Source organism: Candoia aspera, chromosome 1 (assembly GCF_035149785.1).
Source record: "Candoia aspera isolate rCanAsp1 chromosome 1, rCanAsp1.hap2, whole genome shotgun sequence".
Lineage (NCBI taxonomy): Eukaryota > Metazoa > Chordata > Lepidosauria > Squamata > Boidae > Candoia > Candoia aspera.
Window position 1 is genome coordinate 252,956,121 of NC_086153.1, and position 144,179 is coordinate 253,100,299.

At 39.7% G+C, this 144,179-nt stretch overlaps 1 protein-coding gene across 1 annotated transcript; it reads right to left on the minus strand.

Moving 5' to 3' along the window:
* Positions 1–14,010: 14,010 nt before the first annotated feature.
* KIAA1549L (KIAA1549 like) lies at positions 14,011–119,172 on the minus strand. The gene is made up of 19 exons (XM_063289518.1): positions 118,403–119,172; positions 116,480–116,592; positions 113,031–113,250; positions 110,619–110,752; positions 107,578–107,740; positions 98,377–98,436; positions 96,357–96,508; positions 94,994–95,165; positions 91,195–91,358; positions 86,277–86,467; positions 83,484–83,611; positions 71,325–71,503; positions 69,646–69,863; positions 46,386–46,515; positions 36,084–36,434; positions 33,752–33,849; positions 32,299–32,447; positions 23,669–23,820; positions 14,011–15,670 (listed from the first exon to the last, which is right to left on the minus strand). Exons 1-19 carry the CDS (start codon positions 119,130–119,132, stop codon positions 15,389–15,391), a joined length of 3,786 nt encoding a protein of 1,261 aa, XP_063145588.1. The 5' UTR covers positions 119,133–119,172; the 3' UTR covers positions 14,011–15,388.
* Between the last annotated feature and the right edge of the window lie 25,007 nt (positions 119,173–144,179).

Genomic DNA, 144,179 nt, shown 5'->3' on the forward strand with positions numbered 1-144,179 from the left:
AAGATGTTGCCTTTTTAATGAAACTTCTACAATGTAAATGTACCAATAAACTTAGTGATATAGGCTAAAATGAATTATTCATGTGCCTTAATGAATGGTTCATTGGTTGGATTTTGGTTTTGTTGTTGTTACCCGTCTGTTCTTTGTGTTTTGTAAATCCAGTACAGTAGTGCACAGAACCATACACAATAAACGCAGCTGAGGCAGACCAGCTGGTTCCTCTCTAGGTGTTTTGGAGAATTTTCAGCATCCTAAGCCATTCTGGCACTGATAAGAAAAACACAAGCAAAATGTTTCCCCTGTTGATCAACTGGAAGCTTCTACTGTCTAGAAACCAGATAATCCAAGAGTGCTAGGAGATACCTCCTCTTGAATCACAAAACATTGCCATCACTAGGTATAGAATTTGCAACTCAACCCATATCCAACAATCACATTGCAGAGCCTCTTGGTTCCGTCTAGGTCCCACACTCTGACCTGAGGCAAAAGATAAAGGAAACTACTCTTAAGAAGTGTGGTTAAGGCAGCAAGGGAAGGGAAAGAGATGCAATCTTCAGGTGTGTAACGGTTGCCTAATCCCACATACTCAGTCTCACAAGCTCGGGCTTAAAGATAACTGATTTATTGAAGGAATAGTATGCAAATACAGAGAAAGCTGAGAATGAGCAAAAGCGCGCCAAATACAAACTTAAGAGCCTTGCGTTCAATCCAGTCCCGCCCCGATAGCATGTCAGCCACCACCCCCTCCCAGGTGCTAGCAACCATTACACGCATCTGGGAAAGTAACCTTGAAGAGGAGTGCAAACCCAAACATGCATTCCAATGTTGGAAAAAAAACGAGGAGAGCAGGAATGGAAAATACCAGCATAGAGTCCATTGAATATACACGGAGAAAGGGTTTGACATGAGAAACGTTACGATGTTAACAAAAGATCGAAACGTGGAGCATGACATATCGGCCCCCCCCAAGAAAATGCTAAGGAGCTGGCTTGTGAGGATAGGCAGAGTGAAAACGGGCGACAAGGAGAGGTGAACGAACATCATTGGCAGAAACCCATTCAGGATGAGGGAAATGTTTCCAGCGAACGAGGTATTGCAAAGTAGAGCGCTGGCGACGGGAGTCGAGGATGTCGGTCACTTCGAAGTGTTGCTGGTCATCAATCATGATCAGAGGAGGTGGGGCTGGTTGGGGGTGCCAACGGTCGGAGTGCAGATACGGTTTGAACAAACTGCAATGGAAAACAGGATGTAAACGTTTGAGGTTATGGGGTAAGTCAAGTTTAAAGGTAACAGGGTTGATTTGAGCAACAATGGGAAAAGGACCGACAAATTTAGGGCCAAGTTTTTTGGAGGGCTGTGGGGACTTGAGGAATTTCATGGATAAGTAAACTTTGTCACCGATAGCAAAAGTAGGTTGAGGGGAACGCTTAGCATCCGCGTGTTTTTTATAAGAGGCTTGTGAGTGGGCTAAAGCTTGTTGAACATTGAACCAGGAGTCTTTGAGATTGTCAGCCCAGTCAGTGAGAGAAGCGGGGAGTGGTTGCGAATGCGGGAGCTCTGGGATTGGAATGAACTCGCGGCCGAAAACAGTCTTAAAGGGCACCTGTCCTGTACTTTGATGAACGGAGTTGTTGTAGGCGACCTCTGCAAAAGGTAGTAAGTCCACCCAATTATCTTGCTGATAATTGACAAAAGCACGGAGATATTGCTCCAGGGTAGAATTAAGGGCTTCAGTAGATCCATCAGTTTGCGGATGCCAAGCAGTTGAAAGTGATTGTTGGGTGCCAAGAAGTTTCAAAAATGCCCGCCAAAAGTGTGACGTAAATTGTGAGCCCCTGTCACTCACCAAACGGGAGGGGATTCCGTGAAGGCGGTACACGTGAAGGAGGAATAAGCGGGCCAGCTGTTGTGTGGTTGGGATGGAGGCACATGGTATGAAATGGGCTTGTTTTGAAAAAAAGTCTTTGACTACCCAAATGACGGTTTTTCGTTGACTGGGTGGGAGGTCAACAATAAAGTCCATTGATATGTCCTGCCATGGGAAGGATGGGGTTGCCACGGGTTGCAAAAGCCCCTGTGGCTTGCCAGTTTTTCGCTTTGTTGTGGCACAAATAGGGCAAGCAGAGATAAATCCTTTAAGGTCCTTTGGTAAAGATGGCCACCAGAATTGGCATCTAAGTAAGTGAAGGGTTTTGAGGTAGCCGAAATGTCCAGCTAATTTGTCATCATGGCAGCGTTGGAGGATCGTCTTTCGTAATGCTTCAGGGACATAGAGACGATTGTTGCGCCAGGCAAAACTGTCAGTGAAGGTTACAGTGTGAAGATTTGTTTGCAACCATGTATCAGTTTTGAGGTGGAGAAGAAACTGTTGTTTCAAGTCAGATGGAATTGGCAAGCGTGTCGGACGGGAGGGAGGCGGAGTGGGTGGAGTTTGAGTTTGTTGCGCTCGCGCCCAACTGCGTGTCAGCGCTGCGAACCCCAGCTGTTTTTCTGTCCATACTGTACCCTGTATTGTCGGCCCTGGGCCAGCATCCTGGGGTCGGCGTGAGAGAGCATCAGCCAAAAAGTTTTTCTTGCCTGGTATGAATTTAAGGGTGAAATCAAAGCGACTAAAGAATTCAGCCCAGCGAAGTTGTTTAGGGCTGAGTTTACGGCTGGTGCTTAATGCTTCCAAGTTCTTATGGTCAGTCCAAACCTCAAAGGAGTTGGAAGCCCCCTCCAACAAGTGCCGCCAGGTTTCCAAAGCCGTTTTTACGGCAAAAGCCTCTTTCTCCCAAACGTGCCAGCGTCTCTCTGTTTCAGTGAATTTGCGAGAGAGATAGGCACAGGGCTTTAAAGTGTTAGACTTGTCAGCCTGGAGCAGTAGTGCTCCCACAGAGAAATCAGAGGCATCCACTTGGACTATGAAAGGTTTATTGGGGTCAGGATGCTGGAGAATTGGTTCAGTAGTGAAGATTTCTTTGAGCGCATCAAATGCCTGTTGGCAAGTAGGAGTCCATTTAAGGAGAGCTCCTGGGTTTTTTGAACGGCGCGTATCGCCCTGTGCTTTGGTTTTCAGCAGTTCAGTGAGGGGGAGGGCAATTTCTGCGAAATTTTGGGCAAATGCCCTGTAAAAATTTGCGAATCCCAAGAAACTTTGTAATTGTCTCCTGGTGCGGGGAGGTTCCCATGCCACAATGGCTTCAACCTTGGTGGGGTCCATCTCAATACCCCTTGCAGAAATTCTATATCCCAAATAGTCTATTTGTGATTGATGGAAAGCACATTTGGATAATTTGGCATACAATTCAGCTTTTCTTAGTTTAGTAAGCACTTGACGCAGCAAGTGCACATGTTCAGACATGGTTTCAGTATAAATCAATACATCATCCAAATATACCAATACGCCTTTAAACAGGTGGTCATGCAAGACCTCATTGATAAGTTGCATAAAAACCCCAGGGGCCCCAGAGAGACCAAAAGGCAAGACTTTGTATTGGAAGGCTCCTAAAGGACAGTTAAAAGCCGTTTTCCACTCGTCTCCTTCTCTGATGCAAATGCGAAAATAGGCTTCCCTTAAATCCAATTTTGAGAATATTTTGCCTTTGGCCAGATGTGATAACATGTCTTTGATAAGGGGCAAAGGATATTTATTTAATATGGATGCTGCATTGAGCCCGCGGAAATCTGTACATAACCTTAAAGAACCATCCTTCTTTGGTCTGAATAGCACAGGCGCCCCCACTGGGGAGTTTGCAGGCTCAATGAAACCCCTAGCTAGATTTTTGTCAATGAATTCCCTCAGCGTAGCTAGTTCTTTTGGAGACATGGGGTAGATTTTGGGGGAAGGTAACTTCACATTGGGGAGGAAGTCAATGGCACAGTCTGTCTTTCGGTGGGGTGGCAGTTTATCAGCCTCCTTCTCCCCAAACACATCAGCCAGATCCTGGTATTGGCTAGGTAGACCTTCCAAAGGCTGAAGTGTTTGTACAGTGGTGTGAGCTACTCCCCCACCCTCCATGTCCTACAGGAGATCCTTTTCTGGTACTTTATAAAATCCATCAGCAAATGTTACAGTTCTGTGTAGCCAGTTGATGAAAGGGTTTTGTTGTACGAACCATGGCATACCTAAAATAACCAGAGGGCCCCCCACTGGAGCTATGACAAAAGGTAGTTTCTCCCAATGGGAGCCCATCTGTAAAGCAACCAGTCCTGTGGAATGAGTGACTGCTTTCCCCCCCACCATAGTTCCATCTAGCTGTGTGAAGATCATGGGTCATGGCAAAGGGAACGTGGGCAGTTCCAGGGCAGCTACGACGTCAGGGTGCATAAGCGAATGGGAGCACCCCGAGTCTAGCATGGCCCAGACTTCCACAGTTTTGGTTTTTGAGCCCAATTTTACTTTTACAGTCAGTGTAGGAAAATTCCCACTCACCGAATTGTGGTCGTGCCCGGTTTCTTCCACCTGCCCAATGGCGCCCTTCAGGGCAGGTGGTAGGCTTTTCCCGCCGGCTGGTCGAACTCCAACTCCTCTTCCTCTTCCCCGAATGGAAGTTCTGGAGGGTCGAGTTCAGCGATGGCAGCCTTCATTTTGCGTGGTAGAGCGGGCGACTTCCCTGACGGTTTCGCTGGTCGTTCCTCTGGGCGGCGTCTTGGGCACGAAGTGGCCTGGTGTCCGTCCTTTCCGCATCTCAGGCATTGACCCTTCGAAAAACGTCATTCTCTTTCTTTCTCCCAGGTTTTTGGTTTAGGGCGGCTTGAAAATCCAGTCGCACGCGCTCCCTTGGCGATTCGGGTTTGTCTCAGTTCCTTGGTATGGGCATACATCTGTAAAACGTTTTCTGCACTGCCCGCCAACTGAATCCATCCGTATAACGTTTTAGGGTCGTCCCTTCCCAGAGCCCAACGGAGGATTTCTGGTTCCAGCCCTTGCTTGAACATTTCAACTAAAGTTGATTCGGACCAATCTTCCACTTTTCCTGACAAGGCTTTAAATTCTAGCGCGTAGTTGGCAACAGAGAGGGTCCCTTGGTAAAGTTTTCTCAGGGCATTTTTTGCTGTCTCTTGAGCTAAAGGATCCTCAAAGTGTTGTTTGAGTGACCACAGAAACTCATCGCAGTCCTCTAACTCCGTTGCCTCTGTTTGACACAGCTGTACATACCAATCAGCTGCCCTCCCTCTCAGCTTGTTGGCAATAAAATTGATTTTGCCATGTTCCGAACGAAAGCTTCATCCCCAATCTTCCATATAATGCTTAGCATTTGTGATGAAGAAGGAGAGCGTAGTAGGGTCTCCATCAAACTTCACCCCAAACGGTGGGAAGGTTCTTACCGGCTCCACGGGCTGTGGTGGCTCCGTAAACGTCAACGCACGTCGAGCCCCCAGTGGTGGCCGATCTCTGGGTAGTCTCACCTCTCTTCCCCCCCATTGTCGGGACGCTCGAGTCCTGCTCCTTCCCCTGGGTGGCAGGGTCCTATCTCTTGGGTAAGCCAGCTGGGACTGATCTTCTTCCCAATCTTCCTGAGCTGATCCCGAACCCTTGGGGATATCCTTTAATATTGTCACTATCATATCCAATTTGTCCTCGATTGCTTTTATACAAGCAGGAGTGACAGGCTCTTCTACAGGTCGGTTGGTCACCACCACCCTCGGTGATAGGGGAATTTCAGGCTCCCAGGATGGTTGTGGGGATCCCCTCCCCGGTGCTATTTCCCCTATGGATTGGGGTTCACTCCTGAGGGTTTCCTGCATTGACAGTAACAACTCATCCAATTGAGCTTCCCGCATTTCTCGACGTGCTGCCCTTTGCGCTCTCGAAGTTATAGCGGGCAGGATCCTTGTCGAATCCGGCTCTTCCTCGCTCCCTTCACTCACGCGAAGCTGCTGGTCGATCATCGCTAGCGCTCCCATTTATCCAACGTTTGGATGGGGCTAGCGGAAATGATGAAAATGATTCTCAGCTTTATGTAACGGTTGCCTAATCCCACATACTCAGTCTCACAAGCTCGGGCTTAAAGATAACTGATTTATTGAAGGAATAGTATGCAAATACAGAGAAAGCTGAGAATGAGCAAAAGCGCGCCAAATACAAACTTAAGAGCCTTGCGTTCAATCCAGTCCCGCCCCGATAGCATGTCAGCCGCCACCCCCTCCCAGGTGCTAGCAACCGTTACACGCGCCTGGGAAAGTAACCTTGAAGAGGAGTGCAAACCCAAACATGCATTCCAATGTTGGAAAACAACGAGGAGAGCAGGAATGGAAAATACCAGCATAGAGTCCATTGAATATACACGGAGAAAGGGTTTGACATGAGAAACGTTACGATGTTAACAAAAGATCGAAACGTGGAGCATGACAAGGTGTTTGGTGTAAATGATTTTTATCCTGAAGCCATCAGGTTTCTTCTTTCTCCCAAGTGAAAGCCTTTGATTGCCTAGACCAGAGGTCCGAGAGGAGAAAAGGTAATTTGTTCTTCTTTCTGCATAGAAGTTAGTATAATAGCTTCTTCTTGCACCCGACATAAAGAGAATCCATACCCTGGCTCCATATCCTTGCCCTGGCACATGGACAGACCATTAGCCATTGGCTGGCTGGGGAATTCTGGGAGTTGAAGTCCACACATCTTAAAATTGCCAAAGTTGAGAAACACTGGACTACACTGAGCCCAGTTTCACGAACACTATGGACTGAAAACTCCATATCTTCTCTGTGTCATTGTGCAGGTGACTCATCAACCCAATAAGCAGTCAAGACATACAAAAATCCAGCTGCCACTTAATGATCAAACTGTCAACTAGTCTACCTACAGTACAGAGTCCAAAACTCTGGAACTGAGCATCCCACCCTTGGCTTAAGGCATGTAACTGAAAGTATAATAGAAAGGACTCAGCTGTTGTACTCCTGTAGCCAGTGAGGTGGGGAATTCCCTTCCCAGTAACCAGAGCTCACTTTCTGTTCACACATTATGTTCTTAGGGTACTTTACAATGCCCACATCGACCTCCATAGCAAAAGCCGTTTTTCAAATTCCAACATTTATCCAGCAGCTGCATCTCATCTGCATTTGGATGCAGTGGTACAAAGAACGATAAATCTTTGCCACCGGCTGGTGTCTGGAAAGTTGAATAATCAACCCACAGTCAGAAAGGAATTGTAAACATTCAGTGGATAGTACCACAGGAAAGAATGAATGGGGGAAAATGCAGTGCATGGGGTAACCTGAATCTTACCTGGTGTACCTGGTGTATCTTGGGCAGGGCTGGAATTTCAGTTGAAGGAACCCCAATCACAGCCCTTGGGGTGCTGTGTGTTAATGCTGTATGGATAGAGGTGTTACACTATGGAATCTCTTGCATAATACTTTTGTCATAAGTACAGTTCAGCAAGCCTGCTGTTGAAAGAATACCTTCTACAGACTGAATCATGCTTGCAACATGATGAAAACCTCCCCCCTGGGGCAGTTTTGCAAATTTGAAATTGAATCACATGTATTAAAATTTTAATTATTTTGAAGCACAACGTGCTACTTTAAAAAAATTAAAAATAAATTTACATTCATTTCAGCTGAAATAAATACAAATAGGGACAGACTAATGTGACTTATCTGTAAGCACAAGCTCTAGATAAGGTATGAACACAGAGGAAAGACAGGCTGACCCTGCAAGGTGAAAACAATACTTGACGAACACTCTGGGAAACTCTTGTCTGTTGCAAAACTCTGTGGAAGGTTTTCTGTTTTTGATTCGGTTCTAACAGCCTCAGTTAAAAAGAAACTTGCTGTATTAGAGAGAGTGCAGTGTTCCAAATTTGAACATATATTCTCAGTCATTTCAGCTTAAACATACAATCATGGTTTTAACAATGGAAAGTCCAAAAAGATGCTGGGTATGAGAAAAGGTTGTAAGCTTTTAAGAAAAACAGTATTTCTAGAAAAGATTTGCAATCTTTAAAACAGAAAACTAAAGGATTTACTCAAGGTAAGTTTAAGACATGGAAGTCATATATGGATCTTTTAATATTGAGTGTAAATCCTCTATTTTTTAATAGAGACAGGATGAAACATATGTTGGTTGGAAAGAGAAAAGGCTATGTCTTATAAAATGTTTTTGTATAAGTTGTATTCCACTGTGTAAAGCTAAGACAGAAGACAGAAAAAACTGAATGAAATTGATTACAATGGATGCAGACTAAGACTGTTTTTGGAATATCAGAAGGTTTTTACCTAATCCAATAGACCATTTACAGAATTTGAACACATTTTTTAATTTATGCTTTGAAGGTGCAAAGGGATATTCTTGAAAATGTATAAAGTATTAATGCAATCAGACATTAGGATATTCAGTCTTTGAATAAAATAGGGGTATTAGATTTTGAAAGAGAAATATAATATGTATGGAAAAGCCTATTCCTAGGGCCCCCCAACAACTTTGCAGGAAACACATTTAAAGATTTTACATCACTGGCATCTTACCCCAGTAAAAATTTCATGCATAATAAAGACATCCCCTCCAAAATGAATATTGGAGGGGATGTCAGGACAATGGTATCTTTGGAGTCCTTGGTGCTCTCTGGGCCTTGTTGTTTTCTTGCAGACGTTTCATTGCCAGACTAGGCAACATCTTCAGGGCAAAGAGGGAGTGGGCCTTGCTCTCAGTTTATATGCCGTGGCTTGCCCTGCTTGTGTTGGTGGGGGTGGTGTTCTTTCCCTGGGAGTTTTTCGACTGGGCTGTTGTTTGCTGCTTGGTTGATTGCCTGAGTTCATAGTTCCTTGATTAGGGTGTATTGTGCTGTTTGCTGGTTCATCTGGTGTTAATCCTAGTGTTGATTTTTGCATATCTGGGTGTTGATTGCTGGCGAGGAGGTATTCTGGTCTTCTGGCTTTTCTATTGTCTCTTTTGAATAGTAGATGTAGTTTACCTCTATGTGTCTGTTGATGGCTGCTTTGCCTGAGTGCCAGGCTTCCAGGAATTCTCTGGCGTTTTTGGATTTGGCTTGGTTTAGGATGCTCACAGTTTCCCAGTTGAAACTGTGGTTGAGTCTGTCCATGTGTTGTGAGATTAAGGAGTTCTCATCGTGTCTTCTGACTCCACCACGCTCTCCTTCCCCCTTTGCTCGCTCACACTGTGCCCTCCTTCCCCAGCCTCCCTGCACTTATATGTACCCCATGCCCTCCTTCCTGAGCTCACACCACAGTACTCCCCTCCCCCAACTCGTGTGCAGCCTGAGCCATTTGAGAGAGAGAGAGAGAGAGAGAGAGAGAGAGAATAGATCTGATATGAATAGAAAGGAGACTTAAGATCTTTGAGAGGTCTGCAGTATATCAGCAAAGATGTATGAGCTCAGTTGTATACAAAACCTAAAATGCACTTCTTAGCCTGAATCATGGGCCAGTTTTCTCTCTCTAAGCTTTATTATTCTCCAACTGTGAAATGGGATTAGGTACTTAAGAATGCAGATATAGGTGGTTCCTTAAATCACTAAAACGAGATACGTTTTGGCAGTTGTTTATCACAGTCTTTGTGTTTCTCACCTGAAAAAATGTATTCATCATTTCCTCAGCCAGGTCATTGTGAAACTCTGCTGGCCAGATTTAGTGTTAGAATCCCTTCGTTATAAAAGCTCAGGATGTAGATATGAACTGATATATAAAAGCTGTACCAGAGAGTAGGTTATTGAGTGTCTTGACTCCTCCCTAAAATCTATCCTAGATCTCAGGATATTTTTCCTTAGGGACTCTCTATGACTGAGGCCTGATTTTTCCTACAAGATCACTTAGTTCTTCTCTATTCAGAGAATGATGGAAATTAGTTCAATTAATATGAAGCCAGTGGAAATTCAATTTAAGGAAAAAATCCCTTTCTTGGGAGGCACAAAGGGCTGGAAACAAGTGAGCTGGAGGGATAAGCTAGCTAAGTATGAATGAGCAGATAGATACAGAACACTGGTGCAGTGGAAAGCGGCAGAAAAAAAGTCTTGGATGGAAATTGCTTCTTTGAAGTAGTATTTAAATGACTGCTGACTAATTATATACTAGTTGACAACTAACGCAAGTCACAAAGTTAAAACACTTGTTGCTGATCATTGCTGTGTGCCTGATTTTAGGGAGCGGTTTTTTACTTGCTGATTCTTGACAATTTTTGCTTACCTTTATGAAATAGATCAATACATTTTCATGTTCATTAACAATATTAACATTTGGAATATTTGAGGAATAAAGGAATTTCCAGAGTTTCGTCCTACAGTAGAACGTGCTTCCAGAAAGATTGGGGGGGGGGGTTTGGAGGATGATGGTGATACATTAACTCTTTTAAAAAATCCAAACTGAAAAACAATAGTTTCAATTATTACTGTACAAAATATTTAATATATGGTTATTTGTATGTGCCTTTTTTCACTATGCATCTTCACTGTGTTGATGGACTCTACATGTAATAACATGGTTTCCAGAATTCTCCTTAGTTTCAAACTAACTATCTTATTTACAACTTCTCCAAATTACACAGGCATATTATAAACAAGATCAACTGCTGAAATTAGGGAATCAATACTCTGCCATCTATCCAGTGCACCACAGAGGTCATTCTTATAGCATGTTAGAAATTCCAACCTAAGATGCTACATGAAATATAAAGCATAGAGACACTATTAGCTAAAAAAGTCTTCCGTTGCTTGTCCTCCAGATACGTTGAATTTCAGTATCTATTCTCTCAACAGGTTAGCAAAAAGTTTTTTTCCTTTACGTGCAACTATATGAATCAGAAACCAGTGTAACTTCTGTCTCCCACTGAAATTAGCAGGAACTCAATATATTACTCTGCATTTGCAACCATTTACATATGGAGAAAACCAGTCTTTTAATCGTGAAAAGAGTCACTTAAAAATGTGCATGCCTGAGGTTCAAGATCCCAGAATGTAATAGCAATGTAATATTCCTACAGGCATTCTATTACTTGCGCCTAATTAAAAATACCTTCAGAAAGTATAACTGAAAGAGTCCCAGCCTGGGACTCTTACTTTAGGACACCCAGAGAAAGAGGATGAAATGCAAGCAATTAAGAGTTTTACTGGCACCAAGACATGTCTAGGAAAAGGGCCTTCAATTCTACTGAGTTTGTCTTTTAGAAAAGTCAGCTGCAATTGCTCAGTTCCTTTGAAGGATACCGCAGTGGCTCCAAAATGCGCTCAGTGATAATAGGAATCTGCATGCATTTCCATTAAGCTTCATACATTATAGTTTAATATTGATGGCTGCTAGATTTTTACACCCACACACACATTCATACATATTTACATACACATGTAACATTTTTGCAGCCCAAATACCATAGCAATACTTATGGTTATATAGAACCTCCAATCGTAAAATCGTTATTTAATTATTTTTTAAGTTCACTTATGATTATCTACTATTCTTGTAGGTTGAATATTTACATACTGGTTACATAATGATTAGAAAAAATATATTTTATTTTGGTTGTAAGATAATAAAAAGCAAGTACAGTGGAAGGTTTTGCAATTACTAAGACTTCTGATAAGATCATAATGTGTATCAACATAATCAATTAGCAATTTTCATAATATATGTGTGTGTGTGTATTCTAATTGCTTTGCTTAAAAATATGTGCATATGCAATTTTGAGTTTCCTGGTTCCCTAGCTTGTAAAACTATTTTTTGAACCTATAAATTATAATTGTGTCCGGAGTGTCACTAACTGCATATATCTAGTTTGTGGAATACAGAATGTATGTTGGCTTGCTAGTGATCTCTAAACTAGAATTGGGAAAAACTGGGCTTTGGTTGCATTTATGACATACTGGCAGAAATATGTCTAAACTGTGTATACCATTAGCAGAGCATGCTGCATGTGGTACAGATGCAATTATGGCTGATAACACTTTACACCACAGTTTCTCAGCCAGGGTTCTGTGGCACCCTATGGTTTTGTAATTAGGTAATTAGGGGTTCCCTGGGAGATCATAATTTATTTTAAAAATTATTTCAAATTCGGGGAACTTCACATTAAAGAGGTTTCCTTCTTTATTTTTCGCTTAAGAACCCTGTTAATGCATAAATACAGGCCTACACATGAAACGAATATAATTATTTTGTAATTTCGGGCCTATGTTTCAGCCTGAATGTACAAGGGTTCCCCAAGGCCTAAAAAATATTTCAGAGCTTCTTCCAGGGTCAAAAGGTTGAGAAAAGCTGGTCTACACCATAGCACACAGAACACTGTAACGTGAAATGTAAGAGGAATAAATATTCAAGAACATGAATGAATGACTGAAATGTAAGAAAAAAAAATAGGTGTGTTATTTATCTGTGAAAGATAAAATGAAGATGGACTGATCTTGTGGGATGGAGTTGATGAATACATATAGAGAAATGAAAGACGTTGAAGATGAAAAGCAATTTTCATTGAAAATAAAAATGTTTTGGAAATGAGTGAAAAGGGCTAAACAGGGCATACATACCAGATGTTTGCCCTTCAGCAGCTCGTATGAATGTAAAAAAGGATGTTTATTGTACATTTGTTTATATAAAGAATGCTTATAATAAAGTATATAGTTTTCAATTACTGAGTTTTGAATTATTGAGTTTTGCATGAGTATGGTTATTGAAGGTGATTAGCGTTGTTTATGATTGAAGTAATGCAAGAAAAATTGGACTGCTTACTGAATAGTTCAACAGTGAGCTGGGAGGAACACATTGATGAAGGTATTCAGTAATGTTATCAGCTGAAAATATGATTGCAGCAAATAGATAAATTGTACGATGGAACAAGAGTAGATTTGAAAATTAAGGCATTTGAGCCAAAAGTATTGGTATCTGTCAAGAGAAAATGAAGACTTGCAAGTTATGCATAAACGACAAAAAAGTACAGCATGTAAATTAATTATAGGTAGTTGTTTAATGACTGCAATTGGGACTGGCAACTCGGTTGTTAAGTGAAGCAGTTGCTAACTCACTCCAGTGCTGGGATAATTAGCAAGAAGAGAATTGATGTTTGTATTCATTGGAATGGAAGGGATTACAAGAGAGTAAGCAGGCACACAATGGAGAACGCATATCAAAAGGAATGCGCTAGCACCAGCTGTTTGCCTAGCACGCTGAGGACCGCAAGCCACTTAGGAGGCAAAAAAGCCTTTGGTATGAAATGGATTAGAGTTTTGACAGTGTCAGGCAGCAGTGCCAGCCAGCTGGAGGGTTCTAATCAACTAATTAAGGTCACAGTTGAGCTTGTTAACTTGCAGTTTGCACTTTTTAGGTACACACTGTGCCGCTAAGAAAAGCAGCTCAGGAAGAGATTGTTTAGGCAATCTCTCCACTCTGCGGGGGGGGGGGGGAGACAGGTCAGGCACAGGATAATGCATACTGACTGACTGTAATGGCGAACATGTGACTGAGAGATGCTGCAAAGGTCATAAATGCAGGCATTGGTCACAAAGTTACTTTTTCATCACTCTCATAACTGAGCAGTCACTGTCTGAGGCAGTCGCTGAAGAAGGACTACCTGCATGTACCTTGGTTGAATGTTTGCTAAAGATGGGGAAAATGAAGATGTGCAAATGCTGGTAGAATGGGTATTATGCGATCTGTTGGAAGGAATGTATCTTTGCCCCCACCCCCAATAAAAAGCAAAAATAGCTAAGTTTAGGGGTATGCTTTTCCTTGCTTTATTCTATGGGAGTCAGTTGGGTATGTCAGAAGAAACATAAAAGTTAAGTCCAGTGGCAATGGGATACTTAAGAAGCATGTGTTAACACAAGAACAGGCAGGGTCAAGCTGTATTTCCCTTTCTGTTAACTTACTATTTTTTACACCCTTGGGCTTACAATTTCTTACTCCTTTTCTGTGGTTTGCATAATGTTGCTTACCCCAAAAGAGAACAGTGTGATGGTTATGTTTGTAATGTATGTACAACTACATTACCTCTTTACCTGCTTTAGTAAAGGTCAAAGAAAATAACAGAAAATGAAATGATCACAAGACACTACAAAATGGAAACTGAAGAAATGAGTTGGCTAAAATGTATGTTTTATTCCAACAAAAATCCATTTATCCAGATTGTTATCCCATAAGCAATCTCAGTTCTTAAGACTGCATTATAAAGAACTTTTTTTTTCTTAACAGTCTGCCATTTTTGCAGCTACCCTAAATGAATCAGCATATACTGTAGTTGCATTCTACTTTCATTCCACTTGTTATTTTCATCACACTGCAGTAAAACAGTGAATTACATTTATCTTTCAAAATATATAACTCTAGATTTGGCAAAATCATTTTTGATATCAACAGTTTCAGCAGAACGATTTGTTGAAATCATTCAGCAAAATATTTACAGCCTATTACTTTTTTCAACCAACAGAATTATTTACTTATTCACACCTTAATGTTGTTGTCAGGCTACAAAAGGGAAAGTTCCCTTGAGTCATGCTCAATTCCTGCTCAGTGACTACATGGCCAACACTATGGCCATGTGTTTTCTTGGCAACAATACCAACATGGTTTGCATAGCCTTGTTATTTACTCAAGAAAAAAGAACAGAGCTCTGTGTTAAACAGAGGTTTTCTTGTAAAGGGAAGTACATTCATTATTCCCAACTCAAGGTTCTCAAATTCACCATTTTCACTTTTTTCAGAATGAAATCCTTTTTGAATAGACGGCAGGGAGAATTTTTTTCACTTGAAGATTCCAAGAGCTTTTAACACCTGTTTTCTTGTCAAGTTTCTTTTCCTTCTGACAGTCAACAGAGACACTATTGAAAACCCTTCTATGTAACTCAAAAGTAACATTACACCAGCACTTTAGAAACTAATTATGCTAGTATACTTCTTACCAGTTCTTTTTTCTGGCTTTTGGATTATAAACAACGATCAGGCATTTGAGGACATTTATAAAGCACTCTGTGAAGTTCACTCCTATCAAATTCTTGTGGTCCAAATGTGGTTTCCAGCAAAAACTGAGCTCTATTGCTTTGTTGTAATCAGTCTTTATACTGTGTTCCAAAACGTAACTTACTTGCCCTTAATTATCACAGTATTAGTTTCCTCTTGACCCAGAAAGACAAACTTACTTTTTACATGCACATGTTGCTACAGATCTATATTTGTGCTTCCCTAGCTCTTAATATGTTGGAACAATAAATAGGCATATGGTTTCACTAATGTTTCCAGTGGTAGAGACGTCATCAGACAAGAGATACGTGATGGACAATTGCTTATAATATATCAGTGTTTCACAACGATTGCCAGGGAATACTTATCATAACAGGCATGGATCGATGTTATATTTGCTATCATTTTAAAAGGTCCAGTATTGACTCTATGGTAAAACAGGGCATTCCTTTGACAAGTCTAATTTAAAAGCTAGAGGCTTCCTAGTGATGAAAACCTAGAGTACAAACCCATCAGACCTGAAACTCAAACATGTCTGTCTGCTTCTTGGCTAGCTTTGCTACTTCTTCTCTTATTGCCTTCACCAGGGCAGTTGTAGAAAGGTTGGGGAGAGGGTTGTCTGAAGAGTCATTCTCTATTATGCTTTGCCGAGATGCAGCTGTAGAAGGGTGCAGAGCTTGTTCCTGGCTTGGGTGCATATTTGCTGGTTCACCATACTGCGGAGGAAGCCTTGAAGGACAGTTGTGCTGATAGCGTGGACGGGAATATGCTTCTATGTAGCCAGGGAGTGGAACCTACAGAAGATTTTAAGTAGAACATGAACTCCTCTCACTTAAACAACAACACAGAACAGCCGCAATGCCTGCCTCATGGAAATACAGTATATCACTTGGGAAGAAAGTTGTATAACAATCAGTTTAATTATTCAACATAAAAAGCCATTTTTGAGTGGAAATTAATTGAATTCATTCATTTTCATTAGAAATCAGTATGCTCCTTGTCAAAACAATACTTTTCCATGACTGGATGATATGATGGGAACATGGTGATATATTCTGAGCCACACACAGAGAGGTACGAACTCCTCTAATTGGAATGAAGGAGAGGAGACTTCTCCAGACCTCTGGTCCTTGGACAGCAAGGAACACAGCCCAACTCAACACAGAAAAGGTCTCTCATTTCATTACCAATATAGGGAATCCACTTTCACTAAACTAAAACAGAGATATATTTTCCCCAAACGTGAGACTATCATGTTAATAAGGCTTTGAATTAGTTTGGAAATAAGAGCTGATATTCTGGGTATTGTTCTGTTGGATTATTGTTGTTAGTCTTTTAAATCTCTGCGTGCTGTAGAGGCTGTGTTTAAGTAGAATTTGTAGACAATACATTGGTATCTGTTTTTAAAAATAAATTTACTGCGGCTTTAATAATTTTTAAAATAGGATATATCATCAAATTCCACTGGTACAAATATTCTGCATATACTCCTAGTTCCAGATAGAAAGTATTTGCTTCAGTATCCTTTATATCTCTCTATTTCCCACTAACTCCGTATGGAAAAAGATGTTTAAGATATGGGCTCCTATCATCTATATTCTGACAGTGTTGTTTTTGCTTTTGATTGATGTTCCTCAGATTTCTCAATGTATGGCTTCTTTGTCATTCTTACCAGCCAACCTTTTTGGCACTGTAGCAATTGACTGTAAAGAGAATTCACACATTTAACATGGTCACTGTTCTGTTTTCACTCAGTGGAGATTAACTTGATTGCTTTGCATTTTGTTCTGTATAAACTTTGTATAATAGTCAATGTCTACCCATTTAATAACCGCCCAGAGTCCCCTTTTCGGGAGAGATGGGTGGTGACAGAAATTTGAAAAACAAACAAACAAACAAACCCCAAAGCTAAAGCTTGAAACTAGCAATAGATTATACCGTCAAAAATAAAACTGTCCACCTTTTCCTAATAAACTTACTAGCGAAGTCAACAGTTCCTACGCATGACAATTTTGAAGGATATTTTATTGGAAAGATATTAAGCTATTTACCTTTTCTCAAAAATTATAGAACAGTATTGTCTTTCAAAGCTGATGTTTCATTCCATTGATGCAATGCACATAAAAGAGGACATAAGATTTGTTTAAAGCCCAAGGCAAACCAGGCTTCTTCATAGATTCTGTATATCTCTCTGACTTTTTTCCCCCAAAGCAACCAAACTGAATCTGGACCTTCCCAAAACTTTTAAGTGACTTGGAGAATGGTCGAAAGGCAAACAGAGTATCTACAAAAATTAGCTTATCTGCTTTTTCAAATAAGGAAATTGCAGAAAGAGGAGAATTGATAGAACAAAAGGTTTATTTTCTACTCACGATATAAAAAAGTATGAAAGGAAATCTTCACACTAGTTTGAAGAAGAAATATTGCTTCTGGATATGGACTGTAAAATCTGGACAACCACTAGATGATACACAGAAAACTCCACCTCTCTGCTGTAATCTAGTGGTCATCCTGATGTTTGCAGCACAGATATGGTAACCATTAACTTAGAACAGTTCACTTTTCCATCTCATAGCTGAGTCAATATTTGAAAAGTTTTGACTGTCGGAGTGCATAAGAGAAGTTATTTGTTAAAAGTGTGTACACATATGATTTCTTAACCTTTCAATCAAGGAGTTCAATCAATTTTCATTTTTCCAAACATTTTTTTTCCCAACATCCCAATCCTTTACCAGCTATCTTCTTTTTCCATTCTAGAACCCATTAGACAATTTAAAGCATTAGTTTCATTAACTCCAATAAACAGATTGGAAGCAGTGAAACTGTTACAGTTCCTTCTCTACTCCAAAAGCACTCTTGGTGATGCCTAGCACAATAAGTCTCCTGAAATTTCGTAAGGAGAGTTCCTCAAAGTCTGCTATTTTCATAGAACTGCCAAAACTAAGAATATTTATTTATTTTTATTTATTATTTCAAGTTTGAGGCAGCCTAACTCTGGGTGGCTTATAAATAAAATGAAAAAGAAAACAAAATATCTTAAGAGAAGAAGACAACTGACTGGAAACAACTCCAAAAAGAAAATATAACAAAACAAAACAAAAACAAAAACAAAAACCCAAAAAAACAAACCAGACAACAGGGTTCAGCCACTATCCTAGCCTGCAGTCTGGAGAACCTAGTCTTAAGCAGTTTGCAGAAAGTCAAAAGGGTATAACTAATGACCACAACATATATGTACATATATATCTAAAACTGGAGGCATGATCCCCACAGAAGGAGTAACTATGCTTATAACCATTATCCATCCATCCATCCATGTATGTAAAGACTAACTTTATTTCAGTTTTTGATCGAATAACTTTCTTAACTGGTAGTGAGAAGGCTATAGACATCCTCATCCAACTGGAGAAAAGTATTGACCATGTACAAGAAGATTCAGTTCTGGACCTTTCACATTTCTGAGTTTTTAATAGTGACTCAGGTGAGGAAGTAAAAGGAACAACCTAATATACAAATGACACAAAATGGAGTGGGATAGCTAATACCTTAGAAGGCAAAATAAGGATTAAAATGATCCTGATCATTTAGAAAAATGGGCTGAAATTAATATATGATTTTAACTTAGATGAATACAATTTTTTTAACTTAAAAATCAACTGTACGGGTACAATATGGGAGATACTTGGCTGGGCAATAGTAGTTGTGAGAAAGAATGTGGTTGCAAACTGACCCATGAGAGTCAGCACTGTGATGTGGCTGTGGAAAAGGGAAATGTTATTTTACACTGCCTCAACAGTGTCTTCCAAATAATAGGAAGTAACTATTCCAATTGATTCTGCTTTGATCAGGAATGGGACTAGTGGTGCAACAAGGATGACAAGAGGAGTAGAAATCAAATCCTATGAAGAGACTGAAGAAACTGGGCATATTTAGCCTTCGAGAGAGAAGACTAAGGGGAGATGTGGTAGCTCTGTTCAAGTACCTGAGAAGCCATAACCTCTTCCCATGTAATAATCTATTTCTCTCTCTTATTTTGTTGTTTCATTTTTTAAATATTAAAGGTATTTTAATTTAACTTGATTGGTTTCTCTTATATATTTTAAGGATTGTAATCTGCCCTAAGGTTCCTAGATAGTGAGTGAAATATAAATACTTTAATAAATATATAAATATCAAAACTTCATTCTGCTTGCAGTTTTGTGTTGCATATTAATTTAGGACTCTGTTCTTTTATTAAACAAGTGTTTGAAACTTAAGGAACACCTTTAAAAATATAGTTCGAAACAATAAAAAGCAATTGCAAGTTTCTTTGGAATTTTATTTCTATTTAAATAACACAGAATCATGCCATTGTATTGTTCAATCCTGCTCAAGACTGCAACATAAAATTAAAATTTACGGGATACCTGATTTTTTAAAGACAAAATCCAGCTACGCTCATGTTACTCAGCTAACTGCAAGTCAAACTTGTAAAAAACCTAAGTGTTAGGATAAAGCACTAGAGGCCAGTATTTCTCTAGCTTAGGTTCATAAAAAATGGTAAAGCATAATTACAGTGCTGAGAAATCCAGAGATTCAAACTCTTTTACCAACCAAAGCATCAGGAAATCTACATTCTCTCATAAGATCATTGTTGCCATTGTGAAAACAGCCCTCCATTTTTTCTTAATATGAATGGTGGTGATAACATGCCTTCCACAGGACAATCAGTATTTCCCAAAGGGAAGGTTACCTGATTTGAAATTGTATTTTGCAGCTTGTTGTTTGGTGTGGATGAAGGAGTGGGTGTTGCTGAGAAATAGAAGACTTAGAGTTAGAAGGACATGATCTGAAATTTGGGTGGCATGAATATTTGTGGTATGAAAAAGTCAAGGTTAATGTAGATTTCAAAAATCATTATGTTGGACATGCCATATTGAGGATATGGAATAGATACAAATCCAGGCTGTGCCCCAAAATACCTTTATGGTTCTCAGCACAAGAAGCATTCTATAGATAAGAAATAATAGGCAAACATAAATGGTTAACATATTGTGAGATACCAGAATTCAGTCAAGGGGTATATAAATAAAATCAAGAGAACAATTGATGGCACAGGGACATAATTGTCAATGTTTTTCTTATTTATAGTTATTAGGAAGATTTAAAGTACAGTAGACAAAATAATTTATGGTATTGAACATTGTTAGACTGATTTTTAAACAGAATTGTATACAAATGATGAACATGTGATGCTAAAATGTATAAACTTTTATTGAAATTTGAAAAAGAACTTTGAAAAAGTTAAGGAATGTACGATAAGAGTGGGCTAAAATTTTTGGTTATAATATACAGATGGAACAATGGGAAAATATGTGGTTGAAAGGACTGAAATTTACACTATATTATAATCTTATTTATTTACTATCCCGCCTTTATTATTTTTATAAATAACTCAAGGCGGCAAACATACCTAATACTCCTTCCTCCTCCTATTTTCCCCACAAAAGCAACACTGTGAGGTGGGTTGGGCTGAGAAAGAGTGACCAGCCCAAAGTCATCCAGCCTGCTTTCATGCCTAAGGTGGGACTAGAACTCACAGCCTCCTGGTTTCTAGCCCGTTGCCTTAACCACTAGACCAAACTGGCTCTTAGAGAAATCTTAGATAATTTTTATAGAATGATGTACCATTGCTATATGACACCAGAAAAATTATCTAGGTTGTATAAAGGTACTTCAAATACATGTTGGAAATATCACTAAGAAGGGTCATTTTATCATGCTTGGTAGACTTGCAAAAAAGCTAGAAAATTTTGGGTTCAGATACATACAGTGATTCAGAGGATTTTAAAGATTAACGTTCAACTGAAAGCAGAACTTTTCCTTTTGGGACTGATGGATAAGCACTTGGAAGAAAGTCATGGAACACATGACTATTTCACAGACTAAGATGGAAAGATTTGGCAATACCTACAACAGATGAATGGTTGGTGAAGATGACAAAGCTTGCTGAAATGGCCAAACTGATTTGTTTGATTAAAGAAAAGACAATATCTAAGTTTATTGGTGACTGGAAACCCCTTATAGACATTTTGCATAAAAAAGAAAAAAATGAACTTAAGATTTATAGTTTTGATGATTGGACAGGATAGATTATAGAAAGAAGGGTTATATGATGTACCATTAGAGAGAGAGGTCAATTTATAATTGTACTTATAGCTGCTGTAAGGAAGATCAGAAGCCATTCTTCGTATCTTGTTTCTTTCTTTTCTATTTTTCTGTTACTCTTTTCTTTTTGCACCTTTAGTTTTTTCTTTCAATTTTTTCCCTTTCTCTTTTCTTTTTTGCTCTATTTTAGTTTGTATTAGTCTTATTCTTGTGTTTAAATTTTTCAGTAAAATTATACAAAAGGAAGGTTAATATATTTAATAATTATTTATTAAAATGCTTTTATTCTATCTTTCATCCATAGATACCAGGAGAATGTACAAAAATATAATTGAGCACTAGTGAAGGTAGAGGATCAAATATTCATAAAGCATGAGTGAAATTTGGCTAATAGGGAGTGACTTTAAGAAATAGAAATAATTCTCATTAATGTTTAAATTTGTAATAACAAATTTTAATGTCTTATTACAATAATTTTTATTGGTGATACCATTTATCACTTTTCACTGATTTTTGCTTTTATAGCCACTCGTTTTACGGCTCCCTCATGTAGCAACCAGTCACAAATACAACGGTAATAATAATAATAAAATTTCTGACCAATGTGCATTTAGGACCAAATTTCATGAGCCTAACAACAAAAACTTTCAGTGTGAAACTGATTAAGGTCTAGTCAGTTTCAGGTAGCAGTGGAGCCAGAGGGTTCTAATCAACTAATTAAGGTCACAGAGCTGCACTTGTTAACTTGTAGTTAGCATTTTTTGGGAAGCACTGCACTGCGGAGAAAAGCAGCTCAGGAAGAGAGAGCTGTTTAAGCAGTCTCTCCACCCTGCAAAGGGGAAAAAAGGGAAAAATGGGTCAGGCACCGGATACTGTACAAGAGAACTTGCTGAATGAGACAGCAGCAACCAGTGATCTTTGCAGCATCTCTCTTTCTCAGTCATGTGTTCACCTAGCGACCATTTTGTTTCTGACTTAAGGAACAGACTGCGGTCGCTAAGGAGAGTGTGTACTACTAATACATTTTCATTATTTTAATAGTTGATTTTTATTTCATTTGCAGATTGTATTTTACAAAGGAAGTAATACATATAAGATGGTATTTTATGTTCTTCCAAAAATAAATGATCTAGAAGACTAATCTGACACCCAAAATTGCAGTACTGGAATTCTCAATTTATTTTATTCGTTTTTTAAAAACTGGAGTTCTCAATTTATTTTATTCATTTTTTAAGTATCTATTTCAACTCTTCATTTAAAAGCTCACAAGGTGATTTCAACACAACACCAGAGCGGAATTCCTAGTGTTGATTTTCTAGTCATTTTCATGTAAAAAAACAAACCCTAAACTAAATATTTTCCATATGAGATCTTATACACAATGAATCTTTGTTCCCATTTTTATTTTTTGGTTGTTGTTGGGCTTTTTCCTCATTACCTTGTTTTTAAATGTTTTTAACAATTTGTAAACTGCTCAGAGTCACTGGAAGTCAGGCAGCATATAGTTTTTTATTATTATTTATTTATTTGCATGTATGTATGTATGTACAGTTATATATATGCGCCTTATCAGGCCAGAATAAAACAGACCCCAATCATATCCTCATCAATACCGTGGGCAGGAATGGAAGAACTAAATATTTAGTAGACATGTATTAATAATTATGTAAAGTCAGTCTTCTGTTTTGGCACTGTGTATCACTCAATCACTAAACCCAGATCATTCTTAGCTCTTTTCTTTGCATTCTTTTCCAAGTACTTTGGGAAATCATAACCATACTACTTAGCTAATTTTGGAAGATGTTTTGTATGGGTGTGTGTTTTATAGTTCTAATATTCAGTCAATTTGAGGCATATTGGAACATTTGAACAATGTATGTAGCAACCATTTATTACTTTACATTAATGAAGTGTTATAAAAGGACCCTGAATCATCAATGACTTTAGCAAAGTGAACCTCCTGTTTTCCAACTCCAACATCATATTCTAAGTTCTCTTCTGGACATGGCCAGATAGCTGAGTAATACAATCAGCAATTGCACAACCAGTATCAGATGTATCCCATTATGTATGTGAAAATGCTCTTTTCTTCACCATATTATTTGAAAGCAAATCTTTGGAAAACTACTAGCTTATTCAATTGTGCCAAACTCTAAATTGGGGGTCTAGAGTTTATATTTAAATCAGACACATAGTCAACACATTATTTACAGTATAGTATTCTCTTAGTGTATTATTTACCATTTACTTTTTTCTCTCATTGATTTTAATTGTGTTAAACAGTTTTTATGGTTCAGTACAGTATTTTTACAGTTCAGCAGAAATATCTCTCGACCAGAAATTGGGTATTATATGTCTTCTACTACTCTACACTGTTAATGGTGAACTAGAATGTATCAGCCATATGGTATCGTCAATATGCTGGTCAATTGCAAGCCGTTGATCATCCACTTCTACTCTGTTCCTTGAATTGTTTTTTTCTTTCCTTATTATATTTTTATTGTACTGTATTTAGTGTATTTCTATCAGGTTTATTCCTTTTTCTTGAAATAATAATAGCAACAATAAAAATGGATTTAAAAAAAAAGAAAAATGTACTGGTTTATTCTGAGATGCAAGTAATAAAATAAAATCTGCTCCATTACCGAGTCAGCCCATTGTCCTGGTAAATCATGCTCGCCAGCATAAGACATCCAAGCCTGATTTCTGTATGCTGTAGGTGGTGCTGGGATGAAATAACCTGTGAACCTGGGTCGGTTTGCTGCTGGGATGGCAAACAGTGCTGGAACTGTATTTCCTATCAAAAAATAGGGAAGATAGTTAGTAATCAAAACACATTTTACAAATATAGAGGAACATTTTAAAGGACATCTGAGATGTTCCAAATAGAGATCCCATTTTTTAATTGGCGATGGGGAGCCTCTTGCCAAAAGTAGATCACGCAGATTACTGCATCTGCCCCTAGTGCCACGTTGCCACTGTTGTAGGATAAGCCATTCCAAAACAGAATACACCTGTATAAAGAAGGTAGATCAGCACTGACATTGCTTTTGATACCGCAGAGACAGCAACACTACGTTCACACAACTAGTGGTGGTACTTGTTCATTGTCCAAATGAGTTAGCAGCTTTCAGTTCACCATTTCAATCAGAGGAACAATGCCAATGCAGATTCTCGGTAGAAAGAAGAGTAGACAGAGATGTGGCCGGTCATGTTGCAGATAGACTTGGGAGTATACACAAAGAGTATAAGTGATATGAAAAACAAAATAGATTCTAGTGTTCCTCTAAAAGGGTTGCTTCTTTTGTACAATTAGCTGAAACACCAACATAGTTATTTTTCAACAGAGTATTACCGAAGAATGAGCAATCACAACAGGATTAAGAGTTTCTGGAAAGCACTGTAACCATCTGTCTCCTGTGAAATATGTTTGTGTGCAAGAGTGCTTTTGTACATTTGCAAAAGAGAGCAGAATCTTTCAAATTCTCCTGAGTGAAATTTTGTGTTTAAACAGGTTTTGAGTAAAATTGCTGGATTATTAGAAAGAGTAAGGGAATAACATTAAATATAGATGTGACCTTCTTACGTTGTGTGCTTCAGACTTCAGGTAGTTCAAATAAACCTAGTAATAAATGTTATTTAAATCTTCAACTCCAGTGAAAGTTCCAACTGTCTGAGTAATTTTAAATTAATATATATTGTCACTTAGTCACAACCTTGCTGTTTCCTGATGCTAACATATCATCATGAACAGTTCACTTGTCCACATGGGTGATCTTCTTGATCAGCTGATGAATAGATTTTTCAGTGTCTGTCACTGGTACCTTCTGGGACCCGCTTGTCAAATTGCTGGTATCACATCACTGCTTTCAGCAAAACTATTGCAAAGTATTTTTTAAAAATGAACCCATCTTTATGTTCAGGTCAGTGCAGCATTGCTCTTACGAACTGTGCATATCAGCTATTCACATGTGTGTTAAATGCCACAAGTATCTATACTATCTCATCATCTTTTTTTGGAACTCAAATCTAAATAATTAAGTGTAGAAACATTATAGAGACTGGTTTTCATTTTTTGTTAATTGCTGAAAAGGAAGTATCTCTGCTACAAGCCCATGCTCAGGAGACAGCCAGTAGCATGTGCTATTAGCACCTTGCTTATTTATTTTCTGAGTCCAAAGATATCATTTTGTCATTGCTTTGGCATACTGTTAGAACCTTTTGTGGTTGCTATTCATAGAACTTACTGGAGCCTGATCCTATCCATATAAACTAACTGAATTCAATGCAATTTATGTAACTATACGAAGGCCTACAGTTTCAGAATTTCTTCCCAAAGAAGATCCCTCCAGAGCAGTGTTAGTTTTGAAACTGCGTCCATATGTTACCTTTGCCACAACTATCTTTACAATGCAAAACATACTTCTCTTGTTGAAATAATATTTCAGTTTTACATTCATATTATGGGAATTTCAGTAAAATTTATTGTAAGCTTCCTTGTCAAGTAAAGGACAAAATCAAAAATTAGACAGTCATTTTAAGTTCTAAATTCAGTGTCATATTTATAAATACTATAACTTCATTTTCATTCTTTCTTCAGTTCATTAACTCATAGCATCTAGGTAAAATGTCCTGATGCCAATATGGTTCTCATAAGATCCTCTACTGAATAGTGGAACTTGTGTGTCTTGTACCTCTTACTTCCATTTAACTTTTACTTAGGAATTTGCACAAATTACAACTTAACAAGTCAGAGAATAGCACTTAAAACCTGCTATGATTGTTACATTAGTGTCATCAGTTGCTATTTCTTTTGCAAGAGCTTGTTTATTAAACAAAACTGCTCTCTCCTTGTGTCTTATCTTATTGACAAATATATTTGAGTACCTCAAAACAAAACACTTCACACACACAGGATGTTAAACAGAAACAATGTATTTTAATAAGACAAAGTTCCATTTTTCCATTTCAATTTACAGCACAGTTTCCAGCCTCCTTTGTCTACAATGGGCTTCTCAAAATTGCGCAAATGTTGCTTATGGGTTTACAAGTTATAAATGGAACCAAGGATACCAACCAAGCAACCTTCATTTGGGAGAGAATATTAGAAGTTAACCCCATGTGTTCCTTGAGTTACGTCTCTTTAATGATCTCTCTGGGGTGAGACCTTGAACTCTGAATTTGAAAGGTTTCAGGAAATTATTTCTTCCACTGATGAATACACCCCTGAATGAGAATAGCAGAAGGTGTATTTAACCTTATGGGCCTCAACAACAATTCTAAAAACAGCCATTCCAATAATAATAATAATAATAATAATAATAATAATAATAAACAGAGACATATTACAAACAGAGTCCCTTGAATTTATAGGTTGGGATGATTAGATGTAACACAAGTAAATTATGAAATTAGAAAGTATTTTACTGCTTAAAGGCATTTCCAGTAGCAATATTTATACCACAGCTGTATATTTACACCACACTTTACAATCACAGAGATGGCTTGTAACGTTAAATCCAGGATAAGGTTAGTGAGGATGTGCTCTCCTGCTGAGGCAATTGTAATTTTCACTTGTTTGTTACAATTACCAATATGCACCTCCCAGAACTAGAAGGATGCAAACCAGAAACTTCGACAAAAATAGAGCAGGAATAACCTTTAATCCATGATTGGGGGGTGGGGAGAGGGAAATGGAAACTTTATTGTCTTCTCCACTATTATGACCTTGAGCAGAAGCGCAGCAGTGAGCATTCCTTCGATCCTCAAGTTAAACAAAGAAAAGCAGCAGGGGTGGGGGTGGGGAACAGCTGCTCTAGTGTAAATATGAAAAGATCACTCAGAATTAGGACCCGTATAAGAATTCACCATCAATACAAATGTGTAAAAAAGGGAAAAGGGAAGAACTGTGATCATGATTGTGCAGACCACTCAAATCAGACTCATGTGGTCAAGCAGAAATCTTAAAACACCGGTAGTAGTAGCAGGCAATTTTAAAACTGTAAAGCTGCCATAGATGGTTTATTCTCATACAAACAACTGGTTGAAAGTTGTTTATATTTTGGGGATTTCATGCTAAGATTTTGAATCCCTGATAGTTAAGAATCACTATAGAAGCATATAAATTGGCTGGCTCAACAGAAAGCAATCCTAATCCCTAGGCCAATTTCAGGGTATATGTTACCTGTTCAATCCAGAATCCTAATAGGGCTAGAGACCAAGATGAAGCTTGTTAACTTTCACAGATTCCCTTTTCTGAGGTAGTCAAAATGGACAGAGAATCCCAAACTACTTCTTGTACTAAGTGATGCCAGTTGAACTGCTTATCTTTATTTTAGTGTGCATGTTCTTGTTATTTTTGGTGATTTCGAGAAAATGTGATGACCTTCTGGTCAGATGAAAACATATATATCTTCTTGCAAGTTCCAGCTATAAATGAAACCAGATAATTAAAGGATACTTCTTGAAACCCCTTATCTGTCTTACAAGCTCAAAAGGATCTAGTGGGATGGGACTCTAGATTGGAGTAATTCCTCTGAATATCACAGATTCATTACTTCTTGAAAGCTACATGCACTGCCATAGTGCTTCCCTCTGCCTTTTTTTTTAAAATAAGCTGAGAACTGCCTTGGTATTACAGATTCATGTACATGAAAAACTTTAACCCAACTTTCAAAACATCAAAAATGAGTATGTTAAAACAAAAGTATTACCCAATTATCTTCCAACCACCCCATCCCTGTTAGCTTCCAGTATTCGTTTAAACTATGCTCAAGCTACAAAGTTTCCATAGGAAAAAAATTCCTGTTGAAAACTAACACTGACTGAAATTTGAGTTTTCTCTATTTTGATGTTTTTGTATGATGTATGTGTCTAAAGAACAAAAGCCAATATATGAATCAGTATATGGATGTGGTGGAAGCAAGGATGGTTTTGCAAAGATCAAAAGGTATGGAGCACTATAGTGAATTAGTTATATTTTCTTTTCTTTTTTTTATCTTGGTAATTTAATTTCTTTGGCTTACTATTTCTCGTTTTCTGTGTTCTGCTTAAACCGAAAGAGAATAGGGCAATGCCTTAATGCTCAAATAAAAGGCAGTTTAAAATATCTCTGGGATTTTCAAAATAAGTCCCTTTCTTATCCTCTTTTTAAGAGCATGTTAACCTTATTCATTAGTTTTATATAAACCAACACTGATAAAGTAGAGCTTGGTATAAACATTTAGAGGGCCATTCCACTGTATTTTTTCCCAGAAAAGAAGAAGCTGGAATATTTTTGCAAATATGAAGTAATGCTGAAATATCTACATAATTTTTAAAAATAATTATTCCTAAGGAAACTGGGAAAACTCAATACAGGTAGTCCTCATTTAGCAACTGCCTCATTTAACAATTGTTTGCAGTTACAGTGATGATGAAAAAGTAACTTTACGACCAATCCTCGCATTTACAACCTTTGCAGGTCTGTAAACCAAAAGAAAGCTGAAGTAAGATCATAAGCACAGTTGCAGTTTCACTTAGCAACCGCTTCACTTAATAACCAAGTTGCTGGTCCCAACTGTGGTCACTAAACAAGGGCTACCTGTATAATGAAAGATTTTTCAAATGTCCAGGAATCAATAAGATTGCTACCCATCTCAGTTAAATCTGAGCTTTAATTACAGAGTTGGAATCAAATTTATTCATGCTTGGAGTATGCTCACTAAAATCAAATGGAACATATTAGTAATGACTAACTTAAGTTCTCTGATTTCAGTAGGTCTACTTGAAACATGACTGGTTCATCGTATCAGTTCTTTTCTCCCATAAAACTGTAGGTGGTATCAGCATTCTATCTTACTGACAGTATCTTACATTCCATCTTTTCCAGACAGGGGTCAAAAAGATCTCAATCTGTTCTACTATCAGCAAACTACTGACAATATATAAATACAGTATGTCATGGCAATAATACTTTACAAATGACTCACACACAGATACCTCTGCATCAAAAATATCCATTTTGAAGTATCAATCATGAAATTCTAAAATGACCAACAGTTAAATATCTAAACAAGCATGTAATATGCATTGTTCTACACTATTTTTAAAAACAAACCCAAACCAAGCAGCTACTAGCACGTGGTTTCCAAAATACTGTGTGAAATTCAAAGATAAATATTCTGGGCTGAGTCACCTAGCTTTCTGGCAATAAAAATTAGAACTGAGAATAAAGTAGCGAGGGGAAAAGCAGGAGCTGAATGGACTAATTATTTTAGAGGTTGGGATAAAGTGATATATCCTAAAATGTAGGTTAAAATCACTATGCTAGGCAACTATATAGTGTCTAAATCTGTAACAGTTTTGTACAATCCCATTACAGAGCAGTTCCAAAAATGTTCAGCAAAAGAGAACTTTTCAGAAGCAACCTATGACATATTATCTGTGGCAGTAGACTGCCCAAAAGGACTATAGCTGATGAATGACTATTTCAATAAAGAAAGAAGCCTTCAAAGCTAATGAGACCTGTGGGTAAAAGAGCACACGAGCATTAAACATCTCTTGACAACATGCAAACTGTGCCGAGTGGCCCCACTGGGACTATTTACATGCCTAAAGTTAAGTAAATTTTTTCAATGCGCCACTGGATCATAACCTAAGGCAATATAGTGAAACTTCTTTCAAGCCCTTTATATGAGAGAGAGAGAGAGAGAGAGAGAGAGAGAGAGCACTTATCTCAATCATTAAAACATTGCAAGTTCCATTGGTTTCCATGAAAGTATACTTAATATAAATATAATACTATATTATACCAAGTATAGTTATATTTAGTATAACTATAATGCTATACAAGTATATAATTATACTTGTATATATAATTATACTCATTGGTTCCATGTAAGCACACCTAAGAGTGTGGCCTAGGCTGCTTTTATTTATGTTATACTTTTCAGGGCATCTGTTTAAGAAAAAGTTATCATCTGTTGATGCATTAATAAATGTTGATCTTTCGAAGAATATTAGGTTAGATTTTTAAAAATATATTACATATGTAGGAAAACATTATAATAGCTTCCATCCTTATGTTTTCAGATTTAAAAAAATTAAGGGAAACATTTGTCAAATCCAGCAGTTCATTCAGCCAGTGTAATCTCTCTAAGATGTTTCCAAATTTTAACAGCTAGAATACTCCATTCCTCTTCTTTAATAAAAACTTCAAGAAATTTAAAGTAGTGGCACATTTAATCACTAGAATAGATATGTACTATATTCCATGTAGTTAAGTATTTCATAAACTTTCTAATACACTGTTGACTATTTTTTTATTGTGGCAATCAGACAAATGGCTAGAGATGCAATTTTACTCCACTGACATTTACTGCTATTAATATCATCTAAAAAGATACCAGCAGAAGAAAAATATTATTTCCTTTGGAAAGGGGGAAGGGCATATATTACAAAAGTGGGTAGAAAAGAGGAACTTCAGTCTAGGGCAGAAGGATTTGGAAAGCACAGACAACAGCCACTGCCTGTATCTGGATCAGCACCCATGGTATTTGAACACAGTATGTATTAAAACTGCAAAACGTAAGGAATGAAAATCCAAAGAAAAAGTGTGGCATCACATCATACTGTTTAATCAATAAGCAAGTCAGCATTTTCCCCTACACGTTTTTTTCCATTCAGATTTTATTTACCCGAATTGGCCATTGAGAGTAGAAACAAGCTTTTCTTTTGGAAACTAATGTCTAATTTACAAAATGGCTTTTCAAGAAACACTTCAAAGAAAATTATTTCAAACCTTTAGGGGATATTTACTGTTTTTGTCTACTGATCAGAGTGTGATAGGGGGGGAAAAGCAATTTAGTAAAAGAAAATAAAAAATCTTCACCAAGGCTTTTGCACATGATGAAAGAGCTAGCTGGCTTACCTTCCTTTTGTCATACTGGTTGTATCAGTCAGGTTAAGAATAAATATTTAGTAGCAGCATCCTTTAAAAAATCTGCTTCTTCTAAACCTCTTTATCATCCAAGCACACGAGGCAAACCAGCAACATAACTATTCTTTCTTTGAAAATGATACATTTTTCATTGTCTGACTGACTGACCAATCAGAATAATTTTCCTCTAAAGTCTTAAATCATGAGCTTCAGTAATATGTAATATTAGGATCATAGGAACATCAACAAAATGGGAGATCAGCTTTACAATGTAAAACAGGATATATTCCCAACTCACTGAAAAATAGGCATATACAAACATTAGGATGTAAAAGTCCAAAGTATCTGATAAATTGCTGTGATTTTTTTTTAACGTAAGAAGGATTTTGATCAGTTGGTTAAGAATTCTACTGAATCAAAGAAATGTCTTGGAGCTACAATTCAGTGGTAGAATACAACCACTAATCTCGCCTTCCCAAAGTCTTCTGCAAATGATAATATAACTACTTTTCCTTTGGATGTATAAGGTTTCAGGATCAGTCATTACCATCTCCAATTAAAAGGGTCTCAGGCAGTATGAAAAAAGATGTCTGTCTGAAATCCTGAATTGCTGCTGCCAATTATAAATGGTGATAGTAGACTAGGTGAACTGATCTAACTCAAAGTGAGGAAGTTTCATGTGTTAGTATCATCTGCTGAAGCTCCTTGTGGCAAATATGCTTGCATGTATAATCATATTCAGCTTATTAATGACAAATGAAGTTAATCTGAACTGATTTGCCATATTGGAAACTTCTCAATCACCAATTGGAATACCATCACCAAATTCACTTTTGAACACTTTGCAAGGACATACAGCTTGCAAGTTGGAGACACAATGAAACAGCCACATGACATTTGCCATCAGTTCAGATTGGCCTCAACACACTATGCTAGGAACAGCAATTTGCACTAGCTTTTTCTAAAAAGAGTGCCTGGCCTTTGAATCTACACACAGTGCATTTAGCTCAAGAGTAATCACTGCAAAGAAAATAGACTACGTTACATGGCCATCTGTTTTCTGTACTATGACACACCAGCAGTTCCAAGATCCTGTCTTAGAAAGATGCTAATTCCAGGTGCTTCAAATAGAGAGACCGTGTCCTTTCTCTCCATTCCTCTCCTATATGTTAGAAATATACTTCATCTGATAAATGAAGGTATGTGTGGGGATCCTTTTATCAATCCTCCTCCTCAAGCCTTCAAGAGAACCATTAACACAGTCCTAAACAAGGGTATTTGTTAGATCTCATACACTTGTCTCTATGCCATACAGACTTAGATGTGGTCTCTGTTTGTACCGCATGCGTTTTTCACCTGAGTAATTCAAAGCTGATTGATCCAATGGAGCTACAGTTACTGGGGCTTTTGATACTGGGACAAAAGGGACATGATCATGTGGCTGTATCTGTTCAGTCCCACTGGACTCTGATACTCTTGTCTTGCTGCCAATATCAGAAGTTGACCTGCATAATACATATTGGAAAGATTAGTCATGTCAATATCAAATATACCTTAGCCAAAGTCTAGAACCCATTTATTCTGGAGCAGAACATTTAAGTACTTTGAAGTAAATTCATCAAAGAACAAAACCATTTCATCCAAAAAAGCAGGACTGCTCTAAATGTTTTTGAAAGAAGGTAAGAAAATAATACCATTTTCATTAATGGCTAAGTCATAGCAGCTTTGCTTAGTTTGCCTCAAACTAAGTTTGCTTTAGGTAATAGTTTATATATCTTTTATCCTGTCCTGCATTTTGGTATGGTAATGTAAACACCAGAAAACAAATTAGTGAGACTTTAAATCTGCCTATATTGACAGAAACAAATCTAATTATAACAACATTTAAAAACACTAATGTTAATAAAGACATACCTTTTGTTAGATATTTGCTAGATATATGCTAAGCTTACTCTTATTATCATTCTATCTGACAATGAAGGATGAGTCTGGTAGCCAGTGCTCTACAATTCATTGATAGTTTTGCACAACTATTATGACATCACTGACAGCCAATGAGGACAGCTCAGCTGCTTCTGTATTCTTATACCAATGCACTGTGAAATACATCATTCATACTATGTGGTGGCTTTGCAGTATATTCCAGTGTGTGTGTGTGTGTTTTAAAAAAAGCACTGTTTGACAGACCAAGTGATTTCATAAGACTGAACCATGCAACAATAATCAGCTATTCATGCATGAGATGCATTATTAATTTGATGTGAGAATATAAAATTTAAAAGGCACTGTCCACCAGATTAAAATGAACAGAGAATTGTGCACTAAATATTCAAAGCATGTTAAAACCTGTCTACATTTATTATGGTTATAAAATTTATATAAGTAGTATTATAGTAAAAATGTTCTAAATTTCTCTTGAGTGGCCCCCAAAATTATCAAATCATCCACTGATCTTGTGCTGCCTACAGTATATCTGGTTATTTCAAAAAAATAAAACAGGGTGTTTTATGAATTATTCAATTCTTTGACAGCACAGTCACCTTGACATTACACTTTTATAATCAAGAATTTAAATCATGGTTTAGATAATACTAGAGCATAGATTTTGCATATTTGTTGCATATCTAAGGAGTTTGCATCTGAATAAAGATTTATAGTTTTAAATATTTAATCATAACATTATGTCTGAAATTATATTATTTGATTTAATTTCAGAAGCATTGTGTTACATATAAGGAGCTAGCTTAGCATTGTAATGTAGTTGAGTATCAGCATTAGTTACTAAGAGACTTAGAAATTTAAGTAATACCTCCTGAGAGAAGTTATAGCAACAGGTCCTGTTCTGGGAGGCACAGGAGGAGGTGGAGAACCCATCACCATCTCAGGGAGTGGAGAAAACCTGTATGCCTGTGAAGAAATCAGGGAGGCATTTCCTCAAAAAAAATTCAATTATTAAAATAATACTACATTTGTGTTTCTCCGCATTACAGAAGAAGTACATTTTACAAAGACTATTTGATTGAACTCCACAACATACTCTATTCAGAGGTAGTGGTCTCAAAGGACTAATATAGAGGGCCTATCTGCAAATTATAAAAAGTAGGCTTTCAATGTGTTCAAAAGTTCTCACGTATTAATTCTGTAAAATATTATAGTTATGCTCATTTTACCAAGAGTGAATCTTTTTTTAAGATAAGAACATTTAACAAATATAAAATGAGGTATAGTTCAATTTGGGGATCCCCATTTTCATTCCTATTCTTTGTCAGAAGTGTTGCACAGAATCTCAAATTAAATTATGTTGCTTGGGGAAAAACATGAAACTTTATGAGTAAGTTATATTTATCTTAAATTGCTCATGGCTACTCAGATTAAATGAGTATGCACTCTTCCTTTGCACCTCTAACTATTCTTTTACACCAAATCTTATGCAATGGTCATAAATATTCTCAATATTTATTCATATTATATCTTTTTTTGGTGAATAGCTTTTTGTGCAAGGTACTATAATCTGAAGACACAAGAGATCATGATAAGCATTTATTTTCCCATTGCCAACATACACTGATGAGAGAATAGATTGTCATAGGGACATAAGTTGAACTTTTTTTAATACATATGACCAGTAAGCAGGTTTAGGATTATGTTGCCTAAGAACTGGAACCTGAAAATAACATATGCAATAGATTAAATCAATGGTGAGTAGAAGGAAGCTCTATTAATAGGTCATTGAGTAGTCTGCAGTCACCTGGGAAAGACTGCTGATTCTCAGATGTTTAACAATCACAATAAAATGAACCAGCACCAACAACACTACTTTTATATTGCTGAAAAATAATGAACCATAGTGGTAAATAGAAGTGATTTTGGTTTGGAGAGACTGAGAGTTCCATTTACTTCCATACTCTGGACTCAAAATTATTTAATTCTAAGTATATTCCTTTTCTGCCAGATTTTATCATAGATCTTGACATTTATCTTTTCATAAAACAGTAATACTATCTATATTAGGATATGAAACAAGAAGTTTTTCTTAAAGCAAATTGCAAAATCTCTTTCACGTCACAATTTCACAACCTATTTTTAAACAGATGCATTGAAGTGTTTCTCATTCTTTGTCAGAAAAGTAAAATATCTGGTTTAAAACTGCATATAGTATCTATAACTTGGTTGCTAATCATTCAGGATTAACTGGTCTTGGAATTAATGCCACACAGCAATACTAAAAGTACTACACACATACAAAATCATAGAGAAAAGGCCAGTTTGTAATATTCCTATCTCTTTTTTAAAAAATTCTAATCAACCCATATCCCACAAATTTGGACAAATAACCGTATTTTCCCAGTATCATAAGGGAAATTTCTGGCATAAACGTATATGGCAAGATGAACTCTTTTTGTTTTCTGAATGAAGGTGAAAGACATTGTAACTGTTTATAATTAAAATATTTCATGATTCTACTCATAAGGCCATATTTTTTAACATAATTAGAGATAAGATGGAATATGAGTCTTAAGTCCTTGAACGCAAAGCACACTGCAAGCATAGATTCTACCTGTGTAATCTCAGGCTGCTGATTTAACATATTTTGTTAAATATGTTAAATCAAATGCTCAGAGATATTTTGTCTCTGGGCTCTTGTTCCGGCAGTACATATCCATGAACCCAGTCCATGCCACTGGAAATACTGCACAAGTCTTTGTGAATGAGTCTGTCAGTCTGTCCCTCTTGCTCCCTCCAAATCAGGATTATTGATATTCTAGCCTCAGTTACAGGAACCAGAACAATGATGGGAAGTCTTTGCTATAGACTTCCAACATAATCACATTATCTATGCCTTGAAAAATGCTGTTTGCTTTTACTGTGCTTGTGCTATTACCTCATACGTGGTTAACTGTTAAGTTTGGTAACTCATCTTACACTAGTATATAACTCCAAAATCACACATATAACCTTACATGAAATAAACAATGTGACTTTAAAGACAAGCTTCTCAAAATGCAAGTAACATACTGTATATAAGAAGGCTCTGCAATGAAATGGACACATATTCAACCAACGCACAGGGATTTCCCCTGGAAACATATGAAAAAAGCCCATAATAGTTCTTTATGTATCATACGTAAGTGGTCACTTACAGGCCGTGGTAAACTGTACTGATATACTTCTGGTCTATATGTTGGCACCCACTGTATTCCACCTCTTGGCCGAGACATGGTACCAGGAGCACTGGTCACAACTTCAGAGTATGGCAAATTCTGTGCAGAATTGTAAGTGTCTTGTTGCCTGCTCTGTCCTCCATGACCTGCTGAAGCCAAACTAAAGGCTTCCTCTAGTAACATGTGCATTTGTTGCCTGACTTCATCAATAGATGGCTGAGAACTCAAAGTTGAAGTCTCTGAATGGCCTTTTGCTTGATGGGCTCTGGTATAATTTCGAGGTTCATTGACACGGTCAATATTTGTTTCTTCTATCATTTCAGGCTCAGTCTGTTGGATAAAATATAAGTATTTAATGGAGACTGTTGCAATCACTTTTTATGATAGTGTTCATACATGTGTACGAACAGCAGATATGTTCACTCATTATCCTAAACCCCTTTAATGATCTGCGTTATTTGATAAGATAGCAGAAGAATAGCTATGTCCTGTTAGAAAAATACTAGTACAGTGTCTCAAAGAAGCAAGGAAATCAACAGTACAAGAGATCCCAAGCTTGCTTGCATTTCTTCCTGTCCAATTCTTCATCTCCCCCCTGCCAATTATAGTCATTTAATTAGAGAAGTGAAGTAATGGAGATAAGGTGTTGGATCAGGTTCATATTTCCATTCAACCACAGAGCTTCCTGAGAGATTCTCACTTAGTTATCCTCCCTCAACACAGCCTTCTTCATGGGGTTCCAGCTGTAAACATAAAAACAGGGAGCTTGACAGGTCTGTGCTGCTTGGGCTCCCATAAAAAAAGATGGAATATAAATGCAATGAATGATTAATACAGACATTTCCCCAGAAAGCAGACGGTGAATTCAGTTGTTTCTGAGCAAACTACAACTTCCATAGTAGCTCTTACAGTGGCAACAGATCTTTACCTTTGCCCCAGTCTTAGTGAGTCTCGTGTACATTTTTATAAATGACACACGCATTGTTATTTACTATTTGGTTTAAAGAAAAAGAAATACTTAGAGAAATTATAATTAGAGAAAAAATGAATTTAGGCTATGATTCTTCAGCAAAGGATCGTTACCTTGTCGTGGTGCTGGAGCTTGAGCACCTCAATGATGCCATGAGCTAAACCGTGAAGGGCCACCCAAGACGGGAAGGTCATGACAGAGAGGTCAGACTAAATGCGATCCCTGGGGAAGGTAATGGCAACCCACCTCAGTATTCTTGCCGTGAAAACTAAATGGATCAGTACAACCAGAGATATGTCGGTATACCATCGGAAGATGAGACCCCCAGGTCGGAAGATGGTCAAAATGCTACTGGGGAGGAACAGAGGATGAGCTCAACTAGCCCCAGACGTGATGACGCAGCTAGCTCAAAGCCGAAAAGACGGCTAGCGGCCGACGGTGCTGGTGGTGAACGGTGAATCCGATGTTCTAAGGATCAACACACCATTGGAACCTGGAATGTAAGATCTATGAGCCAGGGCAAATTGGATGTGGTTATTGGTGAGATGTCAAGATTAAAGATAGACATTTTGGGCGTCAGTGAACTGAAATGGACTGGAATGGGCCACTTCACATCAAATGACCACCAGATCTACTACTGCGGACAAGAGGACCACAGAAGAAATGGAGTAGCCTTCATAATTAATAGTAAAGTGGCTAAAGCAGTGCTTGGATACAACCCAAAAAATGACAGAATGATCTCAATTCGAATTCAGGGCAAGCCATCTAACATCACAGTGATCCAAATATACGCCCCAACCACAAATGCTGAAGAAGCTGAAGTAGAGCAGTTCTATGAGGATCTGCAGCACCTACTGGACAACACGCCTAAAAGAGATGTTATTTTCATCACAGGAGACTGGAATGCTAAGGTGGGCAGTCAAATGACACCTCAAATTACAGGTAAGTATGGCCTGGGAGAACAAAACGAAGCAGGACACAGGCTGATAGAATTTTGCCAAGACAATTCACTCTGCATAACAAACACTCTCTTCCAACAACCTAAGAGACGGCTTTATACATGGACTTCACCAGATGGACAACACCGAAATCAGATTGATTACATCCTTTGCAGCCAAAGGTGGCGGACATCTGTACAGTCGGTAAAAACAAGGCCTGGAGCTGACTGTAGTTCAGATCACGAACTTCTTCTTGCACAATTTAGGATCAGACTAAAGAGATTAGGGAAGACCCACAGATCAGCTAGATATGAGCTCACTAATATTCCTAAGGAATATGCAGTGGAGGTGAAGAATAGATTTAAGGGACTGGACTTAGTAGATAGGGTCCCGGAAGAACTCTGGACAGAAGTTGGCAGCATTGTTCAGGAGGCGGCAACAAAATACATCCCAAAGAAAGAGAAAACCAAGAAGGCAAAATGGCTGTCTGCTGAGACACTAGAAGTAGCCCAAGAAAGAAGGAAAGCAAAAGGCAACAGTGATAGGGGGAGATATGCCCAATTAAATGCAAAATTCCAGAGGTTAGCCAGAAGAGATAAGGAATTATTTTTAAACAAGCAATGCGCGGAAGTGGAAGAAGACAATAGAATAGGAAGGACAAGAGACCTCTTCCAGAAAATTAGAAACATCGGAGGTAAATTCCAGGCAAAAATGGGTATGATCAAAAACAAAGATGGCAAGGACCTAACAGAAGAAGAAGAGATCAAGAAAAGGTGGCAAGAATATACAGAAAACCTGTATAGGAAGGATAACAATATCGGGGATAGCTTTGACGGTGTGGTCGGTGAGCTAGAGCCAGACATCCTGAAGAGTGAGGTTGAGTGGGCCTTAAGAAGCATTGCTAATAACAAGGCAACAGGAGACGACGGCATCCCAGCTGAACTGTTCAAAATCTTGCAAGATGATGCTGTCAAGGTAATGCATGCTATATGCCAGCAAATTTGGAAAACACAAGAATGGCCATCAGACTGGAAAAAATCAACTTATATCCCCATACCAAAAAAGGGAAACACTAAAGAATGTTCAAACTATCGAACAGTGGCACTCATTTCACATGCCAGTAAGGTAATGCTCAAGATCCTGCAAGGTAGACTTCAGCAGTTCATGGAGCGAGAATTGCCAGATGTACAGGCTGGGTTTAGAAAAGGCAGAGGAACTAGAGACCAAATTGCCAATATCCGCTGGATAATGGAAAAAGCCAGGGAGTTTCAGAAAAACATCTATTTCTGTTTTATTGACTATTCTAAAGCCTTTGACTGTGTGGACCATAACAAATTGTGGCAAGTTCTTAGTGGTATGGGGATACCAAGTCATCTTGTGTGCCTCCTGAGGAATCTGTATAACGACCAGGTAGCAACAGTAAGAACAGACCACGGAACAACGGACTGGTTTAAGATTGGGAAAGGAGTACGGCAGGGCTGTATACTCTCACCCTACCTATTCAACTTGTATGCAGAACACATCATGCGACAAGCTGGGCTTGAGGAATCCAAGGCTGGAGTTAAAATCTCTGGAAGAAACATTAACAATCTCAGATATGCAGATGATACCACTTTGATGGCTGAAAGTGAAGAGGAACTGAGGAGCCTTATGATGAAGGTGAAAGAAGAAAGTGCAAAAGCTGGCTTGCAGCTAAACCTCAAAAAAACCAAGATTATGGCAACCAGCTTGATTGATAACTGGCAAATAGAGGGAGAAAATGTAGAAGCAGTGAAAGACTTTGTATTCCTAGGTGCAAAGATTACTGCAGATGCTGACTGCAGTCAGGAAATCAGAAGACGCTTAATCCTTGGAAGAAGAGCAATGACCAATCTCGATAAAATAGTTAAGAGCAGAGACATCACACTGACAACAAAGGCCCGCATAGTTAAAGCAATGGTGTTCCCTGTAGTAACATATGGCTGCGAGAGCTGGACCATAAGGAAGGCTGAGCGAAGGAAGATCGATGCTTTTGAACTGTGGTGTTGGAGGAAAATTCTGAGAGTGCCTTGGACTGCAAGAAGATCCAACCAGTCCATCCTCCAGGAAATAAAGCCAGACTGCTCACTTGAGGGAATGATATTAAAGGCAAAACTGAAATACTTTGGCCACATAATGAGAAGACAGGACACCCTGGAGAAGATGCTGATGCTAGGGAGAGTGGAAGGCAAAAGGAAGAGGGGCCGACCAAGGGCAAGATGGATGGATGATATTCTAGAGGTGACGGACTCGTCCCTGGGGGAGCTGGGGGTGTTGACGACCGACAGGAAGCTCTGGCGTGGGCTGGTCCATGAAGTCACGAAGAGTCGGAAGCGACTAAACGAATAAACAACAAGGCTATGATTAACTATTCTACATTTTGCAAAACTAAGAATTTTCTATTGAAAGAAAAAGAGAATACCTATCTGTCTCTGATTTCAATGAATTACAAGCTGCTTAAGAAATCCATATCCTATAAAGATTATATGTTACAAGTATCTGATAAAAATACCTATTTTATATGTACTAATATTCTCTACATTGAGAGTCACAAGTATTGTCAACCAATCCATAGATATGAATAGACTTAAATATTTAAAGTTCGCAAACAATTTTTCAAAATCAGCACTTCCCTAAACACTCAACATAACACTATATTTCATGTTTATACTCAATTTTTCCTTTTAAAAGGAAAGCTCAAATCAACATCGACATACAAAAGTCAATATATAGCAAAATTGAATAAAATATCTTAAAAGTCTGACATTCTTATCTAGTAACTAGACAAGTGCTTTCGAACTTGGAGGGTCTCATCATCTTGAAACCAATTGGAACTAAATGTTTCATTCAATTTTCTTGGCAATAACACGTAAGTGGTTTGCCTTTGCCTTCTTCTAGATTTAATTTTGGAGTTTCTTCTCCTAGGTGTATTGATTTCCTACATACTTGCACAAACCTACTTGCCCTCACTCCCAGTAGATTACTCTGAGTTTCACCTCTTCCTTTGTATTTTACAAGCAAAGGTGACCTAACAGGAGTTCCTGCTCCCACCCACATTATTCTCAAAATCACAAAATTAGTCCTCCCACCAGATCAAAGTGGTAATTCCTAGGAGAGATAAAAATTAAAACAAATTCTTTAAAGGACAAGTGATCCATTAAATAAACAGCTGACATTAACTACTCTATTTTAATTCCTCTATTAAAATATAGGAAGCAACCATAGGATTACCCAGAGCCATCAGATCCCCCAAAAGCCCACAGAGGCAAGGGAAAAGAGGTTGCTTCCATGTTGTTGCTGGTGGAAGATATATTTATTTGATGTGTGTTAAACTGATCAAATTGTACCTAGTATTTAATTTATCCGGATTTGTAATTATCTTTTTTTTTTATGGTGGTTGGTTGAGACCAATGAGTCATGGATTTATATCCCTCCAGTGATGAAGATGATTTGGTAATTGTGGTGTAGTCACTATTTCTTAATCAGTTCTGCCCCACATAATCACTGTGAACAGAAAATGGAGAGAGATGGAAAGATGAAATAAACTTAAGAGAAACAAAGCAATGGCACAAACCAGTGTCCATAAGATCTTAAATTAGCCTTTAATGTAACAAAAATACACAATGACCTAATTGCAAAGCAAAACACGCACAAGGAAATACTGCAGTCAGGGAAATACTGTGTATGAATAACTACAACAAAGCCAGCTTTATCTCATACTGTAGATTGTTCCTTTACATTGCTGTTGCAATGAAGCACACTGAAGCATAGCACACTATAATCCTAGATGTATTTCATATTAAGATTTATGTACTGTGACAGATAATGTCAAAACACAGACAATCCTTTCACAGTTGATGTTTCAGTTTCCTGAATCCTGACAAATATTATAGCAAAGAATCACTATACTTCTATGGACAGCAAGATTATTTATTACCTCACAAGTACTACTTTTTTTTTCTTTTTTTGTATTTGGGTTCTGGCAGTCAAAGATATATGGTCAATATACAACAGTGTAAAAGACAAAAACCAAATATAAATCAGCCCATATTGAAAAAACTGGCTGGTCAAGGCTGGAAACAACTAAATAGATCCATGGTCTGATTTCTTAACATAGTTCCAAATACATCTATGGTCTGATCTTGACATAATTCCAAATTACCTTACAAATTGGGAAGAAAAAAACTTCCCTAGATTTCCTTCTACTGAAAACAAAATGCTTAATTAAGTTTATCTGCCATCAGATCATTGTAGTAGTGCTTACACTACAGTGAAACTTTTGATTTACTGGATCTCAGTAAATGGACTTTGCATATGATGGACCAAACTTCCCTGGTGATTTACATCATTTGTGTAATAATATAATTAATGAATGATGCAAATTATGTCTGTTGTGCCAATTTATGGCTTTTACGTAATGACATCATTACTCAAATGTAATAACTTGCATCATTTGGATAATGATGTCATCATGCAAATGACATAAATCACTGTGATGATATACTTCCTTATTTAATAGACAGTCCCTCCAATTAATCCATTAAAATGAAAGGTCATCGTACATTTAAACAGAAAAGGCTATGGAAAGAAAGAGAGGGAGGGAGGGACAGGACTATAGCATAGGAATTTTGAAGACTGTAGCTGATGGGGCTTTACATTCTGGCCTCATCTGTGCAACAAATCTTTAATAGTTTCATACCAGTTTACTTGTCAAGATTTGTGACAAAAGATCTTAGACACTGTAATATAGTAAAAATTATGGTACTGAAAATTCTCCTTCAGAAATAACTTGCTCCCATTTTCTTTTGTCCTTTCCCCAAACTTCCCAATGGTTTAGATCAATGTTTCTTAAACTTTTTTTCTCTCAGGACCCCTTCCCACTTTTAAAAAATATGAGGTACCCCAAAAGAGCTTTTGTTTGTATGGGTTATATTTATCAATATTTACCATATTAAAAATTAAACTTGATGCATTTGCTGCCACTACCACTTCTCGCAATTGTTGGATGGTATTTTAATATTGTTTTATTTTTCAACATAGGCAAATAATTTTGATTTTGTGGACCCCTGAGAGATTTTGTGGACCCCTAGTGCTTAAGAAACACTGATTTGGATAATCCTCTGAAGAAGCAGGATAGGAAGAATATTGATGCCTTTGAACTTTAGTGTTGGAGAAGACTCCTGGGAATACCATGGAATACTAAGAAAACAAACAAATGGATCATTGAACAAATCAACGCAGAGTTCTCACTCAAGGCACAAACAACCAAGCTCAACTGTTCCTACTTTGGACACATTATGTGAAGATTTAGCTCTCTGGAAAAGGCTCTAATCCTGGGAAAGATGGAAGGAAAGGGAAGAAGAGGATGACCAGCAGCAAGGTGAATGGACTCAGTTACAGTGACAATGAGTACACCATTGAAAGACCTGAAAGACCAGGTTAGGGATAGATCATCATGGAGAAAATCTATCTATGTGGTCACTAGGAGTCGAAAACAACTTGATGACACATAATAAATCAATCAAAATCACCAGATCAGTTTCGGAGCGTATATGAGGGGTTTCAAGGAGGAAAAAAAATGGTATTTCTGTTCTGTTGATGAAAAAATATCTCTAAGTGAATTGGATCATTAGATTCTACTTGACACTACCATGTCTAGTGTCCTCCTAGAAGTTATACTTAGCATCACAGTTAAGCACTATTAAGCAGTCAGATTCACTTTGATCTGAAACCTCTTCATTTTACTACATAGCATATTCTTTTTTGACATCCTTTTTTAACCTCACTAAATATAATTAGTACATTTTATTGCTCCACTAGATTTCCTTACTATACATCATAATGCTGATTCTAGAAGTTTTACAGTTAAGATATCTCCAGAGAACTACTCTGAATTGTAATTCACTCATTTTGCTGTCCCATAATTTTTCCACCATAGTAAGCATGATGTGCTGAGCCAGATAAGAGTAGATGAAATTCCATTTATGGCTTCTTTCTGTGCTGTAAACAAGAGCTTTTGTATGACATCACTTCTAACAATATACTTGAAGATTTCACCAGCAAGTCCCCTCTCCTTTTTTTTTAATAGTTAGGATTATGACTGAAAGAATGTTGGTCACATATAAATATGCTTCCAAAAATACAAAAAGTTTTCTGAGTTTCAATGAGCTTTCTAAATTTTTCCTTCTCTAAACATCTGTAAAAGTTAAACTGCTTTCCCTAAATTTTGATTTATCAGTTCCTGAACATGGCAACTCAATTATTTCTATTTGGAAATCTAGTGGTATTTCTTCTGGATTTACAGAAAATGGATTTTCAATCATATTTAATTGAATCTTTGGTCAAAGTGAAGTTTTTGTTGAATTCCTCAAACAGAAGGCTAACCTGCTCTCCATATTTTTTTTTCCTAGCTCAGGGTACTTGCATTGAGGAATATGCTGAACACAAGTAGGAAAGTGACCCAGGTCTCTTTTCTCGAGTTGTCCCTTAAAAAGATGAAATTACATTTTAAATCCTTTTACTGAATTATACATTTTAAAGATTAGTTGATCGTTTCCTTGAAACTACAGATCCAGATTATTTAGATGAATTGTGGTATTGCAAATGAAAAGGAGTTACATCTTCATTTTCAAGCTGTCTGAATTTTCTCAATTCATTTGCAAGAAACTTTGTTACTTCATCTTTTATACTAACAAAACGCTGAACACGTGTGCTTTGACTTAGCAATCTTATTTCTGTGTGATGAATTACATTACATTCAGATTCTGCTCCTTGAAGAAATGTTTCGAAGGTTATAAACTTTAGTCCATTACTACAGAGATAGTTAACAATGGAGGCAACCCCCAAATCACACGATCACATTTTAAGACTTTACTGCACAAAACATACATATGAATAATGTAGTGTTTGGTTTTTCTTGTCTGATGTGCTCAGGAAGCAACTGCTCCAATCTTTTTGCCATTCATGGCTAGTGCCCCATCAGTGCAAATGCACATCAAATTCTTCAGATCAAGTTTCAATGTTTCTTTAAGACATTTTATGACTTCATCACAAAATTCTTTTCCAGTTATATGACCAGTTATAGAGCACATTCTGGAAGGTCCTCAGTAATTTCAAAGTTTGTACTGATTCCTTCTATAAAAATGAGTAATTTTTATGTCTTTTAAATCAGTGCTTATATCAAAAGCTGATGAACAAGAGAGAAATTCTTTAGATTTCTCAGATAACTGATCACTAAGATTGGAAGAAATGCTATTCTTCTTTGAACAGACATTCAGGATAATCTAATATTATCGAATATTGCTTTCTTTTCTGGGCAAAAACTGGACACAGCAATCTGCACACACTCCTTTAAAAATCTGCTTTCTATAAAACATGTCCCAGCAACAGTGATTTCCCTTGCAATTTTAAGGGTCACTTTATTAACAGTCTCAATTTCAGCACTTTATATTCTTGAAAATCAGTTTTCCGTAGCGAGATTTTTCAGTATACTAGTAACTTTAATTTTTTTTCTCATTATAGTCTAATTTAGCAAGGGCATAATGTTTTGTCTCAAAATGTCATCAGAGATTATATTCTTCTGGGATGTTTCACAACACACAAAACATACAGTAAGGTTCACTTCCAAAAAAAAAGGATATACTTAACATTTGTTGAGCTTTCAAAAAATGCTGGCTGGCTGCACAAGGCTGCTTGGCAGGCCGCATGGAGGCTGCAGGCCATATGTCATGCCAGTCTGTTATAATCTAATCCATTTTAAGGTCACCAGACTGGGGAAGGCTGCCTAAAGCTTTAGCAACTTACTTAAAAGAAACAAGGTAAGCAAACTGAGATTCTTAGGAAATAGCTTTTTAAGTCCAGTATAAAATATCTCAATGTTCTTGCTGTGACTCTTGCGGTAGAGTGCTAGAGCTACCCTTATAGCACAATAAAATAGTAACCATAATTAATGTATTTGTTTTATTTACATTGGGGTTTTGGTTAAATTTACATTAAGTATCCTGACAGTAATAATAATCAAGGTGTAACTAACAATGCACAGACTATTCCGTAAAACAACATTATCCAAATGGTGGTTGCTTTAAACTTTTGGAAAGAATATGTGCATACACAAATATTTTAAATCCATAAATGAACTTAAAAAATTCAATCTGATTTTAGGGGCTGATTTTCTGTTCCTTCTGCTGAATTCACTCATCCTGGAAATGCAAAATATTGATTCCCATTGTGGACTCAAAGCTGCAAGCATGTAAATACATAATTTTGCTAAGACAAGCTTAATGTGTACTGTAATTCTTCTAAAGCAAATTATTAACGGTGAAATATGCTCAACAAATACAATCTCCATACACTTACATCATATCCACTATTGCGGATACCACGTCTCTGTCTTTCACGTGTAACTAAAAGATCCATTTCAGTTTCTCCTGGACTAGGACTGTTCAAAGACTGTCTGCTTCGGTAAACTGAGTTCTTCATTTGTTGCCTACAGAAGAAGGAAGTATTTACATGTGGACAAAATAGGACAAAACATTAGTAGATCACTCTGGCATTTAGCTGCACTGGTTTATGAAAAAATATTATTGACATATAATATTTTATTTAGCTATTTAGTCCTATATGTATCAGTACAAAAAAGTATAGCTACATCTAAGCAATCTTTGAATCAACTTAATGTATTATTTGTGATGGTAGAGACCCAGGTATAAACTGAAAATTGTCTTGTGAATATTTTTATACAAATCTACAATTTTAAACTAACTTATAACCATCTAGATCTTTATTCACTAGAAGCATCAATAACAATGGATTAACCCAAACAACCTTTAAACTAAATTAGCTGACCATTCAGAGAAGTGACAACTCAATTCAAAATCCCAGTCTAGAAATGAATACATAGGACTGGATCTGATTATGTCCATCTACTGGTAGAATGGAGTCCACCATTCCAGAGCATTTTGGACTTCCTCAGGCAGATTTGAGGAGGTGCAAGAAATGCATGACAGCAAGAGATCTCCTTTTGAGTGAAATCCATTAAAAAAATGTTGGATACAGCCCACTATCCCAATTTAAATTGGCATCTGATAAACGAAGTAAACCAATAAACAAAACAAAACAAAATTAATTGAACTGTGGTTTCAATTCCTGATTCCGCCTATCAGATTTGCTGATTGCTTTTGTTTTTTCCTTTGTTGCTTTGTTTTTGTCTTTTGTTTTTCCTGAAGAAAGCATGCTTTTCATCCAATCAATGTTACTTATATTCCTAAAGAGGAAAGAAGTTTACACCCCATTATCAGCTCAAGTTAATAATTGCAAGTCTGGAGACACTGTATACAAGGGTTCCACATCTATTAAAAGATGTGCTCAGAGACTTACTTCCCCTCACAGAATAGTTTATGGCAGCTGTGGGCAGCTTTCTTGTGGCCAGGAGTTATGCTTTTTTTTAAAAAAAGAGTTTTGTCTCCAAGAAACTGGTGATGTCATAAAGGTACCCATTCACCCCTTATTTACTGCCAAAGTGTCATCCACTGCCTACCACAGAGTAAAACACAGACGCTGATTCCTAGGAGAGCAGGTTCTGGTTTATTTCATACGTAGTGTCAGTTGCGAAAAAAGCTGAGAGTGAGAGGAGCGCGCCGGTGCGGGGTTTAAATACCCCGCGCCGGTCAGCGCCCCCTCACCCTGGGTTACGTCATCCCCCCTTTGTCCTGCATGCTGTCTTGCCGGTAGGTGAAGGGTTGCGAGGCCCCAGCTGGTGCCCCGGGATCGCCCATCATCGGTTTCCTCATTCAGCCGGTGATTGCTGTCAGCTGGGCGATCTCCGTTGCGCTTGTGCTAACAGCTTGGGTGTGCCTCGCGATCCACTTAGCCTTTGTCTTTTCTTCTTTCTCCTTTGTGAGCTGATGTGTCATGTTCTCATTTCAATGTGCTGTTAACATTGTAACGTTTCACATGTCTTTTTCTGTTCCGTGTTCCTTCACCCGGGGTTTTTCCATTCCTTCACCCTCCGTTGTTTTGAGGGCTTGGAATGTATGTTTGGGTTTGCGCTCCTGCTCAAGGTTGCTTTCCCAGGCGCGTCTAACGGCTTCTAGCACCTGGGAGGGGGAGCGTCCTGACGAGGGATGGGGCGGAACTTGCTTACAGGCAAGGCTTTTAAGTTTGTATTTGGCGCGCTTTTGCTCATTCTCAGCTTTCTCTGTATTTGCATACTATTCCTTTAATAAATCAGTTATCTTTAAGCCCGAGCTTGTGAGACTGAGTATTTGGGATTAGGCAACCGTTACATAAAGCTGAGAATCATTTCATCCATTTTCCGCTAGCCCCATCCATTCGTTGGATAAGAGGGAACGCTAGCGATGACAGAACCTCAGCTTCGCGCAAGTGATGGAAGCGAGGAGGAGCGGGAGGCGGCCAGAATCCGGCCAGCGCTAACCTCGAGAGCGCAAAGAGCAGCACGTCGGGAGTTGCGAGACATCAAATTAGACGAGCTGTTGATATCCATGCAGGAGAGTCTCAGGAGTGAACATAGAACTGTTATGGAAAGAGCACCGGGGAGGGGGTCTCCACAATTGTCCTGGGAGCCCGAAGTCCCCTTGTCACCGAGGGTGGTGGTAACCAACCAACCCCCGGAGGAGCCGGTCACTCCAGCCCGTATGAGGGCATTAGAGGATAAAATGGATTTAATAGTGACCATCCTTAAGGATCTACCCAGAGAGGCAGAGCCCACCCCGGAGGATTGGGAGGAAGAGCCGTCACAGTACCCCAGGCACAGTACCATATCAACCCGGGGGAGAAGCAAGACTCGATCAGCCGGTCAAGGGGGGGAGCGAGAGGCAAGACCTCCTAGGGATCGACCACCCATGGGGGCTCGGCGTACGCTGACATTCGCGGCACCGCCACAGCCAGCTGAGCCGGCAAGAACCTTCCCACCATTTGGAGTGAAATTCGATGGGGATCCCACAACGCTCTCCTTCTTTATCACTAATGCCAAGCATTATATAGAAGATTGGGGTCGGAACTTTCGGTCAGAACATGGCAAGATCAATTTCATTGCCAACAAGCTGAGAGGAAGGGCAGCGGATTGGTATGTGCAACTATGCCAGGCTGAGGCAACTGAGTTAGAGGACTTCGATGACTTTTTGTGGGCACTTAAACAGCATTTCGAAGACCCTTTAGCTCAAGAAACAGCTAAAAATGACCTGCGGAAACTCTACCAAGGGTCCCTCTCAGTTGCCAAATATGCGTTGGAATTTAAAGCCTTGGCAGGAAAAGTGGAAGACTGGTCTGAGCCAACAATAATTGAAATGTTCAAACAGGGGTTAGAACCCGAAATCCTTCGATGGGCACTAGGAAGAGATGATCCTAAGACGCTATATGGGTGGATTCAGTTGGCGGGCAGCGCAGAAAATGCCCTACAAACCTATGCCCATACCAAAGAGCTTAGACAATCACGTCTTGCTAGAGGAGCGCGCACATCTGGACTTGCCAGCCGCCCCAAACCGAAACCCTGGGAAGAGGAGAGGGAGCGACGATTCTCCAAGGGTCAGTGCCTCAGATGTGGGAAAGAAGGGCATCGAGCCACGTCGTGCCCGAGACGCCGTCCAGAGGAACGACAGACGAAACCTACGGTAAAGTCGCCTGCTCCTGCTCCACCGCGAAAACTGAAAGCAGCCGTCGCGGAACTGGACCTGGACCCCCCCGAACTACCTTTCGGAGAAGAGGAAGAAGAGTTGCAATTCGAGCAGCCGGCGGGAAAAGCCTACCACCTGCCCTGAAGGGCGCCCTAGGGCAGGTGGAAGAAACCGGGCGTAACCACGATTCGGTGAGTGGAAATTTCCCCACACTGACTGTTAAAGTTAAACTGAGTTCAAAAACCAAAACTGTGGAAGTTTGGGCCATGCTAGATTCAGGTTGCTCCCGTTCCCTGATGCACCCTGATGTCGTAGCGGCTCTGGAACTGCCCACGTTCCCTTTGCCAAGACCTATGATTTTCACCCAATTGGATGGAACTATGGCGGGAGGGAAAGCAGTCAATCATTCCACGGGACTGGTCGCCTTGCAGATGGGCTCCCATCAGGAAAAGCTGCCATTTGTGGTAGCTCCAGTGGGGGGTCCTCTGGTAATCTTGGGGATGCCTTGGTTTGTGCACCAAAACCCTTTTATCAACTGGCTGCATAGAACTGTGACGTTTGCAGATGGATTTTACAAAGTACCCGAAAAGGACCTACTGGAGGACATGGAGGGTGGAGGGGTAGCGTATACCACTGTGCAAACGCTTCAACCTCTTGAGGGACTACCCAATCAGTATCAGGATTTTGCTGAGGTATTTGGGGAAAAAGAAGCGGATCGCTTGCCACCCCACCGAAAAACGGACTGTGCCATTGAATTTTTACCAAACGTAAAATTGCCTCACCCAAAAATATACCCCATGTCTCCCAAAGAGCTTACTATGCTAAGGGAGTTCATTGACAAAAACCTGGCTAGGGGTTTCATTGAGCCGGCAAATTCCCCGGTAGGAGCTCCTGTCCTATTCAGGCCAAAAAAGGATGGGTCATTAAGGCTTTGTACCGATTTCCGCGGGCTCAATGCGGTCTCAATATTAAATAAATATCCTTTGCCCCTGATCAAAGATATGTTATCACATCTGGCCAGAGGCAAAATTTTCTCAAAACTCGATTTGAGAGAAGCGTATTTTCGTATTCGCATAAGGGAAGGGGATGAGTGGAAAACAGCGTTTAACTGTCCTCTTGGGGCTTTCCAATATAAAGTCTTACCATTCGGTTTATCCGGGGCACCTGGGGTTTTTATGCAACTAATCAATGAGGTCTTGCATGACCACCTATTTAAGGGGGTACTGGTATATTTGGATGATGTATTGATTTATACTGAAACCATGTCAGAACATATCCACTTGGTGCGTCAGGTACTGGCTAAATTGAGAAAAGCAGAGTTGTATGCAAAACTGTCAAAATGTGCATTTCATCAGTCACAAATTGATTACCTAGGCTATCGAATTTCAGCTCAGGGCATTGAAATGGACCCTGCAAAAGTAGAAGCTATTGTGGCATGGGAGCCTCCCCGTACCAGGAGACAATTACAAAGTTTCCTTGGATTCTCTAATTTCTATCGGGCATTCGCCCAAAATTTTGCAGAAATCGCCCTCCCCCTTACTGAACTGTTAAAAACTAAAGGACAGGGGGATACGCGACGTTCAAAGAACCCAGGCGCGCTCCTTAAATGGACTCCAGCCTGTCAACAAGCGTTCGAAGCGCTCAAACAAATCTTTACCACAGAACCAATTTTACAGCATCCAAACCCCTCTAAACCCTTCGTTGTACAAGTCGATGCTTCTGATTTCTCCATAGGAGCAATTTTGTTACAATCTGACCAATCTAGCACTTTAAAACCCTGTGCCTACCTCTCTCGCAAATTCACTGAAACAGAAAGGAGATGGCACGTTTGGGAAAAAGAGGCTTTTGCTGTAAAAACGGCTTTAGAAACATGGCGACACCTGTTGGAAGGCACTTCAAACCCTTTTGAAGTCTGGACTGACCATAAAAACCTGGAAGCTCTAAGCACCAGTCGAAAACTCAGTCCCAAACAGCTGCGCTGGGCTGAGTTTTTTAGCCGCTTCGACTTCACCCTTAAATTTATACCAGGCAAGAAAAACTTTTTAGCTGATGCACTCTCCCGCAGACCCCAAGATGCTGGCCCAGGGCCAACTGTCCAAGGCACCGTCTGGACCGACAAGCAATTAAGTTTGGCAGCAGTGACTCGCAGCCAGACCCGAGCGCAATCAACACAACCTCCAGCCGCTCCGCCTTCCAGCTGCTCGCCGCACTTGTCAATTCCCTCCGATTTGCAACAACAGTTGCTTTCCCACCTTAAAACAGATACTTGGTTGCAAACTAATAGACACATTTTAACTTTCACCGATGATCTTGCCTGCCGCAACGATCGCCTTTATGTACCCGATGCTATGCGAAAAACCATACTCCAGCGCTGCCACGATGACAAGCTGGCTGGACATTTTGGCTACGTAAAAACTTTGCACCTTGTTCGCCGGCAATTCTGGTGGCCAACTTTACTCAAAGACCTGAAGGCATATGTCACTGCGTGCCCTGTATGTGCTGCGATCAAACGCAAACCAGGCAAACCCCAAGGTCTCCTTCAACCCGTTGCCACCCCATCTGTCCCTTGGCAGGACATTTCCATGGACTTTATCGTCGATCTACCCCCTAGTCAACGCAAAACTGTCATTTGGGTGGTCAAAGACTTTTTCTCCAAACAAGCCCACTTCATTCCATGCGCGTCTATCCCCACCGCACAACAGCTGGCACGCCTCTTCCTCACCCACGTGTACCGCCTCCACGGTATCCCCGCCCGTTTGGTGAGTGACAGAGGCACACAATTTACGTCACAATTTTGGCGGGCATTTTTGAAACTTTTAGGTACAAAACAGTCACTTTCCACTGCCTGGCATCCGGAAACGGACGGATCTACAGAGGCGGTTAATTCCACACTGGAACAGTACCTCAGGGCTTTTGTTAATTACCAACAGGACGATTGGGTCGACTTACTCCCATTTGCTGAGGTCGCTTACAACAATGCCGTTCATCAAACCACTGGTCAAGTTCCTTTTAAAACAGTTTTTGGACGTGAATTTGTTCCTATTCCTGAACTTCCTCATCCTCAACCCCTACCAGCCTCCCTTACTGACTGGGCGGACTCTCTAAAGGACTCATGGTCTAATATTCAACAGGCTCTCCTCCATGCCCAAGCTACCTATAAGCGCCATGCCGATGCCAAGCGTTCCCCGGAACCATCCTTTGCTGTCGGGGATAAAGTCTACTTATCCACTAAGTTTCTCAAGTCCCCACAGCCCTCTAAGAAACTTGGCCCTAAATTTGTCGGACCTTTTCCAATTATTGCTCAACTCAACCCTGTTACGTTTAAACTTGATTTGCCTCACAACCTTAAACGTTTACATCCTGTTTTCCATTGTAGTTTACTCAAGCCCTGCCTATCGTCGGACCGCTGGCATCCACAACCCATTCCACCACCTCCACTCATGATCGACAACCAGCAACACTTCGAGGTGACAGCCATCCTCGATTCCCGACACCAGCGCTCCACGTTGCAATACCTCGTCCGCTGGAAACATTTCCCTCATCCTGAATGGGTTGCTGCTCCGGACGTGCTTTCCCCTCGTCTCGTAGCCCAATTCCACTCTGCCTACCCTGACAAGCCTGCTCCATAGTTTTTTTTGGGGGGGGCAATATGTCATGTTCTCATTTCAATGTGCTGTTAACATTGTAACGTTTCACATGTCTTTTTCTGTTCCGTGTTCCTTCACCCGGGGTTTTTCCATTCCTTCACCCTCCGTTGTTTTGAGGGCTTGGAATGTATGTTTGGGTTTGCGCTCCTGCTCAAGGTTGCTTTCCCAGGCGCGTCTAACGGCTTCTAGCACCTGGGAGGGGGAGCGTCCTGACAAGGGATGGGGCGGAACTTGCTTACAGGCAAGGCTTTTAAGTTTGTATTTGGCGCGCTTTTGCTCATTCTCAGCTTTCTCTGTATTTGCATACTATTCCTTTAATAAATCAGTTATCTTTAAGCCCGAGCTTGTGAGACTGAGTATTTGGGATTAGGCAACCGTTACATGATGGCTGCTTCCTCCGGCTAGAGTCTGTGGCTGTTGTTGTGCGTGCTATGCTTATCTTGAGCCCCTTCCTCTGCTTCCTCGTTATTGTCATGTGTGCCGTTGTGCTGATGTCTTCAGCTCAACGGCACTCATGACATACTGCCCCCTGTCCGAATAGTGCCCCCCCCCGGCCTTCCGGTTTTTTACCAGGAGAGCTGTCAAAATGGTGTTTTTTTTTTGTTTGTTTTTTTTAATTTCCCGCCGGAGTGTTTTCGCCCCTCCCTTTGTTCCGCCTTCCACCTCGTGTCCATCTAGGGTGTGTTCCCAGTGCACATGCCCCGACCACACCCTGGGCGTGCGCATGCTCCGGCCACACCCTGCTCGTTTGGCTCAGTTCGGCGAGGAAAGAGGCGTGGCTGGTCGGGTGCTTTTCAGCTCCAGGTAGGGCCCTTATCTTTTCCCCAAGTGCGTCGTAATTGTTATGTGTGCATCCTGGGCATTGCCCCCAGGCATGCGTAGGTGACCAATGTCACTCCCTCGTGGGCCCGGGGCGGGGGGGGTGAGTCCCGGGGGGAGGGAGGTCTACCCAAGTCGCGGGCTTGGGGGGCCCTTTCCCCTGGGGGCGCGGTTGGCGGGGGGGGACCGCGGGGAAAAGGGTGTTCAGGGGCCGGTTCGGCTTGTCGCCCCTTTGGCTTGTCGGGGTACGTCCGGTGGAATGCCCGGGTCAGGTCTGGCGCCTTGACGTGTTGCGCCGCCACCCATTCTGGGTGGGGGAAGTGTTTCCACCTTACTAAATAGTGTAATATTCCCCGTTGACGGCGAGAGTCGAGTATGTCTCTTACTTCGAAATGTTGTTGGCCGTCGATCATCACTGGGGAGGGCAGTGGCGTGCTCGGGTGCCATCGAGAGGTGGTTGCAGGTTTCAGGAGGCTGGTGTGAAAGACCGGGTGGAGTCTCCGTAGATTGTGCGGCAGGTCCAGGTGTATTGCCACCAGGTTCACTATCTGGGTTACTCGAAGCGGCCCGATATACTTAGGCCCCAGTTTTTTCGAGGGTTGAGGTGACTTCAGGAATTTGGTGGATAGGTAGACCATATCCCCTGCCTGGAACGTCGGTTGGTGGCGCCGGTGCTTGTCAGCCTGCTCTTTGTAGGCCGCCTGTGCTTCCTTCAGTGCTGCCGTGATTATTGGCCACGATTCCGCAATCTTCCGTCCCCAGTCACTAGCATCCACTTGGGGTCCCGGGGGTTGCGGTAGCTCCGGTATGGGGACAAAGTCGCGCCCCGAGACTACTTCGAACGGGGTTTTCCCCGTGCTCGTGTGGACGGCGTTATTATATGCGACTTCCGCAAACGGGAGCAGTTCGACCCAGTCGTCTTGGTGGTAGTTTGTGTATGAGCGTATGAATTGTTCTAGGGTGGCATTGAGGACCTCTGTGGCTCCGTCCGTCTGGGGGTGCCAGGCAGTGGATAGGGCTTGTTGGGTCCCCGTCAGCTTTAGGAAGGCCCACCAGAATTTCGAAGTGAATTGTGTGCCCCTGTCGGTCACCACGCGTGCGGGACATCCGTGTAACCTGTACACGTGTATCAGGAAGAGTTTGGCTAGTTGTTGGGCGGACGGGACCGATGAGCAGGGGATGAAGTGGGCTTGTTTCGAAAAGTAGTCTTTCACCACCCAAATGGCCGTTTTCTTCTGGCTGGGTGGGAGATCTACTATGAAATCCATGGAGATTTCCTCCCATGGGCGGGAGGGCTCCGCCACCTTTTGTAAAAGTCCCGGGGGCTTACCTGGTGCCCGTTTGGCCCTGGCGCATGTCAGGCAGGACGCTACATAGGCTTTCACGTCCCGTCTCAGCGCGGGCCACCAGAATTGGCGTCGTGTGAGGTGCAGGGTCTTCAGGAACCCAAAATGTCCCGCTTGCTTGGCGTCGTGGGATCTGCACAAGATCGCCTGGCGTTGCGAGTCTGGGACATATATTCTGCCTTCCCCCCATGCCAGGTCCTGTGCCATCGTCACCTTGTCGGGGTTTGCTAGGAGCCAAGGGTCGGTTTTGAGGGCGGCAGTGAGGTCTGCGCGTATCCCCCCTGGCAGTTGCGGTTGGCGCCGTCTGGTTACTGGTTGCCCCACCGTCGGTTGTGCCGTGGGGTTGGGTTGCCTCCGAGCGCCGCTCCGGGTGGTCACCGCCATCCCCAGCTGGGAAGCGGATAGGACCGTCCCGATCATGTCTGGGGCGGGCTCCTCGTCTTGGGGCAGTCGGGAGAGGGTGTCAGCTAGGAAGTTCTTTTTGCCCGGCATGAACTTCAGCTGAAAGCTGAAGCGGCTGAAGAATTGGGCCCATCTGATCTGTTTTGGGCTGAGGCGTCTGGGCGTTCGGAGGGCCTCGAGGTTCCGGTGGTCTGTCCAGACCTCGAATGGTTGGGTGGCTCCTTCCAGTAGGTACCTCCATGTTTCCAACGCCGATTTCACCGCAAAGGCTTCCTTCTCCCAGACGTGCCAGCGCCTTTCTGTCTCCGAGAATTTCCTCGACAGGTAGGCGCATGGTTTCAGGACTCCTGTGGGGTCCTTTTGGAGTAGGATGGCCCCCAGGGAGAAGTCTGAGGCGTCGGCTTGGACCACGAACGGCCGTTCTGGGTCCGGGTGCGCGAGGATTGGCTCCGTGGTGAACAGCACTTTCAGCCTGTTAAATGCGGTTTGGCACGCGGGAGTCCAATTTAGTACTGTGCCCGGGTTCTTGGCGCGTCGTGTGTCCCCCACCCCTTTAGTCTTGAGGAGGTCTGTTAGGGGGAGGGCTATCTCCGCGAACCCCCGTGCGAATGACCTGTAAAAATTCGCGAAGCCGAGGAAGCTCTGGAGTTGGCGCCTGTTACGGGGGCGTTCCCAGTTCACCACCGCCTCGACTTTTGCGGGGTCCATATCTATGCCTTCTCTGGAGATTCGGTACCCCAGGTAGTCTAGGCGTGCTTTATGGAATTCGCACTTTGAGGGTTTGGCATAGAGTTTCGCCCGTTTTAGCTTGTCGAGGACTTGTCTGACTAGGGTCACGTGTTCCTCGTGCGTTTTGGAGTAGATGAGGACGTCGTCTATGTAGACCAGGACCCCTTTGAACAGGTGCTCATTCAGAACCTCATTGATGAGCTGCATGAATACCCCCGGGGCCCCTGCTAGTCCGAATGGCAGCACTTTGTATTGAAAGGCGCCTAGGGGGCAGTTGAACGCCGTTTTCCATTCGTCCCCCTCCCTGATTCGGATCCGGTAGTACGCCTCGCGAAGGTCCAGCTTGGAGAATACTCTGCCCGTGGACAGGTGGGCGAGCATGTCTTTCACGAGGGCTAAGGGGTATTTATTGGATAGGAAAGCTGCATTGAGGCCCCGGTAGTCGGTGCAGAGCTGTAGGGTGCCGTCCTTTTTCTCTCGGAATAGGACGGGCGCTCCGACCGGTGAGCATGCCAGCTCTATGAATCCCCTCTAGGTTTTTGTCGATGAACTCCCGAAGGGTTGCCATCTCCTTCGGGGTCATCGAGTAAATCTTCGGCCTAGGTAAGGGGACATCGGGCAGCAGGTCAATCCTGCAGTCCGTCTTGCGGTGGGGGGGTAGTTGATCAGCTTCCGCCTCTCCGAAGACCTCTGAGAAGTCAGCGTATTGCTCCGGTAGGTCTTCTGGTGTGGTTGTGTTGTCCTGGGTTGCCGCCTCTGCTCGTCCCACCGTGGGGTTGGTCCTGCCCGCCGGAACTGGCGCCCGGTACTCGCCGTCATCGAATCGGAAGGTGCGGGTCGCCCAGTCGATGCGCGGGTTGTTTGTTGCGAGCCATGGTATCCCCAAGACTACGATGGGCCGTCCTATGTGGGTTACCACGAACGATGTTCGTTCGGTGTGGGTACCCATTTGTAGGGTAACTGGCTCGGTCTGCATTGTGGCTGGTGTCCCTCCCGCTGTTGAGCCGTCCAGCTGGTGAAATGCCAGCGGCGTGGGGAGGGGGAGGCAGCGTAGGGTGAGTTTTGCGACTATGTCGGGGTGGATCAGGTTTTTTGAGCACCCCGAGTCCACTAGTGCCGCGGCCGTGGTGGCTCCGTTGCCCCCAGAGAGCTTGATTGCCGCCATTATTACGGAGCTTTCGCCGCTCTGTCGAAGTGATCCGCGCCTCTGTCCCACCACCTGCCTCGCGGCGCATTTTAAGGCAGGCGGGGAGCGTTTCCCGCCGGCTGGTCTGGGTCTACGGCGTCCTCTCCCCCCCAGTGAGCGTCCCAGCCTTCGTCCGGTGTCGCTGTGGCTCCGGTCATTCGGCGGTGGGGGGGTGGCGGCGGGTTAGTTGGTTTGAGGTTAGGTTTCAGTGCGGGTTTAGGAGCGCTCGCTGGGGTTCGGTTGGAGAAGCAATCTGCCGTTTTGTGCCTCATTTTCCCACACCTCCCGCAGGGCCCGCGAGTAAATTTCTTCCTTGGATATGTGGGACCGGCCGTCCCCACGTGTGGCGCGGGTACCTTTGGGTAGGTGTTGGTTTTGTCTTCCGTTGTTGCCATTAGGAAGGTGCGGTGCGCGTGCTCTGCTTTCCCCGCGAGGTGGATCCAGTCGTGCAGAGTCTCCGGATCGTCCCAGTAGAGAGCCCATTGAAGTACTTCGCGGTTGAGCCCCCTTTTAAACATTTCTAGCAGGGTGGTCTCTGACCAGTCGTTGATCTTCCCTGCTAGGGCTTTAAATTCGAGGGCGTAGTCTGGGACAGTGCGTGCGCCCTGTTTGAGGCTTTGGAGTGCGCTTTTAGCCCTCTCTTTGGCTAGTGGGTCCTCAAAGTAGCGCTTCATCTCGGTAATGAAAGCATGGAAGTCCGAGAGGGCGGGGGAGTTGGACTCGTACATTTGGACGTACCAGTCCGCCGCCCGGTCTTGTAGTTTGATCGCCACGGCTGCGATCTTGTCCGCTTCGGAGTTAAAAGAGTGTCCGTGCCGCCCCATGAACTCCCTGGCGTTCGTAATGAAGAACGACAGTTTCGCGGGGTTCCCGTCGAAGATGGGGAAGTCCTTTGGGGCCCGGGCATTGTGTGAGTCCCCTCCTCTCACTTCCTGACTCCTGGCTTCGTCCGCTTGGGCCGCTTGTTGATCAGCATTTGGCCCATGGGGGTGCGACGACCCGCTCGGGGTGTGGGCCTGCACGGGAACGTCGTTGGGCGGCGCCGGGGACATCAGCGATTGCAGCATGGTCCTGAGGTCCTGTAGCTGGGCCTCCATGGCTGCGAGTCTGGCTTGAGCTTCCCCGTCCGAAATCCGCGCCGCAGCTGGGGTCGGGTCTATCGGTGTGTCCGCCGGGTTGAGCCGCTGGTGGGGTTCAGGCAGTCCCGTCCGCTGGTCCGCTTCCTCCGTTTGGGAGTGCGTCGGCTGGGTTGCCTCTCCGTCCTCCACCGTGCTTGCCGCAGTTGGGCTGACGCTCCGCGCCCGTGGCTGGGGTGCGATGTGGGGCGGGGGGGTCTCCGCTGGTCTCGGGAGGTATGTTGCTCCCTCCCGTGGCCGGGTCGCCTCCGCCGCCGTCTCCCTCTGGGGTTGGAGCTGAGGCTCGGGGTGGGCCGGGCAGGTGTCCGTGGCTCCTGGGGTCCGCGGTGCCTCTGGCCTCGATCAGTCCTCCTCCGCTTCTTGCCGTGCGGTTCGCCCGCTTTGGCCGCGACGCGTCGGCCTCATCGCTCGTGGTCTTCTCGCCGTCTATTCCTCCCGCGGCTCGTTGTCCGGTGGGGCTCGGCGAGGCTGAGTTTGTGACTCTCAGCTTTATGTCATGCACTGCCTACCGCAGAGTAAAACACAGACGCTGATTCCTAGGAGAGCAGGTTCTGGTTTATTTCATACGTAGTGTCAGTTGCGAAAAAAGCTGAGAGTGAGAGGAGCGCGCCGGTGCGGGGTTTAAATACCCCGCGCCGGTCAGCGCCCCCTCACCCTGGATTACGTCATCCCCTCTTTGTCCTGCATGCTGTCTTGCCGGTAGGTGAAGGGTTGCGAGGCCCCAGCTGGTGCCCCGGGATCGCCCATCATCGGTTTCCTCATTCAGCCGGTGATTGCTGTCAGCTGGGCGATCTCCGTTGCGCTTGTGCTAACAGCTTGGGTGTGCCTCGCGATCCGCTTAGCCTTTGTCTTTTCTTCTTTCTCCTTTGTGAGCTGATGGCTGCTTCCTCCGGCTAGAGTCTGTGGCTGTTGTTGTGCGTGCTATGCTTATCTTGAGCCCCTTCCTCTGCTTCCTCGTTATTGTCATGTGTGCCGTTGTGCTGATGTCTTCAGCTCAACGGCACTCATGACACAAAGCCTCCTAAAACACAACAAGGGCTTGGTCCTACCTATTTTGGGCATGGTCTGGAGGCTGAAATGAGTTGATATGGTTGCGTAACTGATGGGTTACCCTTCTTTCATTTATGAACTGCCAGCAATGCTGCTCCTGATATCATTTCTCTACTAGTGCCTTCCTTAACTTTTTTAAAAGTCTGTTGTATTGTGCACATTACATTTAATTACAAAATCTACCTAAAAAGATACATACCCTATTTATTTCTGGAGACACATTTAGCCAAGAACTGAGATAAAATGATTAATAATGAGACAAAAAAGTATATTTCTGGATTATTTCACATAAAGTAAGAGTATTGTTTTTTGTACTTCAACTTAGTTTTTTTTTTAAATTTCAGGATTAGAATTCAGCATGAATGTTTCTGTCCTGAAGCATTCATCTCACCAGAGAAAACTAAAATATGGTGTAAGTAATGAGATCAATTATTCCATAGCATGCTTCAGACAGCATTTTTCCATTACAGAGGCAACCATTGACTAACATACTTATACGCCACTATAGCTAAATGGTACATTCGTAACATATTTATTACTGCTTTATTCTCTTGGGAAAAAAAAAATCAACTAAACGAATAAGCTCATAATTGGCTAATAAAACTGACACACTGAAATAATGAAACCATCAAGATCCTCTTATTATAAATGAAGTATCAGTAGACATTCATGAGAAACTAAAAAATTAAGATTTCTCATGCCTATGCCTCAGACAGAGCATATAGCATGTAGCAGGCCCGGATATGGGACAGAAACAGCATTGGTCGCACTTATGGATGATCTCTGGTGGGAGCACGATGGGGGCAGTGCATCCATCCTTGCTCTTCTTAACCTCTCAGAGACTTTCGATACCATCGATCATGTTATCCTTTTGGGGCAGCTCAGGGAGTTGGAGGTGGGCAGCGTGGTTCTGCGCTGGTTTACCTCCTTCCTCCAGGGCCGGTCCCAATCGGTGTTGATATGGAGTGAGAGATCTCACCCTCGGCCCCTCCTTTGAGGGGGGGCCACAGGGTTCGGTTCTCTCTGCATTACTCTTTAACATCTACATGAAACCACTGGGTGAGATCATCCGTCACCAGGGATGAGGTATCATCAATATGCTGATGATACTCAATTATACATCTCTGTCCCAGGTGAGGTAAGTAATGCTGTGACTGCCCCCTCTCAGTGCCTGGAGACTGTGGGGGTCTGGATGGGGAACAACAGGCTACAGCTGAACCCTGGTAAGACAGAGTGGCTGTGGGTTAACGGCTCCTCTGTATCTGGGAAATTGTCATCTTTAGTTCTGGATGGGGTTGCACTTCCCCAGACAGACCCGGTGCATAATCTGGGGGTCCTCCTGGACTCACGGCTCCTGCTCGAAGAGCAGGTGGCAGTTATGGCCAGGAGGGCTTTTACACAACTTCACGTTATGTGTCAGTTACGCCCTTTCCTGGATCGGAAAGCCCTTTGAACAGTCACCCGTGCCCTTGTTATCTCCCATATAGACTATTACAATGCACTCTACATGGCGCTACCCTTGAAGAGTATCCAGAAACTACAGCTGGTCCAGAATGCAGCCGCACGGGCTATCTTTGGTGCCCCTAGATTGGCACATATAACATGTCTACTGAGTGAGCTGCATTGGGTACCAGTTTGCTTCTGGGTCCAATTCAAGGTGTTGGTTATCACCTTTAAAAGCTCTACATGGCATGGGTCCAGGTTACCTGAGGGACTGCCCCTTCCCCATCACATCAACCAGTCCCAACCAATCATGTAGAGAGGGTATGTTACAGACCCCGTCTGTAAGAGAATTCCATTTGGCAGGGTCCAGGAAGCAGGCCTTCTCTGCAGTAGCTCCTGCCCTCTGGAACATCCTGCCCCCAGAGGTAAGGTAAGCCCCATCGCTCCTGGCCTTCCGGAGGAACCCGAAGACTTGGCTCTGTCTCCTGGCTTGGGGCGGGGAAGGGAGTAGTTACGCTTGGGATGGCTAGTGCCTTAGAGTGCTCCTCACACACATGGACTGAATTAGACCTTCTCTCACTTGGATTTTATTCTTATTTTATATTTATTTGTCAATTGTAATTACATTTTTATATATTGTATTTATATTTTATGCCTATTGTTTTAATTGACTACTTTTATTGTAAACCGCCCAGAGGTGGGAGGAGATGTGCGTTGACAAATTTGATAAATAAATAAATAAATAAATAAATAAATAAATGTGTTGCACGCATATTTTTGCTCCCTTTCTTCCAATGGCCCCCTGCACCCCCAAAAATCAACTCTGGATGGTCCCTTAATCCACATTACATTTAGGGTAGAGACTGGGCACCACATGTCAAAACTAAGAAAGATGGATATTTTGTGATCAAAGTGTTTCACAAAATAGACAATTTAATTACAATAGCTACAATAAATATATATTATATAAACCATTATGCAACAGTTTAAATAATGAACAGTTGATGGTAGTGTTATTGGGAACATAACAAAAGTTTGGCCATAAAATGTATCAATAAATCTGTTTGGTATCAGCAAAATTAACAACATATTTGCATTAAGCAATACATTATTGTTAGCACAAGACTTGATAACAATATACTTTATACTTTATCTCCATAAAATATAATACAGACAAAACTGTATTACCTTGGAGAACTAGATCTGGGCACAGAGTTTGAAATTTTACAATTTCAAACTCTGTGCCCAGAGTTTGAAATTGTAGAATTCATTTCTAAATTCATGGGTAGAGAAAATGTGTGGGTAATTTCTTGGGGGGAGAGACAGATAAATTCTCCAATAATTTAATAAAAGCAGCATTCCCCTTATAGCTGCCCAAAATACCAACAGGCAGAGCTCTATTATTATGTCTTCTCTGGGCATTTAATTGAAGTGTGGTCCATCAAGGAGGTTGCAAATTTCTGCAGAAACATTATACAATGAAAGAAAATTTACAAACACTGCTTGGTCACCTTGTAACAAAGTGTTTATGCCAACTCCACCCATTCAAATTTCTCTGAAAATCTCTTTTCCTTTGAAATAACTTTAAATGCAAAATAATTTCTCACTATGGCATGATTACGATTTTTCATTTTCTTTGAGGCCAGAACAAACATTTGGGACAAATAAATGAGAAAATGAAAGAATTGTGAAATTTCCCTTTACACATTAATAGTACTATTTTACATGTTATGGAAACTAGTATAGATGCTTTCTTGTTAAAAATTAAGTCTGGTAACTTAATATGATAAAGTGGCAAACAAGCATGTCCCATGCACATTGGAAGTGATATTACTTATTACCAGGCCTTAGAATACTACAGCTATGTAATTTTTCATTACATCTTTGATCAAAACTCCTGTTTGAAGCCAATCAATCAATCAATCAATCAATCAACGAAATCTTAATTGTACTCAGTGACCACTGCTGTTTGCAATTTCAAAACATAATAGAAAAAAACCTTCAAATAGTATATATAAATGAGAAGTAAACTATTTAAAAAGATCCAAGAACCAGAATAATTTGCTCTGCTCTGAAGATCGTTAATCAAATGAATGAAAAATTACTAATTACTAAAATATTATACATAGGTTCTAAAATGTCTGAATTATGATTCAATGATTACCAACATTTTAAACTTGATAATTATAATTTTATTGCTAAAAATAAGAGTCCTGGAAATAGATGAGTACAAAAATATTTGCTTTCATGGACACTGCCTCAAGCTCATAATCTAACCAAATTGGAATTTAACTACTGTATAGCATCTATAAAATTCTGGACAGCAGCAGAGACAATGCTAACACACACTGAACAGCAATGGTGATCAAACAGAATTCTGCTACTTTCCTGGAGGCCCTCCCTGAAGTATCTCTTAAAGGCAGAGAATAAGACTATTATATGTTTTGTGATGCCTTGAGGTTAAAAGTAGTATAATTAAACTTTGCATCACATGTGAATAAAAAGGACATTAGAAAATGCATACAATCAGTTCAATTTCTCCCAGGGGACAAGGGTAGATACTCTCTTATATAGGTGTACCACTGAATTTCTCTTCCAGAAAGGCAGAAGGCAAGGTATCACATCTGCCTAATATAAAAGCTCAACTATGTGTTGTACAGAATATATTACTGATTATTTAGGATTTTTTTATATATATATAACAGCAGCAAGATTTTTGTATGCACAAAAGTAGGACTTACAAATTCCTACAGTAGAAGAATGGATGGTGAAATTAATGGAATTGGCAGAGATGGTGAAACACTGATTAAAGAAAATAATTTGTCTTTGTTTCTACTTGGAAACCACTTGGAAAGTTGGAAACCACTTGGAAACCACTTCGGACTTTTTGCTTGAAACTGAAAAAAATGAAGTTTTGATTTTGGGATTTGACTATTGGGACTGTATAAGAATATAAAAATAATGTGTACTATAGTTAAAAATAGAGTAAGAGGTTAATGTATTTTTATGTTTCTATCTGTATTGAAGAAGGTTGGAAGTCACTCTTTTTTCTAAGCCTCTTCCTTTTTATTTCTGCACTTTTAAGTTAGTTCTTTTTTGTTTGTTTCTTCCTTCTTCAATCTTTCTAACTTTACATATTTTATTTGTATTTTGAAATTTAATAAAGTCTCTTAAAAAAAAAAAGAATGTATTACTGAGTACCTGACTACTAAGAATGGATTCCCTAACATACGCTGTGCATTTTTGAAGTATGGAGTCACTTTGCAGTCAGGTAGCATCTAAATTGAATTAATAAATAAGTAGTAGAACAAAAATAGCATTGTTTCTCTTCATCAAGGTGGAGCAGCCATGGCACTTCATTTCACTTCACATCTGCACATGCAAAGTTATGTGCTTTACAAGGCAGGCTGCTTCACTGAAGTGAAACATGAATCATTTGCATATCCAAAAAAATACCAGAATGATGTTGCTAAGCTAAATTCATACTTCGCTTAGTTTTACTTTATAGCACCTTCATACAAGCAAAGAGATCAAAATAAGAACTCAACAGAAAGTTATTGAGTAGTTTTTAATTTGAATTTTTATTTCTAAGTAACTGATTCTTGTAGAGAAATTTCATAGGAATGTCTGATATCAGTGACAGATAATGTGGGTGGATGAGATGTCAGCACTTTAAAATGACTGTAATAGTAAATTATCTGTTCTGAAAGGTCTAGAAAAGGCCAATAGAAATCATTAGAGAAAAAAAGTGCTTCCATTTAGAAGGACAAAGGGGATTATAGGGTTCAAGTGCAATAAAAGATGAGTGAGACAAATGCTCTTTTGCCAGTTTTTCTCATACTACAAAACAGAGTCAAAAGAATTAAGGAGAAAGTCAGATATTAGAGCACATTACTAGATATAGAGAGAGGGAGAGATATATGCATGTGTATGTAAGCATGTAATTTAATATTTTACTATTATTTTTTTAAATGATACTTTCCCACAAAACAATATTTGAAGTTTCCCTACACCACCCCTCTTCATTTCCAAAACCCAGGGTGGTTTATAATACAGAAGCAACAAAAGATGGAAACTGTGTTCAAGTATTGTGTACCCTCATTATCTAGTGTAACTTAGATTTATCAGGTTGATAACCCACATTTGAATTATTCTTTCTGTAGTATCAAGGTCTTTATACTACATCTTTTAAAATATTTATCAATATATATTTAAAATATATCAAATATATTTTGATCTGTATTTTTATTACAAATTTCCATTTGTTAGCTGCTCTGAGAAATGAAATTATTTTTGGCACTAAAAGACAGAAAGTATACAGACTATTTTTACAAAAAAGAATAGATAATAGACATTTAAAGTACAGGAGGTGTGGGAAAGATATTCTTTTTTGCCTGAAACTATTTTGCTCTCTACCCCTTTCTCCTCTGATAGAGATCCCTTCTATGGAATGATAGAAGATGGCATAGTCAAAAATGATCATGGTACTAGAAAGTCCCAACTATACTACACCTCCTCAGTGGGTTAAAGTTAGAAGTCCACAGTCTGCAAAATGCATATCCCGCTACTAGATAGCCTACAGTCCCCAAGAACAGCCTAAAATCCCCAAGAACAGAACAAATGAATACACAAATGAACAAAAAACTGCAAGCGCTTAGATTTAATCCCAAATATTACTGAAGGTGATAGTAATTATATATGCAGATGTATCCTCATTTTTTACATATTTAGAGGTACATCTTTATGTTAAAATAAAACAGTTTGCAACAAATAAAAACATATTCTAGATTAAGCTTGGGCTCCAATCCTAAAACAAACATCCCACTGAAGAATAGAATAGAATTCACTAATATTTTTTCTACTCTTCTCCCAGGTAGAATGAGAAAAAGCAAAAAAGAAAAGAAGCATTTCATGATGAGGCCATTGTGGAATTAGCGTAATCAGTATATTACTACATAGTATAGAAACCAGCTTTAATCTGGATTCTTTAAACCCTTTCTCAGCCTACCATCCCATATCCCACAAGAGAAACTGGATAGAACACCATTTAAACTAAGTGATTGAAATTTTCCTTTTACAAGAATTCAAAGAGGTGGACTGGCGCCCTAATAACTGTTAGTCCTGAAAGTGCCACAAGACTTCTGCTGCAAAACACCAAACTATCAGGAAAGCATTGTTCCTTTCAATATAAATATGACTGTTTTAACGCAGTGATGGGGGAGACGTGTGAAAAAAAGTATCATGAAACAACACCAGAAATCTTTTTCATTGCCTCTTTTTGGGAAAAACTAGTTTAAACATTGACAAACACCATTTATCAATAATGCATTATTTGCAAATCAGGTATACATTTTACACTTTCAGAATTGTATAGTAATTCTTTTGATAAACTGTCATGCATGACAGGTCTACAGTTCTTGATGGTTTGAACAGTCTATAATTATGTTAACAATCTTCTGAAAATCAGTTTCAACTGTGGCAATAATAGGATGTCTGTAGATCATATAAATTATTGTTTCAATTTTTGGATTGCATCTCCAACAGCCAAGCAATAACAATCACCCTTTATTAGAATTCTCTTAAAATTCTTTTCCTAAAAATGGATTACTACGTTTGGAGCTTCAACTGATTCCTCCTAAACCCCTAACAGATAATAGAACTTCAGAAAAGGCAAGAGCGGCAAGACCAAATTATTTCCAATAATAAAAGCATAAAATCAATAAATTGCCAAGAGGATTTGTCTGATTAAGTCCTATCAACTTAGTTCTGCTATGAAGAGCCCAGATAACCCTAAAATTGATTTTCTAGCTATTTTTAAACTGCGATTAACCACAGTGTGAGCTTTTAATAGATGAAAGGATTAAAAATGTATCTATCTATAGTATAGACTAACATATTCTTTATGCATCTTGCAGCACTAAGAGCAGGTATTGGAATTAATTCCCAAACAAATAAGGATGATCTCAGTACTGGGGAAGGATTTCAATGGAATCAAATAACAGTTTCAAGTGGAAACCAGAGAGAGGCTAAATTCTGAAATTCATTATTCCAACCATTAAACCAAAATAAATGCTCAATGGTAAAAAAAATCCTTAAAGTGTTTCTTTACTATAAGCAAGAGACAAAACTGAAAAGCCGGGATGACAGAACATCATGTGAAGCAGACCCAAATTCTTCACAGCGCATTTTGAGCAAACCATTATGAGCCTCCTTCATTTTCCTTTGCAAAAAATTATTTTGGCAAATGGGGACAGGCTATTAAAATACTTATATACATATACGACAGCAGCGAGGGGCTGACACCAGCCGCACACCTAAGTGATTAAATAATGGCACTGTTTTCAGATAGATTATGAGGCATTCCTTGACCTAATTGTGAAACTATTAAGGGGAAGGGGGTGGGGGTAAATCACAACACTGATTATAATGAGCAATTGTATGAAATTGCCCTGAGATTATAATTAGCTGAAATAGGGAAGGTTTACTAATGAGAAGGAAGTATTAGTATTAACAACAGGCATAAGTATAGAGCTGGTCAGAGTCAACATGGAACATAACATCAGGATTTAAAGAACTGAACATATGGCAAGAAATGTTCAGAGGAATGTAAAGGACTTGGGACCTGCCCCTCATACAATCCAGACTATGTAGTGCTACCAATTTGTAAATGTTTTTGGCGTTATACAAAATATTAATTTATAAAGGTCTGCCTGCATAATGCATTTTGTTGATGATGCTTCAGAGTAAGCTGAAGGAAAAAGGGAACAAGAAATAGGACAAACCATTCCCTAAAACTGAACTGCAACTAAGCAATTTTAGGAACAGCAAAACTTTAAAATTTATTTAATTCTAAATGTCACTGTTCAGTAAGCAAAATGTGTACTCCATAAATTGGATATCTATATCTAGCTAGCTAGCTGGAAAAGGGAAGGAATCATGTCAACTTCAGCTCCTGAGGACTATTAACATTTTTTTTTACAGTTCAATCTGAGATATACAGATGACTATAGGCTCATTTATATTATCACCCTAAACTGACTTTAATTCTTAATTTGCCTATAATAATAGCCCACAAAATTAATTCAAACATATTTGGGAGTGAAACACTGGGAAAAACATTGTAGCAATGTATTTCTCTAAAATAACAAATAAAACATTAAAATATATCTTGGAAAGTATTTCCCATGGTCTTTTTCTACACTGTGTACAAGCAAATAATTCTCTACATAGGTAGTAACATAATATTAAAACCTTATGCAGAACATAGTGGAGGACTCTTACACTTTTGATTCTTTCTAATTTTCTAGTCATGATTCCAGCACATTACATTTCCTACATAGACTACTATGAATCTATTCAGTTCATTTATATTTCTAAAGTAGTCTGTATTAATTTTTAAAAAGCCTTCTATATAACTGAGGAATTATTTTATCTTTTGCTATGCATGTCAGGTCTTACTCACAAGCTGTTAAGCAAATCCCTATAATGGTATTTTGTAGCATTTTCACTACATTGTGAAATGTAGGCCTCTACTGACTAATACACTGAAAATTGGCTTTCTTTCTTTATTTAGCATCCTGCTTTCACCCCCTACTCAACGCTGTGACAGAGTAGCAGAGAACAGCACTCTTTGGGAAAGGCCCTTATTCCATTCTTAATACAGTAGACTCTCAGTTAACTGGCACCCATGGGGATTGGTACATACTGGATAATTTCTGGTTGCTTGAGAGTTACTATTAAATTTTATTTAAAGTATTATTTATTTGATTTTTTTGCCAATTGCTTGAGAGTGAGTTCCGGTTAACTGAGAGTCTACTGTATTATTTATTCGATTTTTTTTGCGGGTTGCTTGAGAGTGCCGGTTCCTTGAGTTCCGGTTAACTGAGAGTCTACTGTACTAGGAGATAATAGCAATTTTTAGTCATAATCAGCAAAAAAGATAGCACACTATTCCATTTAAACATACTGCTTTTCAACTTTTTTAAATTATCACATTATTACAGTTTTATTCCTTCAAAAATGAAGCACCCGTCAACTAAAAAATATGACAACTCATTCAGCAGAAGATGGCACACCATGAAAACATTATTCATATGCAAATAAACTTGTCACTTCACATTAGCACCTACCATTTGACACCAGGACAGAAATTTGGACATTTTGTCTTTTTTGTGGTACATGAAGATTGGTATGACAGTCTACAAATATACATACAAAAACCACTCACCTGTTTTTGGGCTCTACAAATGGAGAGGATCCATCTGTATCAGGATCCAGAATATGGTCTATTTCATTTTGTGCTTTTTCATACATTTTTTTTCTGTCTGCCAAACCCTTGTTGCTATCAATTTGAGGAAAATCATAATAGCCTTTCCGTTTGGCTTTCAGTCGCAATTTGTTGCGATAGTGTTCTATATCAGACTTCTGTTTCAAGGCTTTGTTAATCTGACAATAAAATTTAAAAGGGAAATTATACAAATTAATAAAACCATAATATCAGTTTTTAAGGTGACTAATTCTCTGAAACAATGAACATAATTGTAGTTCATTCAGCCATACCACTGAGAACTTTTTAACAATTATTTTTAAGGCTTTCAGATAAAGTGTGTTACTATGCAACTCTTTGTGTAAACTTTGGGCTAGGGGGATACTGATTAAAGATTGTCAAATCACCTTATCACAGCAGAGATGAACAGAACACATTTCAATACAAGTTTGCAAGATTGTTTAAGAATAAAGAATAATCTTGTTATACTTTCACAGATCAAGGTATAGTTGAAGGGAATATAGATTTTAAGGATGACAGTTTAGGACAAGAATAGATGTGTACTACATAGTACGTCCTCTTAAGTAGAACACCTTGACATATGTACATAACCTACAGTAAGCCTCATTATTCCTCTTATCCTCTAGTTTCTTTTAACTTTCACACAGGGGAATATGTTCACAGTTATATGCAATGATATACTCAGTCTTTCCTTTGTAACTTAGGATATGGCATCTATAGAAATCGCCATAATCATAATATAATCATATTGATAGGGCAGTTGTATGAGAAAAAAACAACACAAGTTTGCCATCTTTCCATTTCATCATCCTCCAAAAATTGTTTTCCTTCTAGCTGATCTTCTTTGTTAAAAGTCAAAACTTAAATATATGTGTAAATGGATATAAAGAAAAATAAATGCTACTTCAGTTTCTCCTGCTTGATGAAAATCTTATGATTAATCTTTCATGACATATATATTTTTCCTTCCATTTGACACTACGTGTCAAGCTTTTGGCAATAGAAAACAAGATTCTCATGAAGTCATTTTTTAAAATCGGATTTATTGAAAGAGAAAAGAGAAGAGGTTACAGAAAAATTTAGACAACTGGATACTTTCATTTTAGCTCACAATTTATCTCTAAATTTGCTGGGTCAGGGACTACTTAATCATCTTGCTAACAACTGTTTGATGGACAAGGGAGATCCTAACTGTTTTCCTGATAACAGGGGAGTATGCAGTTGTTCTGAGCTAATAGTACATTGCAAAATGTTATCTACTTTCCCAGGCTCTGAGAAGCCTCTAACATTGTCTTTGTACGTGCAATACAAACGGAGGGGGGGAAAAAAGTTAAAGAATTTCTCCTCTAAGAATTGTGCATACTTATCACTTCAATGAGATAACAGAGGAAAACGTATTTAGTAGAAAAGACTGTGAAGTTTAGTTTCTTTGGTCTGCCTCTCCAGAACTGGCAACCAGAGCCATTGGACAATTCCATACATAATCTTTTGTATTTGCTGCCACAAGTCACCAGTTGGTTCAGTAGCCACTCAGTAACATTCCCTCCTCAAAGCACTTCTTTACAGACCTACCAAAGCTCAGCGTCTAACAGAAAACCAATTATGGGATGCATTCTTACCTCCCCATTAAGGACAGCTGTTTCTTGGCTCCTGTCTGTTGCTGGGTGTGCAGGAGGCAAAGCTACAGGCTTTATTGAGATCAACTGTACAGATCCGGAAGATGTGTCAAAGGGATCAATGGCAGATTTAGTCACATTATCAAACAGCACGCTTCCATTCTCTTCATCAGTTAGAGGCACTAAAATAAGTTAAAATTTAGTCAACATATTATTTTGGCATTTTACATGTGGGTCAGTGTGGGAAAAAGTAAAAGTAAAATATACTAGATACACTGCACTGGAAAGCTAATTCTTCTACCTAGAATCACCACAGAAATGAAAACTATTAAAGGTTTTATTTTTCCTTACAAGGTTTTATATTTTTAAATAGCAATTCATTCTCATCCAAATGTGTTCGTGAATTTTTAGACCATGGCAAGGCTTAGATGATTTATTTATTAGATCTATATCTCACCTTTATTAGTAAACTCAAGGTGGTTTACATCATGCTCCTCTTTCCTATTTTCCTCACAACAACAGCCCTGTCGCATGGGTTGGGCTGAGAAAGTGTGAGTGACTGGCCTAAAGTCACCGCTGCCTTCCATGCTAAGGGAGAACTAGAATTTATGGTCTCCCTATTTCTAGTCCAGCACCTTCATCATTATACCAAACTGGTTCTATGATCTGAACCACCTGTTAAGTAGGCCATAATTTCAGGGGAAGAGGGGTTACTGTTTTTTACCACTAAAGCACAGAGTTATCATTAAAAATTAGCTCACTAACAATAAATACACTGTGGAATCATTTACTAAATTCAGGACCAAGCTTCTACATGTACTTCCTGCTTATGTCCCTTTACCATCATAGGTTGGCCTCTCCTCCCTCCCTCCCTCCCTCCCTCCCTCTCCATCTATTCCACCCAAATTGCAAGTTGTGACTCATTGTGACTTAAATAAACCTTCATAGGTCATTAATATTTTGATCCCTAACCTAACCTTTCAGAGATTGCTCCAATTCAAGAAGAGCTCTGCTGAAATGCTCTGCTCCCTTCCCCTCAATATATTCAACTGGGGACTGGCTACTCTGCTTCCATTTCTCTCCTGCAGGCTCTTTTCTAGTTTTGTCCTACCTAAACTACTCCTGCATACCACAAATTCAGAAACACTGGACTACAATATATCCCATTAAAGCTAGAAAATAAGGTTTATAAAATGCATATTCATAAACATGACTCAAAGTACATATTCATAAACAGCTACATTATTAGAGAACATTTAAAACGATCAGGCTGAGGGGCCGAAGGTAAAGGTAAAGGTTTTCTCTCACTGAGTTTGGCTCTTGGTAACTACATGGACATGGCTACATAGCTTTCTTGGCAACAACATGGAAGTGGTTTGCCACTGCCTTTTTACAGGATGTTTTTCCAATTTCCTATTCTGAAATTTCCTGATGGACTTCCATCATAAAATAATCTGCGGGTTAAACCGCTGAGCTGCTGAGCTTGCTGATTGGAAGGATGGCGGTTCGAATCCGCGTGACGGGGTGAGCTCCCGTTGCTAGTCCCAGCTCCTGCCAACCTAGCAGTTTGAAAACATGCAAATGTGAGTAGATTAATAGGTGCCGCTTCGGCGGGCAGGTAACGGCATTCTATTTAGTCATGCTGGCCACATGACCACAGAAGTGTCTACGGACAATTGCCAGCTCTTCAGCTTTGAAACAGAGATGAGCACCGCCCCCTAGAGTCGGACATGACTGGACTTAATGTCAAGGGAAACCTTTACCTTTACCTAACCCTGCTAAGTTTTTTCAAGATCTTCTATGATTGGCTAGCAACAGACAAAGACAATTTGGTATTTTCAAAACAAGGATGCTGATGTTCTTGAGGCTACCCTTCAGAGATTAACAGCCATTATAAGGCTTGTATCATTGGTGATACTTTTATTTTGTATTTTATTGTATAATTATTGTGTTGTACCATGAACTTATTTTGTATACTGTGTAGAGCCTCTGGAGTGAGGCTGCTTATCAAATATATAATAATTCCTTTCTCACCCCTATGGGTGGTATGTGTCTTCCTCAACCTTGGGTGCTTTACCAGAGGCCTGGGAGCTTGAGGGTTCTGTGCAGTATCTTAGCCATTCCTATCACTGCACTCTTTGGGACAGAGAGCTCGGATGCTGTTCCTGGGATCTGCTGGAGCCCTCTCCCAGCTTAGGAGTCACAGCCCCAAGTGCTCCTACCACCACTGGGACCACTTTGGCCTTCACTTTCCACATCCTCTCTAGTTCCTCTTTCAGGCCCTGGTACTTCTCCATCACTGTTGGATGTCTGCTACTGTGATGTTGACTGGTTCCTGTTCTGGGAGATTGCTGTGGTCTGCTCTCAGGTCCTGCAGCCACTTTGCACTGGTATTATGTGTCTTCTCTTTCTTTCATATGTTCTTCCAGTACTGTTCAGCTTCTGCTGTTGGTGGCTCTGCTGTTACTGTGTTGTTGCACTGCAGTTGGGAGTACACCTTGGATGGTTCTTTGGAGAACAGGACATTTATCTTCTTGGCCTCTGCTTCTCTAGTGTATCTCCTTAGCCTGGTAGCTGATGCTGTGAGTCTGTTCAACAGTGTCTAGGGCTTCAGATGGAGTCAGGCCCTTATATTTTTTCAGTAGCCCTGTCTTATCCTTAATCTCCACACCCTTCTGTAGTTCTACCAGCTGCCTAACTTCTCTCCAAGTTGCCTTGATCTTAGCCTCCAACTTCATTTTCCAAAGGCGGTATGTACAGCTATTCTTCTTGATCATGTAGCCAAGCATCTCCAGGATTACAGCAGCTGTAGTGTTTACCAGTTCATTGGTTTGAGTTATGGTAGTAATAGGGATTGTCATGAGGGATCTATTGACATCTTCTAGCATACTATCTGATGGTACTTCTCCACTGAGCCTTGGTAACCGGTCTCAAAGGTTGACTGTAGCTAGTTTATCCATGATCTTATGCCTCATATCAGCTGCTGTGCTTTGTAATAGAGGGGGTGGCAATGAAATTCCAGCTTCAGATTTTGGCTGCACATCCAGTTGTTCCTCCAGGTCTTCTTGAGTTTGGGATGTAATGTGTAGTTGGTCTATCTCAAGTTGTAAGAGCAGCTTCCTCTTCACTATGTTGAAGTGTTGGATAACTGTTTCTCAGTTAGCATGGATGCAGGTCTTCGGCCCATCCATAGCTCCCTCATGCATTTCATATACTCCCTCTCATTAGGCCTGCTGTTGTAGTAGCATTCCATCAATTCCAGGTTCTCTTGTCTTGCCCATGCATGGTTTGTTCCAGTAGCCCACTTATCGTCAGATTGTCCTACTTCCCCAACATTTGGCGCAGACCTTGTTAATCCGGGTGATGTCTAAGCTGGCGTGATTCTCTTAGTTTGTGTCACTCTCATATCTGAGGTAGGCAGGTGAAGCATTAGGGGGTTTTTGCCCAAGGAGCCCTACTGATAAGGTAGGTACCAACCAGGGTTCGAACCCCGGTCTACCATGTCAAAGGGTGGCGCTCTAACCACTATACTATCCAGCTGCTTCAAGATAGATAGATAGATAGATAGATAGATAGATAGATAGATAGATAGATAGATAGATTTAAATAGATAGATTTAATATAGAGAGAAATATATAGAGAGAAATATATAGATTTCATAGCCACAAAGTCTCAAATACTTGTTCTGCAATTGTGGCTCTTCTGGTTGATTTTGAGATTGTATCTAATAAAATTCTGTCAAAGACATAACAGGAGGGGTATTCTCTGTCTTCTGCAGTCTTCCATCTGCCTCAGATGAGCTAAGATACAGATTTCTGCAAAGTGGGTGCAGAGAAGGGAGCTAAATCAGTCCATTATTTTATACTTAGGGCTTAAATAAGGATTCACAGCTTCTGTGCAATAAGACAACATTCTTTCACTTTGCTTTCATTCTGTTGAGAAGATAGCTGAAGTCAAAAGCTATGACACCTAATAAAGTAATAGCAATTCATGAGAACAGCTAGAGTAGCTGCAGTAATTTCTATAAATGTGCCAGGCATATGCTGATAACAAGAAAGCTTCCTCAAAGTAAGATCATCCTTTGGGTTCTGAAAGCAGGGTAAACGTAAGTACTAATACAATGTGCTAATAAAATGACAACCCATCATTTTCTACCTTAAAGCCATGTAGGCAAAATAACAGCATTATACACATCAGGGATGCTACATGCTCAGAAATCAAGATGGATTGCAAAATAGAAAATGAATTATTTTTCATTTTTTATTTTATTTTCACTGGAAGTTCTTGACGATTTTGATGACATCATGGGTGAGCTTAATCATTGGAGAGCAGTTTTTGTGACTTTATTGGGAAAGACATAGGTTAGAACATACAGTTTGTTGTCCATCAAAATGATAGCTTCAGTTTGCCATCATATACTGTATAAGTCTTTATTTGATTATTCATGCTCCATTGAGATGGGACACAAGCAGAATTCACTAGTAATTTCAGTTATATTTATAAATGGTTTTAAGAGGAAATCACTTGCACCTACAAAACGTGGCCTCTTACAGATCTTTGAAATTCACTTGCAAAGGATTTTGGCAAACTTTTCTTCACTGTTAGAGGAACAGCTGTTCAACCAAGCTGTGCATTCTGATAAATATCAATAAGGGGAAGGAAGATTAGCACAGCCTTTATCTAAAGCTATTGTTTTACCTTTTGCTTGTAGACACCTCTACAGCATCCTTTATATTCATTACATCCACTACTCTTTCCAAAGCTCAGGTACACTAAGCACTTACTAGAAAATAGGATAGTTACTATAGAAACTGCAGTTCATTTAAAAAAAAGATTCTGCATATTTGTACTGACATTCTTATGCTGCCAAGATTAATGATGTTTATAGGAAAGCAGTATCACTTGGGACTGCACAAAATTGCATGCAGACCTCCTCATCCTACCTCCAACTTACAGAACAAACATTTTGAGTCCAAGGTTACACCTGCTTATTGAACGATAAAGGATGCTAAGTTGGAAAGGCAAGAAAACCCTCACATAAATTTACGGATCTTTCAGGTTAGGGTTTGAGATTATATGTTATGAACTGATATCCAGAACTATGGCTTCCTCTTCAGGAAAGTTGTCTATGTTCTAATATGTAATAATGTATCCAGTGATAAAAACAGTAGATAATAAAGGTAGTGCCAACCACTCGCTCCTCGAAGTTCTGGCTGTTGCACCACCCCTGTGGTCATATGATCGCAATTTGGGCATTTGACAACCAACTCACACAACAGTTTCAGTGCCCTACAGTCATGTGATCACCATTTGCGACCTTCCCTGCCGGCTTCCCACAAGCAAAGTCTACGGGGAAGCAAGCAGGGAAGTTCACAAATTGCTCCGGTAAGTCCTCCCTGTGCTCACACCAACCCACAGCCTGCTTCCCTTGCCTCTTTGTGCTCATGCAGCACCACGCCCCGCTTCCCCCGGCCTCTCTGTACTCGCACACAGCTGCATCAGGCCTCCCAGGACCTCCTCCATGGCACACCCCTGCACTCCTTACCTGGGACTCCCTCCACTTCCCACTTAACAACCCACGCATCTTGGGGTTATGACAGCAACCGGGACTGCCAGGATAGTCGTTGCTAAGTGATGCAGTCACGTGACGTCGCACTTTACAATCACATCACTTAGCAACAGCATTCCCGGTCCCAAATGCCATCTTAACCCAAGGACTACCTGTGAATGAATAGGAGTTAGTGCATAAGTTTTAAATGAGTATACGTACTTCTCACCCTAAAGTCCATTAGGTGATATTTTCCTATTAAGTTATTTTGTTTATCAATATTCTGTACAGAAATAGTGGGCTGTGCACTGACTAAATAGAGTGCAAAATATTTTTCAAAGAACTGATGATAAATAAAAAGGGATCATTATTTGTAGTAGCTATGTGCATTATTTTTTTCAAACTACTTTCATAATAAACATTTGTTGGTCTCCAGGTAAAGGTGCAAGGATAGAGAATAAGCTCTAGAATGTCGCGATCTGAGGTCAGCTGATAGCCACTATTCTAAATAATCCCTAGATTATTTAGTTGGAGATAAGCAAGTTACAATAGGCATAGGCAGATATCTACAATTTAATCTACTACTTACAAAACATATACATTATTTTTATCTATATCTTTTTCTAAACTGGATCTAAGCCATTACACTGTACAGGCTCATGATCTACTGTATACGTCTAATATACAGTGAATCAAACCTATATACTTTTTGATTTCTCAGCAAACTTATTATATGTGATTGCTTACCATTTTATCCCCTTCTACTACCAGTTTAAAAACTACTTGCTAACCTAGAAAGGTAGGTAAACCTTTATTGCGGTCTTTAACCTACATGTGTGTATGTTTGTGTGTACATATATAGTGTATGTGTGTGTGTGTGTGTATGGTAAAGGTTTCCCTTGACATAAGTCCAGTCGTGTCCGACTCTAGGGGGCGATGCTCATCTCCGTTTCAAAGCCAAAGAGCCAGCGATTGTCCATAGACACTTCCATGGTCATGTGGCCAGCATGACTAACTGGAACGCCATTACCTGCCCGCCGAAGCGGTACCTATTAATCTACTCACATTTGCATGTTTTCAAACTGCTAGGTTGGCAGGAGCTGGGACTAGCAACAGGAGCTCACCCCGTCACGCGGATTCAAACCGCCGACCTTCCAATCGGCAAGCTCAGCAGCTCAGCGGTTTAACCCGCAGCACCGTGTTCCTACTACTACTACACACACACACACACACACACACAGATATTACACACACACAAACAAAATACATAAAAATACATTTAAAATGACAATTAAAAGAAGTTAAATGAGTTAAAGAGGAAGAAAGGAAGGGAAGGAGAAAATGTAACGGTATCAAAGAAATGCAGTTTTACTGGACAATATTTGTTGCCTCACTCTTATAACACTGAGGCAAAATTTGGCTACATTATGGGTATACAGTAGTGGTTTTATGGTTCTGCTAAAAGATAGGAGAAGTACCATTAGTTGTTTCTCCATTGGTTGTCTCTCCCTAAGAATTCCTTTATGAGGGGCTGAATTAATACCTCACACAGGGGCAAAGTTATTTGTGGAAGGGAATTTGTTTGCATTTACCATCAATAACTGCCGAAGGGTGTGCACTGAATCTAGCCAGAGCAAATGCTCTGCAATGTCTATTGTTTATTAAGGATCGACAATAGTCAGCTGGCTTGGTGGTAAAAGACAGTCTCCAAGGACTTATGTAATTAATCTAACTTGCATTTGATGGAGTGGGTCTCAGATCACAAAAATCCATGCAATTCATCTTCGAGCCGCCACAAAAGTCTTTTGAGAGTAACAAAACTTACTGATCATTTGTAAGCACCAATAAACAACTAAACTTCATATAAAACTATTTCCATAATCCTGGATTTTTATAAATTGTTTGTATAAGATACTCTATCACCTAAAACAAAATCCTTATTTAAAAACTTCCTAAATACACCAGAATAGAAATCATAACAATCCTCTAACTACACCACAGGGATTGGTCCAGTTATGCAGTCCAGTTCTACATATAACAGCAACAACATCATGTATGGACAGAGACCAAAGGATTATGCATATTAAAAAAAATCAAAATGGAGATATGAAGTTTTATAACCTCCCCAATTTTAGCTCAGTCCCACTAAATTCTTCTCAGTGCAACAATGCAGGAGCTGATTGCCCACCCATTTTTAAATGAGAGAAAAATGGCATACAATGAAGTCTGAATATGATAAAGCATCAAATGAAGTGCCCAGCTCATACATTAGCTCATCTGTCTATTAGCACAGAGAAGGATGAGTCCTACATGAACTTGGCAAGTCTTAGAAGCTCTGAAGACTGCCTGAATTAAATTCAGGAAAACTAGTATTATAGAATATCACCATGAAAATGGAACAGCATTAAAAATATGCTGCTACTTACTAAATATTTTGGTAGGGAAATGATTGCCCAGTGACCCATGAAAAACTTCTTCATAATTAAACTGACAAGGACAGAGTTTAAATTAGTTTCCCACTATTAAATCCAATTTCCAATCCTAATAACAAGTTCTACAGTTGAGCCTTTCTGCTTCTACTAGTTCTTCAAATGCCGATTTCTTTATTCACGTATCTTGATAAGATATTGTATGCCTAAATTAAGGAAGGTTTTAAGAAGATTAAAGATTATCCTTTAATAGTAACCATGAGATGTCGCTTTCCTCTTAATCAGAAAAATAGGATCTAAAATTGGTTTGTTACTATGACAACCAATGAACCACTCTTATATTTGATCCCCTAAATAAACCAATGGGGACAATACAGTTTTCCTCATTTTCAAAACCTGTTTTTTTCTTAAGAGAAAATATGTGTGTTTAATCCATGCGTTAAAAGGTTGCTCAGCTAATCTATGAGAATATTCATAAATTCACAGCCTTCATTTCTTAGAGCTTGTAGCTTACTAGTTGTATTTATAAAGTCTCTTCTGGAAGTAAAATACTATACCAACTAGCTTTGTTTGGGTTGTTCTAACGGTTTGTTCTTATTCACTGTCCTAATATGACAGGTTTTCTATGTATATATAAAAAAACACTCAGTTCAAAGGCAGAGAGCATCATATATTTGGCACACTGAATATGTACAGCTGATTTTGCCATTAGAAGGTATATGCCATGATACTCTGAAACTGAGCACACGCTACTGCTGCTTTAGACTGAAAAACAAGTAATTGGTCTATTGAATTGTACCCTGAAAAAGTGAATTCATCTGGTTTAACTAGAGGAGGCTAGGACTTGAACAAGATCTTCCTGAATCTGATGTCTTCTCTCAGTTCTGATTTCCTTTCTCAGTGTTTGGTTTATATCTGCCTTCAGAACTGAAACTATAATTGAATTTAGTTCTTCTGCAATAGACCTTCAGGAGTATTTTGCTTCTATGCTGCTTGCTTAATCTTCATGTAAAGAAATTTAGTGAAGTCATATTAGGGGTCTCAAATTATCCCTTAGACTTTTATCAGGGAGAAAAGAGGAGTGTCTTTCTTTATGTAGTTAGCTAAGATAACTTGGGAGAGCGTCAAAAGATACTGCCTGTAGCCAAATATATAAAGCCACTATTACTCCTAAAGCTGGAAGGAAACTTGAGACAAGCAAACAAAAATTCATCCAAGTAGCTCAATTCTCATTTTTAGTCAAGCACCTTTTCCCTGGGATCTTGAAAGCCTCTGTCTCTGAGAGGAGGATTAGACTGGTTTATAACCTTAATTAATTATTTATGCTCACTAGATATCTAGTTAGTGTCTCTTCACTTAATGAATGTATGAATGAATCAATTCATCAGTGAAATATGGATGAAAGCAGCCACGATGAAGGAAACTTAGTAGCAGATTGGGAGGAGCAGGGGAAATGGGAAACTGCTGAAAGTGAACCCCTGTCTTTTTCTTCTATCAGCAGAGGAACATTAGTTGAAGTATCACTGAGCAAGAGGATTGATAACTTCCTGGTAAAATGTTTATATTCGCTAAGTTAAATTCAAGCTTAGCAATGCTTACAACAGATTTATACTGGATTTTTTCCTGGTTTTTTAAAATGTTTTGTATTATATCAACAATTATGAAGGCCCGGATGATCCAACACATATTGTATGTTATATATCTGAATGGAATCTGCAATTACCTTTCTCTTGTTAGGAGATCATGCTGAATGTATTGTATTGTCTTATATGACTAGTTTAACAAAGCATTTGTTTTTGCAGTAAGGTTGAATTAAGAGCCAGTCTGAAATGTGCCTCTCCTTGAAATCATGCCTATAAGGCCAGTAAAAACATTACACTTGTATGCTTGGTTTTTCAAAAGCTTTTGACAAAGTTCTTCTTGAAAATCCACTGAACAAATCCAGCTGCTATGGAGTACATCAACAGGTGCTCTTATTGACTGACAACTGGCAACAACAACAACAAAAGAGCAGAAAACAGACAACAGAGAAAAAGTAGCCAATTTTAATACTGTCAAGATGTGCAATGTGAGGCCCCATAGAGATTTGCATAGGGACTGGTGATGCTTTTTAACTTGTACATATATGATCTGGAGTTGGGACTGAGCAAGGAAGTGGCCATGATGCCTGATGATTAAAAAAAAACTGTTCAGAGTGGTAAAATTGAAATAGGATTGTGAAGAACTCCCAAAGGATCTCTTTAAAATTAGTAAAAAGTCCCTTATGTAATAATAATGACATTATAAAAACCTATGGTAAGAATACACTTGGAGTCAATGCACTTTAAAAAGATGATTATAAGCTAGAAAACATGCAAAGAAAAAAAAGCAGCCAAAATGATTAAGGGTCAGGGCAGCTCCCCTAAAAAGAAAGACTACAGCTACTGAAGCTCTTCAACATGAGGAGGAGGGTAATGGGAGTTTTGATAGAGTTTATAAAACTGTGCATGACATAGATAATGTGGATAGAGAGATTCAGGACCACACATACTATTTACTTAAACTGGGATTTGCTATCAGCAATTGTGGCAATGACAACCAATTTGGATGGTATTAAGCGAGGACTGGACGGACTCCCAGTGCTCACTAATATTGACTCTTTACTACCTCCTGAAACATAGACAGTACGGCTAAAATACTGGTTGCCTGGAAGTAACAATGGAAACGGGCTATCGTCCTCCAGTTCAGGCTAATAAGCTCCCCAAATGCCTCCAGTTGGATGCTCTGTGACCCAGAAGGCTAGGTCCAGCATATTGGCTATCAATATCTTACTCTTGTGATTTCAATAGCTTTGCTCTAAGTAAGCTTACATGTGGATACAACCTAATGCAAAGATTTCTTTTCTTAAATAAGAATCTTACCATGAATGAATTTCAATAACAATTATCCATATTGTAACGATTGATTAGAATTACAGTGAGCATTGATCAAATGATACATTAGTACAATTTTACTTAAAACATAACTAATTTTCTTTGAGGACTTAAAACTGAAAGGTAAATAAAAAACAAGCACACAGAAAACAACATATCCTTACTAATATATGTAATATAGAACAAATAAGATGGCATTTTTGAATGATTCAAGAAAGGATTTTTAAAATATAGCCTTTTAGCACATTAAAATATCATGAATGGAAAGTAACACACAGTTCTTTTTTCACAAAATCATTAAAAATTTGAACTTTAAGAGAACTACTGCTAGAGGTCACTTAATATACGTATCTGGAAATACGCAAATTTGTGGACACTTTTCTAGTAATTATAAATGTAGGAACTTAGGCAAAATGCCACTGGACTATTCACATTTAACAGCATCATTTTCATCCAATTTATTCAGAAAAATATTCTGTAATACCATGCATCTTTTCCATATCAAGCGGTTTGAGGATGGATCCTAAAACTTTAAGATTATATTAATTCAACCATATCCTGCTTCTTGCATATACAGTACATTTAATTCAGAAGTTCTTTCTGCACATTTTTAAGAGAGGGTGTGAATTTTCAGATTAAATCATTTTCAACAGCAAAAGAAATTATTTTTTACAATTTTTGGAGCTCAAGAGAAAAGAAGCAACAGTTTACACAACCTGAACAACATTACACAGAACACTGAAAATCAATATCCAGTTATCATTAAATATAGCTGGTAACTCTTAAATCAAAAAGCCTACTTCTCTTCTTAGGACCATACAGAAAGGCAGAACAAAAGGGACAACGTTTAAGTAAAACAATAGCATGCTACAACTTGCTACCACAATTTGTACACTCAATTAGCATATCAAGGGACATTAACAAATTTGATCCAATTAAAGCAACATCAAAATAGAAATGAAAGACCATGTGCCACAAATCAAATTAAGATTCAGACCATGATGCCCTATTTTTCCTAATGCACCAGGAAACCCAGCAGTGATCAAAGTTAAAATAAAGACTTGAAGTCATACTAAAGTGTGGTCTACAAAATCCAAAAAAGGTGCATAAGCAAAAAAAAAAAAAAGTAGAAATACTATGTAGAAGTACATAACAGATAGGTAAGCGGCATTAATTCTAATTAATTGCAATATTATATTTTCTAGGGTAGTCTATCTCTATGGGGGACATGGAAGGTATGTTAGTAGATCATTCACCAGGGCACATTTCTCACCATTTCTCTTTCTTCCCTCCTCTTTTGTCACTTTCTGCTGTGTCGTTACTTTCTGTGGAGAGCCTCGGCCTGAATTAGGCTTCCCTGATTCGTTGCTGATGACAGAACCATTCTCACTCAGCGACCGGCTGCAAGTAACCATAGCAACAAGGAAGACGACTAAGTTTTTTCCTGCATATTCCTCATTTCAAGGTTATTGCATTTGCTTGGCCTGCATCACTGACTGTTCATGTCTGATTTTTATAGACAAATAAATATTTATAGTATATTGCAATGAAGAAACATCATAACAGCAGGAAGGCATCCACAATATTTCCAGGGGAGGCGGGAGGGGGTTGTTATAACAACCAAAAGTCAGAGCAATGTCTATGCACGACTATTGTTTTCTTTATAAACTCACAATAATAAAAGGAAAATCTTGCAACAGTAAAAAGACAAAGGGGTTTTTTTCCTTCATAGAGAGGCCATTAAATAAATAATTCTCAATACGTGCACCTTTATTCTAATACTGGTTTAGAATATAGCTATAGACTTATTCCATGCCTTTTCGTACAATCCAAAGAGAAATAAGAGTATTTTCAGGTAAGGAATTAATCTTTAGTTATATTTCAAAAATAGCATTAGGATAAAGGGTTGTATAATCTAAAATGTTTAATAGCCTCTGGAAAAAGAGATAGAGCTTATATTTTTTTTAACCACTTCACGATTTCCTTTTGTGAATGTATAAAGAAGGGATATTCACACATGGATTCATATTCGCTACCCAGTTTCACAGCCTGTGTAAATGTTACACACACATAATTTAAAACAGTAAAGCAAACAAAAGAGCATAGCTGGTTCAATAGCCAAATCTGCAAGAAAATAGGAACTATCTCCTTACATTTTAAAAATAGCCATAAGGTGGCATGCCCAAACCAACCATCACACTCCCTTATTAAAACAAGCCATGATTATTAACTGTACTTTGAACAGAACCTATTCCCCTAATCCTTATTTAGCACTGTTCACCCCATGTCCAGGTCCGAGCTTAACAGCAAACTAGTTACTGGGGATGAAGTAAAAGTTTGTAATCTCTTCTATGTGACTGTGCATAAGACAGGTGAACAAACCTGAGGCACGTATAGAATGCTAAACGATGGTATACTGTATACCTACCTCTGAACCCAAGATGCTTCAAAGAAATATCAAGTGACAACCCACAACCATTCCTTTAAGTTTTCTGAGGTATTACTCTGACTATTCTCTGTCCCTGTTCTGCTGAGATTGTAACTGAGGAAAAAAGATAATGCATTTTGTCTGATGTATTCGGTACTCCAATTTTCCCGGCAGAGGGAAGATCGTGTGTCTATCTGAAACTAAGCTCTTTCATAACCTTAGCAAAATATCCTGCTCCTAATCTACTCCAAGGTATACTGTGTTGTGTCTGTGTACTTGCATGAGAATAGCCTTTTGTTGACTGTCCATACAACAGTAAGGCAGACCTAACAATCTTCCAATCTTAAGGTGTTCTTCCTGGTTTCTTGCTGCCAAAAATGCATGTTTTTGATCCCTGAGTTTTTGTTTTGCCTTGTTTTTTTTTAATTAATGAAACCTGAGGTTTGAGGGGGCAGTAAGCTAGGTTCAGGCTCTATGGTCAATTATACTGTATGGTTCCAGGGTAGTCTGAGCTATTTGGATAAAGAATGTGCAAGTAAGTTCTGTGAGAAGTATACTGATCATTCAAACTAAACCAGTTAAGTCAGGAATTTTAGCTTGTTGCTTGTGCATATGGTATCAATCTATTGAACTGGTTGATCCAAATAGACTATTCTTACAGTACTTTCTTATACATGTTATACAGGCTGTTTTGAGCTCAAAACACTTCCAAAATGGTTAAAACAGCCATTTCTGAATAAGAAACAACTGTTTTGAATGCAAAACAGAGCATGCTGATTTTGAAGCAGTTTGAATTCCAATTGTTCATTCTCAAGGCAAAATTACATTGCATTCACAACACACAATGCTACCAGATTCTAGATTTTAATTTCAGAATAATTGCACAATATAGTCATGATACACATGTTATCATTTTGATGTCATCATGGCTTTTTATATATGGCTTTTCATGCTATATCATCAATCATGCTGGGAGATGTACTTCAACAATTATCTGAGATCTACAAGTTCCCTATTCCTGATACACTGAGACACTTGTTGGGGAAAAAAGCAGTTCTTAAAAGGGCACCATCCCATTTGGGTTTTAAAAACAAACCTAATACAAAAATAAAACTGTGCCAGGAAATTGGCCAGAAGACCAGGGAATGATATACTCCATTCCAAAGAGCAATTTAGCACTTATAAACTAATAAACTATGAACTAATAAAAGTTCTATGAATAATACATTATGGTAGCAATTTTTGGAAATAACAGAAATTGGGTAACAACTGCTGGCTTGTCTTTGTTCAGAAGGGTTTGGATTTAGTGCACCAATGTGAAATAGGAAAGGATTTCTGTACCATGGAAGCCACTTGGACATCTAGGGGCACCTCCAAACTATGAACCAGATCCTTTGAAGGGCCTATAATTCCATTCAGAGCAGGCTGAAGAGTTCTCACATGGGCAGATATTGCAACAATGGATTATTATATCAATTTTTTTCTTGATACCTTTTTTTTAATCTATGTATTCAGTACCATATAGCACCATAGAGTTTTGAGCAGATTTTTTTGTGAAGTCTCAAGTTGTAAGCACAGAAACAGTTACAAAAATCTGTCAACCATCTAAGTCCTAGTCTTTCTGCCGGTATTACTCACCTATTTCTTGTGTCATTGGACTTGGCAGTTTTTGCTGTGCTCCCATCCTGAACAATTTCCCTTTCCTGGGATGTAGGAGCATCTCTCACAGGAAGAGGCAGTACTACTGTCTCTTGGGTGACAGGCAAAACATCATCTTCAGCCCCTTGTTGGCCTAAATGTTGCTTGGCGTAGTCAAAGCCTTGAACTGGCTAAAAAAAAAAGGGGGGGGGACTTTGCATCAATGATGTACATTGCATGTATCTAACAGTGATGAAAACCTGTACTTTTAAATGTAACACTGCTTTTAAAATGAATCTATATTCATTTTTAACTATTTTAAGGCTGAACTTAAAACTATATTCTTTCCACAAAGAAGAACATCCATCTCGTTAAACAAAGTAATACTACTCCAATTTCATGCCTCCTTCTTTGGCTGATGTGAATGATGTGGTTCCACTTCTTGAAATCCGTAACATCCTCATATGAGTTGCAGTTAAGCAGCAACAAAGGCAAGAGATTCCAAGATAGTGATGGTAAAAAAGAAAAGAAAACAATGGCTACAACAAGCAAGCCTTTGAAAAGCATCACAAGATGATACTCTATTTGGCACAATTTTACTTTTAAACAGACTACTGACTTACTGGAACGAAATCAATAAAGAGAATCAGACAAGAAGAAAAGAGAAAATTCAGGAGGACATACTTTGACCTTGAAAGAATCACTTGTTTTGAAACATTAAAATATATCTTGTGAACTCCAAAATAGAAACCAATGTGACAATAAATGATATTTTAAATCATAAACCAGACATTTCACACTTTTTAACTGCATCCTGGAACATACCCATTTTTAAACTTTACCAATGGGACACAATTGTCTGTTATCCACAAAACCATCTGCTTTGTGTAAACACTAACTCTTCCTATGACAGTAAATTATGTAACAGATGCATTAAATATGACACAGGTACACCAGTTCTAAAATAACACATTATTTTAAAATATGTGCATTCTAAGGTGTAAGATGAATCTTTACAATTTGTAACTCGTGGTTTAAAACAAATGGAAACAGAATTCTTATTTCAATATTTTTCAAAACAAATATTCACCTATAACCATCCCACTCGTCTTAAATATGAGCAAAAGGAAGCTAATTTGGATACTTAGCTTAAGCTTTATGGCTTTCCCTTTTCCTGACTCTTGGTAATCTAGAGAAAGGGGGTGGCAGGACATGTTCACAAAAGGGATATAAAATAGATCCAGGGGATAGAACTGTAACATCCAATGTCCAAACATACTATCATACCTTCGGGATTGGAGTGAATAAAATTTCAGGATCCCTTAGCATCCAGTGCCAGAACTATACAGGTATATAATGTTAGTGGGAAGCCCTCTCCCCTCTCCACCTCTAAGTAACATGGTTTGACCAGAATAGGTAGCTGAATGTGGTTGTGTATGTAGCAGGATTTTCCTTGGCTTTAATCTGAAACTTGGAATAAGTTTATTGACTTGGCAGAGAGTAAGGCATTACCTCTCCAGTTTCAAATTTAAAGCCATTATCTGCAAATTGATGCTACTAATGAAAAGGAGCAAAGGATGTGCTACCATAGTGATGAAGTCAAAAGATTAAAAAATAAAAAGACCTCTAGTGCACTCACATTAAGTAATTCATTCTTTTGACATATTCAGGTTGCATCAGGTGAAAACTAAATTTGGCTATCCTCATTTTCAACAAATGTAAAAAGAAGAGAAATGCATACAGGCATACCTCAGAGATATTGCAGGTTCAGTTCCAGACCACCGCAATAAAGCGAATATTGCAATAAAGCAAGTCACCCAATTTTTTAAAATTTCCCATTGCATACAAAAGTTATGTTTACACTATACTGTAGTCTTTTAAGTGTGCAATAGCATTATGTCTAAAAAAATGTACATACCTTAATTAAAAAATATTTTATTACTAAAAAACGCTAATCTGTTGGAAAAATGGCACTGATAGACTTGCTTAGTACAGGGTTGCCACAAACTCAATCTGTAAAACAATGCAGTACCTGCAAAGCGCAATAAGGTGAAGCACAATAAAACAAGATATGCTTGTACGTGCACTGATTCACTTCTTATGTAAAAAAAAAACCCTCACTTTTTCCCCATTTTGTAGTTAAGTTATTTGAAGCACAATCAATAAGGATGGTAAAGAAATTAAAGTACTCTCAAGACGCTGCACTCTTTTTTAAAAAGCCACTGATCTTTCTCAAATGACAGCCATTTGTCTAGATTCCTTTAAAGAGCTGTTCTTACAGCGTAGCCTCAGAGGTGCAGCAAAACCTTTCTGCTCTTGGTTGCCATGCACTGCAGTATTTAATCTAAAGATTTAATGAACTGCTTAGATCCATTCACTGAGGGAGGATTTTTATGAAATGGTCCAATAGGCAGACCTTCTGTGCCAAGAGCTGCTGTGTGTGCACAGTACACTATTAGTAGCAGGAATACAGCGCTGATTACGCAGCTGTATGCTCCCTGTTCCCCTCTTGAGTCCTGAAATCAGAGCAAGCTGGGCAAGGAAAACAGAGATACTCCAAGCACTGCAAGCCGTACAAACTAAGGAGATTTCTGTCACAAAGCACCTAAAAATAAAGCACCCAAAACGTTCTCAATAGCCATATTCAAAATACAAGCAGCAATATATATTTTAAAAAGGATTTTAAAATAATAAAGTAATTCCACCGCAAACCAGATTTTTAATCCAGAAGGGTTGCAAATAGTTTCAGGCATTAAAAAAAAAACTAGAGAAATAATATATAGCATACTTAAACATACAGTACTATGCACTATTATTAACAACTATTTACACTGCAAAACTTTTATTTTTAACAATTGGCTAGCAATCACTTTCCTTTTATGATGAGAGGTCAATGTTCTAAGCAGGTTAAAATGAAAAGGAAATGTAACTCTAATTTCATTAATCAAACATCCAGCTATCAGAGGAATCTATAAAGTAATGATTCAGATGGGAGTCATTTTCCTGAATGAAAGGATTCCCCCTACTCAGAATTACTGATTACTACCTGTGGGGCAATGCCATTCAGGAATAGTGCAGAAATAAGGCATTAAGGCATCCCAAACACAGTCTGAATTTTTGCTCACATACATGAACACAGTTACTACTAACAGTTTTAAAACAATAGGGGAGCCACAACTAACTCAAACTGGAGGGGAGAGCTGCAATTTGTCAAAAGGTACTGATTCTAATAAACTATTAATCTATCCCGGTCTCTAGGTTTGAAAGACCTATAACCTCCTCTAAAGACAGTGTGCTTTGATACTCACAGATAATATGAAATAGATCACTGTAGATCACTGTAAAGTCACGGGGGGCGGGGCGCGCAGGGAAATTACTGAAGATCTCTCCAGCATTTGTTCAGATGTCATGTTTCTGAAATTTATCATCCTAAGATAGTAATAACTAAAAATAGTTTTGACCTAATTAAGCTACTGGCCTCCTACTAAATTCTCCTACTATTTTCTTACTAAAATAAAATAAAAACCGCATTGTCTGATGTTAACATCAATTTTTGGTTTATACCAAAACTATTTTTAAGTACTATTATGAAAGAGAAGGTTTAAAGTTATTTTAATGGCTATTGAGGGGATTTTTTTTCTTGTTTGTTTTGAAGAAAATTAGTCCAATTGCCCAAACTTCAATTAGGATAAATATTAAAAATCACTTACTTGGGAATCTGAAATCTGCAGTATGAATCTAGATACTGACCAGCAGATTTTATTCGTATTTTGACATGGTGGAAACAGCTTGGTTTGACATGCTGACTCAATAAATGAATAAATGTCTGTATCTCATTGAAACCATACTATCCTAATATTCTGAGTTCATCCGTAGCCTTTAAGGCTGTCATATATGGGCACTAATACACTTTTAGATTGTTCCAAGTAAGCGATATGCACTTTTAGGGAACCAGAAAGACAAAGAGAGTTTGGGCCACTCTCTCTCAGCCCAACTCACCTCACAGGGTTTTGGGTGGGAAATAGGAGGAGGAAGGAGTACTAGTATGTTCACTGTCTTGTGTTATTTATAAAAATTATAAAGGCGGAATAAAAAATCGAGAGAGAGAGAGAGAGAGAGAATTGAAAAGCATCCACATGGCGTTTCGTGGGAAGTGGACTGAGAATCATGTATGCTGCATAGCATCCATACTTACTTCTACATATGCACATCATCTGCTGACCTTTACAGTTTTAAACACTGAAATGATAGCACCATCATTACTGCAAGAATAAAATAAGAGTTTGCTTCTATCAGCATACTAAACTCGTTTACTCAAGCGTAATTTTGATGCAGGAATAATAAAACAAGCATCCGATACCATGTACATGCCTGGCTGACTAGCCCCTTATTACAAAATATGCTTTTAAAGTAAAAAAAAAAATGAAAAGATGCTGTAATGAGTAGAGTAAGTCTCAGTAGTCTTGACATATAAGGTCCATTTGATATTGCTCTTTACTTGCAATTCTATGAGTGACCACTGGTGGGAGTGGGCTGAGTTGGGGAACTCTGAAGTTCAGCACTGCTTCCAGTTCTAATGATATGGAAATTAACTAAAAATTACCTTTCACTTTCTATGATTTGGAACAAAAGGACACAGAATAAAATATAGACTTCTTACTATGAATCAGGGAGACTTAACAAGCCTATATTTATTTCATTTTCATCCAATTATCAAAAACAAGTCGGGCCTCTTCGGATCTCAGTCATGTTAATTCCTGTCAGTAGGAACGGTTTCCATCTGTCTTTGAACACAGATTACTTCCTTGGTAAAACTTGTCTAACCAGAGCACGATTACTCATCTTGCACAGATGGATGAAGAACATAAGCCTGAAGAAACAAATTCATATCCCTGAGCCTAGGATGAAAATTGCCTACCTTGGCTCTTTGTGGCAAGTTCATCATGGTGTCTGCCTTGAAGTCATTTTTGTTCTTCCTGCATAGAACAGCTGTGATGATAAGGATGATGACTGTAACAACTGCTATGGGAGCCAACACTGCTGCAATGATCCATAAATTGTTGGGTGGGTTTTTAACTACAGCTGCATACATAAAAAAAGGAAAAAAATAAACTTATAAAACTTCCTTGTAATGAAACAGATCAATGATCCACTTGACTGGATAATTTTTTTTCTAGCCTTCTCCAACCTAGTATCCCTTTAGATGAACTGGGACTGCAGTTCTTAGTGCTAAAGTCCCAACACATCAGGAGAATGTAAGTTTAGAAAAGCCTGGTCTAGTTAGTGACAGTTCAGTCAGATTTTTTTTTCCTTGTTCTCCTATGTTCACTGAAAATATTCTGACAGGAACTGGACCCCTAAGCATTCAAACTATGCTCTATCATTGAGAAATAGATTGCCCCTCACACACAATTATATTCATCAACATCAATTTTATTTAGTTATTCAAACAGAAAGCACAGAAATAACACATTATAAATACAGAATATATTACAGGAATATGCACATATGAGTCTTCCATTGTTAGATGCCAGCAATAAAATTTATAACGTAACTTTAAAATTAAAATCTCTCTGCCACTTTAAATTTATCTCAATTCTACAGCAGATATTACACTGTTAAAAATTAAACAAATTGCTAATAGATGGATATACTTCCAAGAACTAACTAAATGTTGCAGAATTGGGCGTTGCACAAAATTTGTCCAATCTATAAAAAAGTTCACTCAGTCCTGGTTACTCAGGAGATAATCTAATTTAACATATTCTTCAAATACTGAGATGATGTAAGTAAATCATATTTTATTCTAAAAAGAGCAATGTGACAATACATGTTGCACCAGGTCAAACTGTAATCCTCCACATGGGCAAAGGTTCTACTAATTCAAAATTTTCAAGTATCTACATGATAAAATAACTGATGGCATAGTACTAATTCTGCCCAGAGTAAAGGTTGTTGCTGCTTCAGTATGAAGATATCTGACAAGCAAGCAACCAATCTGAAAGTGCTCTTAACACCTAAAATGGGGAAATATTGTACAGTGATACTCAAGACAAATCTTTGTCTACAAAAATTTAGTTTTACTACTAGGTTTCTCTTCCACTATTTTTACAGATATCTTCTAGAACAAGTGGGAGGAATCTGAGTGAGATATTATCAGTCTGCATGAATAATACTAAGTTCAATAGTCTACTTTATACATGGCAGTTAATATTTCCACTGGATCCAATATAGGAATAGTTTATATGGGAAATTGTTTAATTCTCATTTGTGATAGAGGTTACTATTTTTCCCTGGTACAAACTCAGTACAATACTTATTGAATGTGCTATTAATATTCAAGCAATAATAGTTATGAATGTTTAGCAGTATAGTTAATGTAATGCAAGGACAAAGTAGGTTTATGCATGTGAAGTTTCCAGAGCTGCTAAGCATCTTGCAGATAAATTCAGTCATATTCACATAGAATTGGACACTGGGTGGTAGAAGTTCAAGGAGGAGAAAGGGCTAACATCTTGCAGTGATAATCATTTCCAACACTGATCCATTTGGACTATTAGGGAGCTGAGTGAAATTGACAAGAATTTGCTAGTTTCCATTTCTACCTCAAGTGAGAGCAAGTGGTTGAACAGTTCACCGGAAAATTGATTAGAAATATAAGGTAGGAGCTGTAAAGTGAGTAGCTCAAAGAAAAAAAAAATGTTTCTGCTCAGTTTCAAATCAGGGACCCTTCACATGTCAAGCAAATGTGATGACCATTACAGTACTACAGCAGAAGCAGCAGCAGCAATCAGGAAGGCAACCCTAGGAAAGGGTTGTATTTTAAAGCTGGTTGCTTTGCATGCGCATTTGTGCATTTTAATGTTCTTGTAACCAGCACTGTTTTTTCCAAATGAATTATAAATGATAAATAAAGGGATATTTTGAGGCTGTATAACCACCAGCATGAATAAGAGGTTTATTCACTCCATACATGTATCAAGATCAATTAAAAACAAAACGGGTTATGTCAGTTCGGACCCTTCAGGAAAGCTAAGAGTTCAGTGTATTAAACTGTTCTGAGAGGGACATTCAGTTTGGCAGCCGAAGATTAAATGGCTGTGGAGGGCAGCAACAAGAAACCGAACAGAAGAGGAAGTTCTCATCCCTGTGCATGCTACCCAATCAAAACAGAGGCATTCGCCTGTGATGCAAAAAACCTCAGCAGGCAAAAAAGTCATCTTCCTTTTTTCCATCATAAAATGGAAAACTCTAGTTTTGAGAAGATGCAGAAAACATGGGGAGAGGTCGCATTTGCTGCAGGCTGGAGGTGGGATGAGGATGGCATAAGGTGTCACTGCCCTCCTTGAAATGATCAGTGGCTCATGCTCATGCTGGGGAGGTAGGAAGAGTGGCTCTATCCTTAAAATCAGTTATGTAGCATAAGTGGGTCCACAGCAACCTGGAATCCACTGTAATTAGTGGAAATAATTAAACATAGAGATTATCTCCAATGTCAGAATAATTTATCACAAGCTTCTTATTTTATCTACAATTAATATACATAATTTCAGTCTTGACGAAACTATAGACAAACAGCAAGTGCTTAACCGCAATTTAACCATTTGCTCTGGAGAGGATATCTTGACCTACTTCAGAATATCAGGACCTTAGCTTAACAAGTTAAGATATTGAGCAGTTTTATGCAGACACTTTGGTCTTCCTTTGTACCAGCAAGTATTGTATCCAAGATAGGTTATTCAGTTATCTATATACTCCTCTTATGTTCCAAACAGGAACTGTTAGTAAGCAGAAAACAAACACACACACAGTGGTTAACAGCTTCCAAAAAAGCAAGGACAAGAAAACCAATTTCAAACAACTTCACATTCTAGCTTATCTGAACCATTCACTATACTTTTTCACTGTCTATATAACGAAAAGCTGTAGAAAAGTCTAGATAAATGTTGGTTAAGAGTAGATATAGATGGCTTGCTTTCTTGCTTGTGTAAACAAAGGAAGGAGCAAAGCAGGTACACACAGGTTCTTGAATTCATTCATCTCTTGCTTCAGTAAGCCAAGATATTGACAGTCCAAATACAAAAATTGACTTCTAAGAAATGAGCAGGATATAGATTTCAGCATTTTGCTGTATATAAACCACCTATCTTTTAGTACCAACTATAACAGCATGCTTTACAGCATGCAGCTTCCCATCTATCAATCTCTTTAAAATTAAATGAATCTAAAAAATCATGTCAGAGGGGGCAAAAAGACACTAAGGCACAGTTTGAAAGTACAGTATGGGAATCCAGAACTAAGACCAATACCTTTTAAAATTCACTTCACATTTACTGCATTTGAAACAGGCTATATCCTCGATTTCTTTTAATTCTTCACCTAGGCTAATATTATGGCATGCTTACACTTCTTTTAATACAAAAGGTCAGTATGAATGATAATCTCACACATACATATGCTGACACACTCACACATATATAATTACGTATACATCCTACATGTGTATAAATTCTCAGAAAGTTCTTCCATATGTTATTGTTGGAAAGAATGTGATATAGTATTCAAAGAAGAAAAGGCAACTAATAAGCAACTACAGAAAGTAACGTTTTTAATAAGCCACTGTACTGGAAGGTTTTTGTAACATTTTCACAACAATCATAATAATTATAATGAATCATTTAAAAGGAGGTGAGGGAAGCCCAGAAAATAATTCTTACGATCAGCTTGTACTTGAACAACATATCCTAGGGTCAAGGCCATCCGTTGTGAATCAACCGTGCTCAAACGTTTGGCAGCTATTGTGCCCAACAAAGGTTTCCCATTGTATAAAGTATAGTAAGTCAATTCAGCAGGCTCCCTGGGACCTGGAATTCGCTGCATTTTTACCATCTTATGAAAAAAAACACACACACAAATAAAGACAATGGAAAACAGTTACAACTATAATATTAATATGCTCATTTCTGTACCCCCAAAAGACATTAGTTTGTAAATAGGCTGATAAATTTAATTTACATTTTCAATTAAATTTGCAGTATTCATAAATATTCAGAAAGGACTTATTTAGTGCAGAAATACTAGGGGGAACTTGTTTGTATCCCGACAGGTTTTACACAATCAGACCTGCAAATCTCAGCTTTCCAGACATTAACTCTTTGTTCAGGAATGGATTTCCTTGGCAGAAGGCTCGCAAACAAGATATGACTAGATCAGCTTGTTTATGGATGAACCCATAAAAACATAAAACATTTCTCTTCTATAGTACACAGGAGCCTAAACCTACTATACTCCAGGATGTGCATTCTAGGCCTTCTCTTTCCACCTTTCAGCGTCAGCAGAACTTTGGCTGTTTGGCTGTTCTCCTGCTGTCCATGAAAGGCACTTTATCTATGCTGACATAGTGGTTCTCTCTAGTCTGGGAACTGTTTGTTCCTGCCTTGCCAGCTTAATTCCTTGCAAATTTCTTTGCATTCCTCTCACATTTCCACTTTCTAGGTACTTAGCTAATCTGGGTGATTCCAGCTTCTAGGTGCTTCATAAATTCTGCTCCAAACAAAAGAGGTTTGACACTTATCAAATGAACCCCAGGCAGAGACCTAGGTTCAAACAACTAGTAACAAGATCCTCAGTCCTGTTCTTAGATTCTTTATGCAACTATTTGCAAATCGGATAACCAACTAATGGGAGGGGAAGAGTAATTGGAGAAAGCCCCTCCCCCAACACAGAATACCTTTATTTACATGTGCTACAGATACATTAAGATATTCAGGGCAACATTTCATATTACCTATGTGATTCAGAAAACTTTCTGAACTACTAATGATACAAGCTTTTACTGGAACAGATATAAAGCCTGAAATACTTCTGTTTGTCTCATTCTTGATCAGAGAGAGAGAGAAAAAAACCAGTTGTGAGTTCTAATTTTAAACTATCAAAATTTGTAATAAAAAAGAACAGCTAAACCTTAATTTGTCATAATCTTCACTACTATATGATGGTTTTGGTTGATACCCCTAAACCATACATAAATATTGTAAAAGAGGGAGAAACTTAAGAATTATCTTTAGTTCTTTCTTCTACCTGCACAGTATAGCTGCCAACAGTAGTGGCTCGCTTAAATCGTCTTCCCTGTTGATGAGATATCATGAACAGTGGTGCTAAACGTTGCTCCATGAGTCTTGCAAAACTCTGGTTATTCACCCCCAGCAATGTAATGTCAACTCCCAGTATAACTGCAAAAATAGAAGGGAAAAATATGCTGTAGTAGTAGGTTAAAGATATATAAACATGTATGCTAAAGAAAATTTACCATAGGGAGGAACAAACTGGGTCTTTAAAATATATCCTAAACCTGCAACATACTGTACCTGTAAAACATTTTTCTTGAAAAGCACCTAGGAGGCAAGTTCCACACATCCATGTGTGAACAGCAGCTTATTCCATTTTAGAGCTGATCTTATTGTTAGAAAATTATATAGTATTTAACCTGCACTTGCTGTCTAAAAGGTTAAATAGTTGTTTTATTGGCATCCCTTCTCTTTGTTAATTCTTGTTAAATATATGGTTTAAATATGATCTCCATGTGGAGACCACCCGCATAAATTATGAACAGATGACAATTACAATAAAAAATGAATCACCGTATCAAAATGATAACAATAAATAAAACTAATAAAACACAAACAGTAAAAATGGCCATTGTAGAAATACAATGCTCACAGTTACCAGGGTCATCCTTAAAAAAAATTTTTAGAACTAACAAGATGCTCATGTATTGTTCTTTACCAGTGATAATTCAAATGACTGTTTATGACTTTGCACGCTCAAGCATACATATCCATGAAAAACGGGGAGTGGAGCCTGGTCAATCATCTCTTTACAGCGTCCAAGTGGATAACTAAAGTGACACCAAACCAAAAAGGATAAAACATTTTTGGAATTGAAAGTTCTTATGGGCCGTAGCAACTGTCGAAGGTCACTGTGAGATAACAAACTGTACCTGTACACATGTACAGATCCTGTGCTGTACTGAACATTATACATAAAAGACATGCACACAGTACTTGGAAGTGCTGAAAGACAAACATCCCTAAAAGGCCAGAGAAACAGAGTGGCAGCTTGCTTACTGAGCAATGGAGAACTGGGGTTCAGTTAGATTTGCACTGGGAATCACAGAAACACAGAAACGTTTGTCTCTCCAAGAAATTACTATTTACGTTGCAGCCCAAACAAATTGGAAGTAATCAGGCTGCATAACAAAGTATTTGTTTTAATTCAGGAGACTGATGGAAGTTCTCTGTGCAAGTAATTTAAACCAAGGGACAGCTTTTTCAAGGACAAAACCTGCAGATTTAGAATGTTTCATTCCTCTACAAAACTGCAACATGAATGAATTGTGCCAAATCATAGCTGCATGACAGAAAAAAATATTGTTCCATATTCTTACTTTCTTAAGCAGAGAAAATTCGCAACCTGCATAGCTAACCTTGTATACTGAAAATGTTCATGATTTCTTAAGTACTGTGATCCAGGATTAAGCAAAAACAGAAACAAAAAAACCAAACAAATCCCACTTGTATTTTTCCAAGAATGTGGCTTTTATTCAGTTAGACAAATTGGACTTTCTGAGGAAATCAGCTTCTGGGGGAGTTATTGGGTATGTGTGTGGCGATTATTGGAAAAAGGAGATCTAGCAGTAGGGAAATTCACCCCTTCTCATATGCATGCTGAGAGGAATAGTGTAAGCGTGTTGCTATGAGACAGCAAGGCGTATATGTGGCTAATATGTATTTATAAATCAACCCTTTGAAATTATAATATCTTGTTATTTTTGTTAAGGTTCTGAAACTTGTAGACCTTGGGCATACTATTTTTGGATATGGAATTCATAGCTGGTTTTTGGTTTTCTGTTTTTAAGAACTAACCAAATTAGGCAACAATTTGCAGAAGTCTCAGACTATTCAATATTTTACAAGCTAACTAAAAAAGGTAGATATCCCACTCATTTTAACAGTTCTCACAGTGTCAAAGTTCTCTCATGTCAAAATAAATCAAAATTAGGAAAATTGGGAAAAGACTTTCTTAAAAAATAAATCTTTACCTGTAATCACCCAGTAATCTCTAGTTGCTTCTGATGTATCGAGATTTGGATATTCCAATGCTTTAAAATAAAACAACAAAGACAAGCAATCAAACACTCAACTTGCTTTACATTTCCCAAACTTTTTTTTTTACTTGTGCTGTGCCAAATATTTCCTCTGCAAAATATCAGGTAAGTATTCCTTATTTGTAAATGCCTCAATAAGCTCTAGAATCAGGCAGATGTGCTCACATACAAAGGGAAAATCACACAGAAGATCATCCATACTTTCCCAGTAGGTTTTATTAAAATTACATTATAAATTGTATACTGGAGAAGATATTTGAGTCAGGGCTCTTTGAGAATCAAGCCCCAGATGTAATTTATTGCTAATCCTATCTGGCATATAAACTGGAGTCATACTTCCCTTTAGGACTTGTTAACCAGGTTTTGAGTCACTGTAAATAATAAAAGACAATCAAATGTTGTTATAGTGAATGTGGGGAAATTTTAATTCAAAACCAGTGTAAAGGTTAAAGGAGGCTTAGTTGACCTGTCCATCCAAGTGATGGGCAGAGACAACAGAAGCCAGGGAAAATCAAATGCTCAGGGGCCAATTTCCCAGGGGAAAGTAGGTTTCTCCTCTCAGGTTGGCTTTTTTTTTTAAAGGAGTCTTTTGGGTTTGAGTCTTCTCATCCAGAACTGACTGAAAGCAAGGTAAGGGGAAAAGTACATTCCTCCCAAACCAGAAGCAACAGGGCCAGCTCTAGTAATTTAGGCACAAGAGAGGATCAGTAAAACTTGCTGCAGCATAGATTCCTTATTACATTCATTGAGATCTTGGCTCTGTGAAGTTGTGCTAGTCCACATCTGAGAGATCTTGGAGCTGAGGGAGCAATTAGTCCTTGAATTAATAGTGACTAAGGTCAACCTCTCCAGAAAGCAACTGTTAATTCCTTCTTCCTTCTCCTTTTCCTTTTCTTCTTTCTTTCCAAGTTCTTCTAGGTCCCTGAGCTTATTCCCTACAAAAAAGAATTAAATTCTTTCCTTTTCTGAGAAGGAAGTATTTCTTTCTTCCCCACATGCCTTCTTGCCGGGTCAAACTAATCAAGGAAGGGTTCTGGCATATGCCTCTTCTCTGGAAAATGAACAGACAAGAGGGTTTCTCTGGAGAAAAGTGGCCTGGGGGTTGTGGGAAGGTTTGAAGACCCCCTTCTAGATTGCAGTAGGGAGTCACAAGGCACCACCTCCGGTGTGTACATGAACTCCATTATAGCCATTTCAAAATTCTGGATTCAGAAGTACAAATGATGTGTTCATACAGAATAAGGTCATTTTTCTCAAGCTCCAGAATACATTTTTGTCATAATAAAAGCTATTTATTTCTCCCAGTATTGTTGTTGTTGTTGTTGCTATTTTTATCCCACCTTTTTTATATGTAATGCAAGGTGGCAAACATACCTGATACTCCTGCCTATTTTTCCCCACATGCTTTGTAAATACTGTATCTCTTGAAATGACAAAAATACATTATAAAACTGATCTGAAGAATGCTGATACAGACCAGAATTGAATCTCCCCATCCAGGCAGGTCTTCTAGAGAAGGCCTATTGAAAGTCCCCCTTCTTGCAAGTTTCATGAGGTACAGCCACTCCTTGTTTAGTGGCTACTTCATTTAGCGACTGTTTGCAAATATGACAGTAATTTAGAAATAATATTTTCCGACCATTGGGCACATTTACTACCAAATTTTGTGTGCCTGACAACAAAAGCTTTCAGTGATTAAGGTCTGGTCAGTTTCAGGCAGCAGCACCAGCTGGTGGGAGGGTTCTAATTAACTAATTACAGTCACAGAGCTAAGCTTGTTAACTTGTGGTTAGCACTTTCTAGGGAAGCACTGCACTGCACAGAAACACAGCTCAGGAAGAGATAGCCTCTTTAAGCAATCTTTCCACCCTGCAGGGGCAAAAAATGGGGAAAAGAAGAAGAAAATGGGTCGGGCATAAGACACTGTATGAGAGAACTTTAAATGAGACAGCAGCAACCAGTGATCTTTGCAGCATCTCTCTCTCTCTCGTGTTCAGTTAGCAACATTTCACTTCTGATTTAAAGAACAGATTGTGGTCACTAAACAAGGTGTATAGGCTAAACAACAGGCGTCCTCTGCAGCATCTCCACTTTATGAAACTCTTTCTGTATGGAGGTTCATGTAGCCCCTGCATTGTTAATATTCTGCCAAGGAATTAAAACTGTATTGTTCCTGTGAACTTTAACCCCTGGTTGACTGAGTGTCCTGTTCAGACTATGAAGCGGCCAGACAGTGTTATTATCAAAACCACTCTTTATTAATACAACTATTTACAATAATAAGTCCTTGTGATCAGTGAGGTAGACTGGTTCCGATCAAGACCACCCGGGTAACAACAGGAGAACCAGCAAGGTTACAGGAGAAGGCTGTGGCAAAACAGCTAGGCAGGATTCGCTGACTGGAGCTGGGAAACTGGAAGAAGCTAGGGCACGTGGCAAGACTGGAACTGGAGGCGAGTGTCCGCAATGTGAAACACCACCTGAACTAGGCTGATGCCTGGAAACTAAGCGAGACTGAGCTGGAACTACGGGGCAAGGCTTGGCTCTGAAGGCAGGAGTGGAATGAACTGGGTGACCCAGGCTGGACTGGGTACACTGGGCTGAAGGCTCAGGACAAGGCTGACAACTTGAAACAAGACTGGACTTGGCTGGAGACTCTGGGCTAGGCTGGAAGTGTCAGAGTCAAGCCTGCCTCTGACTCAGAAAGCGAAATCCCTTCTGAGTCAGAGGAGAAATAGAAACTTACCAAGCTGAAACCAGGAAAATGAAACTCTAAAAGGAGCCAGCAGCGCAGGAAGAGTCCAAGGCACTGATTGGCCAGGATTCGAGGGAGGATTTGAATCCTCCAATCAGTGCACGCCAACGACGGGCAGAAAAGCACGCAAAGGAGAAGGCAGCCCGAGTGGCTGCAGAAGGATCCAGGTGCGCGAAGGATCAGGATAAAAGGCAGATGAGCGAAGAGTGAGCTGTCGGAAACAACCGATCCTCCAAGCCTGCAGCTTCAGAGGAGGAGTCCCTACCTGCATCGGAGACAGCATCTGTTGTCGAAGAGGAATCAGCACCCTTGCTCCGCTCCGAAGAGGACTTGATGCCAGCTTCTGCCACCATCGAGGATTCTGGATTCACTGTGCCCAGCGATCTGGATTCACTGTGCCCAGCGATCACAGTCTTGCTTCCAACTGTGGAACTCCGTAATCTTCCTTGCAATGTCTGTGTGCCTTGAAACCACTCTGTGGTATGCCTTCAGCACAGTCCAATGGTGCCACGCGTGCTCAGCCTTGCTCTGGAGTTTCACACTTACCTTTTTGTTAAAACAGTTTCCCTGCCTTGCTCCAAGTCTCCACTCCAGAGAATCCAGCCTAGTCCAGGGCTTCCGGCCGAGTCCAGCCTTGCTCTGAGTTCCCAGCCTTGCTCCAAGTCTCCAGTCCAGAGAATTCAGCCCAGCCCAGGGCTTCCAGCCAAGTCCGGCCTTGCTCCTAGTTCCCAGCCTTGCTCCAAGTCTCCACTCCAGAGAATCCAGCCCAGTCCAGGGCTTCCAGCCGAATCTAGCATTGCTCTGAGTTCCTAGCCTTGCCCCAAGTCTTCAGTCCAGAGATTCCAGCCTAGTCTGGGGTATCCAACCAAGTCTAGCCTTGCCCCGAGTACCAGTCTTGCTTCATGTCTTCAACCCAGTCCAGAGTTTCTAGTCAAGTCCAGCCTTGTTCCCAGTTCCTAGTCCTGTGAAGTTCCAGTTGTTGCTTCCAGTACAACGCAAATCTCCAGTTATCCAGTGCCAGAGCAACTCGAGTACTGTTCCAGTTCAAGATCTGTTGCCTTCAGCTTCGTCAGCACCTTGCGTTCCAGTCTCTTCCAGCCTCCAGTTCCAGTTAGAAGTCCTGTTCCACTGCCTTAGTGTGGCCCAGTTGGGCTTGTTGAACCCAAGTCTTCATATATCAAGGACTTATTTATTGCAAATAGTTATTTAATAAAGAGTATTTTTGATATTACTCTGCCTGGTTGCATAGTCTGAACAGAACAGGAAGCTTGGCACACGACTAGGCTGGACTGAAAGTTCTGGATTAGGTAGGGAGCTCAAAACACGACTGGACTGGACTGCAGGTCCTGGACAAGGCTGAGAAACTGGAACAAGTTAAGTCTGAAGTTCCTGAACAATGCTGGGCAACCGAAGCACAGCTAGACTGGACTGGAGATCCTGGGCAAGACTGGAAGTTAGAAGCACAATGAAACTGGACTGGAGATACTAGACAAGGCTGGGAGCTTGGAGCATGACAAAACTGGACTGGAGATCCTGGGCAAGGCTGGAAGCTTGAAGCAAGGCTGGGAGCATGCCTGGAACACGCAGAATGGCGGCGGTGAGGTCCGAAGCTGGACGCAAGGCTGAGGTTGCTAGATTTGGCAGGGAGAAGATCCTCTGTGCCAGCGGGTGCAGGATACAGGTCCTCTACAATAGGAAGTGCAGGCACTGATTCCCCTCCGGCTACAGATGAGGTTTCCAACGCAGGTAACGACTCTTCCACTGGGGCTGCGAGCTCGAAGGATCGGTTGTCTCCGGCAGCTTGCTCTTCACGCATCTGCCTTTTAAGCTTGCTCTTCGCGCATCTGCCTTTTAAGCTTGCTCTTCGCGCATCTGCCTTTTATGCCAATCCCTTGCGTGCCTATTCCCTTCTGCAGACAATTGGGCTGCCTTCTCCTTCATGTGCTTTTCTACACATTGTTCCCGCGCACTGACTGGAGGATTCAAATCCTCCTCCAAAGACTGGCCAATCAGCATCTGTAACTTCTCCCACACTGCTGAGTCACTTCTGGGTTTTGCTTTCCCAGTTTCTGCCTGGTAAGTTTCTGTTTCCCTTCTGACTCAGAAAGCATTTCGTTTTCTGAGTCAGAAGCCGGCTGAAACCTCACACTATTCCCCCTCCCCAGGATCCCCCTCCCTCACATTTTTCAAGCCTCGTTTCAGGGGGTAATATAAATGGAACTGATGGACCTTTCTTGGGGCGTGCACATCTGAAGCCAACTCCCAAGAATTTTCTTCCACACCATACCCCTTCCATTCGATGAGGTATTGGAGATTCCCACGCCTCTTGCGAGAATCTAGAATCCTAGAGACTTCGTATTCTGGTTCCCCGCTGACATACAGTACATTCGGAAAGTATTCAGACCCCCTTCACTTTTTTCAATTTTGTTATGTTGCAGCCTGATACTATAGTTGTTCAGATTCATTTTTTTTTCTCATTAATCTACACTCAGTACCCCATAATGACAAAGTGAAAACAGAATTTTAGAAATGTCTGTAAATTTATTAAAAAGGAAAAACTGAAATATCACATGTACTTAAGTATTCAGACCCTTTACTCAGTACTTTGTTGAAGCACCTTTGGCAGCAATTAAAGCCTTGATTCTTTTTCAGTATGATGCGAAAAGCTTTGCACACCTGGATTGGGGGATTTTCTGCCATTCTTCTTTGCAAATCCTCTCAAGCTCAATCAGGTTGGATGGGGACCGTCGATGGACACCCATTTTCAGGTCTCTCCAGAGATGTTCAATAGGGTTCAAGTCAGGGCTCTGGCTGGGCCACTCTAGGACATTCACAGAGTTGTCCCTAAGCCATTCCTGTGTTGTCGTGGCTGTGTGCTTAGGATCGTTGTCATGTTGGAAGGTGAACCTTTGGCCCAGTCTGAGGTCCTGAGCACTATGGAACAGGTTTTCATTGAGGATATCTCTGTACTTTGCTCCATTCAGCTTTCCCTCAACCCTGACCAGTCTCCCAGTCCCTGCTGCTGAAAAACACCCCCACAGCATGATGCTGCCACCACCATGCTTCACTGTTGGGATTGTATTGGGCAGGTGATGAGCGGTACCTGGTGTCCTCCAGACATAACGTTTAGAATTGAGGCCAAACAGTTCAAGCTTGGTTTCATCAGACCAGAGAATCTTGTTCCTCACAGTCTGAGAGTACTTCAGGTGCTTTTTTGCGAACTCCAAGTGGGCTTCCATGTGTTTTGCACTGAGGAGATGCTTCTGTCTAGCCACTCTGCCATAAAGCCCAGCTTTGTGGAGGGCTGCAGTGATGGCTGTCCTTCTGGAACTTTGTCCCATCTCCACACAGAACCTCTGGAGCTCAGTCAGAGTGACCATCAGGTTCTTGGTCACCTCTCTTACTAAGGCTCTTCTCCCCTGATTGCTCAGTTTGGCTGGGTGACCAGCTGTTGGAAGAGTCCTGGTTGTGCCAAACTTCTTCCATTTGAGAATCATGGAGGCCACTGTGCTCTTGGGAACCTTCAGTGCAGCAGAAATAAGCCTGTCTCTGAGCTCTGCAGGCAGTTCCTCTGACCTCATGGCTTTTGCTCTGATACAGTATGCATTGTAAGCTGTGAGGCTTTCTATAGAGAGGTGTGTGCCTTTCCAAATCATGTCCAATCAATTTAATTTACCACAGGTGGACTCCAATCAAGGTGTAGAAGGAGCTCAGCAACAATCAAGAGAAATGGGAGGCACCTGAGCTAAATTTCAAGTGTTGTTGCAAAGGGTCTGAATACTTAAGTACATGTGATATTTCAGTTTTTCCTTTTTAATAAATTTACAGATATTTCTAAAATTCTGTTTTCACTTTGTCATTATGGGGTACTGAGTATAGATTAATGAGGGAAAAAAAATGAATCTGAACAACTATAGTATCAGGCTGCAACATAACAAAATTGAAAAAAGTGAAGAGGGTCTGAATACTTTCCAAATGCACTGTAGATGGGAGGTAGGACAGGCCCGGAGGTTCTCAGCGGACTCGGAGGTACGGAGGGAACCAAGAAGGACCAATGAAATACTGGGTATATTTTCATATGTCTGGGTGAGGCGGAAAGCCACAGGATGATTGCTTCGATGGGAAATGGCCCCACAAATTTGTGGTCTCATTTCTTAGAAGGGCGTGCTGAAGGCAGATTTCGAGCCGATAATCAAACGTAATCTCCTCCTGCCAATCTGTTGCCTTCCTTTTGGTGACGATCAGCAAATCTTTTATAATTGTCCTTGGCTTGATTCAGCTGATCCTACTGTGTGAAAGCATCTATCTTGGGGTTTAATTTATTTTGTGGTGGTTGTTTTTCTTTGTTGCTATATACCACATAGAGCCCTTCAATATTGGGGCAGGTTATAATATGCAAACAAACAAACAAACAAGTCTTCTCCAAACTGGTACCACCCATATATTTTGGCCATGCTGGGGATGTTGAAAATTGCAATCCAGATTGGTTAAAACTGATGTACACAATCAACAGTCCCATTATTTATATGTGAGTAAATATGCATATCCACACAAATAATATGTCCAAAATAAATACTAATGTATTAATTAATATATTAATGCAGCATTAATAGCATTTTAATTTAAGAGACATGTACACTGATTTGCCAACATTCACATATGCCATGTAGGAACAAACCAATTTTTTGAACCAACAATTCTCAGAAATAAATTTCATTGCAATTTTACTCTATTTCTGATTTTTTAAACTGTCTATTAAGGAGATTTTACAATCTAACAGAAAATGACCTAGTCTGGAAATGCTCAGCGCATTTACCCAATAAATTAAAATTATACAGTAGCACATTAATAGACTCTTTCTAAATTAATATTTACAGAAGAGAAATCATGAACCTTGAATGCTCTGCAGATTTACTAGACAACATAGCAAAGAAGCAAAAAATGCAAATAATTCTGTGAAAAAACAGGAGAGGCCTGCAATATAACGAAGAGAAACATGAAAAGGTTAAATTTCTGAAAGATTCTTCCTCAGTGCCATGATTAAGCTAAAACCACTCTTGCATTTTTAAAACCCTGTTTATTATTCTCTCTACTTCATGTTACATTGAAAGTAGCCATGAAGTTATACATCACAGAATTTTGCATGAGGCCTCTTAAGATGTGGTGACTTGCATACTTTGCAATAAAGAAAAACCAGCATTTGTGTAATACCACTCACATGCTTATCTGGAGTTCAACAAATGCAGTCCCTAAGCAATATTCATTCCCAGTTCACCTGTTCCAAAAACATTTGGTTTCCTGATTTCCTTTTCACTCTTTCCCAATACTCTGTAACTGCTTTCTTTCCTTCTATGCCTTTTACCAGTTTTTTTTACTGTCTCTCCATCTGATTCTGCCCCATCCCTCTGTGCTTATACACTGCCTCCACTCCTCCTAACTCACTTTGATGCTCCTTTTTTTACCTATTTTTCTCTGCTTCATTTCTTACCTGCACTGTTGATTCTAGCTTATTTTGAGCCATTCAATTCCAAAAGAAAGAAAAAAATGCATTGAGCTTTTTTTTCTTCAGTAGATGGAGCTACGATAGGACTGAGAAAAAGTGACTGGTCCAAGGTCATCCAGCTGTCTTTGTGCCTAAGGCAGGACTAGAACTTAACCACTACTAGGCATCAGGCTAGAAACCAGGAGACTGTGAAGGAGACAATGGCAAACCACTTCTAAAAAACATTGCCAAGAAAACTGCAGTGACTTGTCCAGGCAATCTCTGAGAATCGGACATAACTGAATGGATTAAAAAAAACACTCACTTGATTAGGGTTTACATATTGTTTTAAATCATACTGCTCAATGTTTATAAAAATTGGTTGCCATGACATACTTTGGAAGCCAGTTCTGTAGACTGGTACTACTGAATTTTATGAAGCCCCTTCAGCCTTTCTTCTCAGGTGCTTTAAACACAGATTTTCCCCATATTCCCTTTTTAGGAAAGATAGTTGGCAAAGTAAGTTAAGGGAGCACTAGTTATCTGAAGCAAGGTAAAACAGTGTTTCTTTAATAATGATGGAAATATTTCCAAATAGCCTGTCGGTTACTAATAAAGATGTTCTTGACCTGAACTCACCTCTTAGTGACTTTTTGGTTCTGTCCATGTAGTTTTTTGAGGCAGCATATGGAAATGGTTTGCTTCTTTTCCCAGAATACTTTTTTAACAATCTAGCCTGCAACCCCAGTATTTGCTAATGGTCTCCCTTTGAGGGACAAATGTGGTCTCACCCTCCTTGGCTTTATGGGATCAGCCAAGGCCAGCAAGGGACTATCACCTCCCACAGGCTCATTCAAGATGAATGATTAGCAAGCATTAAGAAAATGTAAAGTCTTACCTTCAGCAATAGTTAAAGGTGGGTAAGTGAGATAGAATCCCACCAGTTCTGCTGAAAGCTGATTAAGTAGGTTGCTTGACACTGTGCCATTTAAGACTGTACTTTCATTCCACACCACATAAAACAGAGTGACAGCCTGAGAAACATTTGATGTGTTCAGGATCTGGGGAAAAAAAAACCAATTACAGTAGAGAAAGCAGGGATAGATTCATTTTGGTTTACTGCTATTTCCATGTATTATCCTATTAATGCAAACATCTAAGGGTAAATGTTAATCATGCCATTATTGTAAAAGATACATGCTCCTGGGTATGGGTATTCTTACTCTTTGGATAAACAATCCAACCAAACACAGGCAGGAGAAAAAAAGGATTTCTACTTCAAAAACAAGAACCCATCTTGGAAGCACATCCTTTATGTGCATATGTTGGGTCATTTGGATGCCTGTAGGTATGTAAGAAAATGGTAATGTTTCTATTATCATATTTGGTTCTGCTCCATTTTAAATTTTAAGAATTGAACATTCAAAACATTCAAATCCCATTGATTCTTATAGTTTTTCTCACCCATCTACTTTGTAGGGCTGTCAATTGTGCAAATTATAAACAATACTGGTGGGGGTAACCCTACAGATTTCATACTATGGAGAGTAGAATTGAGAAAGAAGGGAATGGGTGGGAGAAGTAAAAATGGCATACTCCATGGATAGGTGAGACAATATTTCATTTCAGAGATTTCTTCCATTAGAAAGGGAGTAGAGAAAATTCAAATGGGAAATGTGTCTTGTCTTTATAGTAATGCCATTTTCAACAGAGTAATATTATGCCCACAAAGTTTCCCACATGCTTTCAGTGTATATTGTGCAGGTCTAATTGCACTGACCTGCAGCAAACATCTGGGGCAGACAAGACTGCCATCCTTTTTTGATGCTCAAAGAAGAAGCAAAAGAGCACCCAAAACTCTTCCTCATTTCTATTATTTTAAAAGTGCCAAAAATATGCTGGGCACCGTGCATGAATTAAAGAAACTGAACAGATCTTGCTTACACGCACATTCTAAATGTAAGAAAACTCGAACAGATTTAACACTATGAGATAAAGATATCATCTATGATAGGAAGATGCTATTACAAGATTCTGTACTGATGGCCAAAAATACCGTAAGGGAGGAATAGACTGGTATCAGGGCAAATCACTCTGTGCTTGTCCACTGCTGGCTTCTTTTTCCTATTTGCTTTGAGGGTCTGTTACACTAAGAACAGTTTAATTATAAAACAAAAGTAACATAAATGATACCAAAAGGTGTTAAAAGTACAAATTGATAATGATATACAGGAGATCACATTACTCATATAAAAAGTTATTCAAATGCCAAATAAATTATTTCCTGTTCTGAGCACAAGTTTTTTTCTTAACACAATTACAAGGTTCATACTCTTTCTACACAAGGTAAACAGTTCATACCTGCTGCCAGTCAAGCTTATCAAGCCAAAATTTTGACACTTCTTTCTTCTGGCATGCCCCTATGGATTTCTGCCTTGACTACTCTACTAGAAAGGATCCTAACTAATTTTCTTCAGATTTTTACCACCCAGTGTGTAGAATACAACTACATACCTGGAAGTGAGTATACAATTAACTGAATGTAAAACTTGGAAAAATGTTTGAAAGATTATTGTTTGCATTCTGCTATTGCTCCATCTAGTAACCCACATTGCTCTCTGATTCTTTCATCAATCAGTAGATGGTTACTATTATTTATTTACTTTTATTTATTTTTCAAATTTCTATCACCGCCCAACTCTCCCAAAAAGGGGACTCTGGGCGGTTATGATGATGCATTTATATATATAGCTGTTAGTTACAGCTTTTAAAATATTTAGCTATCCATAAAATAAAGGGTAACTGGTTTAGCTTTACAGCATCTGAGAAATGCAGCCATAAGTTTTACTCTCTGCTATTCTTAACTAACCTTTCAATAATAACTAAAAATAAGGGGCTAAGACCCCTTATTTGTACACCTTAACTGCTTTCAAATGCAGAATCATATTATACTCACTTTAATTGCTGCCCTCTGCTTCATGAACTGGCCAGTTAAAACAATTCTATTGTTTTTGCAGACACTGAAGAGGATTTTGGTCCCCATGTTCTCTTTCTGATTTGTATAGGGAGACCAGTTTAAGATGAATTCTGTCGTTGCTAATTACTACATGTGGGAGTCCTACAAGAATGTACTGTAGTTTGCTTGCTTGCTAGCTAGCTTGTTTATTTATTTAAAACGTTTATACACTGCCCACCTTGTGGAACACAACTCTGGGAGGCTAACAAGTAATAAAAACACAAACAAGGAAAGAAAACCAAGAAGATCAAGAAAAACCAGGCATCCAATCCATCAATAACACTCATTCCACAGAAGTCTCTGTTTCTATTTATTTAGAAACTCATAATTTTTACTTCAATAAACATCCATTATTAAAGAAGTTTATTTCTCAATCCCCTATTTATCTAAAACTGGGGAGGACTTGCCCTTCACCCAGATAGATATTTAGCAAGTAATTCTACAGAAGATTTATTTGTAAAAAATATTCAGTACTTTTAACATGCTGAGAGTGGCAGTGTAGTATAGTGGTTTAGGGCAAGGAAGGGAGACCACCCTCAACCATGAAATCTCACAGAGTAACTTTGGGCTGGTCATACTCTCTCAGCCCAACCTAACACAGAGTTGCTGTGGGGAAAAATAAGAAGAGGGAGCATTATGCATGCTGCCTTGAGCTCCTGTACCAAAGAAAAAGGCAGGATATACAGTAAATCTAATAAATAAATAATGATAATAAATGAATGATAATGAAATAAATGAATAATAAATGACAACTAAGCCATCATATGACTCATGAATTTTCTCCTGATAAATGGTAATTATAAAGTATATTTATAAGCAGTATATTCCAATGTATACTGGTAACAATATGATCAAAATAAGCCTTGCAAAAAATCATCATCTGTAATGCACAGTAATAGTTTGATAAATATAAGAACTTTTACCTGAACACTTAACTTGCTAGTGGTATTCAAGGTTTTCCTCTCAGCATCTTGAAATGCTTTCTGCAATCTCTGTTCCATAGTCTGAACAAATCTGCATGACTGTATGTTGTCTGACTGATCCACAAACTGCAATTCTAGATGAAGAAGACCCATTGCATTTAGTGAATATATATTTTCTTTTTGCCTTGTCAAAACCTGTAACTGTACACATACTGTACCTAAAAGAATAAAGTTTCCTTCAAGTCAAAATCAAAGTCAAAGTCAAGTCAAAGTCTACTCCTGGTGACTTCATGGACATAAATAGGTAGTTTTCTTGTAACAGTACAGAAGTACAGGTAGTCCTCACTTAACAACAGTAATTAGGACTGAAATTTCCATCACTAAGCAATGCAGTCATAAAGCAAGATGTCATGTGACTGCACTGCTTAGCAACGGCAATCGTGGCAATTCCTCCTGCCGTCATTAAGTGAATTTTACTGGTTGTTAGCTGAGTACCCACCCCAATCCAAGCCATTCTGGGCTTGGTCCCTCCCAGCCCCAAACCGCAGTTAAGTAAGTGACTGCCTTCAACTCCCCCCACCCGCCTATCCCCCCCACCTCTGCCATTTTGGCCACCCAGCACCCTGTCTTGCAGGGCAGCAAGCAGACCCAGAACCACATGGCTCTGGGGCTGCAAGAAGCACAAAACTGCAACCGCCCCAGGCCAGCCACGTGAAGCCACCCCGGGAAGCTCCAGCCGCCCCAGCCCAGCCATTCCAACCTGCCCCAGGAGGCTCCAGATGCCCCAGCCTGCATTCATTCACCCAGCTGCCTCCTCTCCCAGTTCACCGCACCAACCTTTCACCTTTTTCGCCCAGCTGCCGCAAGCAAAGCAGAAGCACCTTTCTGCCTTTGCAGTCTCCTTTTCAGACCCAGCTTCTCCAGCAAACGTTTCCTCCACATGGCTCCCTTTGGAACACTGTCTTTGGAAAGCTGCACTCTCTTCTCAGAGCTTAATAGACTTAAAAGACTTTGAAAGCTCTGAGAAGAGAGGGCAAGGTTGCTGCAGGGAACTGGGAGTGAAGGCAGCTGGGCGAATGAATGCAGGCTAGGGCAGCTCAAGCTTCCTGGAGCGGCTGGGCTGGGACAGCTGCAGTTTTGTGCTGTGCTGTGGCTCAGGACCTTCTTGCAGTCCCAGAGCCACACGGTTCTGGGTCTGCTTGAGGCCCCACAAGGCAGGGTGCAGGGCTTCCAAAAGGGCAGAGATGGGGGGAGATAGGCAGGTGGGGAGAGTTGAAGCACCTCTGCAGTCCTAAGTGTGGGCAGGCTGTCAAGCACCCGAATTTTGATCACATGTCCATGGGGGCGCTGCGATGGTTGTAATTTTGTGAACAGGCCATAAATCCATTTTTTCAGCACCATCGTAATTTCAAATGGTTGCTGAATGAATGGTTATTAAGTGAGGACTACCTGTAGTTTGCCATTTCCTTCTAGGATTATTTTTACTTCCCTCTCTAGCCTACAGCATGATATTCTATGGAGATTTCCCAACCACACTTAGCTTCCAAGCCCAGACAAGGTCAGCCACATAACTGCCACCTATTAAGACACACTCACACTAATTGGGATTAAGCCCACTGAATTCAAAACTACTTCTAAACAAACATGCACAAAATTCACTGCACATGATTTCATAATCTGGAATTAAAATAGAGCATTAAATATATAGTACAAGTACTCCTCACTTAGCAACCATCCATTCAGTGACTGTTTGAAGTTATGGCAGCACTGAACAAATGGTAGTTACAGCTGGTCCTCAAAGTTCTGGCCATTGCAGCACCCCAACTTTTGACTCCGATGTCGCAGGTAGCCGCAGTCACATGATCACCATTTGCGACCTTCCCTGCTGGCTTCTGACAAGCAAAGTCAATGGGGAAGCCAGCAGGGAAGGTCACAAGTTGCTCCTCCTTTTTCTCCTACCTGCAGCACCCCACACCTGAGCCAACTTCTCCCTGGCCCCAGCCTCCCATGACTCATGCACAGCCTGCCCCAACCCTCCCAGACCTATTATTTTAAAACAAATTTAAGCAAATTCTATTAGTTAATTCATTATTACAATGCAATTAGCTAATTTTATCTAAATTAAACACCACTCTCTTAATTTTCAAGGGGCAGATTGACTCAATTGCTCTCAAATACCATCTGACAGAGTAACAAGCCTTAAACAGGGAAGGGAGGAATCCCCACTTCTCATACATTTCAACTACTGGTGCGCAATCTATCTTTTGGGCCAAATTTAGTTCCCTACTCCAATTTAGAAGAATCTGGGATGTACAAAGACCCTTTTATTTCCTGTTCTTATCACTGAAATTATAGCTGTACTAACAGATATAACACTATGACCTCAGAGATTGCACATTAGAGACGACTTGCCTGTTTTCAGCTGAAAATGGTAAGCTGGCAGTGGGTTCCATGGCAAGGCTAACACAGCAACAGAATGAAGATTTGGCACATGTTTCCTAATATCTAAAGTGGCATTAGTAACACCATAAGCAATTAGCATTTCGATAACCACAGTGGGTATGAAAACCAGTCTGTCCTGAGTAACATAGTAACCAACTGTCACGTTGTTTGACTGTTCCAGAATTTCTACCTGAAAAAAAAAAGCAGATGGAAGAATGGCATTTCATCTTCTTCACAAATGATAGTTTTGATTCAGATCACTCAGAGAACTGCATTACTCTTCTGTTCAATGAAGTAAAAACATTAAACTGCTAGTCTCAAAGAAATGATGAAGACAAAATTGCCCCTTCAATAAAATTATGAGTAATTAAAAATGTTTTCTTAAATTAGCAGACTCACTGAAAAATGAGTATAAAGTGAAAACAACTTGGCCTTATGGTGACCTGTCTTACTTTAAATGGCTATACTCTTTGTTGACTAACTCAATATTCATTATTCCTTTATTATTAAACTATACCCAGTTACACTATCTTGGAAAAATGCAAGCTGCTATAGCAAAATATATATGACGAGTTCCTTATTCCATTTGCAAATATGAAGTAAGAGCTTGCCTTACAAGACAGTGGAACATTTTTTCTGATATATAATGGAATATTAACTATGCAGTCCACAAATCAATTCAAACTATCATTCCTCTATAATAAAGGAAAAGCAGCAATGGAAGGGATTTCAAAGCCAAGCCTTATACAGTAGTCACTTCCTCCTCATTGAAAACAGTGCTGGCTTGGACAACACCATCTTCTCTGGGGCCAGATCAAAGTAAATTAATACTAAAACAATGGATTTTAGATCTAGAAGGTCACTTTGAACTTTGCCATTTGCCCCTGTGATATATCTACAAATAACCAACTTCCAGATTTCAAACCAGCTCCATATCTCTATCAAATTTCAGCATCCAAATCTAAAAGAGCTCTAACTCTGGCCCATTTCAATGCTCTCCTCACAGCAGTTTTGGATTGATTACTCTTCTCTAGATAAGAGAATTCCTGGTCACTCTGACATGTTTGATTTGTGCTATGTACTCAATCATAATAATTTTATCTCCTAAAATGTTGCAAAATTCTGTTATATCACCTGTGAACTCTGCCACAGATGGTCAGCAATTGTCAGTGATTGTAATTTTGGCTGCTTATTTTCAAGACTGACTAATCCATTCATTCATGGCTGTTAGAGCTAATAGATTAGATGAAGATTATGCCTGTAAATGTTATTACTGGTTGTTTATTTCTATAAGTTTACCAACAGGCATCTCTTCATCCCATATCCCATCCCTTATCTATAAGCAAATCCATAAAACACCAATTTTTCAATCGTAGTGTCAGCAAAAAGTCCATAAAGGGTTGCTAGAATTTTGTAAAAAAAAAAAAAAAGTCTTATTTTAACCTTGATCAAATATACCAACTTTATATTCCTCCCTTTTACTTCTAACAGTCTTAATCTTTAATTCAATCAAATACTGTCATAGGATTTGACTCTCTTCAATTCTTCTTTATCCCATCACACAGATTTCTTCAAGGCTTCAATAAACCTCTTTTGCACATCCAGTAAAAAAACATTTTCCAGGTCACTCTCTTGGTTTATCATTTATATTTCCCTTTTAATTTTCAAAATTTCAGCCAGTTTCTTTTGTATATCCAGTAAAGAGTCCTTTTCCAAATCATTCTCTTGGCCTGTCATTTGTAGTTCCACTTTCAGTACTTTCTCTGTTTTGTCAGATAAAATTTGTTTCACATCTGTCATTCCTTCATTAACGTATTTTGGACATAGTCCATCCATAGAAGCAGACATCATTATTGACAGTATTGATATTGTAATTACTAATTTCTGGCTCCATTCTTCAAAGATCTCCTTTAATGTTTCCGATGTTGAAACATTTATGTCATTTTGTAAGTCCCAATATTAACTGATAACAAGAACAGGCTTGTTTTTCTTTTCCTTCTGCTTAGAATTTTTAGTCCCCTGTAGTGTCCCATTTCTAAAAACATAAAGTAACTTATCTTTGTTATGATGTACAATAGCCATGTTTCCCACAAGAAGCTATTTATTTTTATAGTTAATTCCAACATCTTATAGTAAAAGTCAATATTCCAAATTTGTCTGGACCCTTAATCCATTTATAACTTTCTTAGATCAAAATCTTATTTAGCTTTTTTGCTGTTTATTTCAAATTCTTTAAGTTCTTAAGCTTATAATTAATTTTTCTTTTATTCAGAGTTGAAGATAAACTCACCTGATGACTTTTCAAACTTGTCATTCCAAAGGTCTCTAATAGCTTTAAGACAGTTAATAGGCAATGGCTGATCCCTTCCTTTCCCAGTGCTCAAACCTGCAGAAAACCGCTGTCCTGTGGTCTCCTTGTGAGGAGCGGCCATCCAGAGCACATGTGGGTGATCTCCCATACTCTCCTTATATGGAGAGATTCTGAAAAACCGGTCTACTCACCGTTTCCTTGGTCTTTGCCGCAGTCGGCTCCGCTTTTGCGGACATATCTTCAGTTTGCCATACTAACACCAGAAGTCCCAATTGTTTTCATTTTTTTCAACCACAATTGCTTATCTTATTGATAGAAAACACTGTGGTTTCTAATTTGGATGACAAATCTAAATATGATCCTTTTGCCTTCCCTCCATTATTTCCTTTCTTGTTGGTATTTGTAAAAATATGCTTTCCTTAGAACTATATCCAGAATCTGTTGGTCTATATTAAACTTCTCCTTCCAGGTGCTAATGTAATAGATTGTAGAGTTCTGTTTCCAGTAGTACTTATAATCTATGTAACTTTATTCTAAGTAATTAATTTAGGCAGAAACTAATCTGGCCACTCAACCTCTTCCCACAAAAAAAAATTGCTCTGTTCAGAAGGAATACTTAAGTTGCAGAAACCAAAATATTACACAAGCTAGAGAACAGTTTAACAACAGTAATAGTTCTTTATTGGATCTCCTTGAATATACTAAAACTAAATTTGGTATGCTGTTCCCTTTCTTCAGATTGATTTATTGCCTCTCCCACAAGTTAACTGACCTTTCCAACAAGCTAGCTGAAAATATGTCTAAAATAATAGAAGTCCCATCCCAATGGATTGACTTCCATGTTCCATTCTAGACACTGCATTTTCAAATGACATAAAGTGCTCACTGCAAACTGCCCAGATTTTTCAATCTTAATAATAAAAGCTCCTGCTCTGCTCTGCCTAAAATCAAGAAAATATATTTAAAAGAAACTGGTAAATGAAAGTAGTTTGTTTTCATATTTATAACTCACAATTCCACCAATTCTATAAATTTCACAAACATGCTAAAAAGAACCCTGAGCCTGTGTTCTTAATCTGATTATAAAACAGAGACAAAACTTGCTTACTTGAGCATTGACATTTTGATTGAAAGCTTGTCGCAATGCCAGGGTGAGACCTTTAGTGACATTTTGCTTTAAGGAGCCACTCAGCAGCAGTCTTCTTGTATTCAGAAACAATACTAGAATGTAAACATGTATATTTATTTACAACTGCCCTTTGTTCATTTACTCAGTATTTTTTTTACAAATCATAATGGCTGGCCATATTAGTTATAAACAAGCTGAATTCTGCTAGGGAATTTACATTCAGTACTGAAAACCTGAGCTCAAGTAAAGATGATTATTTACAGTTAAATACCATGATTTGTTAGTTATTTAAACCCACAAAGGCAAACTGTGTCATCATAACCATGGCATAATTAAATCATTATAAATCCCTATTGATAACCATTTCTCAGAGAAATATTTCTAGCCTACAAGAATCTGTAACTTCTCATAAAATTTCCTAATTTGTTACTTGATGACAAAGTCTTCTCTCCTTATTTTGGCATTTTAATAAAATTAGCTTTTATATGTGATCTCAATTTTGCAATTGTTCTGGATCCATGTACAGTACATCTAATGCTCTCATGAATAGAATATCTGGTGTTGTGACCTCAGAACAACCTCTCCTATCCTGGAATTCTCCAAATGTACTGCAACTCTCAGAAATTTAGGAGCCAGCTTGAGAAAGACTGCCTTGGAGGAAGAAGAGGACAATACTGCTTGTCCTTGAATACACAGAGGAATGAAGCAGACCTTGATATTGCCAGCACCTTAGAAAATACCATTTGTGGAATCCGGCGGTTCAGGAAATCAATGTTCCCTAGCTGGTCCCATCCTTTATCTCCAGGCATAGATTATCCACAGGAACAGAAGTAATAGTATGTTCAAATAGAAGCCTAGAATCAAAGACACAATTTCCCATCTAGAAACACAATGTTCCCAATTCCCAAATCCTACCCATAATCATGGGAAGGCATGCTTCTCATACAGTCCAAATCAGGGTCTTCCTATACATTAGGAAGGTATAAGAGTTCTGGCAAGTTCAGAACCAGACAGACTAGACTAAATAGGGACAGATGAAAACTGTTCCTTGAACAAGGAGGCCTCAAGTCCCCTGCACCACATGGGTGGGAGAAGAGTCAGAAAGACCAAATATTGAATTTACTAAAAAATAAGGCTTACATTTGCTGGAGCTTATTCTTGACTGCTTCTATAATTCTTAGAATAAACTTACTTATTAAAGACCTGTGTCCTTGAATCCTTGTCAGTAGATTCCAGGTCTAGTATCAGCTAGAAGGCTAATGGTAGGTATGAGGCAATAACATCAGTTATAAAGCTCCTAAGACTGATTAATGAACCAGCACATTATCCCACATGTGCTTGTGACATCTCTGCTGGATAGGTCCCTTTCTATCTGATCCAATGAGGGCAACCTGTGGCCACAAGTCACCTTTTTGCATCCCCTGGAAAACAGTTTCCTGCTATTTTGAGGTGAGAATGTGAAGAAAATTGTAAGGGAATCTTTAAAACGAGTGTATCAGAATTAGAAAAAGACTCCCAAAACCTAGCTCTTCCTACATGTATACGGACCTACCCTTCCTGCAGTCCTTGGCCTCAAAATGTGGCCCTTAACCATTACATGATGGTCCACCCATGTAATACACCACGATTCTCAATCTACTAGATAGCTCTTGGCCTCGAGATTAAGCAGAATTTTTAGCCATCCAGCATTAGTGGAAACATGACTAGTTTTAGAACTGTTGTATAAGAACCTTGAGCTATACAGTGTAAAAAACCAAAAAGCATGCTATCTGTCCACCCAATCAGTTACCCTTTTCACTTACTACACTAATTAAAAAAATAACTGAAATTAATATTACACTTTCATAATCATAATCAAAATCAAAATCAGTATCTAGCACCCAAATGTACACATATTCATACCTGTCTTAACAAGCAGGTTTCTGGACAGCTGGCATTCCAAAGGGAGAACTGTTGTCACATTAACAAAAGCTGCAGTTGACACTGATGCAGTAACAGCAACAGAAGCATTTTCAGCAGGTGTAGGGAGAAGTCTAGCTGTTTTCGCTGATGCTGTAATAGATGTCAAAGCTGCTGTCATTGTCAATGGGTATGCAGTTGATGTTTTAGTGATGTCTGTGGATTTCTTGGTGTCAAGTAAAGTTTCAGTTTGTCTTGGTGCATGTGTTGTGGGCACTGCTACTGTACTAAATTTCTGAATTGGGGATGAATTAGTGATATATACAGGTACTGTAGAATCATCCCTTGATACAACTGGAAAGTTTACATGTGTTAGTACTGGGCTTAAAGTTGGTGCCATTTTTGTGACAGTGTTATTTTTTGCTAATGTTGATTTTAACGTGCTTAATGCCATCACAGATGGTAAATTGTCAGTGCTCAGTGAGAACAAGGATGAAGTCAGCATTGGTGATGTTGGAGCTGATTTTCCTTTAACTGGTGATGCTTCTGAAGTTGCTAGAGATGGTACTACACCAGGAGACACAGACGGTAACACTGTAATGACAGAATGAGTAAAGTTGATTGTTGGCAACAAAGAAGTTAGTTGCGTTCGTGATGCATGGATAGAAGTTATGATAGCTGCAAAAGTGGTATGTGTTTGCAATGGAGTGATTGTAGTGACCTCATTTGGCATTTTAACTGTACCCTGGGTATTATTTGTATCATTTGTATACAACGTTCCTGTAGTTAATGCTGTAGATGGTTTGCTCAATTGATTATGTGTTTCTGAGTTAAACTTATTTACAAACTCTGTTGCTTTTCTCAAAGTTGAGTATTCTTCAGTGACATTTAATGTTGGCACTGAGCTTACTACTGGGATAGGAGGAACTGTTGCTTTTTCATTACTAATAGCACTAATTTCATTATTTACTGGAACAGTTAATTTAGCAATGAAATGAGAAGCCAATGAAAATGGAAGTGATGTATAAAAGATGTCTGTCGATGCAAAGAGCTTTTCAGGATTAGTTGTCTGAGGTTTGGGTGTTGCGTGGATTTTGTCAGAAGAAACAAACACCCATGAGTGAGAATGTGTTGACAAAGTTGTAGAAAACATATCCAGATTAGATGTTCTAGTATTAGTAGCTGTGAAATCTTTAGATGTAGAATGGGACTGCTTTTCAGAGCCAGAAGTGAAATCAGTATTCCCAACTGTGAAATTTTCCATGGAACTTTGAGATGTATATATGTGTGGTTTTGATTGTAATGATGGCACTTCTGTGCTCTGTGATAGGGTGCTTTGGTTATCAAAAAAGGATGAATAAGGTGTTTCTATGGAAGATGAAGGCATGTTAAATTCTGAGAAACCTTTAGACTTCATTTTACTGAAAGGCAAAATTGAAACATGCTGAGCAGATGTTGCAGTTATATTAATGGATGATGATGCAGAACTGGAAGGCTTGTTATTTATGTAACTTGATTGCTCCAAGTCTGGAATCTTTGAATATGTTCTTTCTAAAGCTGTGTGACTTGAATAATCTTTTGTAGTTAGGACTATCTGGGCTCTTTTCTTTCCTGAAGACAGACTGCCATCAGTAGTGGACTGCCAATCTCTATTGCCCCAGGGAGGAACTAAAGTTTTATTTAACGTATCTAAGTTGCTTTTTGAAGTGGCATTCGATAGTACTAAGGCAAATGTTGCTGGGGTTTTCAAATGTTCTTCTGATGAAATAACTGAGGCCAACTCATAAATGTCTGAAGTTGCCACAGTGGTTTTGTAAGTTGTGTCAGCCATATGTGAATTTTCACGTATTTCAGCAGCAGAATTACTTAAAGGTGGTTGAGATAAATGTTTTGAATGTGAGACTGAAGTGATGAATGCCGCTGATTTTTTCTCTCGTTTTGTTAAACTAAGAGTTGAGTTTTGGTTTTTAGATTCTTTTAGCATTAGCTTTCTAGAATAATTAAGTGGAGATATAAATGTGGCAGTAGAGTGAGATTTTGAAATGTCTCTAAAAGAAATTGGCAAAGAAACTGGAAAAGCTGTAAGGGTTGTTCTTTCTTGTGAAAAAACATTCTGAAGCATTTTTTGCCATGGTGTTTGTTTGCTGACAGGAATTTTTAGAGCAAAGTTTGTGGACGGTGTCCCTAGGAACCAGTATGGAGGGATATTATTAGCACCAACAGTTGTGAGCATCGTAGAATCTTTTGTGAAAGACTGTTGTTGCAATAATCTCTCCACAGAAAAAATAGGAGGCGATATAGTAGCTTCATAATTTCTATCAGGAGTATCTTTTTTGAAAACCCAGGTTGATTCTGTGACATGAGAATTTGTTAAATTAATCTCTGAAACAACTTTAGGATTTGATGTTGAAACAGCAGAATGGGCTGCTAAGTAAAACGGCCAATTTGTCCTCATAATAAAGGAAGGAACCTCATCTGTTGAATAGGAGGCAGGAACAGTTGTCAGTGCTGGTATTTGTGCGAGTGCATTATCTTTTCTTATTGCTTCTGAAATAACTATAGCTAGCCCTGTTGAGGAAGACACACTAGTCAATAAATGAGAAAGTCTTTGACTTTCAGGAGATGTTAATGCTCTCTCTCTTGTAGAATTTGACAGTAGTGTAGAAGACACACCAGTAATGGTTTTTGATATTGAAGACAGAGTACCTGAGGTATGGAGAGCTGATGTAGAAATCCATGGACTTGTTTTCTTGCTTTTAAGAACTGGATATGATGTGGTTACAAAGATGCTACTTTTTTTCAGAGATGTCATGATATCCACTGGTTTACTTGTGAGCACTGTGGTAGAAGATGCTTTATGAATTAATCCAGAAAAAGAATTATTTTTTCTAAAAGTTAGTGCAGCTATCTGAGTAGGTAATACATGAAGAAACTGACTGGGTATTAATGCATGGAAAGCAAATGGATGCCATTTCCTATTCCTTGGATCTCTCTCTCTCTCGGTAGTTTCTATGGGATGCTTATTAATCAATCCAAAATTATAACTAAAGGAGGCAGCAACCAAAGATTCATTGCCAACCTTTCTGGGTAACACATACTTCGTTGTGCTCAGTGAATTACCTGATTTTTTATTCAAGTTAGAATTAGCTGTGTTCATGCTGAATAAATGTTTCACATTCATGGATGAAGGCATTTTGGTGGATGGCACAGACAACTTGGAAACAACGATATGAGGTGTATCTTTTATCAATGACAATGGGGATGATAATGGAAGGTTTGGAAGTATATCTGATCTTAATGTGATTTCATTTGAAATGGAAGATGTTGTACATGGAATTATCTGAGATGACACAGTAGTAGCTGGATGTGTCACTGATGGTGATGCAGACAATGCAGAGACCACACTAATTTGAGGCAAACCTGATACAATAGTCATTTCATCAGCTTCCTGAGACTTCACTGGTGATTCAGTTGATACCTCAGAAGGCTCCTGGGATGCACTGTTGCCACTGCCTTGATAGAGACTTGGTAAAAACCTAGTTTGGTCCATAGTCCTGGTCCGAGTTCCTGCTAATGTACTTTTTATTATCTGAAGCAGATTAGCATTCTCCAAGGCTTGCCTCATTGAAATGTCACTCACTGAGGAAGACTCAAGTTCTTTAGAAGGCCATGTTGGTGATAATACAGCTCTCCAGTTGGTAAAAGATTCTGAGGAAGGAGCAACATTTATCCGCTGTTGCTCAGTACCTGAAAGACAATACATTTGTAATGAATACCTACCAAAGTTCTCCTATTAAAACACAAAACATGCTCCTTGCATTCTCTTTAGAAAGGGACTGCCCATCCAGCTCCACCTCTCTTGCAAATAGGAAACTTAATTTGGGTTCAAATGGGAGCACTGACTGGTCAAGGATGGATTATGTTGGCATAAAAAATGCAATTCCCTGGATTTTCATCAGCATCTACTCATTGCTGCAAACAGAACATATACTGGAAACAGGAGTCTCAAAGTATATCCAAAAGAGGTAGACAAAATGATAGGTTAAGTATCCTATTCCTCAGGGTGAATAGAAAAGTTCTCACAGAGAAGAGGAAGCTTTGTGGGGGGGTGGGGAATAATAAAGTTCTGGGCAACGGTTTCACTGACACTTTAAATGTAGAGAAAGGTAAAACCGATAGCAAGGATAAACTACAGGTGAATGTAAGTGCAGTTAATATGCTGAAATCATAGGACAGGATGCCTAAAAGGCCTATGATTGTCAAGCCTGCTATCGTTTACATAAACTACAAAGGCCTGCACTTGACAAAATTCCCAATGTTGTTATCAGCTACAGTATGCCAACATATTAAGAAAGTTGGAGTCAGAAGCTAAACAAATGAAAGAAATGCTGACAAGTATGTATCGGTGACTTGGCAAACAATGCTGCATAGGAATATTGTCAGCCTTGGCGGGTTCCTTCATGGAGCAGCTGTAGGCGTTATCTTGCCAGTAGTAATTACGTATACAATTATATGCAGGAAATGAAAGCAAGAAAAATGTAGGAAACAAAATGAGAGAAAAGAGAATAAAGGTTAAAATGTACCAATAACTCTCTGGGTATGTAGATGTGTACCGCGGGTACCCGCAGACATACATACCCAAACACAAACACAAAAATGCGAAACCTCACAGATGTTTTCAATTATAATAAATAGTTGCACTTACTATGTATCAGAAATGGCTACAAAAATTATATTCATATTTGCACAAATCCATTTTTAATATGAAAGTCAGCAAATATAATTATAATATAGTTAATATAATATGTTAATTCAGTCTATCAGTATATTTAAAAAGTGTGATATATATCAGAATGGAGCAGTGTGCTAAATAGAAACAGCTGTCCTGACCATTCCAAAATTGTTTCCAGCTCAAAGGAATATTGTGAGATTGGAATACTTCTAGTATATTCAGAGCAGCATCAGAACACTTTCAGTAAAACCGGTTTTGAACTTAAAAACTAGGTGTCTCAGGCTTGAAATATTTCAAATTCAAAGCATTTTGTGTACTACCATTTGCCTTATGGGATTACTGATAATACAAAGGATGTTAGGAACCCCTCATATGTAGGCAGAAACAAATTCCACCTAATAATATGGCATTTACAAACTAAGCCACTTTGGAGTCAGTAAAAATCTTTGAATAACTAGCCAATGTTCCTCAAAAACATTAAAAGAATCCTGAATAGGTGTAGCTACTCCAAACTCTGTCATTTCTAGCACTTAGGCTCTTGCATTATCCAAAACAGAAATTGCAGGAGTATGCAGTATGTCATACTTCCATGCCTTCATCTCCATTTACACAACAGAAATACTTAACATTAACAAATGCCAGGCACTGACGAAATTTAAGGTACTGGGATCTTAGTACAATTATTATTTAGATCAGGGGTCAGCAAACTATGGTGCATGGGTCAAATCTGGCCTGCTGCCTGTTTTTATGACCCACAACTAAGAATGGACATTTGGGCAGGTGGAAGACCATCAGGCCAAAGCCTCAGCTGAGCTCCTGGGGTGAGAGGCGAGGGGCAGGGCCAAGGGCTGGGAGTACTGAGCAGTACCTATCAGGACTGCAAACCTGCCAGCCATACCTGCTGAGGTAGAGAAGGGGCGGGATCTGGCCCTTTATAGAAAAAGTTTGCTGACCCAAATTTAGATGAATTCTGTATTTTCAGAAAGGTCTGCAATCTGGAAATAATGCACACGCACACATATATTCTGTCTATTTAAAACTACAAATTGGAAAAATTCACAAAAAAAGTTCTTCTGCATTTTTTTTTAAAATCTGATTTAAAAAAAACTTTGTCAAGCCACCAGAAGCCCCCTCCAATGCCTACTGCTCAGCTGACATAACTACAATATACTGTAAATTGGTAGAATACATACTATGTATGAAAGGTGAGCTTTCCAGGAGTGTATACTTTCTCCACGCAAACTGATATATATAGCGTTGTTTTTCTACTAAATATAATTCAGTACAACTACCGCCTTATCTCAGGGAAAGATGTTACATCGTCAGTGCAGTACATTAACTGCACCACAGTATTTCTGCAACAAGGAAGAAAATAAAAAAGGGACATAGCAGAAAATGACATGGCCCAGGCACAGGAAATTGAAACAGATCGTGAAATCAAAGAAAAATGAAGTACAAGAATAAGGGGAGGAATACAGAAGGAGAAGTAACACAAAATGTTGCCAATGTAATTGAAACTTTGCATGAGATAAAGTAGATGTTTTAACGGGTAGCTCAACTGAGTTAATATAAACCATTTTTTTTGTTCAACAGATAGGTAACTAGGAACTAATAATGAGATGCAGTGTGGATACCATCACTCACTCATGTGATCAAGAACAACAGCCCAAATTAAACTACTGCAGTGCACTCATGGCTTCCATTATTCAACACCAACCAACAGACACTAACCAATTAGACACTGCATAGCAAAGCATTCTCAACAAACTACAGATAGAAAAAATGAAAATAACATTGGGGTAAGAAGATAGCAATTGCCATTCTAAATGCAGTGACTGTTATCTGAGAACTGAATTGTATGTCTCCAAACTCTATTACCACAAACAGCAAATATGCCATATAAAAGCACAGGGAAGGTGAGTCAAGCATGTCATGTCACTATGCAACGCCCATGATGTACAGTATACTTGCATATGAGACCAGAATGTAAATACAAGAACATGGCGTTTGCATCATCACATATCACCATGTCTTCATCATTATGATTTCCTATGGATGCCTATGTACATAAGGTTCTGTTGTATCAAGAACTCTATGGGAATAAATTTACCTTCAGGCAAGAGTATTTCTGATGGAGACTTAAAATCATAAGTGCATCCATAAAAGCGTAAGAAAAACAAGGCAAAAATCAGCTGCACAATACAAATAAAATGCTACAAACAGACAAACAATTGTTTCATGAACTGCTGTCCTTATGCCTTTATATCCATGTAGTGGAGGTTTACTTTTTTTTCAAAAATCTCAAACAAAGCTTTTCAAAGATTACTCAGTCTAATATATAGGAAAGAAATGGCCTTTTCTGCAATGGCCCCATTACATTTGAATGGATTACCAACTAACATTCTTTCTAAGACCCAAAAGCAAAAACTTTCAAGAAAGGCTTATTTTCCTTTGTTATGTGTTATTTCTTAAGGGATTGTTGATGGCTCTTTTGATTTTAGGACTTTTTAGACGGATTGTCTATTTTACCAGCATCAGTGAGATTTATTTACTTTGCCATAGCTACCAATGCTATCGAACTATTGTGGAGGCTTCAACCCTTCACAAAAGCAATCCAAAAATATTTTAAATAAATAACTATTTCATTTGTATCCTTTTGTGTGTTTTATTGTTTGCTAATTCATAAACCAGGCTAAAGCCAGCAGCCACAAATAAAAGGAATGTTGAATTAATTGCTTCAGGAATTTACATAAACAAAAGGCACACTTTAAACATTAGCAATACTGACAACAAAAAAGGAGCCAATGAGCTGCAGATTGCAGACAGTGCGTGCATACCAATTTTTTTAGGCTATTTTGGCAGCAGCACCTCCTACACACCTCAAAAAACGTCAAAAAGATTAGAAAGGCTCTCATCTGATTAGGTTGCTTTCCCTGAAAGGAAACATCTTCTCTGCCCCATGTAGATCCAGAAATTTTTTTCTTAATAATTTCTACTGAAGAAGTTTTTCAACACAATTAAAAACAGTACACATTTTGAATTAAAGAATAAAGAAAAGTAATGAGAAAGTGAAAAAGAAATAGAAAAGGAAAAAAAGAAAAGCTTCTAAAGAAGCAACTTCCAATCTTCTTGACAGCCGTTTTTGATACAGTTACATCATAATTTCCTTGTTTCCATAAACTACACTTTCTAATCTTCAAACCCATAAATCACAACGTCATTTTTCTCTTTTTTCAGCAAAAAGTCAGTAAACTGTTTCTAGTCACTATTAAATGTACTTGTTGATCTTTCTCTAATCCAGGGTTTCTCAACCTAGGGTTCAGCAAGAGGTCACTAGGGGTTCCCTGGGAGATCATGATTTATTGAAAAAAATATTTCAAATTTGGGCAACTTCATATTAAAGAGGTAAGTTTCATTATTTTTAGTTTAAGAACACTGTTAATGCATATATACAGGCCTACACATGAAACAAATATAATACTTTTGTAACTTCTGGCTTATATTTGAGCCTGAATGTGCAGGGGTTCCCAGAGGCCCGAAAAATATTGCAAGGGTTTCTCCACGGTCAAAATATTGAGAAAGGCTGCTCTAATCAAACAGGTCAATTTTGCCATCTCTGCTACTTCTGTCCTCTTCACCAACCAATCCTCCAATGCGGGTATTTCAGAATCTTTCCATTTTTGCGCATATAATTGTCTCACAGCATATATAAAAATAATCTACCATGACTTTTTTCTAATTGACTGTCCGGTAACTCCAACAAGAAAAGTTCTCGTTTCGGCTGAAAGTTAATCTTTAAAATTCTTTGTATCATTGTATGTATTTGAACCCAAAAATTTCTGGCTTTTTTACAAGTCCACCAGGCATGATAAAATGACCCTTCATGTTGTCGACATTTCCAATATAAATTTGAAGTACCTTTATTTTATTTATTTTTATTTATTTATCAAATTTGTCACCGCCCATCTCTTCTCATCAGAGGGACTCTGGGAGGTTTACAACAAGAGTAATCAATTAAAAAAATAAATATAAAGTACAATACAATATATAAAAATATAAACACCATTAATAAAAACTATGAAGATAGGAGTAAAAATAAAGTCCAAGTGGCAGGATGTAACACAGTACCTGTCATGAGTACTGATGGTGAACAGGAAGGGCCCACTATCCAGGGGCAAAAACACATGCGTAGTTTAGAGACTTTGAGCTGTCATTCAAAGACACAGAACAGACCCACCTTGACTTTGGGGGGTTTATCTGTCTGGGTTTTCCCACGCTTCTTCAGTCTGATAGTATTTTCTGTCTACAGTAGCAATAATAAAGCACTAGAGACTTCTTCCTCATCTCGGCGTGGTTCTTGCTTAGTCAGGACAGTACTTTTATACATTCTAGACAATTTTTCTGAAGTAACATTTATAAAAAATTTCTTTTAAGTTACAACGTAGTGTAAATTTCAATCCTTTTAACCATATTATTTTCCCACTGTTCCATCAATATGTTATGTCCAAAGTTGTTAGCCCATTTACCATAGTCTTTCACTTGTTCTTCTTCCATTTAAAATTTCAATAAAAGTTTATACATTTTAGCAATTACATATACAACATTTGTACATAGTTGAGCTTCAAATTCTCCTTTCTGCTGCTCAATTCGAAATGTCCTATTATCCACCTTAAATCTTTCTCTTAACTGTGCATACCAAAACCATTGAAAACTAAATCCCTCTGCAGCCAGTTGCTCTCTTGATTTCATCTTATATTCTCTATGTTCCTGTTCCAACAATTCTCAATAAGTTAACCATTTTTCTTTACCTATTTTTTCCTTCCTATAAAGCGCTGCTTGTGCTGAGACTCATAAAGGCATTTTCGGGCACAGTCTGGGTTTATATCTGTTCCGTATTCTCAATATAGCACTTTTAACAATTCGTAAAATCTACATTAAATTTAACTTTATCATACCATAGAAAACCATGCCATCCGATCCTCAGATTGGGCCCTTCTAATTCTAAAATTCTCTTAAGGTAAAGATAAAGGTTTCCCTTGACATTAAGTCCAGTTGTGTCCGACTCTAGGGGGCGGTGCTCATCTCCGTTTCAAAGCTGAAGAGCCAGCGTTTGTCCGTAGACAGTTCCGTGGTCATGTGGCCGGCATGACTACACGGAACGCCATTACCTGCCTGCCAAAGGGGTACCTATTAATCTACTCACATTTGCATGTTTTCGAACTGCTAGGTTGGCAGGAGCTGGGACTAGCAACGGGAGCTTACCCCATCATGCGGATTCGAACCGCCGACCTTCCGATCGGCAAGCTCAGCAGCTCAACAGTTTAACCCGCAGCACCACCGCGTCCCTTAAAATCCTCTTACTTCTCAGTAAAATCCACTCTTTCATTCAGACTAAGGAGCAAGCTGCAAAGTACAATTTCGAATCAGGCAGTCCCAATCTTCCTAATTCCTTCACATCTTGAAATATTTTATATTTAACCCTTGGTTTTGTCCCTTGCCATAAAAACCTAGATATACCTTTCTGCCATTGTTTAAATGATACATCAGTTGTCAAAATAGATATTGTTTGAAACAAAACATCATTTTTGGCAAAACATTCATTTTTATCACAGAAATTCTCCCCAACAATGACAATTGTAATTTCTCCCATCTTAACATGTCCTTCTTGTTTTCATTCCATGTCTTAACATAAGTATTCTGGTATAACATACAATCCATATTAGGCATAGTGATAGCCATGTATTTCACTTTTTTCTCAATCTTAAAACCCGTGTTTTCCATCAATTCCTTTTGTTTTTTGATGTTCATAACAAGTTAAACTTTAACAACAGCAGTTGTCTTCGTTAACAGTAAGAAAAATGGAGGCAAAAATTTTAATTGTTTTATAGAATAACTTTGTTGTCATTCCACTATATACTCTACACCATAATAAAATGAAATTTCGTTGCAGTTGGCTCACAACCACAATCAAACACTAAAATAAAATACCATAATTACTATAAAATATACATTCTTTATACATTCCACATTATTCAGGAGTCTAATAGCCTGGGGGACAAAGGCTATTACCCAATCTGGCTGTTCTACATCGGATGCAGCAGAACCTTTTCCCAGAGGGTAACAAAGAAAACAGACTATGATGAGGATGGGAGGAGTCACTGACAATATTTCGAGCTCTGGACAGACAGCGTGTATATGCTATATCCTAGATGAGAGGCAGTGAGATCCCAGTTATCTTCTCTGCTGCCCTTACCACCCTCTGCACAGACTTCCTATCCAAGGCATTACAGCCTCCAAACCAGATGGAAATACAATTGGTCAATACACTTTCTATAGTGCCTCTATAGAAAGTAAGGAGGATGGGAGATGGAAGATGTACTTTCCACATCTGGCACAAAAAATGCAGATGTTGCTGCGCTCAGTTTACCGAAAATGTGGCGTTAAGAGACCAAGTCAAACTATTCGTTATCTGCACCCCCAGGAATCTAATGCTACTAACTGACTCCACAGCTATGTCATTAATAGAGAGTGGAGTGTGGCTAAGCCGGTTGTTCCCTAAAGTCAATAATCATTTCCTTGTTTTTTTCCACATTTAGAACCAAGTTGTTTATATTACACCACTCCACCAAATCCTTCACCTCCTCCCTTTATGTTTTTATGATTGTATGCTACCCAGATAGCAATCAAATAAATAAGTAAAATTTAGCTGAGAGAATGAAGATGGTTTTACAGGACTTTATTGATGAACATCAGCATGGGTTTTTACCTAAAAGACAGCTTGGGGGCAATATTAGAAATGTATTGGATATTTTGGAATACTTGGAACAACATAATGAAAAACAAGGAGCACTGATTTTTCTTGATGCAGAAAAGGCCTTTGGCAATTTGAACTGGACTTTGTTGTTTAAAATTTTGTTGGATACAGACTTTGATTAGAATTTTACCAAATGGGCAAAATCAATTTACACTTCACAAAAGGCACCGATAATTGTGAATGGGGAATTAACAAAACCTTGTGAGATACAGAAAGAGACTAGACAAGGATGCCCTTGTCACCATTGCTATTTATTTTAGCTTTGGAAGTACTGAACAGAGAATAGAGAATAGGTGAAATGAGAGAATTGTTGGAGTGAAGATTAAAAGAGAAACTTATGGATTACGGGCATTTGCTGATGACCTGGTGATAATCTTGGAAGTTCCTCTTGAAGGAATAGAAATATTAATGGAAAAACTAAAGGACTTTGGGGTATTAGCTGGCTTTAAAATTAACCAATAAAAGATGAAGACGTTAACAAAGAATATGAACATCGATCCAGAAATATTTTCAATGTGCAAAGAAGTTAGGGTGGATCCTTGTGAGGGCTGGGAAAGAGTGAATGTTCACACCTCATCTTAATCAAGTACAATTCCAAGAACTTTTGGCACTCTGAATATATGCTAGTTGAATGCAATGTCAGTAATCCAAAGACTTGAGCGAAGTTGTTGGAAAGACTTAGAAACCCAAACAGGAAAAGGGATAGAAAGATTATCCAGAGATATAAAGAACACTCCATTTTGATTTCTCTACTTACAATGACACTAACCCAAAGAGCTGACACAATCTAGCTAAAGTAAAGCTCTTTGAAGTCTCACTCATTCAAACGAGAATCCTTAAACTACAAAGTCAATTCCTTTATTTTAATCAATAAAACATAAATATGCTTGATCATGCCCTTAATGTGTAAGAAATAGGTATTAATAGATTAATAACTGGCATTATAGTTTTAAGTTCTATGATGGCATCCCAGGCATCTGAAAATCTGCTGTCTCTGCCTAAGCGACTTCGTCAGTGAAGGCAAGGAGTTCATTTTAGGAAAGCTGGCAGGGAAGACAAGATAACAGATTAATAATTAGAAGACCATCAACCTTTCATAACATAGGGAAATATCAGTGCATTTTCAAGTTGCCATTACATTAATCCTCCATTTCCAATGCTATTAAAGTTATTCATATGACAGCAATTGGGGGAAGGGAGTAGAACTGTATAATTAACTGCTTTTGGAAGTGAAATGGTACCTAAAACGTGGCATACAAAGACAAGCAAAACACGGGGGAAAAATCCATCTGTACTTTGAGTAGAGGCTTATCTCTATACCAACCTTCCCCAACCTCTAGTTTATACGATTAAATTCCCACAGTTCCCAGCCTACTTGGCCTAATCTGAAATTCAACATAACTGGAGAGCAGCAAGACTGGGGAAGGATAACATAGCTACTGTTACCATATATCGTCTCACAATTTGGTGAACTATCTTGCTAAAATGACTAACTGTTGGCAATAAATGAAGATAAGGGACTTAAGGAAAGGTGGTGGACAAAAGGGGGACAGGAGTAAAAGTTAGACAAAACCTGATCCCCTCCTCTGAAGATATGCTAACTAGTTTTGTACATTTCCCAGAATGAAAAAAGTAAACTAACTTTTATTTTAATTTAATGGACATATGGTTCACTTTGAATTGTTCTCAGAAAGTGAATTAATTCAATATTTAAAAATTTAAATAAATTTCAAAATACGAAGATAAAAGCAGTGGCTCTGCTTTTCTGCAATAGTATTATGGTTACAGCTTCACAGTGTCCCAGCTTTACACGCATGAGAATGCGAAGAAGGAACTGGAGAATTAGAAGTAGCTCAGACACAGAGGGAAAAGGCCGCATTTGAAGCTGCGATCACTACCGCTGGCAGAATGTGCTAACTACTAGAAAATAAGGGATAATATAGCCAGTCACAGATCAACTCCAGCTCACATGAAAAAGGATGCATAGACATCCCATGGGAAATACCTTTACCAGACCACTCCAAATCAATACTTTCATGAGCTACCAAAACCTTCTTGATCAGTCTGCATGCACAACTTCTGCTCCTCAGATCTCTCCAGCTTCAACCTTACCTACTCTGGCTCTTCTTAATCCAGGGGCTCTTTTCTTTAACACAGTCTGAATTCAAATACTGGAAGAAGGGAGGCAATGCCCTGTTCTCATATTCAGCTGAACTAAGCCTACAGCTTCCCCCTCCCCCATGACCTTATCTCATACCCTGTTAAATACATTGCTACCAGTCAGCCCAAGGATTAACACTTCTCTCCCCCACTAACAAGGCATCTGACACAGGAACACCTACTTCCTAATTTTGGGGACTCTAGATGTGTTGCTCTTACGGTGTAATGGTCCTCCCTTGCTTGCTCATAAAGTGGAAAGCACCCTGTATATAATCGCAAGTGCAGACAACCTATGGCTTTGGGTTGCATTCTCTTTCACATAGGCAACATCTTAATTATGTATCATCAGAGTGGAATTGTTCCCCTTAAGATGATAATGACATTGAAGTTGAGCTTATAGCAGAACTTAGAGCTTTACTCAGCACTGCTGATGGTCCTCTCCCTAAGGCATCATTACTAGACTGCTTCCCTAATTCTTGCTGGCACTGCCAAGGGCAGCCAGCTGGCTGCCACAGCAAAAAATCACAGAGCAGTGGCAACGAACAGTGCAAAAGCAAAAAAAGCCCCTTCAAATATAAACATTGATTTTATTTTGTTTACACTTTATAGAAGAAAAACATGATTCAGAAGTATGTCAACTGCCCATCTGAAAGGTCATGGTTTAGATATATATCTACCGTGTTTTAATGTTTTACACAAATACCTACTATTAAATGACATGTTAATAGTAGCAATAATTATTCATGCTTCTAGAAATCTTCCAAAATACATTATAGTAAGCCAATCCTTATAAAATGTGGAGTTCCACATACACACTACTATTAATAATAATAATTTATATTATTATTATTAGTTACGGTCCAAGACCAAGTCACAGAATTTAAAGATAAAGCATACCATTTAATATAGGCATAAGTAACTATATACAGTACATACATATGTAAAAGGAAGCAACCTGTAAAGATAAAAGTTCATTGAAGGAACCAAAAAGTTTCTATAAGCTAAGACTATAGTAAATAAAAATTTGCTACTGCCTTCAAAACACCTGGGTATTGGTCATTTAATACTAACACCTCAATCTCCTCATCATGAGTGGAGTTTATCAGATGAAAGAGTGGGTCTACTAGCTCTGATCGCCAGCATGAGTACAGTGGGCACATGTATGAAACAGACTCAGCCTCTATAGTAGAGCAAATACATACCTGAAAGACTGGAAACCTTATATGGACTTTTTGCTGAAAGAAGAAAGAAATGACATGATTTATGGATTTGAAGATTAAGAAAGATGTGGATTAAATGAGGGACTGAAGGAACTTGTACAATATCTAAGAGGATGAGGGATTATAAGATTGTAATTGTTTGTTGAAAAAAAGGTTGGAAGTCACTTATATAATTTTTTAACTTTAGTTTCTTTTTCATTTTAATTTGTCTTTATTCTATGGGAAAAATTCTTAATAAATATAACCTAAAAAAAAGAGCAAATACACACTTGATCTTCATATGGAAGATTGGCATATTGACCACCTGCCACCCTAATAGGGAGAACAACTCTACAGGCTAGGGAGAAGAGCCTTCTGTGTGGGCATACAGAATCGTATAGAAGAAATTGAGGAATCTCCAAGGAAAGAGAGCAATTTCTCCGTATGAGAGATGGGAAAGTTTGACTCTGTCTGCTTCAATGTCTAAGACCTGTACCCTCTGCTTAAGTTCCACCAAGGTTTTTTCTAGGCCTAAAACAAGTAGGGCTGGTATTGACAGTCCACACTGTCTCACATCTTGGTCAACTTGTTTTTTCAGACTAGATTGATATATATCATATAGAATGAGATGTACCAATGACACTCCCCAAATGATTTGTTTCGCCCAGAATCATAGTGTCATGTTCATCGTTTTGATGTGTCTGTACATCGTAATGGTTCGCATGCCAGAGCGCTGACACGCATTCCTAGCTGGGAGGGAGCTGCTGATAAACCTTGCACCGAGTGCTATATCTCTCTGCGCTAAGCAGGAATGTGTTTGGGTTATCTTTTTGTGTCAAGGTCTTTTTGCCCGTTGATCAGCAGAACTCATTAGGAGCACCTGGGAATGTGAATTTGAGACGATTGAAGGGGGTGGGTGGGACTCTGTTTGTAACGGGGCTATTTAGTTTAATTTTAGGCGCACTTTTCTCATTCTCAGCTTTCTTTGTGTTTGCACTCTATCCTTAATAAAATCAGAACTTAAACTTTGTTTTTGAGTCTGAGCAGGTTATTGGGAAAGGCATTCATTACATAAAGCTGAGAATCACTTTAAAACACCTTGCTAGTCTCTACCAAGAAATTTTCTTGCGAAAGAAGTTGTTAGTGATGGCAGAATCGAAACTGGAGTCCACGGGGTTCGGAGAGGCGACTAGACAGCTCCTCGAGTCGGCATTCCCAAGCCAGGATCCGAGCCCCCTCCCTTCTCACCTCGCCCGCTACCCGGGGGATTTCAGCTCCAGCCCGGAGTTGGGTGGATCGGTGGAGGGGGGAGAAACAGAACAACCCGTAACAACTGGCTCCCCTCCTCCGGAGATGATGTGGGATACGATGGGGGAACCCCGGCTGGGGACGTCTCACACATCTTGGAGACTCTGTTACCCCCTGAAGTGGAGTCTATGACGGTGGCGGCAGGACGACAGCCCGAGGCTCCGCGACAGGAAGAAGGTGTCATGCCCGAAAGAATAAGAGTGATAGAGGCGAAGCTGGAATCAATAGAATACATGTTGAAATCGATTTCTTTGGCAATGGGTGGCCAGGTGAGAGGCGATGGGAGTCCAGGTCCCAATCAACCATCCCCCGTCCGCCCACCCCCGCCGCAGATGCCGCGAGGCCGCGGACAGCCGCGGGACCCATCCCCGCTGCAGAGGGGTCCACCGTCAGTGTCCGGGGGGGCGCCTGCCCGTCCCGCGGCCGGACCCGCGCCAGCCGTAGGGGTTGCAAAGGACTTTTCCGTTAAGTTTGATGGTGACCCTACAAAGTTATCTTTCTTCCTCACCAATGCCATGAGCTACATGGAACAATTCGAGCATTGCTTCGCGTCGGAAAAGGCTAAAATCATGGCAGTGGCCGCGAAGCTTAAGGGCAGGGCAGCCAACTGGTACGTACAGTTAACTGAGGCAAAAGCCCCTGAACTTGGCTCTTTTAACGATTTTTTGACCGCCTTAAGGCGATATTTTGAAGATCTGCTTGCTAAGGCTAGAGCCAAGGAGGCTCTGAGAGATCTTGTTCAGGGCCACAAGTCAGTTGCTGACTATGCCCTAGAGTTTAAAGTCTTGGCGGTAAAAGTGCCCGAGTGGTCACAAGCGAATTTAGTAGACAGATTTAAAGACGGGCTCAATCGAGACGTTCTGAAGTGGGCGCTGGGCAGAGATGATCCGGAATCGCTACATGATTGGATCTGTCTAGCCAGTAAGGCTGAACATGCCCAGCGGACCTACATGCAAGCCAGACGGCACGACAGACCACCTTCCATGGGGAAGGGACCCCGACAGGGAGCCGCAGCAGCATGGGGCGACGAAAAACAACGCCGGTATGCCCGTGGGCAATGCATCAGATGTGGCAAAGGACACCGGGCCGCAGACTGCCAGAAGGGCAAGCCTGGAGAGCGCCCGCCAAAGGTGCCGCCAAAGGCACCTATCCCCGCCCCCCGTCGACTGACTGCGGCCAAGGCAGCGGCGGACGAGGAGGAGGATGTCTACATGACAGGAGACGCACAAACTGCCTCCGAACAACCGGCGGGAAACGACTTCCACCTGCCTTAAGCAGCACCGATGGGCAGGTGATGGAGGATGGGCGTGAGGACGACCTGGTGAGTGCTGACTGCCCCATTTTAGCTGTGAAGGTCAAGTTGGGCTCCCGTACCAGAACTGCCGAAGTTTGGGCTCTGATTGACTCAGGGTGCTCCAGATGTCTAATCCACCCTGACCTAGTGGCCACATTGGAGGTAACTTGCTTTCCTCTCCAGCAGCCACTGGTTTTTACCCAATTGGACGGATCTATGGCGGGAGGTAGGCCAGCGACGCTGTTCACTGGCCCAGTGGCATTGCACATGGGCAGCCACAAGGAGACTTTGAAATTTATTGTAGCGCCAGTGGGGAACCCGCTGGTAGTCCTGGGGATTCCCTGGTTAGCTAGCCGCAACCCCTACATCAATTGGGCGCATCGAAGTGTCACTTTTGCAGACGGATTTTATCAAGCCCCAGTACCCGAAAGGTCCATGACTGTGGGGGTGGGGCAGGCTGAAATTATCAAACCCCAGCCCTCCGGGCTGTCTATGGACGGTTTACCTGCCCAATACCAGGACTTTGCTGATGTGTTTGGGGAGGTGGAGGCGGACCAATTGCCCCCCCACCGCAATACTGACTGTGCCATAGAACTGCTTCCGGACACCCAGTTGCCCAAACTGAAGATCTATGCAATGACCCAGAAGGAACTTGCTGCATTATGCGATTTCATTGACAAAAACCTTGTGAGGGGTTTCATCGAACCGGCTAACTCGCCAGTTGGGGCTCCCGTGCTTTTCCGCGAGAAGAAGGATGGCACGCTTAGACTTTGTACAGACTACCGCAGGTTGAATTCGGTCTCGATTTCCAACAAGTACCCTTCGCCTCTTATGAAGGACATGTTAGCCCATTTGTCCACTGGTAAAGTCTTCTCCAAGCTCAACCTCCACGAAGCGTACTTCCGCATTCGCATTCGGGAGGGGGATGAGTGGAAAATGGCATTTAACTGTCCCTTGGGTTCTTTTCAGTACAAAGTCCTCCCTTTTGGTTTGGCAGGGGCCCCAGGTGTTTTTATGCAATTGATAAATGAAGTATTACATGATCATTTGTTCAAGGGGGTCTTGGTCTACTTGGATGATGTCATTTATACTGAAATGGAGGAAGAGCACGAGCGGCTCTTAAAACAAGTATTGACCAAGCTCAGAAAAGCTAAGCTCTATGCCAGACTTTCAAAATGTGAATTTCATAAGACTCAGCTTGACTATCTAGGTTACCGGGTCTCTGACAGGGGTGTTGAAATGGATCCTGCTAAGGTTCGGGCCGTTCTAAATTGGGAGCGCCCCCGAACCCGGCGACAGCTTCAAAGTTTTTTGGGTTTCGCCAACTTTTACCTCAATTTCGTCCAGGGATTTGCGGAAATTGCGTTACCCCTCACCGATTTACTGCGCACCAAGGGGCTAGGGGAGATGCGCAAGGTAAAAAACCCAGGGGCAGTGCTTAACTGGTCTCCTGCCTGTCAAACTGCTTTTGATAAGTTGAAAGCCCTTTTTACCGCTAAGCCCATTTTGTCACACCCCGATCCTGAATGACCCTTCGTTGTCCAGATTGATGCTTCTGATTTTTCTATTGGGCGATTTTGCTTCAAAACGATTCTAGTGGGCACTTGAAGCCTTGTGCTTATCTCTCCCATAAATTTTCTGAGACTGAGCGCGGTTGGCATGTTTGGGAAAAGGAAGCTTTCGCTGTGAAGGCTGCCTTGGAGGCTTGGCATCACATTTTGGAGGGGGCTAAGTGCCCTTTCGAGGTTTGGACAGAACATAGAAACCTGGAGGTACTCTGCACTCCCCGGCATCTCAGCCCTAAGCAGATCCACTGGGCTCAATTTTTTAGCCGCTTTGATTTCCAACTGAAATTCATCCCCAGTAAAAAGAATTTTTTGGCTGATGCTCTGTCCTGTTTACCCCAGGACTCTGGACTGGTGTCCGATGTGGTCGGCACCGTCCTCACAGAACCTCAATTGGATTTAGTCGCTGTCACTCGAAGCAGGAACCGTGCACAAGCACCCTTCCCCTCCCTACCCATGCCACAAACGTCTCAGACTGGGGACCCTCCTAGACAGAGGCAACTCCAGATGCCTGGTCGCTTGCGTGCTGATTTTGTCTCCGCTTTAACATCTGATCCCTGGCTCTTGGCAAATAAGGACAAGATCTCTTTTGAACATGACCTGGCTTGGTTGGGTGACCGGTTGTACGTCCCAGACTCTCAGCGGGCTGCCGTACTCAGACATTCTCATGACAGCAAACTGGCTGGTCATTTTGGCTTTCTCAAGACCCTACATTTGATTTGGCGGCAGTTTTGGTGGCCGACCCTGCGACGTGACGTAAAAGACGTCACTTCTTGTCCTGTTTGTGCCATGTCCAAACGACAGCCTGGCAAACCTCAGGGGCTTCTGCAACCGGTTGCTAACCCCTCTCGCCCTTGGGAGGAGATCTCTATGGATTTCATTGTAGATCTGCCCCCCAGCCAAAGGAAAACTGTCATTTGGGTGGTCAAGGATTACTTCTCAAAGCAAGCCCATTTCGTTCCCTGTGTGTCCATTCCCTCCACGCAACAACTTGCAAGGCTGTTCCTCGTACATGTCTACCGTCCCCACGGATGCCCCTCCCGTTTGGTGACCGACAGAGGAACACAATTTACTTCTAAATTCTGGAAGGCTTTTTTGAAGTTAATTGGCACTGAACAGGCATTGTCCACCTCTTCGCATCCCCAGACTGACAGCTCTACTGAGGTCCTTAATGCCACCCTTGAGCAATTTCTTAGGTCCTACATTAACTACCACCAGGACAACTGGGTAGACTTGTTGCCTTTCGCTGAGGTGGCATATAACAATGCTGTTCATCAGAGTACTGGCCAAACCCCCTTTCAGGTTGTTTCTGGGCGGGACTTTGTTCCCATTCCCGAGCTTCCACAACCCCCCTCCCCTGCTGTGTCTGCCTGCGACTGGGGTGCTCGGCTGGCTGATTCGTGACCGGTCATTAAGCAGGCTCTCACTGATGCTCAGGCTTCTTATAAGCTCCATGCTGACAAGCACCGCTCCATGCAACGCGCTTTTCAGGTCGGGGACCTTGTTTACCTTTCCACCAGGTTTAACAAGTCCCCTCAACCGTCCAAGAAACTTGCTCCTAAGTTTGTTGGCCCCTTCCCTATCACTGACATTATCAATCCTGTCACTGTTCGTTTGGATTTACCGCCTAATTTGAAGCGTTTGCACCCTGTCTTTCATTGCCATTTACTTAAGCCTGTTCATGACTCTACTCTCTGGCATCCACGACCTCCTCCTCCTCCTGCTCCTGTCATGATTGACGGACAGCAGCACTTTGAGGTCAAGGAAGTTCTGGTCTCTTGCAAGCTTCGGGGCACCCTGCAGTATCTTGTTTGCTGGAAACACTTCCCCCACCCCGAGTGGGTCCCTGCTCGAGACATCTCTGCTCCTGATTTAGTGCAACATTTTCATGTTAATTACCCTTCCAAGCCTTCTGCTTAGTTTTCTGGGGAGGGTAGTATGTCATGTTCATCATTTCAATGTGTCTGTACATCGTAACGGTTCGCATGCCAGAGCGCTGACGTGCGTTCCTAGCTGGGAGGGAGCTGCTGATAAACCTTGCACCGAGTGCTATATCTCTCTGCGCTAAGCAGGAATGTGTTTGGGTTATCTTTTTGTGTCAAGGTCTTTTTGCCCGTTAATCAGCAGAACTCGTTAGGAGCACCTGGGAATGTGAATTTGAGACGATTGAAGGGGGTGGGTGGGACTCTGTTTGTAACGGGGCTATTTAGTTTGATTTTAGGCGCACTTTTTTCATTCTCAGCTTTCTTTGTGTTTGCACTCTATCCTTAATAAAATCAGAACTTAAACTTTGTTTTTGAGTCTGAGCAGTTTATTGGGAAAGGCATTCATTACACATAGATAATATTATCTTGCCTGGGTCTCAAATGAGAGGCAACCTAGCTCTAACCTGGTAATGGCATTAGAAATTGCATATGGAATATGTGCTATTAATTTTAAGAATTTGGTTTGCATTCATTCAAGGACTGAAAAGTTTTTGTAAATAGACATTTGAGATTCATACAGCAGCATGCCTTGGCCTTAAATAGTTTAACTGCTGCAGAGACGAAGTTGTTCCTCTGCCAGTTAGCAAATAGTTGATTGCTAGAGACACTTTTTGAGCTTTCATAGCTAATTCTCTTATCTGATGACCCCAGCATGTGGAGGATTGAAAGTGAATACCTGGGCATTTAAATGACTTCACCTGCTCAGTGGGTCAGCCATTAACTGTCCAGTTTGATGGATTATCAGTGTCTTCTGGGGAAAAAAACCAGAACTTTCATTTTTGGGTAGTTTGTTTTGAGGTGTTCTCTATCACAGTACCTCAAAAGTTCTTGGTAATGTCTTAATAAATGTCTGTCAGAATACAGACATTTATTAGTGAATAGAATTTTTAGTGAATTGGCTCTGTAACTTGCAAATAATGAGATCATCCAAACTCCTTTTAAAAATCATTATGCTTCATCCTCAATTCCCTAAGGCCTTGGTCTTGAAAAAAAAGGGCACACAAATGTATGCTTCTACTCTGTAGAACTCCTGTTCTACTGTAGATATCGGAGAATACTAGTGCATTCCCAAAGACACACACAGCATGCAATAAAGACCAGCATAATAGCACTGAATTAAACAGGCATTAACAAAAAGGCTAACAAGGAAAAAGTGAAATTAATAAAGAAAAGATTTGCTATTGTCAGGCCCACTGTTGTAATTAACAAATGCTATTTACAGCCCTATTGTCCCACATACTCCTTTTCCTCACAGGGTACTAAGTATGTCCAAAGCTTGGGAAATATACGATCATTAGCAACTAAAACCTTCCTGATCAGTTTGCATGCATAACTCTGATTTCTCCAGCTTCATCTCTAGACTATTTCATATCTTAATCTATGGGATTTTAAAAAAACTGGATAGTATTTATATTATGGCTCTTGTTTGTTAGCTTAATTTTTCTGATATCACAGAGGGTTTCAGCACTGTAACTGAGCACTAGGAAGAATTTATAATTGCAATTGCTAAAACATAAGGTATATATTTCAAAATAAATCATATAGCCTGGATTCAAATGCTGGAAGAATAGAGCTGACATTTACTGATTTCCTTTCTCCACAACACTCTTTAGAACTCCAAACCTTTGCCAAAAGTTGAAGACACTCCATAACTGTGGGAGGGGAGAAAACACAACTCAGTTCCCCTTCCATCAGTAATATAAAAAAGCCTTCCATAAGCTTGTAGGTTCATTTTGGAACCTAATATTCCCACAATCCAGGTCCCAATACTATTCAAGAATATCCAGATTAAGATGAATAGCATACCATCCATACATGCAGGAACCTATGACTGTCCCTTTATACCCATCTTGTCAGAGGGTATGATTTCTCTTCAATCTCAGAGGCTGATTCACTTGCAGTTTCTTCCACTCCATGCAACAAAAGAGCAGGAGGCTTCACATTCAGTGCCACTGTTTTTAAAGAGTATCAACATCTCTTCCATGGGGCACACCTACTCCAGCGTTTGATCCTGTATGCTTCCCTCAAGCATCAAATGTTTTCATTCCCTTCTCTGAGACTTCCTGCTTTAGGTCAGTTAGCAGTATATACTGGGCGCTATCCAGGGTCCTGGCTGCTGATTTACAAAAGCTGCAGGAACAGTGCAGTGACTCTTGAACTAATTTGTAACACTTTGATTTACTACATTGATTTTAACCTGATTTAGCACTAATCTGAAATGCTTTGTACATCACCCTGATGTACTTAAATAGGCATGGCTAGCTTCAATTCTAATCTCTCTCTTCTCTTCTCTTCCAAACTCCAAGCCCAAACAAAACTGGTTAAAATGTAAATGCTAAACAAAATATATGACTTGTTTTTGATATAGCATGATGTTTGAACTCCTTTGCCTCTTCATCTTAACTACAGCTTATTTATTATTTATTTATATTACAATATTTACAGCTTGGCCCAATCCCAACAGAGTTTGGACAAAAAAGTACAAACAGGGCAAAATCAATCGATTTATCTATCTTGCCTAGTTCATCTCATAAGGAAAGGGAACCTTCAAATGGCCCTTTTCCGATGATCAGTCCAGACACTCAGATCTGTCTCTGGCAAGGAACTGTCTGATGTAACCTAGTGTTATATCACAAAGGGATTTTAAATGACCACAAGCACCCTGAATCAAGTCCAAGGCCTACTGGCAATCAAGATAGATGTTACTCTCATCTGTTGGGGATGTCCTATCAGGAATCTATCTGCTATATTTTGTACTTGCTGTAATTTCTGGGTCATTTCCCTGTACAGAGTACAATCTAGGCAAGTGGTGATCGGGGCATGACATATCCTGACCAGGGCATCTTGATCTAGTTAAGGCTGTAACCGGTTTATCAGACAGAGCTGGACAAAGGCTCCCTTAGCCACTGATTCCACCTGCTGCTTCAGCAGGAGCTGCAAGTCAGAAAACCCCTAAGTCACAAACCTACTCCTTCAGAGGGAAGGTACACATGGCCCCTCAAAATTAACTATTACAACCAGTTACTAGATTACCCAGATATCTACTGACAACAAGCAACTGAATCTTGGCAAGAATTAATGTTTGTTTCACCCAATCCAGATTCTCCAGGACTTTAACAGCCGCTTCAGTTCAGCCTGGGTTGGTGATATACTGTATAACTGGTTGTCATCAGTGTTTTGATGACAACTCAATCCAAACCACCAAATGGCATCAGTAACGTGCAGGAGAGCATTAAGCTTCATGGCACCTCACACAGGAGTTTTCAGGACTTTGAGCACTGACCACCATGTCCACTGACTGGATCTACCCATTGAGGTAGGAGAAGAACCACAACAGGGCTCCCAACTCCCAGCCCCTTCTGGTGGTCCAGAATAATACCACAGTCAATGGTATCAAACTTGAATCGATAAATCAGACTTACAGATATTCCTGGCTACTGGCCCTGCTTTCATTGTGCACTTGCTGTCTCTACTTTGCAGGGATAGCAGGGATCTCATTAGCATTCACTAAGAGCAATAGGTTTCCTCAACCTTCACAGCACACTGTCTTATCTAGAATTATTACTAATTATTAGTAATAATTACTAATTAATAATAATTAATTATTAGTAATAACACAATTATTACTATCTGTAATACCAAACTTCTGTAGCTCTATTGGCCTAAGTCTCAATTAGAAGCACACTCACTTTAGCCTCTGACTCCTAATGGACATTCTTATTTTTGTTGAAGCTCAATGCAAAGTGCATTTAATTAACATTCATTAAAAAAATTGCTTGATATAAAATAAATAATCTAAGTGCTTTAATCCATATCACTATATTAATACATGATCCATACTAAATTAAGGAATTCACACAAAATGGGTTTTTTGGTGAATATATTTGTCTGGAGAAGAGATCATCTACCAAGATTTTACAAAGGAAATTATTCTTCCCATGTGCAGAGATGCTTTATCCAAGTAGAAGATTCTTACCTAATAGAACTGAACAGCAGCTCTGAAGCCAGACAGATATGCAGCTAAGACACTGTCACGTCCACATCTGATGAATCCTCAGATGAGGAATAGGGAAAGAAAGCACTGGAACAAGGCTCAGAAGAATTAGCTGAGGCACAGCTCACAAGCTGAGGCTAAGGCAAACAATGCTCCTGAAGATGTAAGTATTGAGGTCAGCCCTTCTCTTCCAAAGCCTAGGAAATTCTAACACTTGGAGTACAGGAGACAATGTGCATTAAAGACAAGGGACAGCGCTCTTACATGATTAAGACTTCTGCTAAGTCTTAATAAGGATGAAAAACTCCCTATTACAGTATTTAAGCTTGTGTCTGAGTCTTGTGTTATCAGTAACTGCAGGCTAATGATAAGCTGCTTGCAACCAGTCCAAACCATGATTCTCTGTGCTTTAACCCAGTTTTTGTAACCCTGGATTCCCTATCAGATGTCTTTATGCCAACACCTTGAATCTGAAGAATGAGACTTACAGATGTTCCTAGCTATTGGCCCTGCTTTCACTGTGCACTTGCTCTCTCTCCTTTGCCATACCTCTTCCTTTGTAGGTAGTTTACAAGTCGTGAACATAAGACAGAACATCATGCACACACTGCCTGAAATCCACATACGCTAGCATCTTCAATTTGTTCAGCAGCTGTTTAATTCATGAATCAGTATTTATTTATTTAGTGTATGGCATACATTTCCAGGGAGTCTACAATGTTTACACAC

Excerpts from the sequence above, each read along its gene's own strand:
- KIAA1549L (XM_063289518.1), bottom strand. The coding sequence starts at position 119,132 with ATGCCAAATGAGGTCACTACAATCACTCCATTGCAAACACATACCACT. Across the intron at positions 95,166-96,356 it reads TTGGCAGCTATACTGTGCAG|ATGGTAAAAATGCAGCGAAT; the intron begins GTAGAAGAAAGA and ends TTTTTTCATAAG. Across the intron at positions 46,516-69,645 it reads TTTGTAGAGCCCAAAAACAG|GCAACAAATGAAGAACTCAG; the intron begins GTGAGTGGTTTT and ends CTTCTTCTGTAG.